The 143195-nt window shown below is 43.8% G+C and overlaps 5 protein-coding genes across 6 annotated transcripts in view; 4 read left to right on the top strand and 1 right to left on the bottom strand.

The window, feature by feature from the left end:
• LOC114031185 (zinc finger protein OZF-like) overlaps window positions 1-5831 on the top strand; it is a 6662-nt gene extending 831 nt beyond the window's left edge. Inside the window, 3 exon segments of the mRNA XM_027846200.1 lie at window positions 2397-2523; window positions 3055-3150; window positions 3873-5831. Of these exon segments, the coding sequence (XP_027702001.1) occupies window positions 2397-2523; window positions 3055-3150; window positions 3873-5245 (1596 nt within the window). The 3' untranslated portion in view covers window positions 5246-5831.
• An 11705-nt stretch (window positions 5832-17536) lies between these two features.
• On the top strand, window positions 17537-24568 carry LOC114031187 (zinc finger protein 501-like). Its single transcript, XM_027846204.1, has 4 exons — window positions 17537-17574; window positions 18209-18291; window positions 20083-20209; window positions 21687-24568. Exons 2-4 carry the CDS (start codon window positions 18256-18258, stop codon window positions 22892-22894), a joined length of 1371 nt encoding a protein of 456 aa, XP_027702005.1. The 5' UTR covers window positions 17537-17574; window positions 18209-18255; the 3' UTR covers window positions 22895-24568.
• Window positions 24569-30056: 5488 nt separating this feature from the next.
• Window positions 30057-94820, top strand: LOC114031180 (zinc finger protein 665-like). Its single transcript, XM_027846190.1, has 11 exons — window positions 30057-30086; window positions 30800-30882; window positions 32246-32372; window positions 33432-33532; window positions 37683-37809; window positions 38344-38439; window positions 39164-40279; window positions 69659-70180; window positions 70410-70525; window positions 92712-93234; window positions 93487-94820. Exons 2-11 carry the CDS (start codon window positions 30847-30849, stop codon window positions 93951-93953), a joined length of 3231 nt encoding a protein of 1076 aa, XP_027701991.1. The 5' UTR covers window positions 30057-30086; window positions 30800-30846; the 3' UTR covers window positions 93954-94820.
• Window positions 94821-102632: 7812 nt separating this feature from the next.
• LOC114031181 (zinc finger protein 420-like) lies at window positions 102633-110583 on the top strand. Its single transcript, XM_027846191.1, has 5 exons — window positions 102633-102692; window positions 103364-103422; window positions 104741-104867; window positions 105414-105509; window positions 108004-110583. The coding sequence occupies exons 2-5, from the start codon at window positions 103411-103413 to the stop codon at window positions 110490-110492; spliced, it is 2724 nt and encodes a 907-aa protein (XP_027701992.1). The 5' UTR covers window positions 102633-102692; window positions 103364-103410; the 3' UTR covers window positions 110493-110583.
• Window positions 110584-129869: 19286 nt separating this feature from the next.
• The window catches only part of LOC114031182 (zinc finger protein 883-like), a 13570-nt gene continuing 244 nt past the window's right edge, over window positions 129870-143195 (bottom strand). The window contains exons 1-6 of one of the 2 annotated variants that reach the window (XM_027846192.1): window positions 141033-143195; window positions 140360-140418; window positions 139716-139842; window positions 139393-139530; window positions 139083-139178; window positions 129870-133611 (exon numbers count right to left, since the gene is read on the bottom strand). The exon at window positions 141033-143195 is cut by the window's right edge and continues 244 nt beyond it. In XM_027846192.1, coding sequence (XP_027701993.1) covers window positions 131792-133611; window positions 139083-139178; window positions 139393-139530; window positions 139716-139842; window positions 140360-140371 — 2193 coding nt within the window. In that variant the 5' untranslated portion in view covers window positions 140372-140418; window positions 141033-143195 and the 3' untranslated portion in view covers window positions 129870-131791. The remainder of the gene's footprint in view (window positions 133612-139082; window positions 139179-139392; window positions 139531-139715; window positions 139843-140359; window positions 140419-141032) is intronic. The other variant, XM_027846193.1, reaches the window with a different exon arrangement.

The following is a 143195-nucleotide window of genomic DNA, read 5'->3' as shown; positions in this document are numbered from 1 at the left end:
GTATCTAGGGGGACCCTGAAAGGTGGATCTCCTGGGAGACTTTCTCTGATCTTCTCAGTGGCTATTGCTAACTCCCTCCCCAAATGTCCCAATCCAGTGGCCTCTTCTCAGGCCTCAGCCTCTCTTCCCTGACACTTTCATGGTCCTGCTCCCTCTGGGTCCCCTCCTCCTTCCTGTCTGACCACTCCTCCCTTCTCTGCCTCCTTTGCTGGGTCAGCATCCACGTCATGCCCTCTGTCTGGGGGGCTTGTCCAAGCTCTGGCCTGGCCCTCCTTCTCTGTCTAAGCTTTCTCACTTGGGGGGGTCTCATCTGTGCCATGGATTCTACTCCTGAATCTACAACAAATAAATAGGACTTTTTAAGCAGGATGTCCCATAGGCATCTCCATCTCACTGTCTCCCAGGATAACACAGTATCTCCCCCCAAAACTTCCCTTTTTCTGAACCTGGCTATTCCTGTGGAGAATACCATGGTCCTCCAGGTCACCCAGGCTGACAGCGTTATTGTTCCCTCCCTCTCTCAAACCACATATGAGGTCAGCTGCCAAGTTGAGTGATTTCTCTTTTTACACAGTCTCTTGCCTACACACGTTCCCTCTGCCCAGTGCCCCAGCCTTCCCCCTAGTGCAGGCCCTGGTCACCTCTCTCTGGACTCTTACCAGAGCCTGCTCTTTGGTCTCCCAGACTCCAGCCTCTCCCCACACCAGTTCATCCTCCATTCACCTGCCAAAGTCATTTGACTTTTTCTTTTGTAAATTCAAACTACCTCATTTAAGCCCTTGTGTCCTGGATCTCCAGATGGGACTTTCTTACTTTCCATCTTGTGACATCTTCAGTATAACCAGTGTTCAGTATAACCGGTGTTTACCATTATGTGTCCCAGTTTCTCCATTTGAAGTTCATATTAAATTTTATGCCATGCACTTACCCCTTACCTCCTGTGCTGAAAAGTTGTGTGTGGGCCATTGAAATCTGATCCGAGCACGAGCACGTTTATAGAGGCTCATTTGAAAATGCTGATTAAGCAAAGAATTTTGACCATAGAGACATGACGTTCAGGAAGTATGAACAGTTAATGGAGCCTCATTCTGAGGGACAGTTGTCCTAAAGATTATGTAAGGGCCAACGTTCTTGACTCCATTCAGGGACCGACTTGGAATTTCAGTGAGTGAGAAGGTGATGTATGATTTAAAAAAGAACCACCCTTAAGTGTAGAAGATGGCCCTTCCACCACCGGTGCAGACCCTCCTGCTCTCTCACCTGAACTTTATAAACAGCCTCCTCCTATCTGGGTCTCCTGCCTCAAGTCTCTCCCCACTCCAGCCCTTCCTGCGCAAGTCACTAAAGTGATTTTCCTATGGCACAGGTCTGACTGCGCCCCCCACTGCCCCTCAATATACTCTGGTGGCTCCCTGGTCCTTCCAGGATCAAGTATAAAATCCTCCATTTGGCATTTAATGTTCTGCACAAACTGAGCCCTTCCTACCTTCCCACGTCTTACCCTGTTAAAGTCCTCCCTGCTTGCTGTGGCCCGGCCAGCCTGGCCCATTTTCTGTTCCTCACACGTGAGCCCCCCATCTCTTCTCTCTGCCTTTGCTTCCCCTCCCTGCCTGGAATGCTTCTCTCCCCTCATGTTGCCCCTCTTGGAGGCACTGACTTATTGTTTCAAGGATCAGCTTGAGCCCTGACTTTTACAGGAGCCCGTTCCTGCCCCCTCAGCTGGTAGTGACTTTGCATCCCCATCATGTAACCCAGTGCCTGGCACATAGTTTGCCCATAACAGAGGCCTGTTGATTCGTTCTGCTGCCTTGGGAGAAGACTCCCAAAGGGGAACCTGAGCTGCTGAGAAGGAGGCGTCATGGTCTGGTGGAGAGAGCTTTGGGTGAGCTCTGGAGACAGGGATGGGAGCCATAGCTCTGATCCTGTCTGTGAACATGAGCAATCCACAAAGCCTTTCTCAGCCTCAGTTTGCTCATCTGTAAAGTACATATGAGGAATGCTGGCCTTCCCAAGGTGGTTGGGAAGAAAGTGTTGTCTAGACCTTGTTTGTCAGTAGTCAGGTGCTTGCTGTCTCTCCCATTAGACTGTGAGCTCCTTGAGGGCAGGGACTGCTTTTGCCCTAATTTGCATCCTTAGGGCTCAGCGCAGAGCCTGACACAGGGTAGACCTTCCATAAATCTTCATTGACTTGACAATGACTATTCATTTGTTACATGATTCAGAATCTGGTACAGCCTGAGACATGTAGTGAATACTCCTCAAGATCTGGCTTTGAACGCTCTGAAAACTGGATATATTAAGAGTCGGTGCTTCTAATTCCTGCCAACTTGACTTCCCTTCCCAGGTCCATCTGACATATGGTCCCTGGCTAAGCACAAAGTTATTTGTTGTTTCAGAATTCAGCGACCTTTAAGGATGTGGCCGTGGACTTCACCTGGGAGGAGTGGGGCTACCTGGACACCTCCCAGAAGGAGCTTTACTGGGAGGTGATGCTGGAGAACTACAGGAACCTGGTCAGCCTGAGTAAGGATGGCTCCTCTGGGGACTCAGGATCTGCCCCTGAAAGGTTATTTGCTTCCTTCTGCTGGGGGCTGGTTTAGTGTTCAGCACTGATGCTTTGGCTTGTTAAAAAAAAAAAAAAAAGACAAGCATGTGTTAATCACAATGGGGCAAAAAGATGGGGTGATTGTGCTCCCTGGTCCCAGCTGAAGGGCCCTTGCTTTTCCAAAATGTGATCTCACTCCAGCTCTCTTCCCTTGTGCCAAAGACCCTTTCTAAAGTCCCAGGGCAATGTTTGAAGTCATGAATGTCCCGGATACTTTAGTACTGAATGTTTCAAATGAACTCATTGTCTTTCTGAACCCAGCTCCATTCTTTGTCTCGTTCCCTTATCTTCCCAGGAATATAAGCCATGTAAGTCTTCATATGTTTTCTGTGTGGTCCTCTCCAGCCCCAAGACTGCCTGGGCCTTCCTTCCTTGCTCTGAGGGGGCTGTGAGGCTGAGACTCTGAGGTGACCATACCTCTCCATCTCTTTTCCATTTCCTATCACTAGGCCTTGCAGATTCCAACAAGGATGTGATTACTCAGCTGGAGTTAGGAGAAACACATGGGATTCCAACAGGTAGTGTCCTAAGAGTCATCTGGCCAGGTGAGTGAGTTCCAGGCTGTTGAGTACATGACACCCCACTGCTTAACTGGCTATTTATCTTTGAGCCCCCTGAAAATGGGGACATCTGTGATCCCCATGATGACATTTTTGGTCCTGAAGTCTTCTCCCAGCCATAGATCTTCCAAATAATTTCTCCCTTGCTCCTCTGGCTCGTTTGGATAATGTCGCCTTTTATATCAGAGTCAGTTGGTACGGCTAGATAGATGAGATGCTGTTGGTGCTTTCAGAATGCAGGAATACTGCTTCACTGTGGGTGGAACTTTGAATTGTTTTAGTCTTTTTGGAAAGCAAAGTGGAATTCTGCGGTGTAGGAGCTCCACAGGACTTCCCCTTCTTAGACCCAGTGATCACTCTCATGACTCTCCCAAGTGTGATATTCAGATGAAGAATTTTCCATGAAAGAGAAACAGCTGCACCGTTCTTACTGGTGTGAAGGAGCCAGCAGTCGTCAGCATTTCCATGGATTTTGCATTGTCTGCACCAGTTCTGGCATGTTCACCTGATAGAATATTATTAGACCATATGAAAGGATAAGCCTGGTGATTACAAAGAAATTTTATAAAATATGAGAATTGATTTCAATTCAAGTGAAAGCAATGCATATGTTGCTTATAATAACCAGAATACTGGGAAAAGTAAAGCATAAGCAAAAGCTCATTCTTCCAAATAAAAGGGGTATTTATACTTTTTCTTTCTTTCAGATTGGGATACCAGGCCTCAGACCAAGGAGTCATCTCCAGAGATGGGTATTCCTGTGGAAGACTTAGCCCAGCAAACACCCTCATGGGATGACCCATGCATCTCCAAGATGGGAAGAGCCTGGGAGTATTATGGCAGGTTAAAGAGAGAGCAGAGCAATGAGGAGTACTCTAGACAAGCAGACGTAACCCCAACAGAGTCTCCCAATGAAGGGAGAGGCTCTGAGCACAGTAAATATGGCCCAGTGCTTTCTCCACAGCAGGGAGCATCTGTAGTACTGAATCTCCATTCAGGTGATAATCAGAGGAGGAACTTAACCGTGGAGTCAGACCAAGGACAGTGTAACCAAGTGTATTCACAGAAGAAAGATGCTGAGGTTCACGAATGTCAGGAAACCTTCAGTTATGATTTTGATGACATTAAAAAATATGGGATTCATGCTGAAGAGAAATACCATGAAAGTGGGAATTCTTTCCTTCTGAATAATGAACTTAGTCTATACCAGAGAACTGATACAGAAAGAAAGTGTTCTGAGTTGACTAAATATGAGAAGACATCCTGTCAGAAGGCAGATCTGATTCACCACTCTAGTGTTCAGAGTCAAAACAAATATTATAAATGCAGTGAATGTGGAAAGGCCTTCCCGCAGAAGATAAAACTTGTACAACATTACAGAATTCATACTGGAGAGAAGCCTTTCAAATGTAGTGAATGTGGAAAGGCCTTCCGCCAAAAGGCACATCTCATACGACATTGTAGGATTCATACTGGAGAGAAACCTTTTAAATGCAGTGATTGTGGGAAAGCCTTTCCCTGGAGCACAGCACTGACTCTACATCAGAGAATTCACACTGGAGAGAAATCCTATGAATGCAAGGAATGTGGGAAGACATTTACATCACACAGTAACCTTTCTCTGCACAGGAGAATTCATAAAGGAATAAAACTTCATGAATGCGGTGTTTGTGGGAAGGCTTTCTCTCAGAAGTTCATTCTCACTCATCACAGTATTATTCATAGTGGAGAGAAACCCTATGAATGCAATGAATGTGGAAAGGCATTCCCAACAAACTCTAAACTTTCTGTGCACCAGAGAATTCATACAGGAATAAAGCCTTATGAATGCAGTGTTTGTGGGAAGGCATTCTCTCAGAAGTCTGATCTTACTCGTCATGTTAGCGTTCATACTAAAGAAAAATCGTATGAATGCAGTGAATGTGGAAAGGCCTTCACTAGGGGTGCAGGTTTTTCATCCCATAAGAGAATACATTCCAGACAGAAATCTTATGAATGTAGTTAATGTGGGAAAGCATTCGCCCAGATCACAGCACTTCCTCAACATTCTAGAATTCGTGATGGAGAGAAACCTTACTAATATAATCGTTGAAGCAATACGTTTCTCTGGAAGAGACTTTTTGATAAATGTACTTATTGGAAAAGATCCAAGAAATATAGTGCATGTGGAAAGCCCTTCCATTTGTGATGGTGAACTACTTTTCCTCAATGTAGGGAGTCACTGACTGTCCATAGAAATGAGGCATATACTTTCACAAGTTAACCAATGTGTTGCCTTCTTTTCCTTGACAAGGTTCAGTTGATACAGGAGAGCTCTTTATTAGGGAGGGGAGAGTCAGTGGTGAGTGGCAATAATGTGTCCAAAAAGTAAAGGGACCCTCAGTAGAACAAATACCGTAGGCTTTCAGCCAAAGCACACAGTTTCCTGAATATCTTGCTTCCAACATGAAAGATAGAAAGATGTAGGGGAGGCAATAGTATAGTTAGGTAGGGATGATTAGAACAGTTTACTGGCTGCTTGAGTGGTTATGCTCAATGCCTTTAGGGATTTTTGCTTAGACCTAGTCCATTGAATGTTTTTATCAGTCTTGAGATAATATATGTAAAACGCTCCGATTTTTTTTTTGTTTTACATAGTATTTTATTTTTTCCCAATTACATGTAAACACAATCTTAACATTCATTTTTAAAAACATTTTGACTTCCAGATTTTCTTCCTCCTTCACCGCCCTCTCCCTAGGATAGTAAGCAATTTCACATAGATCATATATGTGCAATCATGTAAGACATATTTCCATGTTAGTCATGTTGTGAAAGAAACAGACCAAAAGAAGAAAAAATAAAGCTAAAAACAGTATGTTTTGATCTGCATTCAGACTCCATCAGTTCTTTCTCTGGATGTGGATAGTATTTTTCATCATGAGTCCTTTGGAATTGTCTTATCTATTTGTGTTGCCGAGAAGAGCTAAGTCATTCACAGTAGATCATTGTGCGTTTTGCTGTTACTGTACAGTAGTCTTCTGTTTCTGCTCACTTCGCTTTGCATTAGTTCATGTAAGTCTTTCCAGGTTTTTCTGAAATTTGCCTGCTTCTCATTTCTTATGCTACAAATATTTTTGTACAAGTAGGTCCTTTTCCCTTTTTTTTTTTTTAAATCTCTTTGGGTTATAAACCTAGTAGTGGTACTGCAGGATTAAAGGGTATGCCCAGTTTGATTGCCCTTCGAGCATCGTTCCAAGTTGCTCTCCAAAACGATTGGATCAGTTCACAACTCCACCAACAGTGCTTTAGTGTCCCAGTTTTCCCACATACCCTCCAACATGTATCATTTTCCTTTTCTATTGTATTAGCCAATCTGATAGCTGTAAAGTGGTACCTCCACAGTGTAAATTTTAAAGCATCATACACACATAATCTCCGTATTAAAGACATAGATGGTATGCATATCAAATTTAGTGATGGCTTAGAAAAAGGTAGCTTCATTTTGTCCCTTCCCCTTAACCCTCTGAGGGAAGGGGAAAAGGTGTGAGTTTCAAGCATAGAGAGTAAGTAGGACATGGAAAGTCAGTTTGACTTAGGGGAGGTTCCAGCTCCTGATGGGGGTGGAGGGTGCAATGAGGTGGAGAACAGCAGCCAGAGGGCACGTCACACCATCTGAGCCCTATCCGAAGCAACGAACTGAAGAACCAGGGTGGGTTGAGGGGTGTGTGTGTGCGTGTGTGTGTGTGTGTGTGTGTGTGTGTGTGTGTGTGTGCGCGTGTGTGTATCAGGGGCCTGGCTCTCTGGGTATGCCAGGCGAGGCCAGAGTTTGCCACATCTCCATTTCCCCAAAACAGAAGTAAAGGCAGACGCTAAAGCTGCATCGGCCCCCGTGTCTTCCAAGCACTCATTTGTCTCCAGCTTCCTCACTTTGTCTTGCTGACTTCTTGCTCATTACACCCCCTTCCCGATCCATCACGAGCTCTTACCTCCCAGTCATAGCTTTAAAAAATGATTTTGAGTTCCAAGTTTTTTCCCTTCACCTTGAGAGGGCAAGGAATATGTTATCAATTATACATGCAAAATTTCCATGTTAAAAACGTTGCAAAAAATTAAGAAAATTTTTAGAAATGCTTCAGTCTGCACTCAGTTTATCAGTTCTCTCTGGAGGTGGTTTTCCTCATGAGTCCTTTGTCTTGATCGGAGGAGCTAAATCTTTCACAGTTGATCATCATTCCGATATTGCTATTACTATGCACAATGTTCTGGTTCTGCTTACTTCACTTTGCATCAGTTCGTGTAAGTCTGCCAAGATTTTTCTGAAACCATCCCCCCTCACCATTTCTCACAGCACCATAGTAGTCCATCCCAATCACATACCACAGCTTGTTCATCCATTACACAATTGATGGGCATCCCCTCAATTTCCAATTCTTTGCCACCACAAAAAGAGCTGCTAGAAATATTTTTGTACATATAGGTCCTTTTTTCTTTGATCTGTTTGGGATACAGACCCAGTAGTGGTATCACTGGGTCAAAGGGTATGAATGGTTTTATAACTCTTTAGACACACTTCCAAGTTGTTCTTTGGAGTAATCAGACCAGGTCAGAGCTCTTGAGCTGACTCGAAGGAAACAAAAGAGTGTAAGAGACAGAGGCTAGGAGAGAGGGCTTTCTGGGAATGAGCAACAGCTAGGAGAAAGGCGTAACATCGTAGATAGTGTAGTGCATGAGGAGCAGCAAATTAGCCAGTTGGCTGGGCCCGAGAACTTGCAGAGAGGACTGATGTGGAATAGGGATGGAAAGGGACGATGAGGCTGTCTAAGGGAGGATCTTGAAGGTACTTTTTTTCTTTTGGATTCCTGGAAATTTAGGAAAAGTTTGAAGTTGGTTATTATTGTGTGTGTGTGTGTGTGTGTGTGTGTGTGTGTGTGTGTTTCTTTTGAGAGCTCTGTTCCATTGCTTTGGCCATTTGTCTCTCAAGAAAAATGAATCTGTCATTTCTCCTATTTGGTGACCGGGCAAGAGCTTCCTTCCTTTCCTTCCTTTCCTTCCTTCCTTCCTTCCTTTCCTTCCTTCCTTCCTTCCTTCCTTCCTTTGACACCTTTTGTCCTAATTTTGCCTGATTTTTCCCAATACATTTTATTGAATGAAGACCACCTGATTTCAGTCAGTCAATAATCACCTTCTGTGGCTCAGGCATGGTGCTGTGGAGACAAAGATGACATAGTCCTTGACCTCGAGAATCTTCCACTGGGGGAGACAAAATAAGTGACTAAGCTTTTCTAAGCTCTTACGGTGGTAATCACTCAGCATGCAAACAGAAAAGTAAGACAGTCCCTGATAATAAGGCGCTCTTTCTTATGGGGGACACAACACAGAATAGTTCAAGTACAAGTCAGTTAGAAAGGCAGCTAGGGGTGCTACAGGGCACATAGGGCTGGGCCTGGAGTCATGAGGCCACAAGTTCAAATTCACCCTCAGATGCTTCCACTTAACCTCTTTGGGCTTCAATTTCCTCATCTGTAAAATGGAGAAAACGTCTTCCTCACAAGGTTGTTGCGAAGATCAATTGAAATATTTGTTTAGCCCTTAGAATAGTGTCCAGCATATAGTAGGCTCTATGAATGTGCTAGATAGAATAATAATGTTATTAAAAGGTCCCATGGTCCTTAGGGTGCTGCAATAAAGTAGATGGCAATGCCTCTTCTTTAATGTCATTTACACTGATGAAAACATGACTTTCTGAGGTTGAACCATCTGACCATGTCAAAGACTTTCATGTCAGTGACTTTCTCTTCTGGGTCTTCAGCAGTTGTGGCTTTAGCCCCTACAGGAGGGGTGGGCAGGCTGCATCTCCCCTGGGGCTTTTCCCCAAGTGATGGCTGAGGGCACTGGATTGGAAGCACTGCCGTTCCCAAGGCTCTTGGGTTCAGGGGCCTGGACCATCTCCCACCAGATGCTGAGGGGAGTTGGTGGTCAAGGTGGTGGTGCTTGTGGTCTGACTTGCTTGGTACATACTGCCTTCCATCTCTCCCTCAGGCTGCCTCCCTTAGGCTTGCCTGCCCAGTCTGTGGCACCTGGTTGGCCATTGATTGGAATGGGTGGGTCCCTCTGTGCCTGTCTGCTTGTTGGTGGCAGTTGACTGTTGGTGGTGATGATGAGGACAGTGGAGCCCCTCCCCTTGGTGATGACTAAGGGGCTGGGCTGGAAGCAGTTCTGGTGGTTTGGGGGCACAGTGCTATTCCCAAGGCTCAGGGCCTTTGGCCGCTCCATCAGAGTCTGTCGGATGGCCACAGGGGTGGGGGTGATATGATTTACCTAGCACATGCCTCCTCCTGTCTCTATTTTGAGGTACTGTGATGATTAAAAAGGTTTGTTAGACATAGTTTCTGGGTAATTTAATCATTCTATTAATAAGGCCAGCAGGTTATTAATAACAGGGTGGTCATTTGGCCATCTCTCTTAGACCGAAGACCCTGAACGGCAGTGGGGTCACAGTTTATATGCCCTTCGAAGAGTAGGCATTCCTGAGGGATGTCAGTCAACTGGATTGATTAACACAATGGGAGGTATGGGATATATTAAAATGAAGGTGTCAGGGTATGTGACTTAGGTCATTCAAATCTTGGTCAAACATATCCATTTCCACATCACCTGTCTTGATAATAGGGAGAATCAACCTTTCATAGGACCTGTGTGAGCAAACATTATGAGCAGGAATATACCCATTAGCCCAAACTTAGAATTTCTTTTACTGTCTGATGAGATCGTGGCCTGGGGAAATCTCTGAAAGAGAATTCTCACACTGGTTGGTTTTTGTGTTTCATGTAGAGGCAGTGTAGCAGGTGTCAAAAGAGCAGTGACCTTGGACACAATGAATAGTTTGGTGGGAGAGGCAAAATACTACCTTCTATTGGAGAAAAACTAGACAAGTTCATCAATGGAGCAGGAGAGAGAAAATGAAATTCAAATTACACCCATACAGCCAACTAGTCCCCACCTACCACACCTCTACCCCTTCTGATCCACTATTTCCTTTAAGACTTTTTGCCCCTTTCTGTCTAAATCCTGTACCCATTTTGACCTTATCTTGGTATATTGACTCCTGCATAAATTGGATTTAAGTGACGCAGAGCTATACAAAGTCGTAGGCCTCACTCTGTCTTCCAGAGTCATCACAGTCCAGTGGCAAGACAGAATCAAGATGACTGGTGATGGCTCCAGATGCAGTGGATGACCTTGGCATCTTCGATGTCTAACTAATCTCTAAGTGCTCCACGGCACTTGCTTCAGCTGCCTTCGTGGCCGTTGGAACAGATTGTTCTCATCTGCCCATTCTACCAGGGGACATCTTCACATGCTTGGGGTATACACCCCCCTAACTCATCAATGGGTTTGAGACCCCTTGGTTACCCTCAGCCTGGTGTAGCCCATCTGCCGAAATGGTTTACCAAGGTGTGGCTGCTGCGCATGCCACAGCTTCTTGGAGCCACAGGTGAGAGGTGGATACCAAGGAAAGCAGCCCTGGAAAGGGCTCAGCAGCCTTCACACCAGAGACGCTGATCTTTCATGAACACCCTACACCCCATCTTGGTATATGGTGCGAGATGTTAATCTGTGCTTAGTTTCTGCCAAACCACTTTCAGTTTTTGCAGCAGTGAGTTCTTGGCCAAAAGCTTGGATCTTTGCATTTCTCAAACACTGGGTTACTATGGTTATTACCCACTGTGTATTGTGTACCTACCCTATTCCACTGATCCACCACTCTATCTCTTAGCCAGTACCAGATTGTTTTAATGATTAACACTTGGTAATATGATTTTATATCTGGTATTGCTGGGCCACTTTCCTTCATAGTTTTTCTGTTGATTTCCTTAATATTCTTGAACTTTTCTTCTTTCAAATGAATTTTGTTATGTTTTTCTAGCTTTATAAACATTTTTGGTAGTTTGATTAGTATGGCACTGAGTAGGTAAATTAATTTAGGCAGAATTGTAATTTTTATTATATATTGGCTCAGTCTACCCATAAGCAACTAATATTTCTCAAAGTGTTTAGATCTAATATCATTCGTGTGAAAAGTATTTTGGAATTTTGTTCATATGGTTCCTGGGTTTCTCTTGGCACTTAGGCTCTGAAGTATTTTATATTGTTTATGATTATTTTAAATGAAATTTCTCTTTCTATCTCTTCCTGTTGGATTTTGTTGGTAATATATAGGAATGCTGATGATTTATGTGGGTTTATTTTATATCTTGAAACTTTGCTAAACTTGTTAATTAATTTCCACTAGTTTTTTAGTTGATTCTCCAAAGAGTGACAGTTTTATTTCCTCATTGCATACTCTAATATCTTCAATTTCTTTTCTTGTCTTATTGCTATAGCTAGAATTTCTAGAACATTGAATAATAGAGGTGATAATGGACATCCTTGCTTCACCCTTTATGTTATGGGGAAGGCTTCTAGCTTATCCCCATTACAGCTAATTCTTGCCGGTGCTTTTAGATATCATTGGTTTTAGATCACTGCTGATAGCTTTAGATATCACTTATTTTAAGGTAAGCTCAATTTGTTACTATGCTCTCTAGTGTTTTCAATAGGAATGATTGTTTTATTTTGTCAAAATCTTTTTCTGGATCTATTGAGATAGTCATAGGATTTTTGTTGTTTTTTGTTATTGATATGATCAATTATGCTGATAGTTTTCCTAATATTGAACCAGTCCTACATTCCTGGTATAAATCCCACCTGGTATATGATATATGGTGTATGATCTTTAAGATCTTTTGCTGTAATCTCCTTGTATTTTATTTAAAAATTTTGCATCAATGTTCATTAGGGAAATTGGTCTGCAGTTTTCTTTCTCTGTTTTTACTCCCTCTAGGTATCAGCACCATATTTAAGGAATTTAGTAAGACTCCTTCTTTGCCTATTTTCCCAAATAATTTATACATTATTGGAATTAATAATTCTTCAAATGTTTGATAGAATTCACCTGTGATTCCACTTGTGGGAATTTTTTTCTTAGGTAGCTCATAGGTTCTATTTCCTGTTCTGTTAAACTGGGCAATTTATATTTTCATAAATATTCACCCATTTTACTTAGCTCATTAGATTAATTGGCATGTAATTGGACAAAATAGCTCCTAATAATTGCTTTAATTTCATTTTCAATAGTAGTGAATTCACTCTACATTTTTGATACTAGTAATGTGGTTTTCAGGCAGCTAAATGGTGCAATGGGTAGAGTGCTGGGCCTGGTGTCAGGAAGACCTGAGTTCAAATCCAACTTCAAACACTTACTAGATGTGTGACCCTGGAAAAATCATTTAATCATCTTTGCCTCAGTTTCCTCATCTGTAGAATGAGCTACACAAGGAAATGGTAAACCACTCCAGTATCCTTGCCAAGAAAACCCCAAAAAGGATCATGAAGAATTGAATATGACTGAAAATGACTGAACAAGAAGAAAAATTTGCCTTTCTTCTTTCTTTTTCAAAATCCAATTAACCAATGTTTTTTCTATTTTTTTTTCATAAAATAAGCTCCTAGTTTTATTTACTAGTTCAATGTCTTTTTTTCTCCTTTCAATTTTATTAATCTCTTTTTTGATTTTCAGGATTTCTAATTTGGTGTTAAAATTTTCCAGTTTTATTTTAGTTGCATGCCCAATTCATTGATCGCTTTCTCTATTTTATTGATGTAAGCATTTAGAGATTTCAATTTTCTCCTTAGATGATAATATTTTAGATGATAAATTTTGACATGTTGTCTCGTTGTTGTCATTCTCTTTAATGAAATTGTTGATTTTTTCTATGATTTGTTCTTTGACCCATTCATTCTTTAGGATTCGATTATTTAGTTTCCAACTAATTTTATTCTATATATTCACAGCCCTTTATTGAATATAATTTTTATTGTGTTATGATCTAAAAAGGATGCACTTAATACTTTTACTTTTCTGCATTTGATTGGGAGGTTTTTATTTCCTAATACACAATCAATTTACTGCTAAGAAAAAGGTATATACCTTTCTGTTTTTGTTCAATTTTCTCCACAGGTCTCTCATATTGTTATCATATTAAATTTTTATCTATCTATCTAATATCTATCATTTTAAGTTTTCTAAAATTCTCTGTCTCCTTAACTTCTTGTTTATTTTATGGTTACATTTGTCTAGTTCTGAGAAGGGGAGGTTGAGGACCCTCACTAGGATAGTTTTGCTATTTCCTCCTGTAACTCATTTAACTTTTCTTTTAAGAATTGGGATGCTATACCATTTGGTGCATATATGTTTAGTATTGCTATTACTTCATTGTCTGATACCTTTTAGCAAAATGTAGTTTCCCTGCTTATCCCTTTTAATTAGATCTATTTTGCTTTTACTTTGTCTGAGGCCATGATTGCTAGCCTTGCTTTTTTCCCCCTTAGCTGAAGCATAATAGATTCTGTTCCAGCCTTTTACCTTTATTCTGTGTGTGTCTCTTTGCTTCAAGTATGTTTCTTGTAAACAACGTATTTTCAGATTCTGGTTTTTAATCTACTCTGCTACCTTCTTCTGTTTTATGAGTGAGTTCATCCCATTCACATTCACAGTTATGATTATTATGTTTTCCCTTCCATCCTATATCTCCCCTGCTTTGTTTATCCTTCTTTCTCTCTTCTTTCACCCCGTCCCTCCTCAAAAGTCTGTTTTGTTTCAGATCATCACCTCCCCCGATTTGTCCTCCCTTCTATGAGCCTCTCCTCCTTCTCTTATCCTATTTCCTTCCTACTTCCCTGGAGGACAAGATAGATTTCTATACCCAAAGGAATGTGTATGTTACTCCCTTTTTGAGCTAGTTCCAACGACAGTGAAGGCATTGACCCTAACATTCCTACCCCACCCCCACCACCTTTCCCCTCATTTTAAAAGTTCTTCCTTTCCTGCCTCTTTTATGTAAGATAATCTACCCATTCTATGTCTCCCTTCCTTTTTCTCACCCTGTTCATTGTATTTTTAAAAATCATCCCATCAAGTACTCAATTCACTTCCCTGTTCTCAGTCTATGTAGATTCCTTCTAACTGCCCTAATAATCATGAAATTCTTAGAAGTTACAAGTATCATCTTTCCATATAGGAATGCAAACAGTTTAACCTTATTGAAACCCTTATGATTTCTCTTTTTTCTTTACTTTTTTATGCTTCTCTTGAGACTTGTATTTGACAGTCAGATTTTCTATCCCACTGCTTGAAAGTCCTCTATTTAATTAAGTATTCATTTGTTTTCTCCCTGAAGGATTATACTCAGTTTTTCTAGGTAGGGGATGCTTGGTTGTAATCCTTTCTCCTTTGCGATCTAGAATATCACGTTCTGATCTTCTTATGAAGAAGCTGCTAAATGTTCTGTGATCCAGACTGTGGCTCCACACTATCTGAATTGTTTCTTTCTGGTTGCTTGCAGTATTTTCTCACTGATCTGGGAGCTCTGGAATTTCACTATAATATTCTTGTGAGGTTGCATTTTGGGGATCTCTTTCAGGAGGTGAGGACCACCAACCACTCTTACTGCAGCCAAAGATCCGAACTCTTGGGGCCACAATCCCATTCTTACTTTCTACTGCTGCTCCAGTCAAAAGACAGGAGTTTTCAGACAAGCTCCCAGCTGGCCAGGCCTCTGCCAAGATTAACCAGAAGGTGATTTTTTTTTCCCCACTTAATAATATTTTATTTTTTTCCAACTACATATGAAGATAGTTTTTAATATTCACTTTTATAAGATTTTGGGTTCCAAGTTCTTTTTCTCCCTCCCTCTCCTCTCCCCTCCCCAAGATGGCAAGCAATCTGATATATGTTATACATGTACAATAATGTTAAACATATTTCCTTTGTTCCTCATTCTTGAAGAGGACCATGACATCAGGGGCATGATACCGTGACATACAAGTGAATTGATTTAAATGAGGAAGGGCTGTGCAAAGTCAGCAGCCTCACTGTCTCCTCCAGAGCCATCTGGGTCCAGTGGCAAGAAATAAAGCAGGACAACTGGAGATGGCCTTGGACGCAATGGGAGACGTTGGCTTTTTTAAGCTAATTGTCTTTAACGGGTCTCAGTTTGACTCCTTGAGATAGTAGAAGCTGAGACCTCAGGAGGAGTCAGTTTTCCGATTCTTGCTACATCTCACTTGCTTCACACCACTTAAGCAAACAGAAAGCTTCACTACTCCCTGGCAAACAAGAACATCCCAAGATTTGGGAACTTAGGTGAAATTCCTTAGCTCAGTTGCCAAATCCAACAGTAATGGAAAGTTGTTCCCTAATACACCCTCCTAGAAGGAATCACTACAAGCATGTAGTTGATTCTCAATTATCAGAGAACAGATCAGCGGGGTGGGGCTGGGGGGGAAGCATCTTCCTCCCTTCTGCTACCCACACAGGTCTCACGGTTCTCACAGACCCTAAAACACCAGCTCCCAGCTATCAGTCTTGACAAGTGACTAGATCACAGGGCTACCTGACCTTACCCTAGCAGGTTTGGGGATTAGCTCTCCTTGCTGGTTCATGTTGAGAAAAGAATCAGAACAAAAAGGAAAAAACACTAGAAAGAAAAAACAAAAACAAAAAAGAAAGTAGTATGCCTTGATCTGCATTCAGACTCCATAGTTCTTTCTTGGGATGTGGACAGCATTTTCCATCATGAGGCCTTTGGAGAGGTCTTAGATCCTTGTACTGCTGAGAAGAGCTAAGTCTATCAAAGTTGGTCATCACACAACACAGCCATTACTGTGTACAATGTTCTTCTGGTTCTGCTCACTTCACTCAGCATCAGACCATACAAGTCTTTCCAGGTTTTTCTGAAGCCAGCCTGCTCATCATTTCTTATGGAACAAGAGTATTCCATTACATTCATATACCACAGCTTGTTCAGCCATTCCCCTATTGATGGGCATTCCCTCAATTTCCAATTCTTTGCTACCACAAAAAGAGCTGCTATAAACATTTTTGTACATGTGCGTCCTTTTCCTATTTGTATGATCTCTCTGGGATACAGCCCTAGAAGTGCTATTGCTGGGTCAAAGGGTATTTACAGTTTATAGTTCCAAATTGCTCTCCAGAATGGTTGGATCAGTTCACAACTCTGCCAACAATGCATTAGTGTTCCCATTTTGGGAAGCTGATCTCTGAACACACCAACAGGATGACTACCCAATCATTTCTATGATGCAGAGTCCAGTGTTCTCAGCTGGGAACATCTCAGCCATTTATCAAAACCTTTAAGCCCCCTCTGCAGTCCTGCCTGGGGACACTTATGGGGACAGAAACCAAGGAAAGCCCCTTTCCCTCCACGTACCCCAGGCTGGGTACATGGACGTCCTAGGGTTCGTTTTATTTGCAGGATGTAGAGAGACAAGTGCTTTAAATACTGGAAAGCTGAAAAAAGGACCCCAAGACTGGCCATGGGAACATATGATTGCCCCTGCAACCTGCCCAGCACCAAGTCTGACTTGAGCAGGCAGAAGCCCTGATTGTTGTGATCAGGCTGCGAGTGTTGGGGCAGAAGAGAGGGGCAGGGGGGAGGGGGGCACCCTTAGTATGGCATCAAGGTCAGGAGGCTGAGGATGGGCATAGGTGGCAGCAGGAGGGAGTGTGGGACCTGGATTCAGGTCTAGCCCCAGACACTGCAACAAGTGTGCCTCAGTTTCCCCTCTGTGCAATGGCTGTGGTGAAGGTCCAAGGACACAGGGCGTGTACAGAGCTTGGCAAACCAATGCCAATGACCAGCGACTCTTCTGGGAAGGAGGGACCATCGATGGGGGGGGGAGGGGCAGGTCTGGGGAGGACAGGGGTCATCCCTTCCTCTGCTGTCTCCCCCCGCCCCTTGGGGAACGCAGGGGCCTCTCCTCGGCAGGCAGAGCTGGGGGGAAGGGGGTGCTCCTGGAGGAAGCACCGCAAAGCCAAAGGCGCGGCGGGGAATCAGATCCAGGACCCCGGGCGATCTCGGAGAGACCCCGGCCCGAGGGGCCGCGCGGGGGCTGGGGCTGACCTGGGGCAGCCCTGGGCCCATTTCCTGGAGCCAGAGAATGAGGCTGCCGGGCCTCCCGCAGCGCCCTGGGGCTGCCCAACGTAACAGGGAGCACCCGGCTCAAGACAGCGCAGGGCGGGGGGAGGGGGGTGGGGGGGGTGGGAGAGAGTGAAATCTGACGTAGCGGCGGCGCCTCTGATTGGCTTAAAGTTCTAGGCTACGCCAGGAGGGAGGAGCCATCTCCAGCTCCATTGAAACTGGGGGGAGGGGGCGTGGCCTCGGAAATGAGAAGGCCACGCCCCCCTGGCGGGGGCCAATCGGCGCCGTCCTCGCCGAAGGAGAGACTGCGCAGGCGCGGAAGTTGCCTGTCCACTTGCGTGTGGAAGCCAGGCGAGGCTGAGGTCGTGCCTGGGTCCGGGGCGAGGTGAGGGGCGGGGACCGGATGGGAGGCCAGGGGCCCCGCCCCTCCCGACTCCTTGCCTCAGTTGGCTCGTCCCTGAAATGGGGTGAAGGCCCCTGGATCCTGGGGGGGGGTCAGTGAGGTGGGACCGCCCCGCCCCCTCCCCGTTCTTCTGTCTTTCCCTTCTCCCCCCTCGCTTCCTTCCCCTCCTTTATTTCCCCCTCTCCCCCCTTCTCTCCCTTTCTACCCCCCATGCCGGGCTCCCCTTCCCTCTCCTGCCCCCCAGAACCCCCACTCTGACATGAATGTCTTTGGCCTCCCCCACCCCCCTGCATTTCTAGGGTTCAGATCCCCTGGGAAAGGCGCCTCTAGCCCCAGGGCCCCCCTACTCCCAGATGTCACCGCCCCCTCCCTCATCACGTGACCTGGCCTTTCTGGGGGGAGGGGCACAGTCTGGGCTTTTCCCTCTCCTTGGCATCTCCAGCACCCAGAATGCAGTGAGGCATACAGTGGGCGCCTCATTGATGCACGTTGAGTTGAGTCCTGGACACAGACGGGCTGCCCCCGGTGTCACTGTGGGCATTTCCCAGGCAGAGGCAGGTCTGGGGGGGAGGGGGGAGGGCCCCCCCCCCCCCCATGGCTGCCTTTTCCTTTCCAGCAGGGGCCTGGGTGCGAGCCAGAGCGCGGAGCAGGAAGGCGCGCAGCATGGGCCCCGAGTTCCTCCCCAGCAGGCCCCCCCAGGTAAGCAGCGTTGCCCTCTCTGCCAGGTGTCTCAGGGCACAGTGTAGACGGGTCTTTTCTCCAATGCTCTCTGTCATCAGAGCACCTGGGGCTGATCAGCCATTCAGTCACCAAAAAACAGTGCCTGGCATCCAGTAGGCACTTAATAAAGGCTGGCTCGTCTGACTTGACTCAACATCTGGGGGGACCCTGAAAGGTGGATCTCCTGGGAGACTTTCCCTGATCCTCTCAGTGGTTACTCCCTCCCCAAATGTCCCAATCCAGTGGCCTCTTCTCAGGCCTCAGCCTCTCTTCCCTGACACTTTCATGGCCCTGCTCCCTCTGGGTCCCCTCCTCCTTCCTGTCTGACCACTCCTCCCTTCTCTGCCTCCTTTGCTGGGTCAGCATCCATGTTATGCCCTCTGTCTGGGGGGCTTGTCCAAGCTCTGACCTGGCCCTCCCTCTCTCTCTAAGCTTTCTCACTTGGGGGGTCTCATCTGTGCCATGGATTCTACTCCTGAATCTACAACAAATAAATAGGACTTTTTAAGCAGGATGTCCCATAGGCATCTCCCACTCACCATCTTCCAGGATAACAGTATCTCCCCCCAAAACCCTCGCTGTTTCTGAACCTGGCTATTCCCTTGGAGGATACCACTGTCCTCCAGGTCACCCAGGCGGGCAGCATCATTGTTCCCTCTCTCTCTCAGACCACATATGAGGTCAGCTGCCAACTTGAGTAATTTCTTTCTACATGATCTCTTGCCTGCAGATGTCCCCTCTGTCCAGTGCCCCAGCCCTCCCCCTAGTGCAGGCCCAGGCTACCTCACACACTGTGCTATTTGGTCTCTCCCTACTCCAGTTTCTCCTCCATTGAGCTGCCAAAGTCATTCTCATTCTCTTTTAAATTCAAACTACCTCATTTAAGCACACTAGTGTTTTCTTGCTCTCTGGATTGGATTTTTCTGAGTTCTCCTCTGGGAATCTTAAGTACATTTTCTATTATGTTTTCCAATTTTTCCATTTAAAATTCACATTAAATTTCAAGCCATGTACTTTTGCTTACCTTCTGTCATCAAAAGTTGTATCTCAGGCACTGAAATCTAATTGAAGAACAAGTCCATTTTGGGAGACTTCCGAGGGGGAATCTGAGCTGGTCTGGTGGACAGAGCGTTAGATGGGGTCTGGAGACAGGGATGGGAGCCATAGCTTTGAGCCTGTCTGTGAGTGTAAAGCAATCCATGAAGCCTTACTTAGCCTCTTCTTCTTCTTCTTTTTTTTTTTTTTGCCTCATTTTGCTTATCTGTGAAGTAGGGATAAGGAATACTTACCTTCCCGAGTTGATCGTGAGAAAAGTGTTGTCTGGACCAGGGCTCTTAAACTTTTTCCACTCGTGACCCTTTTAGCACTTCTTAAATTGTGGATCTTGACCCTATGGGGTCTTGACCAACAGTTTAAGAACCTCTGGTCTAGACCTTGTTTGTCAATAGGCACATGTTGTCCCCCAATTAGACTTAATTAGTTGAGGGCAGGGACTGTTTTTGCCCTTCTTTGTGTCTCCAGGGCTTAGCCTGACACAGGGTAGACCCTCTGTAAATGTTTGTTGACTTGACAATGACTATTTTTTGTTACTTGATTCAGAATCTGGTACAGCCTGAGGCTTGCAGTAAATACTCCTAAAGATTTGACTTTGAACAGTCTGAAAACTGAATATAGTAAGAATTAGTCCTAATTCCTGACCACTTGACTTCCCTTCTCACATCCATCTGGGGTATGGTCCCTGGCTAAGCACAAAGTTATTTGTTGTTTCAGGAATCAGTGACATTCAAGGATGTGGCCGTGGACTTCACCTGGGAGGAGTGGGGCTACCTGGACACCTCCCAGAAGGAGCTTTACTGGGAGGTGATGCTGGAGAACTACAGGAACCTGGTCAGCCTGGGTAAGGAGGCTCCTCTGGGGACTTGGGATCTGCCCCTGAAAGGTCGTTTGCTTCCTTCTGCTGGGGCTGGGCCTAGTGTTCAGCACTGATGCGTCGGCCTGTAAGAAAACCAAGCATTTGTTACTTACAATGAGGCCAAGAGACAGGGTTCTTGTGCTTGGCTGAAGGGCTCTTGTTTTTATATTGTGTGATCCCACTCTGGCTCTGTGTTCCTTCAGGCCAGTGAGGCTTTCTAAATTCCCCAGGAAAATACTTAAAGTCTAAGAAAGCTCCCAGATACCTCAATATTGAATGAACCAAGTGAACTCATTGTCTCTCTGAACCCAATTCCATTCTTTGTCTCGTTCCTGTATCTTCCCAGGAAAACAAACCAGATCATCCTTCAGATGTTTTCTCTATGCTCCTCCATGGCCCCCAGACTCCCTGGACCTTCCTAACTTGCTCCTAGGGGGCTGGGAGGCTTGGCTCCTCAAGTGACCCTCTTTCTGCATCCCTTTGCCATTTCCCACAACTAGGCCTTGCAGATGCCAACCTGGATGTGATCTCTCAGCTGTAGTCAGGGGAAGCGCATTGGATTCCAGTGGGCAATGTCCTAAGAACCTGCTGGCCAGGTGAGTGAGTGAGTGCCAGCTAGTTGAGTATATGACACTGCCATTAAACTGGTGATTCATCTGTGAACCCTCTAAAAATAAGCGCATTTGTGATTCTCTGGATGACTTATTTAGTCATGAGCTCTTCTCCCCACCATAGATCTGAGAGATAATTTCTCCCTACTCTTCCAGTTTGTTTGGAGGATGTCACCTTTCATACCAAAGTCAGTTAATGTGGATAAATAGAAATGGTCAGATTCTGGTTTTTTTTATTTTCCCAGAATGCAGCTGTGTTATTCCACAGAGGGTGGAAATTTGAATTGTTTTAATATTTTTTGGAAATTAAAGTGGAACTCTTTAGTCTAGGAGCTGTGTGTGTGTATATATATATATATATAAATATATATGTATATGTGTATATATATATATAAATATATATGTATATGTGTGTATATATATATATAAATATATATGTATATGTGTGTATATATATATTACTTTCTCTTCTTAGACCCTGTGGTCACGCTCCCATGACTCTTCTGAGTGTGACATTTAAATGAAAATTTTTTTTCTGGAAAGAAAACAAAAACAAAAACAAATCCCTCAAGCTGCAATGTTCCTATTGGTGTAGTGGGGCCAGCAGTCGTCCATATTTCCATCGATTGTGTGTTCTCTGTGTGGGTTTTGGCATATTAATCTAATATATATATATGAAAGGATAATCATGGTAAATGCAGGAAATTTGAGAAGCCATAAAAATTGACTTCAATTCAAGTGAGAACCATATGTAAATGGTTTGTAACAGCCAGAATGTTGGGGAAATGATATACAGACAAAAGTTTGTTCATCCAAGGAAAAGAGGTATTTCCACTTTTTCTTTCTTTCAGCTTGGGATACCAGGCCTCACACCAAGGAGTCATCTCCAGAGATGGGTATTTCTGTGGAAGACTTATCCCAACAAACACCCTCATGGGATGACCCACGCATCTCCAAGATGGGGACAGCCTGGGAGTCTTACAGCAGGTTAAAAAAAGAGCAGAGCCATGAGGAGGAACGTTCTAGACAAGGAAATGTAACCCAAACAGAACCTCCCAATGAAGTGAGAGGCTCTGAACACAGTAAATATGGCCCAGTCCTTTCTCTGCTACAGGAAGTATCTGTAGTAATGAATCTCCACAGAGGTGATAACCAGAGAAGGAGTTTCACCATTTGTTCAAACCAAAGACAGTGTAATCAAGTGTATTCACAGAAGAAATATTCTGAGGTTAACAAATGTCAGAAAGCCTTCAGTTATGATTTTGACCACATTAAAAAATATGGAATTAATGCTGAAGAGAAATTTCATGAAACTAGGAATTCTTTCCTCCCAAATAATGAACTTAGTCTATACCAGAGTACTGATACAGGAAAAAAGTGTTATGAATTGAGTAAATGTGGGAAGACATCCTGGCAGAAGGCAGATCTTACACAACACTCTAGTATTCAGAGTAAAAAGAAATCTTATAAATGCAGTGAATGTGGAAAGGCCTTCCAGCAGAAGATAAGTCTTACTCTACACTATAGGATCCATAGTGGAGAGAAACCTTTTGAATGCAGTGACTGTGGAAAGGCCTTCCATCAGAAGATCGATCTTATAAGACATTGTAGGATTCATACTGGAGAGAAACCTTTTAAATGCAGTGATTGTGGGAAAGCCTTTCCTCGGAGCACAACCCTAACTCTACATCAGAGAACTCATACTGGAGAGAAACCCTTTGAATGCAATGAATGTGGGAAGACATTCCGACAAAGCTCTAAACTTTCTCTGCACCAGAGAACTCATACAGGAATAAAACCTCACGAATGCAGTGTATGTGGGAAGGCATTCTCTCAAAAGTCTGATCTTACTCGTCATGGTAGTATTCATACGGGAGAGAAACTTTATGAATGTAATGAATGTGGAAAAGCCTTCACTCGGAATACAGGCCTTTCATTGCATAAGAGAACACATGTTCGAGAAAAATCTTTTGAATGTAATGATTGTGGGAAGGCATTCTACCGGATCACAGCACTTACTCAACATTATAGAATTCATGACGGAGAGAAATCTCATTAGTAAAATCATTGAAGCAAAACTTTTCTCTGGAAGAGACTCCTTGATAAATTTACTTAATGTTGGAAAGGAACCATGGAACTACGTGGTGCACGTGGAAAGCCTTTCAGTTAAATGCAGGAGATACAAAAACCAACAAAGACCACTCCCTACTCTGAGGGATCTTACAGTGTAATAGGAGAGGCAACCTGAAACAAGTTTGGTCCATAAAAGCTAGCTATAGAGCGAAGGGAAGGTCATCTTAGTCACCGGCTCCTGAAGTATCAGAAAAGTTCTGTGGAGGGTGGAATGTGACCTTAGGCTTCTAGGAGGGCAGGAAACAGGAAGCCGAGAGAGAGAGACAGACAGACAGACAGACAGACAGAGACAGACACAGACAGACAGTGACAGAGAGAGAATTGCAGGTATGGATGACATCCAGTGAACACTCTGAATGAATCATGAAATGGGTTCAAGGAATGGCAAACCACTCCAGTATCTTTGCCAGAAAAAAAACCAAAACCCAAAAGGGATCATGAGGAATTGGACAGGACTGAAGAACAAAGCATCCTTAATGTCCCTGGAATCGAGGCCCAAAGTGTGAGTGAGAATGTCCTTAGTTCCACACTAACCAGATCAAGAGAGATGTCCTTTGTGTTATTTCCTATATCCTGTATATAGCTTGCCTGTATATATTTGTCAATATGTCTTTCCCTTTAGACTGTAAGCTCACTGGGGCCAGGTACTGTCATTTGCCTCTTTGTATCCCCCAAACTGGAGGGCTGGGATATGATGACTGGCACGTAATAGGTACTTAATGAGTGTTTATTGCTATTGATCTCAAGAAGAGCCATCTTCCTCACAATGGCAGACACTGAAAATTCGGTGCTTTTGTTTTTAAATTGCTCTCGAAGTCCTTCATCTTTGGCTTTGTGATTATTATGACATGTAAGTTGAATACTTTCCAAGGCATAGGGCTCTCTGATCACAGAGGAAAGTCTGTCAGCCAGATCTTCTGTCTAAGCAAATTGCTTGTTCATTCCTGTGTCCTGTCAGATTTTAGCTAAAGATTTTATTCAAAATGGAGGCTCGACCTGTCCCTGAGGGGTTGACCCCACTCATAGTTTCCTAACCTAGCAAAATCCTGAATACCCTCTAAGGCCTGTCTAGGCCGCCCTATGTCCTGCCTCCCCTTATCCAGGAGTCTGTGTCTAAAGGCAGCTAGATAGCACAGTGGATAGTGTCGGGCCTGAAATCTGGGAGACTTGTTTTTGTGAGTTCAAATCTGGTCTCGTATTTACCAGCTGTGTGATTCTGGGCCTCTTGCCTCAGTTTCATCATCTGTAAAATGAGCTGGAGAAGGAAATGGCAAGCCATTCCCATATCTTTGCCAAGAAAGCTCCAGATGATGTCATGGAATTGGACCTAAGTGAAACAACTCAACATGTCTAAAGGCCTGGAGCTGTTCTGCTTTGAAACAAGCATACTGAAGCCCATGTGAGTTCAATCTCAGCCGAACAGTTTTGTTGCTTTCTGTTATTCAAGAAGGAGCCTCTGTGTCTGGGCTGGAAATTAGATCTTTCCCTTTCCTTCTGCCGAATCTGTAGCTCACAAGCCAACAGATTGTTATAAGAATACAAGTCATTTCCCAGTTGATAAATGGTCAAAGGATATGAACAGGCAGTTTTCAGATGAAAAAATTAAAGCTATCTGTTGGCATGTGAAAAAAAATGCTCGAAATCACTATTGATTAAAGAAATGCAAATAGAAGCAACTCGGAGTTACCACAGCACACCTATCAGATTGGCTAACCTGACAAAACAGGAAAATGATAAATGTTGGGGAAGGTGTGGGAAAGTTGGAACACTAATGCACTGTCAGTGGAGTTGTGAACTGATCCAACCATTCTGGAGAGCAATTTGGAACTATGTCCAAAGGGCTATAAAAACGTGCATACCCTTTGACCCAACAGTACCTCTTCTAGGTCTGTACTTCAAAGAGATCATAAAAATGGGAAACAGACCCACATGTACAAAAATATTTATAGCAGCTCTTTGTGGCAGCAAAGAATTGGAAATTGAGGGGATGCTCATCAGTTGGGGAATGGCTGAACAAGCTGTGGTATATGAGTGTAATGGAATACTAGTGTGCTATGAGAAATGACAAGCAGGCAGCCTTCAGAAAAACCTGGAAAGACTTGTATGGACTGATGCTGAGTGAAGTGAGCAGAACCAAGAGTACGTTGTGCACAGTACCGGCCACGCTGTGCAATGACTAACTTCCATAGAGTTGGCTTTTCTCAGCAATGTAAGGATCTAAGACAGCTCCAAAAGACTCATGATGGAAAATGCTATCCATAACCAGAGAAAGAACTATGGAGTCCGAATGCAGAGCGAAGCAGACTGTTTGATCTCTTTTTTCCTTTTGTTTTGCTGCTTCTTTCTCATGATTCATCCCATTGATTCTAATTCTTCTTTACAACATGACTAATGTGAAAATTACAAAAAACATACTTAAAAAGAAGCAGAAAAGGGTGGGGGGAAGGTAAGGGAGGAGGAAGTTACCCAATTTGATGAGGCAGCAGCAGCATCTTTCAGAATAATGAATTTCCCAAGAATATGAAGTCCAGTAAAGCAGTCAAGTGGTAAATGATGAATTAAATATTGAATTCTGTTTGGCTTTCAAAGCCTTTCACAGGCTGGCCCTTTCCTACCTTTTCAGTCATCCTACACCTTATTTCCTTCTGTGCACCCAAGAAGCCAGTGACACTGGCTTGACAAACTCCAGGCATTTTTTACTGGCTGTCTCCCATACCTGGAATTGTCATCTTCCTGCCTTCCTTCAAGATTCAGCTCAAAGCCCACCTTCTGCAAAAGACTTTTCCCGTTCTATTCTCCCATACATACGTACAGGCTTCCCTCTCACATCATCTCCCATCTGCATCATATATATAAATCAGAGGGAAGAACGTGAGCTCCTCAAGGGCAGGACACATGTTTTGTATCTCCAGCACTTAGCACAGTGACTAGCACGTGGTTAAGTACATAAAAAATTCCTTTTTTTTTTCTTGAGAAGCAGTTGGGATTGCATGACTTGCCTGGCGTCACACAGCTGGTAACTGTCTGGGGCTGACTCCAGGGCTGGTGCTCCATCCACCGAAGTGCTCCATAAATTCCTAATAACATACATGCTGCTGCTTCTGCTGATGTTCGTGAAAGTAGTCCCTTGAGGCATAAGAAGCGAAGAGTCCTCAGGCTTGATGAAATCCCCATTGCCTTATGAGTCAGTGTAGCTTTATGATTGCACTGGACCAGGAGTCAGGAAGACCTCAGTTCAAGTCTAGCCTGGGACACTTGCTGGTTGTGTGACTCTGGGCAAGTCGCTGAACCTCTCTCTGCTTCAGTTCGTCCACTGTAAAATGGGATAATAATAGCACTTGGGTGGTTGTGAAGATCAAATGAGATACTGTTTGTAAAGATAATATTTATAAAACTTTAACCCAGTGCCTGGTAATAAATGCTTGTTTCTTCAAAAAAGATGTTTTTTTTTGTTTGTTATTTTGCCATTCTGTTTCATTAGAAAACTTTGTTGATGTGGCATATTCCAAAGTATAGGGGATTGGAGAAACAGGGAGAGCTGGAGGTAACATGGAGAGAGAAGGGGCAAGGTCAGTGGGAGCTGGTGAATGATGAAAGCACAGAAGACTCCACTAGAGACAAGAATTAAAAAAGGGAAGGTTCAGAAGCAAGAGTGGTGGGAATGACTGATGGCGAGATCTAATGGTCATAGGTGAGAAGCAAGGGTCCTGCATCTTGTGGGAAGGAGAGAAGGAAGGAAGAAAGGAAGGGAGGGAGGAAGGAGGCAGGGAGGGAGGGAAAGAAAGCAGGCTTATGGAACTAAGGGACCTAAGAGGTACCCTCCTGGGTACTCGTGACTGTTCTTGGGGCTCGCACTGATCACTATGACTGTAAAAGCTGAGATCCCTGTAAGCCGCTCCAGACAGCCTAGGACCATGAGAGCTATGAAGGGTCTTTTCTTTCTCCACAATTCCAGGGTTCCAGTACCTGCCCCCGATTTTTGCATCTGGAATCCCTGAGCCCTGCTCCTCTGGCACATGGGCTGCTGGCAGCAGCGCTGCCCTCTCCCCTTTGGGTGGTGCTGAAGAAGCCTGATGAGATCCAGAGACCAAGCTTACAGATCACCTTCAGTTTAGAACCGGTTATGATTCTCCAAGGTTTATGCTAACTTCCCTTGAAAACTTCTAAAACTTCAGCTCTGCCTATCAGTGCCTGACTTAAAAGAACCGAAGGCAATAAATCTACTTTACCTCTGCCAAAAGAAGTCTTTCCAGCTAGCTGGCTAACCACCCAGGAACCAGCATTTCCCTACTGAATGTCCCTGGGCAGGGATCTTCACCAGGTTTGCTGACAGCTGACTGACAAATGGGCCCAAGAGCTGTTTTCTAGGAACAGGGTCTGGCTTGGGGGAACACCCCCCCCTCCCCCGTCTTGGCCTTCTCTCAGCAAGCCCCTCAAAGAGAGGACTGGTCTCCTGCTGGCCCCTTTGGCCCCTGGGCTGAGGAGAGGTCAAGCTTTTCTTTGAATGCTGAACACACTTTCTCACACCACTGGGAAGGAAGTAAACTGCCCTGTATGTTTTCTCTTGTCAAGGAGGGTCTGAGGCCTGAGAGTGAGGGTGGGGTTGGGTAGGGGTGGAGTGGAGCCTCCTACATGGGCCCCCTCCTCAACCTCATCCCAATGTCAGCCAGGCAGGGCTCAGGTCACTGGCACTGAGCTGCCTTTCCAAAAGGAAAATCAAAAGCTCATGAGGATCTGCTTTCCTTAGCCTGTTGGGAAGGATGGGAGCCCTGTGTGGCCTTCCCAAGAAAACAAAGCCTGGTCTAGAGAGTGGTCGGTAGGTCCCCAAGAGCCTCTGCTTGTCCACCACCTCCTCCAGTGACCTCGTGGGGCCCCTTCTCACACGGCAGGCCTTGACTTAAGCACCCTCACCTCCAGCATGTTAATGATCACTTAGTTATAATCGGATGGAGCTTTACCGAGCGACTTTCACCCACCAGTGATTTCCTTTGGTTCTTGTAACCGCTCCTGTGAAGAAGGCAGAGCAGGGACCATCTTAGACCAGTGGGGAAACTGAGGCCTGGAGAGCAAGGGACTTACCCAAGCTCATGCTGCTCACTGGTGGCAAAACTGGGAGCAGATGCCTGATCTCCTGACTCTGGGGTCAGGGCCCTTCTGTCTGGGATCTAGGGGCACTGTTAAAGGAAAGACTTCCCTGGGACGTGAAGGGGCCTTGGGAACACAGGCAGGCCTTGTCCAGGGGCATCCATCACGGTCCCTCTCCCTATGCCCGCCTGCCTTCCCCAGCCGACCGCAGGCCCTCATTAGCACCTGCCTGCAAGAGCATCTCTGTCTTCCTCTGTATCCCCAGAACTTAACCGCCCAGTGTCCGGCACTTAGTAGGCACTGAATTAATGCTTGTTGATTGGTCTTTGACGCCTTCTGGATTTTCCTCCCCAAATCCCTACACTTTCTACGTGCACGGTGCAAAGAAGCATTCGAGTCCAAGAGGGCAGGGATTAGTTCCCTCCTTGTCTTGTCTCCCCAGGGCCTGGCACGGTGCCTGGCACCAAGTGGGCAGGAACTAAGAATTAAAAGGGTTGTTGATTGACTAGCGGATCCATCTTGACACTTGCTACAAATGACACCAGCAGGAAGTTGCAGCGCCACATAGTGCAGCCCTGACGAGGGCAGCATGCACGGGATGGACCAGAATCTGTAGCCCTGGAGAGAACTGGGAAATCAGGGAGATCGCAGAGCCTTGGGACTCTCTCTTGTACCTACTTACAGAAGTAGCCCCAGAGCCTGCACACAGTTGGTGCTTAATAAATGCACAATGACTTGTACTACCCCAGGCCAACCCTGAACGGGCCCTGCTCGCTCCCTCCTCTGGGCCTCTGCAGGATGTCTTTGCTGCGGAATGTCTACCCTTCCTGTAAATTCTCATGCAGACGTCATCGCTTCCTTAACAACGACAGCTAACATTTATATAGCACCTACTGTGTGTCAGGCACTGTGCTAAAAGCATTCTTACAAATATTATCTCATTTGAGCCTCACGCCCCTGGGGAGGGGCAGGTGCTAGATTTCTTCCCATTTCACAGATGAGGAAACCGAGGCAGTCAGCGTTTAAACCTTAAAACTTGCCCGGCGTCACTCAGCTAGGAATTGGTGCTCAGGTCTTCCTCGTTCCAGCACCCAGAGGCCTCCAGAGGGCTGCCCAGGGCACCAAGTGTTTAAGGGAGTGGTCTAAATTGCCCACCCACTGTGTGTGAGAGGTGGGACTTGACCCTGGGTCTGCCCGTCTCCAGGCCAGCTCCTTGCCCTCTGTGCCCTATGCCTCATCCCTTTTCACGTGTCTGTCCCAGAGTGCCTGGGGGGCGTCTCCACCCCACTGGGCTGGCCAGCTGGGTATCCTGATCACGTGTTTCTTCCAGCCCCGGGCTGCGTGCTGCTCACAGATGGTGTTTAGTAATCGTGTGCTCCCTGATTTCACGAGCGGCACACAGTTGTTTCCCAGGACCACGCTGGATGCAAAGGCCCCTCCTCCCAGCTTCTCCTTGGGACTGGCCATGGTGGGTGGGACGGCGGGTCCGGGCCCGGGCCCGGGGTGGGGGATGACGCTGTGCTTGGCACTGGGCAAGGACTTCATAAATGCCTGTTGAATGTAGCCGTCGGTGGGTTACTGGGGACGGACCCTGAGAGGCAGCCTGATGGGAGGGAGGAAATGAACACTCATTAAGCGCCCACTACATACACCGCGGGCCCGGCCGGGGTCTCTCCGGGGTCGCCCGGGGACACAGGCAGAGGGACCGTCCGGCAGCGCAGAGTCCGGACGGGGCTGGGCTCCCACCCGGACCCGGCCCAGGAGAGTGGGGGGAGGGGGCGGGGCTTCGGCAGCGGCGGCGCCTCTGATTGGCTCAACGTTCCCGGCGCCTCTAGGGCGAGGGAGCGGATTTCCCCGCCCCCGAATCCCGGGAAACAGGGAAAGGGGGCGTGGCCCGGGAGAAAAAAGCAGAAAGGGCCCGCCCCTCCCCGAACTAGCCAATGGGCGCGTCCCCCGCGGAGGGAGCGTCTGCGCAGGCGCGGGAGTTTTGCTTTGGGGCTCCATCTCTGAGCGCTGCTTGTCCTGGGTCCGAGGTGAGGGGAGGGGGCGCGAGGTGGGGCAGAAGGGGGACGGGCGCCCGGAACCTCCGCCCCCTCCCCTCTCCTTGCCTCAGTTGGCTCGTCCCTGAAATGGGGCGAAGGCTCTTGGATCCTTGGGGGGGGTCTGTGAGGAGAGACCGCCCCGCCCCCTCCTCCCTCTCGGCCCCCCTCCTTTCCCTCCCCCTCATCTCCCCCTCCTTTTCTTCTCCCCTCTTTCTCTTCCCTTCACTTCTTTCCCCTCCTTTTCTGCCGTCCCTCCTTTATTTCCCCTCCCCCTCCTCACCTCCTCTTCCCCCTCTTCCCGACCCCCCCTTCTCCCTCTCCTGCTCCCCACCTGCCCCCCCAGGAAGACCCTAGGCTCCTCCCCACCCCCTCCCTGCATTTCCAGGGTTCGGACCCCCTGGGAAAAAGCCTCCAGCCCAGGGCCCCCCTCATGCCCCCTGGTGTCACTGCCCCCTCCCTCATCACGTGACCTGGCCTTTCTGGGGGGGGGGCAGAATCTGGGCTTTTCCGTCTCCTTGGCATCTCTAGCACCCAGAATGCAGTGAGGCATACAGTGGGCGCCTCATCAATGCGCGTTGAGTTGACCCGAGTCCTGGACACAGACAGGCTGCCCCCGGTGTCACTGTGGGCATTTCCCAGGCAGAGGCAGGTCTGGGGGGGAGGGGGAAGGGCCCACCCCCCCATGGCTGCCTTTTCCTTTCCAGCAGGGGCCTGGGTGCGAGCCAGAGCGGGGAGCAGGAAGGAGCGCAGCATGGGCCCCGAGTTCCTCCCCAGCAGGCCCCCCCAGGTAAGCAGCGTTGCCCTCCTCCCTGCCAGGTGTCTCAGGGCACAGTGTAGACGGGTCCTTCCTCAGTGCTCTCTGTCATCAGAGCCCCTGGGGCTGATCAGCCATTCAGTCACCAGCCCACTTAATAAAGGCTGGCTTATCTGACTTGACTCAACATCTGGGGGGCCCCTGAAAGATGGATCTCCTGGGACACTTTCTCTGATCCTCCCAGTGGTGACTGCCTCCCCAGATGTCCATTCTAACATGGGAGGTGCCACACACATACAAGAAAAAAGAACATTAGATGCAAGGCGGGAGGGGGGGTGGGGGACGCTGGCCTGTAGGAGGGGCTCTGCCCATGGATCTTCAGGGACAGCAGGCATTCTGGGATGTGCAGGGAGAGGGAGGTACTAAGCTCCTTCATAAAAGTGTGATTCTAGTCATCTGCTTTCCGTCCTGGAGTGGCGTCCTTGACTCCACACAGTCCCTGGCCAAACCTCCTCCTTTCTGTCCCTAGACGTCTTCCCACAGGTGCCCTTCCCTTCCACCACCTGCTGTCTCACCTGGACTTTATAAACAGCCTCCTCCTATCTGGGTCTCCTGCCTCAAGTCTCTCCCCACTCCAGCCCTTCCTGCGCAAGTCACTAAAGTGATTTTCCTATAGCACAGGTCTGACTGCGCCCCCCACTGCCCCTCAATATACTCTAATGGCTCCCTGGTCCTCCCAGGATCAAGTATAAAATGCCCCGTTTGCCACGTCAGGCTTTGCACAAACTGAGCCCTTCCTACCTTCCCACGTCTTACCCTGTTAAAGTCCTCCCTGCCTGCTGTGGCCCGGCCAGCCTGGCCTATTTCTGTTCCTCACACAGGACCCCCCCCATCTCTTCTCTCTGCCTCTGCTTCTCTCCCTGCCTGGAATGCTTCTCTCCCCTCACTTTGCCCCTCTTGGAGGCACTGACTTAATCTGCCAATGTTCAGCTCAAGCCCTCCCTTTCATAGGAACCCAGTCCTGGTCTCCTCAGCTGCTGGGGCCTTGCTGTCCCCTGTCAGGACTGTTTCTGTGCCTGTTGTCTCCCCCGTTAGACTGTGAGCTCCTTGAGGGCAGGGACTGCTTTTGCCCTAGTTTGTATCCCCAGGGCTGAGCACAGAGCCTGACACAGGGCAGACACTCCATGAATGCTTATGGTCTTGACAATGACTATTCTTTTATCACGTGATTCAGAATCTGAGGCATGTAGTAAATGCTCCTCAGGATTTTGCTTTGAACACTCTGAAACCTGAATACAGTAAGAATCAGCCCTTCTCATTCCTGCCCCCCTTCATCTCCCTTCCCCCATCCATCTGGGGCATGGTCCCTGGCCAAGCACAGATTTATTTGTTTCAGGAATCAGTGACCTTCGAGGATGTGGCCGTGGACTTCACCTGGGAGGAGTGGGGCTACCTGGACACCTCCCAGAAGGAGGTTTACTGGGAGGTGATGCTGGAGAACTACAGGAACCTGGTCAGCCTGGGTAAGGGGGCTCCTCTGGGGACTTGGGATCTGCCCCTGAAAGGTGGTTTGCTTCCTTCTGCTGGGGCTGGGTCTAGTGTTCAGCACTGGTGCTTTGGCCTCTAAGAAAACCAAGCATTTCTTATTTACAGTGAGGCCAGGAGACAGGGTTCTTGTGCTCTGCCTGGGCCCAGCTGAAGGGCTCTTGCTTTGTATGTCTGGAAGCCGGCTGCTTCGTTGTGGGAGCCCCCTCCAGCTGTCTGTTCAGGCCAGGGAGGCTTTCTCACGCCCCAGGGCAGATACTGAAGTCAAGAAGGCTCCCAGATACCTCAGTATTGAGTGGACCAAATGAACTCATTGGCTTTCTGAACCTGTCTGCGTTCTTGTCTCTTGAGACCGCTGCTGCCTCCTTCCTGAGCTTCTCTTCCCCTCTTCTTGCCTCCAGTGGTTAGTCTCTGGAAAGGGGCAAATGCTCCTTCCTCAGTCCCTGGGGGATCATCGAGGCAGGGCCACCTGGCTCACTCCTTCCTTTCTTCCCCCTTTCTCTCCTCCCCCTTCCTTTTCCCCTCACTTTCTCCTCCCCCCTCCCCCTCTTTCTCTCCTGGCCCATCTCTGGCTCCTCTTCCATTCTTACCCCTCCCCCTCTCCCACTCCCCAAATCCTCTCCTCTGACATGGACGACCTTGGGCTCCCGCACTCATCTATCTGGCTACAAGCCTCCCGTTTTATTTGGTCTCATGCTCTCTTCCTCCTGCATTTCTAGGGAAAGGAGCCTCCTGCCTCATCACCCCAGCCCAGGGCACCCCCTCCTCCTCCCCCACTTCCCCAAGTGTCCCTGTCCCCTCCCTCCTCATGTGACCTGGCATTTCTCGGGGGAGGGGCACAGTCTGGGCTTTTCCATCTCCTTGGCATCTCCAGCACCTAGAATGCAGTGAGGCATGCAGTGGGCGCTCCATCAATGCACGTTGAGCCTGGACACAGACAGGCTGCCCCCAGTGTCACTGTGGGCATTTCCCAGGCAGAGGCAGGTCTGGGGGGCAGGGGGAAGGGCCCCCCCCCATGGCTGCCTTTTCCTTTCTAGCTAGGCCTTGTGGGAGCCCAGGGGCCTGGGTGCGAGCCAGAGCGCGGAGCAGGAAGGAGCGCAGCATGGGCCCCAAGTTCCTTCCCAGCAGGCCCCCCCAGGTAAGTAGCATTGTCCTCTTTTTTTCCTTTCTTCCTTCCTTCTTTTTCTTGCAGTCTGACTATGGATTTTTTTTTTAATCTTATGTTTATTTTATTGATTTCTTTTGTTACTTTTTGTATGCCAAAATGTTCCCTTCCTCCCTCTCAACTCCGCATTAGAGAAAACCGACATTTCATATAGATATGTGTAGAATTATGCAACACATACTTCTGTATACTGGTTTTTTCTCGGTAGATGGAGAGCATTTTCCTTCATAAGTCCTTCGTAGTCGATTTGAATGTTCATATTTTTCAGAATAGCTTAGTCATTCACAGTTATTCTTTGAACAATATTCCTATTACTGTGTACAGTGTTTTCACTCTGCATTATTTCATGCAAGTCTTCCCATATTTGTCTAAAGTCAACCAGCTTGTCTTTTCTTACAACACAGTAGCATTCTGTCAACATTATATACCACGACCTATTCAGCCATTCCTTAATTGACGGGCTTCTTGTAATTTCCAATTCTTTGCCAACTACTATAAATATTTTAGAACATATAAGTTCTTTTCCTTTGTTTCTGCTTTCACCTTGAGAAACAGACCTAATAGTGGCATTACTGAGTTTGAGGGTACAGTTTTATGACTCTTTGGGCGTAATTCTAGCTTGCTCTCCAAAATGGTTAGATCAGTTCACAGTTCCACCACCAATGTATTAATGTCCCAGTTTTTCATGTCTCCTCCAACTTTCATCATTTTCCTCTTCAATCATGTTAACCTGATAACCAGATTTAAATCTGATTGGTATGAAGTAGTACCTCAAAGTTGTTTTAATTTGCATTTCTCTAATCAATGATTGTCAAAGAGTATTTTTTCATATGACTATATAGATTTTATTTCTTGTAAAAACTGCCTGTTCATATCTTTTGATTATTTATTAGTTGGGGAATGACTCATTCTTATAAATTTGACCCAGTTTTCTACATATTTGAGATATGAGGCCTTTAGCTGAGAAACTGTCAACAAAAATTTTCCCCCAACTTTCTTTTTAATTTTGGTTAAGTTGGATTTATTTGTACAAAACCTTTTTAGTGCAATGTAATCAAAATTATCCATTTTATATCCCACAATACTCTGTACCTCTTATTTATTCATAAATTCTTTTCCTATCCATAAATCTAATAGTTAATGTTTAATGCTTCTCTAATTTACTTATGATATCACCCTTTATGTTTAGGTCATGTATCCATTTTGACCTTATCTTGGTAAATAGTATAAGATAGTGCTCTATATCCAGTTTCTGCTAGTCTGCTTTCCAGTTTTCCCAGCAATTTTTACTGGTGAGTTCTTATCCCAAAATGTTACATCTTTACGTTTATCAAACATGAGTTTACTATAATCGTTTACTACTGTGTGTTTTATACCTACTCCAATCCACTGATTGACCATTCTCCTTTTTCTTAGCCAGTACTACCTTATAATACCATTTAAGATCTGGTACTGCTCGACCTCCTTCTTTTATTTTTTTTTCATTAATTCTTTTAATATTCTTGACCTTTTATTTTTCCAAATGAATTTTGTTGTTATTTTTTTCTAGCTCAATAAAATATATTTTTTTTTGTTTAGTTGGGATGGCACTGAATAAGATTACTTAGGTAGAATTGTCATTTTTATTATATTGGCTTGGCCCAACCATGGACAATTAATATTTCTCCAATTGTTTAAATGTGACTTTATTTGTATAAAAAGTGTTTTATAATTATGTTCATGTAGTTCCTGGATTTGTGTTTGCAATATACTCCCAGGTATTTTATATTGTCTATGATTATTTTAAATGCAGGGCTTTGTTGATGATATATAAAAATGTGGATGATTTATGTGGGTTTATTTTATATCCTACTATTTTACTAAAATTATTGTTTCATCTATTTTTTAGTTGAATCTTAAGGATTTTCCAAATATATCATGATAGCAGCAGCTAGGTGGCGCAGTGGATAGAGCGCCAGCTCTGGAGTCAGGAGGACCTGAGTTCAAACCTGGCCTCAGACACATGACACTCACTAGCTGTATGACCCTGGGCAAGTCACTTAACCCAATTGCCCTCACCAAAAAAAAAAAAAAAACACCAAAAATACCCCCAAAAACCCAACTATATCATATCATCTGCAAAAAGAGATAGTTTTATTTCCTCGTTGCCCATTCTAATCCTTCAATTTCTTTTTTTCCTCTTATTCCTATTGCTAGCATTTCTAGTATAATATTGATAATAATGAGCATCCTTGTTTCACTCCTGATTTTATGAGCTAAGCTTCTAGCTTATTCCCATTACAGTTAATGCTTGCTGATGGTTTTTAGTAGATGCTTCCTGTCATTTTAAGGGAAAATCCATTCATACCCATGCTTTCAAGTGTTTTAAGTAGGCATATGTGTTGTATTTTGTCAAAAGCTTTTTCTGCATCTATTGATATAATCATGTAATTTTTGTGGATTTTTTATTGATGTAATCAATTATGTTAATAGCTTTCCTTATATTGAACCAGCCCTGCATTCTTAGTATAAGTTCCACTTGGTTACAAGGTATAATTGTTGTGATATATTGCTATAATCTCCTAGCTAGTATTTTATTTAGGATTTTTATATCCGTATTCATTAGTGAAATTGGTCTATAATTTTCTTTGGTTTTGCTCTTCCTGGTTTAGGTGTCAGCATCCTATTTGTTTCATGGAAGGAGTTAGGTAGGACTCCTTCTTTGTCCATCATTCCAGATACTTTATTTAATATTGGAATTAATTGATCTTTAAATGTTTGGTAAAATTCACTTGTAAATCCATCTGCTCCTGATGCTTTTTTCTTAGGAAGCTCATTTATGGCTCCTTTGGTTTCTTTTTCTAAAACAGGTTTATGTAACTATCTTATTGTTTCCTCTTTTTGTCTGGGCAGTTTATATTTTTGTAAGCGTTCTTCCATTTTGCTTAGATTGTTACATTTATTAGCATATAATTGGGCAAAATAACTCCTAATAATTGCTTTAATTTCATCTTCATTGGTGATGTATTCACCCTTTTCATTTTTGATACTGTAATTTTGTTTGCTTCTCTTTTTGAAAATCATATGAACCAGTGGTTTTTCTATTTTGTTGTTATTGTTTTTCATAAAACCAGCTCCTTGTTTTATTTATTAATTTAATGGTTTTCTCATATCCAGTTTTATTGATCTCACCTTTAATTTTTAGGATTTCCAATTTGGTGTTTAATTGAGGATTTTTAATTTGCTCTTTTTCTGTGTTTTTAATTGCATACCCAATTCATTGACTTGCTCTCTGTTTTATTCCTATAAGCATTTATAGGTATAAATCTTCCTCTGCTAGTTTTGCCGCATCCCATAAGTTTGGGTATGATGTCTCGTTATTATCATTCTCTTTTAATGAAATTATTTATTGTTTCTGTGATTTGTTCTTTGACCCACTCATTCTTTAAGATTAGGTCATTTTGTTTCTGATTAATTGGTAATCTGTTTCCATGGTCTTTTATAAAATGTATTTTTTATTTCATTATGATTTGAAAAGGATACGTTTCATGTTTCTGCTTTTCTGCATTTGACGATAAGGTTTTTATGCTTTAATATATGGCCAGTTTTATAAAGGTGCCATGTACCACTTAAAAAAAGGTATGTTCCTTTCTATTCTATTCTATGGGAGCCATAACTCTGATCCTATCTGTGAACCTGAGCAATCCAAGCCTTTCTTAGCCTCAGTTTGCTCATCTATAAAGTGGGCGTGAGGAACGCTGGCCTTCCCGAGGTGGTTGTGATGGGTTCTAGACCTTGTTTGTCAGTAGTCAGGTGCCTGTTGTCTCCCCTATTAGACTGTGAGCTCCTTGAGGGCAGGGACTGCTTTTGCCCTAATCTGTATCCCCAGGGCTCAGCACAGAGCCTGACACAGGGCAGACACTCCATGAATGCTTATGGTCTTGGCAATGACTATTCTTTTATTAACATGATTCAGAATCTGGTGCAGCCTGAGTCGTGTCATAAATACCCCTGAATGTTTGACTTTGAACACTGTGAAACCTGAATATAAGAATCAGTCCTCCTGATTCCTGCCCCCTTTACCTCCCGTCCTAGGTCCATCTGGGGTCTGGTCCCTGGTTGAGCACAAAATTATTTGTTTCAGGAATCAGTGACGTTCAAGGACGTGGTGGTGGACTTCACTTGCAGGGAGTGGGGCTACCTGGACACTTCCCAGAAGGAGCTTTACTGGGAGGTGGTGTTGGAGAACTACAGGAATCTGGTGTGCCTGGGTAATGATGGCTCCTGTGGGGACTCAGGATCTGCCCATGAAAGGTTATTTGCTCCCTTCCCTTGGAGACTCTATCTAGTGTTCAGCACTGATGCTTTGACCTGCAAAACAAAAACAAGCATTTGGAAATAAGGCCAAGAGACAGGGTTTTTGTGCCCTCCCTGGTCCCAGCTGAAGGGCCGTTGCCTTGTGTGTCTGGAACCTAACTGTTTCATAGTGTGCTCTCACGCCAGCCCTGTTCCCTCATGCCAGAGATGCTTTCTAAAGTCCAAGGGCAGTGTTTGGAATCATGAAGGTTCCAGATACCTTAATATTGAATGTTTAAAAGAATGTCTTTGTGAACCCAACTCCATTCTTTGTGCCATTCCTGTATCTTCCCAGTAAAATAAACCAGATCACCTTTCCGATGTTTTCTCTGTGGTCCTCCACAGTCCCAAGACTCCCTGGTCCTTCCTTGCTTGCTCTTAGGGGGTTTTGTGGCTTGGGCTCTGAAGTGACCCTCCCTCTTCCTCACTTTGCCATTTCTTATGACTAGGCCTTGCGGTATCCAACTTGGACGTGTTCTCTCATCTGAAGTCAAGGGAAGCACGTGGGATTCCAACGGGTAGTGTCTTGAGAACCATCTGGCCAGGTGAGTGAGCGAGTGCTAAGAACAATGAGTACATGACACCCCAGTGCTCCACTGATCATTCGTCTGTGAGCCCCCTGAAAATGGGCAAATTTGTGATCCTCTGGATGAAATTTTTGGTCATCAACTCTTCTCCCGGCCATAGATCTTACAGATAGTTTCTTCCCGACTCCTCCAGTTTGTTTGGATGATGTCGCCTTTTATATCAGAGTCAGTTGGTATGGATAGATAGATGAGATTCCGTTGGTGCTTTCAGAATGCAGGAACGCTTCTTCACCATGGGTGTTACTCTGAATTGTTTTAATCTTTTTGGAAAGCAAAGTGGAATTTTTCAATGTAGGAGGTACACATAACTTCCTCTTCTTAGACCTGGTGTTCACACTCGCATCACTCTCTCCAGGTATGATGAAGACATTTACCGCCCCCTCCCAAAATACTTCCAACTACATTGTTCTTATTGCTGTAAGGGAACCAGGAAACTTCCGTATTTCCATTGATTGTGTATCATCTGCATCAATTTTGGCATTTTTACTTAATATAATTATTAGGCCATATGTAAGGATAAGCTTGGTGATTACAAACAAATTTTTGAAGACATATGAATTGATTTCAATTCAAGTGAAAACAATATGTACATTTCTTGTAACAGAATACTGGGGAAGGTGAAGCATAAACAAAAGCTTATTCATCCAAGGAAAAGGGTATTTACACTTATTCTTTCTTTTAGATTGGGACACCAGACCTCATTCCAAGGAATCATTGTCAAAGATGAGTATTTATATGGAAACCTTATCCCAGCAAACATTGTCACGGGATGATCCGTGCGCCTCCAAGATGAGGAAGGCCTGGGAGTGTTATGGCAGTTTAAAGAAAAAGCAGAGCACTGAGCAGCATCCTAGACTGGTAAAAGTAACGCAGACAGAATTTCCCAGTAAAGTGAGAGACTTTGAATACAGTAAATACAGGCAGACATCCAGCCCGGAGCCACTCCTTTGCCCACAACAGGGAGTATCTGTAGTAATGAATCTCTGTAAAGGTGATATCCAGAGAAAGAGTTTTACTGTGTATTCAGACCAAAGACAATGTAATCAAATCTGTTCAAAGGTTAAGCAATCTAAGGTTAACAGATGTCAGAAAACCTTTGATTGTGATTTGGACCTCATTAAAAAACATGAAATTCATGTTGAAGGGAAACTTCATGAAAGTGGGAATTCTTTCCTCCTGAGTAATGAACTTAGTCTACACCAGAGAAGTGATAAAGAAAAACAGTGTTATAAATCGACTCAGTGTGGGAAGACATCCTGTCAGAAGGCAGATCTTACTCAACTCTCTAGCATTCAGAGTAAAAACAAACCTTATAAATGTAGTGAATGTGGAAAGGCCTTCCAGCAGAAGATAAATCTCATACAGCATTTCAGAATTCATACTGGAGAGAGACCTTTCGAGTGCAGTGACTGTGGAAAGGCCTTCCGCCAAAAGACTGATCTCATACGACATTACAGGATTCATACTGGAGAAAAACCTTTTAAATGCAATGATTGTGGGAAAGCCTTTCCGAGAAGCACAACGCTGACTCGACATCAGAGAACTCACACTGGAGAGAAATCCTATGAGTGCAGTGAATGTGGGAAGACATTTGGATCAAGCTCCAATCTCTCTCTGCACCGGAGAACTCATAAAGGAATAAAACCTCACGAGTGCAGTGAATGTGGGAAGGCATTCCCTCAGAAGTCTGACCTTACTCGCCACATTAGTACCCATACTGGAGAGAAACCCTATGAATGCACGGAATGTGGAAAATCCTTCACCCGGAGCACTGGTCTTTCGTGCCATAAGAGAATACACGGCAGACAGAAAGCTTATGAATGTCACGAATGCGGGAAGGCATTCCGCCGGATCACAGCACTTACGACACATTCTAGAATTCACGATGGAGAGAAACTTCATTAATATAATCATTGAAGCAAAACTTCTCTGGAAGAGACTTTTTGACAAATTTAGTTAATATTGGAAAGGATCCAGGAAATACAATGCATGTGGAAAGCCCTTCAATGTATGCTGATGAACTCTTTTTCCTCGATACGGGGAGTCATTGACTAGAAATGCAAATGATGCATGTACTCTCATGAGTAACCAGCGTGTTGACTTACTTTCCTTGACAACATTTAATTGTTACAGGGGAGCTCTTTACTGGGGAGAAGAGAGTCCATGGCGAGTGACAGTGATGTGTCCAAGAGAGTCCATGGCGAGTGACAGTGATGTGTCCAAGAAACAAAAGGACCGTGAATGAAAGAAAACTCACAGCCCTGCAGCCAGAACGTAGAACTTCCTGAGTATCGTGCTTCCAGCATGGAAGATAGACACATATAGGAGGGACAATAATATCGGTAGATAGGTGCCATTGGAACAATTTAGTGGCTGTTTGAGTAGTTTTGGATGGTTAATAGTAGCTTGGAAAGTGGTCAGCGCTCAGGTGCCTTTAGGGATTTGTGCTCAGGCCTAGTCCGTGGAACGTTTTTATCCGTATCTTGAGATACTATGTGTAAAAGACTGAACCTTAAAGCATCATATACATGTAATCTCCTGTTATTTAAGGCATAAGTAGTATGCATATCAAACATTGATGACTCAGGAAAAGTTAGCTTAGTTTTGTCTCTTCCCCTTAATCCCCTTTGAGGGAAGCTTGGGATTCCCAGTGTGCATGGGACATAGAACACCCTCTAGGTCAGTTTGACCCAGGGAAGTTCCATGTCCTGATGGGGAGGGGATGGTGCAATGAAGTAGAAGATAGGAACAATAGGGCCCGTCACACCATCCTGGTCATTTGCAGAGCCTTGTGGAAAGTTAACTGTAGAACCAGGGAGGGTTGGGGGTGTGTGTGTGTGTGTGTGTGTGTGTGTGTGTGTGTGTGTGTGTCTGTGTCTGTGTGTGTGTGTGTGTGTGTGTGTGTGTGGAGCCTGGCTGCCTGGCTATGACAGATGAGGCTGGAGTTTGCCATGTCTCCGTTTCCCCAAGACAAGGAAGGAAAGGCAAGACCATAAAGCTATTCCAGCGCCTCCCCCATCAGAAACCGTGAGGAATGATTAATTGGGCCCCTATTTTATTCCAATCAGTATTAATCAGTTTAGTGTGATTCCATAGGGGTAGTGATTGTTAGTAATTATTAGTGATATACTCATCTAGTAATATACATTTAGTCAGTCTAGTTAACTAATATTAGTAATATGAATTACATGTGTTAATACATATTTTACATATATCTAAAGATAATTAAATAAGATATATTGTTATAATGGGCCCCAAACTTTAAACTACATTTAATAACCTGTTATAAAAGTACCAAGGTTCACTTGCCTAATTACAGGAATGCTCCCTAGAGGATGTCCACCGTTTCGGGTGATGAGAGCGTGACCAACCCTAGCATGGGTGGGATGTCTTCCTGTGCTGTGGAAAGTTGCTTAACTTATTTTTGTGCCTCTGACCCACCCTCTCTTGCCCAACAGGAGGAGGGGCCCATCTTATGTCAGCAGAGATGACCCCTGCCTTGACTGTATTTTACTTTGCCTCTTCTGAGTGTCTGGGTATCAAGCCCTATAAAAATAAGGTCCTGGGGAAAGGAGGCATCTCAGATTGTGAGGAAGTTCCAAGGTCCTATCCGTTGAAGAGTCCCTTTAATAAATGGTTATTATCTCAGAGGTCTCCCTCAGTGGTTTTTCTTGAAGATCAAACAATTTTGAATCTCACAGAGCTGTTAACCTCCCATTCAAATTTTAATTAAAAAAAGTATTGAGTTCTGAGTTTTCTCCTTTACTCCACTCCTGTGCCACTTATTGAGAAAGCGAGTAGTATGATTTTGGTTATACATGTGAAATCAAGCAAAGCATTACTATATTAGACATGTCGCAAAAAAAAAAAAAATAAGGAAGTTAAAAAATGCTTTAATCTGCACTCAGGGTCCATCATTTTTATGCTCATGCCTTTTTTAAAGCATATATCGTAGAGGTAGATAGTATTCTTCTTCATGAGTACTTTGAAATTGTCATGGATCATAGTCTTGATTAGAATAGACAAGTCTTTCACAGTTGATCATCTTTCCGATATTGCTATTACTATGCACAATGTTCTGGTTCTGCTCACTTCACTTTGCATCAGTTCATGTAAGTCTGCCAAGATTTTTCTGAAATCATCCCCCCTCACCATTTCTTACAGCACCATAGTATTCCATCCCAATCACATACCACAACTTATTCAGCCATTTCCCCAGTTGATGGGCATCCCCTCAATTTCCAATTCTTTGCCACCACAGGAAGAGCTGCTAGAAATATTTTTGTACATAAAGGTCCTTTTTCCTTTGATCTCTTTGGGATACAGACCCAGTAGTGGTACCGTTGGGTCAAAGGGTATGCACGGTTTTATATCTCTTTAGACACACTTCCAAGTTGTTCTTTGGAGTAATCAGACCAGGTCAGAGCTCTTGAGCTGACTCTTGAAGGAAAGAAGATTGCAGGAGACAAAAGGCAAGGAGAGAGGGCTTTCTGGACATGAGCAACAGCTAGGAGAAGGGCATACTGTTATAGATAGTGTAGTGCATGAGAAACAGCAAATTAGCCAGTTGGGTGGGCCCTAGAACATGCAGAGAGCACTGATGTGGAATAGGGTTGGAAAGGGAAGATGGGGCTGTCTAAGAGAGGATCTTGAAGGTACTTTTTTTTTTTATTCCTAGAGAACTGGGAGAAGTTTAAAGTTGGTTATTTGTATTTTTTTCCTTCTGAGAACTCTTCCATTGCTTTGGCTGTTTGTCTCAAGAAAATAAATCTGTGGAATCCCCTATTTGGGGAATTAGTCATTTCTCCTATTTGGTGACTTTATAAGAGCTTCCTTCCTCTCCAAATTTGACGTCCTTTGACATTTCACCTTTTTTTCTAATTTTGCCCTATTTTTCCCCAACACATTTTATTGGATGAGAACCCCCTGATTTCAGTCAATCAACAAACACCTTTAGTGGCTCAGGCATGGTGCTGTGGAGACAAAGATGACGTAGTCCTTGACCTCAAGAATCTTCCATTGGGGGAGACAAAATAAATGACTAAGCTTTTCTAAGCTCTTATATGTGGTAATCACTTAGCATGCAAACAGAAAAGTAAGACAGTCCCTGCTTATAGGGAGCTCATTCTTAGGGGGCACACAATATGGAGAGTAGTTCAGGTCTAAGTCAGAAAGGCAGCTAGGGGGCACTACAGTGCACATAGGGCTGGGCCTGGAGTCAGGAAGCCCTGAGTTCACGTTTGCCCTTCCACATTTCCTATCTGGGTGATCCTTGGCAAATCATTTAAACTCATCGGGCCTCAATTTTCTCATCTATAAAATGGGGATAACACCTATCTTGCAGGGTTGTTGTGAGGATCAAATGAGATATTTGTAAGGCCCTTAGCATAGTCCCTGGCACATAGTAGACACTATACACCTGCTAGGTATTACAATAATAATTATTAAAAGGTCCCATGGTCCTTAAGGTGCAGCAGTAAAGGAGATGGCAATTCCTCTTCTTTTTAAAAAAAATTAATGTTTTTTTCCCAATTACATTTAAAAACAATTTAAACATTTTTTTTCCAAATCTTGTGTTCCAAATTCTTTCCCTCCCTTCCCTCCCACCCCTCACAGAGAAGGCAAGCAATTTGACATAGGTTATGTGTGTGTAGTCATGCAAAACACATTTCCACGTAAGTCATGCTGTCAAGAAGCAGACAAAAAAACTTGAGAAAATAAAGTAAAAGACGAGTGTCTTCGATCTGCATTCGGACGCCATCGGTTCTTTCTCTGAAGATGGACGGCACCTTTCACCATAAGTCCTTCACGATCGTCTTGGGTCATTGTATAGCTGAGAGTAGCTAAGTTATTCACAGCAGATCATCATGCAATATTGCTGTTCCTGTATAAGATGTTCTCCTGGTTCTGCTCATTTCACTTGGCTTCAGTTCATGTAAGTTTTTTTTTTGAAAGCATCCCGCTCATCATTTCTTATAGCACAATAGTATTCCATCACAATTATACATAACAATTCTTTTTGTGACAGACACTTAGGGGGTGCCTGTCAGTTGGAGAAGAGCTGTCCAAGTTATGGTATATGAATGCAATGGAAGATGTGCTCTCTGTCAGTTGGAGAAGAGCTGTCCAAGTTATGGCATATGAATGCAATGGAAGATGTGCTCTCTGTCAGTTGGAGAAGAGCTGTCCAAGTTATGGCATATGAATGCAATGGAAGATGTGCTCTCAAAAGTAATTAAGAGGATGATCCAGAGAAACCTGGGAAGCCTTTTGTGATTTGCTGCAGAGTGAAGTGAACCGAAAGAGCAATGTTGTAAAGAAAAACAGTTTGAAAAGATTTAGATGCTCTTCATAATAACTGGTCAGATTTCCAGGGCACTCATGCTGAAACATGCTGCCCACCTCCAGATGCAGAGGTGATGGGCTGACAAGACCTGTGCTGGATTATACTCCACTCTTATTCTGTGCAACAGACTTTTCCTGCTGACCTTCTGGAAAATTGTTTCACTCCATCCTTTTGTGGGTTCTGCCACTCCAGAATTTGTTTGAGCCATTATTTAAAGGTATTTGGAGGGGTTTGGGGGAGAGCTCAGGTGAGTCCCTGCCTTTTCTTCGCCATCTTGGCTGTGCCCCAATGCCTCTTCTTTAATGTCGTTTACACTGATGAAAACATGACTTTCTGAGGTTGAACCATCTGACCATGTCAAAGACTTTCATGTCAGTGACTTTCTCTTCTGGGTCTTCAGCAGTTGTGGCTTTAGCCCCTAGAGGAGGGGTGTGCAGGCTGCATCTCCCCTGGGGCTTTTCCCCAGGCGATGGCTGAGGGCACTGGATTAGAAGCACTGCCGTTCCCAAGGCTCTTGGGCTCAGGGGCCTGGACCATCTCCCACCAGATGCTGAGGGGAGTTGGTGGTCAAGGTGGTGGTGCTTGTGGTCTGACTTGGTTGGCATGTACTGCGTTCCATCTCTCCCTCAGGGTGCCTCCCTTAGGCTTGCCTACCCAGTCTGTGGCACCTGGTTGGCAATTGATTGAAATGGGTGGGTCCCTCGGTGCCTGTCTGCTTGTTGGTGGCAGTTGACTGTTGGTGGTGATGATGAGGACAGTGGAGCCCCTCCCCTTGGTGATGACTAAGGGGCTGGGCTGGAAGCAGTTCTGGCAGTTTGGGGGCACAGTGCTATTCCCAAGGTTCAGGGCCTTTGGCTACTCCATCAGAGTCTGTCGGATGGCCACGGGGGTGGGGGTGATATGATTTACCTAGCACATGCCTCCTCCTGTCTCTTCCTCGAGGTGCCCAGCTATTTATACATGAACACCCATAAAGAAAACATACGCAAAATTAAGCACAAGGTAAGTTATTTGGGTTTAGAGTGATGGCCTCTGGGCTTGGAGATCAGGGAAAACTCTATGGGAAAGGTGTTTTTTTAGAAGTTTTAAAGGTTTTTTTTTTCTTTGTTTGTTTTACTTCTGGGAGCCAAGATGGTGAAGTAAGCAGGAAATCGCCCTAGCTCTCCCATATTCATCTCCAACCAACTATAACATAGCACCCCAAAACAAATCGTGGAACAGCAGAATCAGCAAAAAGATGGGGTGAAATACTCTTTTAGCCCAAGAAACTTGGAAGGTTGGCCAGAGGGATCTGTTTCACTTGGGTAAAAGGGGAATGCAGTCCAGGACAGGAAGCACCCCAGTAAGCCAGCAGCAAGTCCCACCTCCACAAACCAGCAGGAGATCCTGAACCCCAGTGGGTCCTGAGCTCCACCAGCCTGGTGGACCAGGCTCCCCACCCCACGTGGCTCAGCATAGCCAGGGGAATGGGCTCTGAGAGTGTAGCTCCAGGCAAACAGGTTGACACCAACTCTACAGGTGCCTAAGCCAATGGGCAGACACCAGCCCAGGGCCCTGCACATAACCCAGGATGGCCAGGCAAACAGGCAGCTGCCAGTGCAGGGACCACCATGTGCTTCAGTGTAGCCTTGGGGAAACAGGCAGACACCAATGCAGGAAGACCCCACCAACCTCAGCACATGCCAGACACCACCACTGGGACCCCATCTGGGCACCAGGCAAGCTTCTAGATCCCTAACGTCCTCCAGGAGTGCCAGCCACCTCCCACCCACTGCCACAGAACAGCACCAGACACGAGGGTCCTCCTTGGGCCCCAGGGTAACATCAGGGCAGTACCAGGTAAATAGCCAGGGCCTGCAGCCCCTGGCACAAGAAGCCTGAGACAGTGCCCCTTTCACCCCAGGAGCAGAGCTTAACTTTAAAAGAAAGGAAAAAGGCCAAAAGAGATCAGCAAAATACAACAACAAAAAGAATGTTACAATAGAAAGTTACTATGGTGACAGGGAGGATTAAGACACAAACTCAGAAGAGGACAACAATGTCAAAACACCTACTGGCAAAACCCCAAAGAAAAACGGGAAGTGGTCTCAAGCCCACAAAGAACTCATGGAAGAGCTCAAAAAGGAGCTGAAAAATCAGATAAGAGAGGTTGAAGGAAAATTGGGAAAAGAAATGAGAGTGATGTAAGAGAACTGTGAAAAAAGACTCAACGGCTTGGAAAAAGAAAACAACTGCTTAAAAAGTAGAATTGGCCAAATGGAAAAGGAGATACAAAAATCCATTGAAGAAAATAACTCCTTAAAAAGTACAATTAGCCAAATGGAAAAGGAGGTACAAAAAGCCAACTGAGGGAAACTACTCCTTAAAACTTACAATTGGGAGGGCAGCTAGGTGGCGCAATGGATACAGCACCGGCCCTGAAGTCAGGAAGACCTGAGTTCAAATCCGGCCTCAGACCAAACACTTGTCACTTACTAGCTGTGTGACCCTGGGCAAGTCACTTAACCCCGATTGCCTAAAAACAAAAACAACAACAACAACAAAAAAACCTTATAATTGGGCAAGTGGACATTAATGACTCTATGAGACATCAAGAATCAATCAAACAAAATCAAAAGGATGAAAAAAATAGAAGAAAATGTAAAACACCTCATTGGAAAAATTTACCTGGAAAATAGATCCAGGAGAGACAATGTCAGAATCATTGGACTACGTGAGAGCCATAATCAAAAGAAGGACCTGGACAGCGTCTTTCAAGAAATTATCAAGGAAAACTGCCCTGATATGCTGAAACCAGAGGGCAAAATTGGCATTGAAAGAATCCACCGATTACCTCAGAAAAGAGATCCCAAAATAAAACTCCAAAGAATATTATAGCCAAATTTCAGAACTATCAGGTCGAGGAAGAATTACTGCAAGTGGCCTGAAAGAAAGAATTCAAATATTGGGAAACCCCAATCAGGATTACACAGGACTTTGCAGCCACAACATTAAAGGATCAGAGGTCATGGGACATGATATTCTGGAAGACAGAGAAGCTAGGACTGCAACCAAGAATCACCTACCTGGCAAAATTAATCATAATACTTCAAGGGAAAAATGGTCATTCAATGAAACGGAAGGATTTCAAGCTTTCATAAGGATAAGAGCAGAATTGAACAAAAAATTTTGATCTCCGATATCAATACCCAAGAGAAACATAAACAGGTAAAAAGAGGAAAGAAAACATAAGGGATTCAATAGAGCTAAACTGTTTGCATCCCTACATGGAAAGATGATACTTGCAATTCTTAAAAATTGTACCACTGGGGGCAGCTAGATGGTGCTGTGGATAGAGCTCTGGCCTTGGAGTCAGGAGGACTGAGTTCAAATCTGACCTCAGACACTTGACACTTACTAGCTGTGTGACCCTGGACAAGTCACTTAACCCTGATTGCCTCACCAAAAAAAAAAAAAAATGTACCACTAATAGTACAGCTAAAAGGAATATACATATAGGGTATGGGTATAAGGTGAATTTGAGGAAATGACATAAAGATTAATTAAGGGATGAGAAAGAGGAGTACACTGGATGTGGAACGAAGGGAGAGGTAGAATGGGGTAAGTTATTTCACACAAAGAGGTTAGAAAGACCTATTACAGTGGAGGAGAAGATGGGAGAACAGGCAATAGACATCATTTGAACCTTACTCTTATCAGTATTGGCTCAAAGAGAAAATAAGATACACAATCAGTTGAATACAGAAATCTATCATATCTGATAAGGAAGTAGGAGAGGAGATTAACTAAAACTGGGATGGAGGGGACTGACAGAAAGGAGGGGACAAAAAGGAAGGCAGTAATGAGAAGCAAAACATTGATGAGGAGGGAAAGGGAGAAAGGAGAAAGAGGACTACAGGAAAAAAATAGGATAGAAGGAAACACACAGTTAGTAATCATATCTGAATGTGAATGGGATGAACTCTCCCATAAAATAAAAAAAGATAGCAGAGTAGATCAAAAGCCAGAATTCTACAATATGTTGTTTACAAGAAACATACTTGTAAATACAGAGACACACAGAGTAAAGGTAAGGAAGGGGCTGGAGGAGAATCTATTATGCTTCAGCTGAAGTAAAAAAAGCAAAGGTAGTAATCCTGATCTCAGACAGAACAAAAGCAAAAATAGACCTAGTTAAAAGAGATAAGGAAAGAAACTACATCTTGCTAAAAGGTACCATAGATAATGAAGTAATATCAATACTAAACATATATATCTATACATATATAGATATATATGCACTGAGTGGTATAGCATCCAAATTCTTAAAGGACAAATTGAGTTAAAGGAAGAAATAGACAGCAAAACTATACTCATGGGGGACCTCAACTGTCCCCTTTCAGAACTCAATAAATCCAACCAAAAATAAACAAGAAACTAAGGAGGTAAATAGAATATTAGAAAAGTTAGATATGACAGACCTTTGGAGAAAACTGAATGGGAACAGAAAGGAATATACCTTTTTTTTTTTTTCTCAGCAGCTCATGGCACCTACACAAAAAAAGTCAATGTATTGGGGCATTAGAAACCTCAAAATCAATGTAGAAAGGCAGAAGTATTAAGTGAATTCTTTTCAGAGCAGTGAAGTCACCAAGCATTTATTAAACCCTTGTTATGTGCAAAGCACAGTTCTAAGGGTTGGATATACAAATAAATGAAGGTAGACACAGTCCTTCCCTCAAGTAGGTCACAGCCTAATGGGGAAAGGACATGTAAATGACCAAGTACAAACAGGATTAAGACAGGACAAATTCGAGGCAATTTACCGAGGGAAGGCATTAATTTGAAGAACGGGGAGGGGGAGGGGATGTGTGTGTGGTGGAGGGCAGGAAAGAATTCTTCTTGGTTGTTTCCTGTATCTATTGAAGGATGAAATCGTCATTAAGGGAACTGAAAAAAATTAGTTGCTCTACTTTTGTCAAAGAATAATCACTGTTTGGGATCTGGTTAACTGAAATGTCTCCTCATTCCAATATCTTGTCTCTGTGCCAGGTTTGGGATGTTTCTGGTCTTTACCCACATGGCTTCCTCCAACCCTTCAGTTTGGGTGTGGTCAAACATGAGTATATGGCACTTCCCTCTACCCTTTAATTAGATTGCATCTAGACATTTAAGGAGATTTTGTGACCCCTTTGTTGTTTGCTGCTCAAATAATAGGCCTCCATAACATACACATAGAGATGCTCACCTAATAATGCTTGCTTGTTAGAGCACCAGGTGGCGCTGGACATGACTATCCTGCAGTCCCTCTTTGCTTACCTACACTCGACTCACGACAAGGTACCTGCACACCTGCTGCATGACGGTTCTGTCTGCCCACTATTCCTGCTGGGGTAGGGGGAAGGCTCACAGACCTAAGGGATGGAACAGGGGTCACTCCTTTTTAAAAGTGCACTTTATGACTCTTCTTGCTCTATGGCCAATAAAAGAATTGCTTTTCATCTCACTCTTAAAAAAAAAAAAAAGACTTTAATTTTATTAATTTTCCCCCCAGAAAACAAAACCAAGCCCTAGTTCTGTTTGGGAATTTGATTGTTGGTTTGTTTTTTGCTTTTCTCTTCAGTTTGGTTAATCTCTTGATTTTTAGGATTTCTAATTTGATGCCGCTTTTTTTTTTTTTTTTTTTAAATCCACTGCGTCTGGAGTTTCTTTGAGTCTTTCGCCTCCGGTCGGTTCTTTCGCTCTATTACTGAAGAAAGCACCTAGAGATACGACTGTTCCCATAGGAGGGCTTTAGCTGTATTCTCACCTAGAGATGTCAAACACATGACACTCCGCTGATCCAAATTAAAATGTGATTGGAAAATATTGAAATAAAGAAAGCCAATTAAAACGTAGACGATGTTAGTTTATAGTTGTCTAAGTCAACACTGTTTCCATTTCTCTTTGAAACCACTGTCCTAAAGGTTTTGAAATACTGTTTCATTTTCTTTGCTGAAATCATCTCGTTTTAGCTCATCTTCAAGCGCCCAGAAGGAAGGGGATCTCATTGGCTGGTCCCCCTGTTACTACAGGCATAGACTTAGATGTGTAAGGGAGGCCACTGAGTCCAGCCCCCTGATTTTGTAGATGAGTTGAGTGACTTGCCCAGGGTCACACACGGGTGGCCTTCAGCACGGTACCCTGGGAGGCACTTGTAAGTCATTGAACAGTTAACAAATGGAGACCTGCTTGGTCCTAATTCGCTTCCAGGACACAGTGGCATTTAGCTTGCCGGCTTGGCCCCCTCTTAGCTCCATCCGGAAGGGAGTGGTCAGCCGTCCGACTGGGGGTGGTCATCAGAAGTCCTCCAAGCAGGAGGGGCGGGGATTCGCCCTTAGGTGAAGCCCCATCCATGGTCCGGGAGGCCGGCCCGGTCAGGGAAATCTAATCTGTGGGAGTGGAGGGGATGGAGGATGGGGGGGGGGACCCTGGCATATGTGGCCCTGTCCCACTGCGCTGCCACGTGTCCGGACCGTCACTGGAGGGCAGGGCTCCAGACTGCACGTGCGGCCCCTCCCGCGGCCCCCCCCCCGCAGCTGCCCCACACCGGGCACGGCGCCCCGCCCCCCCAGGGCGCCCCCACCCACAGAAGCGGCTTCCCCAAGCCCCGGGCTCTACAGACTCCATTGGCTCCCCATGGCCCAGCCCCGCCGTCCCGAGGGACGTGGTCTTTGGCGGGGGGCCCGGCGAGCCGTCACCGGGCCGGCACACGGTGGGGCGCTTCACCCCAAAGCCTGGACAGCGTCCCACGGTGTCTGGAAGGGGAGGCGGACGCGAGCTCGCGACCACGTGGGCGGTCAAGGCTGTCATGATCCCCGTTTTACCAGGGGGAAACTGAGGCAGGCCGCGGCCAAGTCCAGGCCCTGGCTGGGGAGCGAGTGCCCGAGGCCAGGCTTGCCCCCGGCACCGGGTGAAGGCCCCCCGCGAAAAGCCTGCCTCCTCTCCCCTTTCCTCCCAGCGCCGGCCGCGCTCCGTGTCCGGCCGCGCCTTCTGGCCGGTGCCCCCTCCGCTCCGCTCCTGCCTCGGACCCGCGGGTCTGCTGGCTGCTGGCCACGATGCCCCCGGGCTCCCCCGGGCTCCCCCGGCTCCCTTCAGCGCACAAAGGCTTCCCTCCCCGTGGAGGGCCTCCCCTGGGTCCGTAACTGCCCCTTTTGTAGACTGTCTGTCTGTAGGGTCGCCGGTGGGCTCCTGGGCACCAACGACTGTTCTTTCGGTCCTTTTTGCTCTCTGCAGTTGGCACAGTCCCTGGCTCATAGTATGCACTGAACAGATGTTTGTTGACTGACTAATAAAAATAATGATATCCTCTATAGAGCACTTTGAAGTCTGTAAGGCATTTTACAAATAGGATCTCATTTGAGCTTCCCTGTAATCCCGGGAGGCAGGTGTTATTAATTATAATTCCAATTTTACAGATGGGGAAACTGAGGCAGACAAGTGAAATGACTTGCCCAAGGCCACACAGCTAGGGAGCATCCAGGGCAGGATTTGAACTCGTCTCCCTGACTTCAGGCTCACCCCTGTGAATCCCTGTATGTGTTGTATCCTCTCAGCTGGATGCAAGTCTGGGGGTGAGGGCTCTTTTCTGTCTTTGGATCCTCAGCAGTGCCATTCCCACGGGAGTGTCATGGACTGAGTCAAGGGCTGCCTGTATGGGCCCCCTCTGACCTCCCAGCTGGGTCTGGGAGCCCCAAGGCACAGCCAGTTCTCTTGATAGTTGGTGTTTCTTCCCCAGCTCTGCCTTCTGAGGAATCTGGCATTCTCCAGGAGGAGACTTTGTGGAGGCCGAGGAAACGGCACCTGTGTTCCTGACAGCCAAGGCCCAGCCGGTGAGTGGCGATTCGTTCTTTCCCATATCCTGTAACCCTCAGTGGAATGGTGATTTTGACCTGGAAGTGATCTTGGCAATGATCCAGACCAGAGGGGTCAAATAGGCCCAGGACACTCCCCAGTGTAGCTCAAACCAGATTAAAATGGTATTGGGAAGTATGTAGGTAAAGGTGATTAAAAGCAGAAGAAAACACAGACAATGCTAATTTGTGGTTAGCCTGCGGTCCCCACGCTTTTCACTGGGATCTCTAGGGACAGTTTAGTGGCCCTGTTTCTATTAAAATTTGATACCAGTGAACTAGTCCAAGCCCCTCGTTTCCCTGAGAAAAGCAGCGTCTCACCATCCATGTTGCCAGGAGGGAAAGGATGGGCAGAGGTGGGTTCGTCTACAGGCTTTCTGACCTTTCCGCCAGCGTAGGTGGACGCTGCCCATTAGTGTCTTTGTCTCCGCACACAAGTTTCCTCAGAGCCGTCAGTGCTTTCAAGCATTCTGGGAGCCCAGCTCTGAGCTGCTCTTGGGAAGGGTTCCGAATCAGCTCGGTGCTAGTGCCTGTTGGTGGAACCTTTGGCTGCCGTGATAAAGCAGTGAGGAGCGTGGGCACCATAAGAGCTTGTCTTCACACCAGGCTTTAAGGCTTACAAAGCTTTGCTTTCCTCCAGAAGCTTGCGTGAAGGGCAGAGGCATGCCCTCCTTTTGTAGAGAAGGAGTGTGAGGTTCCAGGGGGACGGGACCTGCCCGGCACCTACTTCGGCTCAGTGTTGGGCCCAAGCCACCCAACACTAGGACAATAGGCTTCTGACAGCTTCCGTCTTCTTCACTTCCAGGCCAAGACCAGAGGAAGGCATGACTCACTGTGGGACACGTCTTCATCTTGCCCTTGTGGCTTATGATAATAGCAAGGAGTTTAAGAAACAAACCAATAGTCTCTCCTAGTGGCATGACAGGAGCAGTGAAGGCCCTTAGCACTTAGCCCGGCACATAGTAGGTGATTCTTGACTTGACTTGGTTTAATTCGGCTTGTCTGGATGTCTGCGGCAGCCCTCATTGTCTTTCTCAGCTACGAGCAGAACAGCCAATCGCTTTCTACTTACCTCGATGATATTTTGATCCTTCAGAGTTGGAGGAACTGCCTCTGAGTCTGGTTTACCCCAACTCAGTTATAGTGAAGATGAGAAACTTGGGAGGGAGGGACTGCACCATCTCAGAAAGAGAGAGCAGCTGGGGATAATTTGGGGAAGCAATTTCAGAAGGCTTAGAGAAGGGAAGCAGCGGCCCATGCCCTAGTATTTGTGCAGGAAGTCCGAGCCCAGGAGGGACCCGAGGCTCCCAGGAACGAAGCTCTGACGATTCAGAAAGAAACCTCAGCAGCAGGGGTGGAGTTCTCACAAGGTTCTCGGGATCCACAGGGAACTCCTGAACGAAGATGGCTATCCAGCAGCCGTGGACAGAAGATGGACGTGCGGTCAGACGGCGGAGGGTGAATACCACACGAGCATGGCCCAGTGTGCCAAGACACAGGAAGAAGCCTAAGGAAGGACCACAGCAGCAGGGTTCTGTTCCGCTCTGGGGAAAAGCTTGACCCCTGGCTTGGCTCCCGTGATGACGGCAATAGACAGAAGACAGAGCTGCCAACGTCTTTGGCCTCCTCTCTCTTTCTCTCAGAGAATGATCCCTGACCCAGAATGGACAGATCCCCCACTCGGGGGCTAATCCTTTTATTAGGGGGATTTGTTCTGTGAAGTTTGGAGTCAGTGAAAGAGTCTCACTGAGGACCCTGCCCTGGATGAAGAAGCAAATGTATAACAGAATCAGCCCGAGTGCATTCCATGTTAGCATCCTGAAAGCGATTGCCGATCAGATTGCAGAGCCGTCGTCAGGGAGGCCCCCTATAAGACTGTGCCCATTGGGAGAGCTATGGATAAACTTCAGAGCAAGTGTCCCAGTTTTTTAAAAAGAGAAGAGAAGACCGTCTGCCCACCTCAACCAGTAAGCATGGTTTTACTTGTTGGAAGGATGTCTAAGACAGATTGTTAGAAAGACGGTTAGTACACGTCTAGAAAAGGAAGCAGTGATCCCCGAGAGCTGGCATACCTTCCGTCAAGAACAGTCATGGCAGGCTCACCTCATCCCTTTTTTTGCCAGGGTTACTGGGCTGCTCGATGTAAGGAAGGCTGTAGATGCAGTTGACCTGGATCTTGGGAAACATTTGACAAAATCTTTTCGTGGGGAAAAAGTGGGAAAATGTGGACTCCCTGAGAATGATAATAATAAAATATTATATTATTATTATATTATAATCTAATCTAACAATAAAAATAAAATAATAAAACCATGGGCTCCCTATAATACTGAAATGGATTCTGTATGACTTGGTCACACTTGAAAAGCAGCAGGTTTGACAGGATGTCAGCTCCTGGCACTACCCCAGGGACAGACACTCAGAGTTCATCATTTCTCTCTCTGGAGGTAGATAGTCCATGTCTTCCCATGTTTTTCTCGAAGCATCCTGTTCATCATTTCTTATAGCACAGTGGTATTCCATCACAATCATGTACCACAACTTGTTCAGCCATTCCTCAATTGATGGGCATCCCTGCAATGTCCAGTTCTTTACCACCACAAAAAGAGCTGTATCTATAAATATTTTTGTACATAGAGGTCTTTTCCTTTTTTTCTTTGATCTCTTTGGGATATGGACCTAGTAGCGGTATCGCTGGGTCAAAGGGTATGCACAGTTTTATAGCCCTTTGGGCATAGCTCCAAATGGCTTTCCAAAACGGTTGGACCAGTTCATAACTCCATCGGCAGTTCACTAGTGAACCATTTTTTCCACATCTCCTCTGCATTTATCATTTTCCATTTCTGTCATGTTAGGTCTGATAGGCGTGAGTTGGTACCTCAGAGTCGTTTTAACGTTCATGCCTGGACTATTATAACGGGCTCCTGGTTGGGCTCCCTGACTCAGGTGTCTCCCCACTCTACTCCACCCTTCACTTAGCTGGCAAATTGAGCTTCTTAAAGCACAGGTCTGACCATGCCACTCTACTATTCAATAAACTCCAGTGGTGCCCTATGACTTCCATGGCCAAATACGAAATCCCGTTTGGCTTTTAAAGAGCTTTGTAACAAAAGCTCCTTCCTACCTTTCCAGTCTTCCTGCCTCTTACTCCCCTCTGTGTACTCTGTGATCCAGTGATCCCGGCCTCACCCACAAAACTCCATCTGCCAACTCCGAGCATTTGCTCTGGCTGTACCCCATGCTTGGAGTGCTCTCTCTCCTCATCTCCACCCAATCTCATCTGCTACAAGAAGCCTTTCCCAACCTCTTTAATTTTATTGCCTTATCTGTGATTTATTCTGTCTGTACATTGTGTATATGTAAGTGTTTGTATGGTGTTTCCCTCATTAAATGTGAATTCCAGAAGAGCAAGGACTACACTTTATTCATTCATTCGTTGTTTCATTCATTCATTCATTCGTTTGTTTATTTATTTATTTATTATTTTCATCTCAAATCCTCTTCCTCTCATCTTCCTCTCCCCTATTGAGAAAGCAAGGAAAGCACAGGCCGTTACAAACGTGGATGGTCAAGCAAAGTGAATTCCTGTATTGTTGTTATTCGGTCATTTCAGTAGTGTCTGACTCTTCGTGACCCCATTTGGGGTTTTCCTGGCAGAGATACTGGAGGGGTTTGCCATTTCCTTCTCCAGCCCATTTTACAGATGAGGAAACTGAGACAAACAAGGTGAAGTGACTAGCCCAGAGTCACACAGCTAGTAAGGGTCTGAGGCTGGATTTGAACTCATGGAGTCTTCCTGACTTCAGGCCCGGTATTTAATCCACTGCACCACCTAGCTGCCCAGTTCCTGCAGTAGCCTCGTTTTTAAAGAATGCCTCAGTGCGCGCTCCGTGCCCGTCCGTTCTCTATCTGGAGGTGGGCGGCACGAGGCCCTCGGAATCGTGTGGCCTCGCTGCGTTGATCAGAGTTCCTAAGTCTTTTAAGTTGCTTGTCTTTGCTGTTGTCGTTTTTGTTGCTGTTATCGTGTAAATTGTTGCCTTGCTGCTCACTCCCCTTTGCATCAGCTCATGCAAGTCTTCCCTGGCTTCTCTAGGACTGTCTCCTTCATTAATTCCTATAGCACGATAGTATCGAGTAACATTCATACTCCATGATTTGTCCAGCCTTTCTCTCATTTATAGGCACCCCCTCGGTTTCTAGAGTTCTTTGCCCCCATGAAAAGTGCTGCTATCAGTATTTTCGTATATATAGATCCTTTTCCTCTTTCTTTACTCTCTTTGGGGGTATTGACCTCGTAGTGGTATCACTGGGCTAAAGTTTAATAGATTTGGGGGCATGATTCCAAATTGCACAGCTCCCACCAATAGTACATTAATGTACCCATTTCCCCACACCCTTCCAGCATTGGTCATTGACCTTTTCTGTCAACTCTGCCAATCAGATGGATGTGAAGTGGTACCTTGGGGTTATTTTAATTTGTATTTCTCTAATTATTAACAATTCAGAGCATTTTTTTCTATGGCTTTTGAGAGCTTAGATTTCTTCCTCCAAAAACTGCCTATTCATATCTTTTGGGGAAATGGCTTTTATTTTTATAAATTTGAAATCAGTTCCCTCTGTGCCTTAGAAATGAGACTTACTATAAATATTTTCCCAATTTCCTGTTTCTCTGCTAATTTTAACTACATTGTTTTCGTTTGTTCAAAATTTAATTTTATGTAATTAAAAATTGTCCATCTTTCCTCCCGTGAACTTCTCTGTCTCTTGCGTTAGTCCCGGACTGTCCCTCTTACTCATAGATCTGGCAGGCTTCCATGTTCCTCTAATTTATTTATGATGCCAGCCTTTCTGTCTCAATCATGTACCCATTTGGACCTTGTCTTGCTATATGGTGAGATGTTTAAAAGGCTGAGCTGCGCGACGGGTAATGGTGAGGCCAGGTTAAAACCTAGATGGAAACCCTGCCCAGGGTTAAGACAGAAGGGGAAGGCGGTTGGAGCTGGAAAGAGTCCATCTTGGCAGGTGTGATAAGACATTGCAGTGTAGTTAAGGGAATGCTGGACTTGGCATAAGGGCAAACCTGGCTTCTGGTCCTGCTCCTGCCCCTACCCAGCCTGACAGCTGACCATGATCCTAAGTCACTAGCCTCTCAGCCTCAGTTTCCTCTTTTGTGAAACACGAATGGTATCAGCCGTAGCACCTAGCTGTTGTGAGGATCCAGTGGGATGAAGGGCCTGCATTCTTATGTCAGTAGAAGTGGCTGACTAACCTGTCTGGATAAAGGATCGTGTTCTGAGAAGAACCATCTTGTCTGGGGTGGGGGTGGGGTCTGGGCACAGTGTGCCACAGAGGAGCCGCTGGACTAGGCCTGTTTCAGGCAATGAGATTAAATGAGCGCCTAGAAAGCGCTTTGGCAGTGTTCCCTCACACACTGTGGCAGTGGCTGCTTTTACTGAAGCCAATGGCCACACTTAGCGAGTCTGAGATGGAGCGGAGGAAGAGATGGAAAGGGGATGTTGGTCCTCCAGCAGAAACGATGCAGACGGTGGATGGAAGGTGCTGCCTGTACCTGTAAATTCCTCTGGACGAGTGTGGCCTATTTAATTACAAGAGACTTCTCATTTCAAACCTGCTCCGAGGGTTAGTGTGTGGAAGCACCTGCCTCTGTGTGCTGGTGAGGTTAAAGGCTGAACTTGGAAGACGGAGCAAGAGGTAGCCCCCATGGTGGTTTTCTGGAGGGGAGGCAAGGGCGGAGGCCTCAGCCCTGGTACTGTGTCTGTGTCATTGTTGATGTGCCTCTGGCCTTCTTATCTGTAAAATGGGCACAATTGATGCCTGCACTGCCCGCTTCTCAGGTTGTGAGGAAAGTCCAGGGGAAAGCAGCTATCCTGATTCTGGTTTTCTCCCATGAGCCAGGATCTGGTCCAAACTGAGGCGTGAGCTTAGTACTAGATCCTCAGCTCCTTAACCAAGAGTATGGCAAAGGACCGCTTGCACTAGGGTCAACGCACATGTATTTGGCATTTCAGGGTTCCATGACATTCCAGGATGTGGCTGTGGACTTCACCCCTGAGGAGTGGGGACACCTGGGCCCTTCACAGAAAGAGCTGTGCCGGGATGTGATGCTGGAGAATTATAGAAGTCTGGTCTGCCTGGGTAAGGATAGCTCCCCCGGGGATCCAGGCTCTGCCTACTGGTTGGCCTTGAGTCCCCGTTAGTAAGTGATATGAGGTGTATTACATGTTGAAGAGTAATTGTATGGCATGGAAAGGCCAGAGATTCCTTGCCCTTTTGTGACTGGTTCACAGGGGAAAGGTATTTCCTTGGTGAAGCAAGAGGCTTTCCACTTGATGGTGCTGACCTTGGGGTCCTATCTCCAAGCCTCCCTTCTCTCAGCACAGAGATTCTCACCTTAACCCCCCCTTGTAGATACCCGGAGTCAGGGAATTCCCCATCTTCTGAGCCCAGCCCTGCTCTGTAACCCATTCCCCCACACTTCCCAGGGACACAGTGGCCTACATGGTCCCAACACCCTCCTTCCCTTCCAAGCAATCCCACTTTTCCCCAGAAGAACGAAGGGTCAGGATCAAATTCCAGGGTGGATCTCTGTCCTTGGCACTTTCTCGTCTCCAATGAACAGGCCTCGCAGATACTAAACCCAATGTGATCAATCAGCTGGAGCAAAGGGGAAGGCCGTGGATGCTGAGGGGAGATGTCCCAGACAGCTTGTGTCCAGGTGAGTGCAGGTGACTCCTAAGCCTCAGGCCACCTGGCCAGTGAGGGAAGAACTTTTTCAATGGTGGACAAGGAGCCCCCCCAAATTGCCTTATTCCTATAACAGAGGAGCTGGGGGTCTCTGACAGGAACTCCTTCAGAGAGACTTAGCTTCACCTCAAAAGTCATTTTCCTTGCCTTTATCTGCTCCCCTTTTCTTCAAGTCTCAGGTGGCCTCCAATAGAGCTGTCTTTCCCTTCTCCTTTCTCCTCCACTTCTGCCTCAGCTCCCCACACCATATATCCTTTCTCTCTTTTGTTTAATAGATTGAGTCACTGTTTTCAGTCAACAATCAGGAGGCAGAAATTATCTCAAGGGGCAGCTAGATGTTGCAGTGGATAGAGCACCGACCCTGGAGTCAGGAGGACCTGAGTTCAAATCTGGCCTCAAACACATAACACTTACTAGCTGTGTGACCGTGGGCAAGTCACTTAACCCCATTGCCTAGCCAAAAAAAAAAAAAAAACAAAGAAAGAAATTATCTCAAGTCAATTATAAGTTTGTTGATTGTCACACGCAGCAGCCAGAATGCATACATGTAGGCTAAATACCCACATGCAGGTAGCCCATGCAAGACACTACAAAATTCCCCCTAAATAAACCCAGATTTTATACCCTTGATCACACGACTCTGGCTTCTTCTCTTTACCAAACATTGTTCCACAGTTGACATAATATTGACACGAGTTCCTTTTCTTTTCCTGAAGACATTCTGTTTTGGACACCATCCAGAGGTCTCCTAGACAAACAATCCTGTAGCTTATCGGCAACTCTACCTCGTCCTTTTTCTGTTTGGCAACCTTATGGCTTGGCCTGAATTAGTTCCCCTAATTACAGCATTCTTTTATAGTCATACATAAAAACTAACCCTTCAGCTGTACCAAAATGCTGTCCGGCTGGCCTTGCTTGCTTCTCTGTCCCCCTTGGGTATATTTTCTATTACATATTTTTAAAAAGCTTTTATGGATGTCTTTTTTTCCTTAGTATCTCAGTTCCCTTCTCAGAGAACCATCCCATGTAACAAATAGTATTTTTTGAGATAAAAGAGAATAGAAAAGGGAAAGGGAGAAAGTCGGCATAGTGGATCAAGAATCGAGGAAGTCCAAACCACGTGCCACCTGTGACCCCCATGGCCCTCCTGCCTCCATGCTTGATTCTTGGAATTTTGTTCCCTTCACTTTTGATCTGGTGGGAGTGGCTGTTCTTTCCATTTACATTGTTATCATTATTGTGTACATGGTTTTCCTGGCTCTGCTGACTTCCCTCCGCGTCAGTTCACACAGATCTTTTCGTGCTTCTCGGTATTCATCACACACATCATTTCCTCACAGAGCAGCAGTATTCCATCTCATTCATATGTACCATAATTTGCTTAGCCCTTCACCAGTCAAGGGGTTTCTATCTTATTTCCTATCCTTTGCTATCACAAAACGTCTTACCATAAATATTCTGACTTATATTGGTGCCTTCTTCGTATCATTGGCTTCCTTAGGGTATAAGCCCAGCAATGGAGTCTCTAATTCAAAGGTATGGACGTCTTAGTCCTTTGTGGGGGCAGCTGGGTGGCACAGTAGATAGAGCACCAGCCCTGGGGTCAGGAGGATCTGAGTTTGGATCCAGCCTCACACACTTACTAGCTGTATGACCCCGGGCAAGGCACTTTACCTTGTTTGCTTCACTTTTTTTCATCTGTAAAATGAGCTGGGGAGGGCAATGGCAAACCACTCCAGTGTTTTCGCCAAGAAAGCCCCAAATGGTCACAAAGAGTTAGACACAACTCAAATGACTGAACAAAAATTGCTTTCTAAATGGTTTTACCATTTTACAGCTCCGTCAGCAGTACATTAGTGTGCTTATCATCCCACGTCCCCTCCAGTGTTGACTATCACAACTTTTGGCATCTTTGCCAAATTGCAAGGTATGAGGTGAAACCTCAGGGTAGCTTTGATTTTCATTTTTCTTTACATTTTGTGATTTGGAGCAATGCTGTACGTGTCTGTGAATACATTGCTGTTCTTTTGAGAACTGTTTCTTTATATCCTTTGGCTGATTATCCACTGGGGAATGGCTGTTAGTCTTACATGTTTGTTAATTGTTTATATTTCTTGGTTACCGAAGCCTTATCAGAGAGATTTGATTCAAAGATTTTTCCATTCAGCTGCCTTCTCTTCTTATCCTAGGTATACTAAGTTTGCCTGTGCAAAAGCCTTTCAATTTGAGGTGATCAAACTTATCTATTTTCTCTTTCGTAATTGCCTCTGTCTCTTGTTTGGTTAAGATTATTAATCTCTTATCCATAGCTATGAAAAGTATATGATCTGTTTCTTTTCTAATTTGTTATGGTATGAGCTTTAATATGAAGATCATGTATCCATTGAGATTGTATTGTGGAATGTGGTATAAGGTGTAGCTCTAAGTCTAACTTTTTTTTTTTTTTTGGCTAGGCAATCAGGGTTAAATGACTTGCCGAGGGTCACACAGCTAGCAAGTGTCAAGTATCTGAGGTCAGATTTAAACTCAGGTCCTCCTGACTTCAAGGCTGGAGCTCTATCCACTGTACCACCTAGCTGCCCCTAAGCCTAACTTCTGCAGGCTGTTTTCCAGGTTTCCCAGCAACTTATTTATTTATTTATTTATTATCAGATAAGGAGCTTTTTCATAGGTAATTTATATTTGCTGTTTTATCTGACATTGTGTTGCTGAGTTCCATTGTTTCTGATTCTCTATTATCTAGTCTGTCCCATTGATCTTTTTCTCTGTGTTTGAAGAAAAAACAGATGGTTGTGATGACTGCTGTTTTGTAATATAGTTTGAGGTCTGGAACCGCTGTTTCCTCTTCAAATCTTCTTCTTTTCATCATTTCCCTTGATATTCTAGATCTTTTGTTTTTCCAAATGAGGTTGATTATTTGATTAAGTTCTATAATGAATCTCTGGCAATTTGATTAGTATAGCATTAAAAGTATAAATTTTGGTAGTATTTTTACTGTTATTATATTGGCAGAACCCAGTCATGGGCACTAATTATTCCTCCAGCTATTTAAGTTATTCTTTTTTTCTTTAAGGAATTGAATCTAGACAAGTCTTTTGTGTGCTTTGGTAGATGATCCCCAGACATTTGATGCATTTTGTAGTTATTCGGAATGGGATTTCCCTTTTTGTCATTGCTTCTTAGATTGTTATTATTATGTAGAAATGCTATTGTTTTGATTTGTTTTGGGTTTTTTTGGAGGCAGTCAGGGTTAAGTGACTTGCCCAGAGTCACTCAGCTAATAAGTGTGTGAGGAACTCAGGTCCTCCTGACTGCTCTAATGCCTGGTGCTCTAATGACTCTGCCACCTAGCTGCCCTGCCATTAAATTCTTTTTTTTTTTAGGCAATTGGGGTTAAGTAATTCACCCAGGGTCACACAGCTAGTAAGTGTCAAGTGTTTGGTCTGAGGCTGAATTTGAACTCAGGTCCTTCTGACTTCAGGGCTGGCACTCTATTCACTGTGCCACCTACCTGCCCCCCTGCCATTAATTTTTGAGGATTTATTTTGTAGCTTGAAACTTTGCTCAAACTATTAATTCTGTCAGCTGATTTCCCTACGATTTTCCAAGTAAACTATCATATCATCAGCAAATAGGGACAGTTTTATCTCTTCTTTACCTGTCTTTATGGTCTTAATTTCTCTCTCTTGTCTTATTGTTGTTAGCATTTCTGAAACTATGTCAAGTAACAGTGAGGAGAATGGGCATCCTTGCTTTACTTGTGTTTATTGGGAAAGGTTCCAGTGTATCTGCATTGCATATGTTTCTTGCTTTTGGTTTTAGATAGATGCTTTTTATTATATTAAAAAATCTAGGGGTGGTGAGGTGATGCAGTGGATAGAACACCGGCCCTGGAGTCCAAAGGACCTGAGTTCAAATCCAGCCTCAGACACTTGACACTTACTATGTGTGTGACCCCGGGCAAGTCACTTAACCCCATTGCCTAGCCTGAGGACCAGGAGTTTGTTTGTTTGGTTTTCCCTTTGGCAGTTCCTTTACAGCTAGATCTGTTTCCTTTTTTGAGATCAGGTTATTTAAGATTTCTATCTGGTCTTCTGATAGTTTGGGTATTTTGTATTTTTGAAGGTATTCTCTATTTCTTGTATATTCTCAGTTTTGTTGGCATAGAACCGTGCATAATATGTTCTAATTATTCTTTTTTATTTCTTCTGGGTTTTCACATTATCTGTTTGCTATTTTATTTTATTTTCTGCCCTCTTGGGAATCAGATTAGATAAAGGTTTATCAATTTTATTAGTCTTTTCAAAGAACCACCTTGTAGTTTTAATTTTATCATTTCTATGGTTTTTTCTATTTTATCAGTTTCTGTTCTAATTTTTAATTTCTCTTTTGTGCTTGTTTTAGGTTTATTTTTTGCCTTTCTAATTTTTAAAATGCATCTTTAATTCATTAATCCCCCCCTTTTTTTCTATTTTGTTAATATATGTTTGTAGGGATTTGATTTTTCCCCCTGAGGATTACTTTAGCTGCATCCCAGAAATTTTGGTATGTTGTTTCATTTTCTTCACATAATTATTAATTGTTTCTATGATTTGCTCTTTCACCCACTCATTATTTAGATTTTCATTGTTAAGTCTCAGTTTGAATCTGTGTCTTTTGTTTGCAGTTCCTGACTTAATGATTGTCTTTATTGTATTATGGACTATAAAGGACGCATTTACTATGTTTGTCTTTTTCCATTTGTTTGCAATATCTCTATGCCTTAAAACACAGTCAATTTTTGTGGAAGTTCCATGTGGTGCTGGGAAGTATGTATATTTTTTTGGAGTCCCATTTAGAAGATGCCAGAAATCTTTTAGCTATACAGATATTTCTTGCTTTATATAAATTTGCTTTATGTAAATTCAACTTGACAGAAAGAATTCTGAAAGAAATCTGCATGTCCATACTTGTCAGAGGAAATCTTTAATGTAGGTGAAACTGGCCTATTTTATCAAAGAAAGCCATCTTCAACCTACATCTCAGGGGAAGAAAAAAACTTGCCCTCCCCAATTTCATACTTTCAATTAAGGTTTTTTTCTGTGAAATCCTCCATGCACCCTGGGTGCCCTTACTATCCTCCCCCACCCCATGCAGAGTCTGGGGACCCAGAATGCACACCCTGCGTTTCCCAACTTTAGGCACCAGGGGAATCCTGGAGTGTGCTCTATGGGATCCTAGTCCCCACCCTGGGGGGGCTCAGAGTGTGTGCTCTGGGCCCCCATCCACTGTGCTGAGGAGCCTGCTGTTCCCACTTTGGGTCTCCAGCTACAAGCCGGGGGAACCCAGGGTGTGCTCTGTGCCCCCCAGCATCCTCCAAGCTGAGGAACCAGAGTTGGGGATGTGGTTCAGGTTGTGCACTGGACCCCCAGCCCCGACCCTGGAGGAGCTCAGGATATGTGCTTTGGGCCAGCAACCCCTGTGTGTGCACTCTGAGACTAGGGACCCTGGGATGTGCTCTTTAGGCCCCCTGCCCTCATGGCTTTGTTATAGAGGCTAAGTGAAGTGGGTGGGTAGGGCAGTTCACATTAAGTAAAAATTGCTTTACGTAGAGGTCTGCAAAACGTTCCACTTAGTTAAGCAACAACTGTCTGTAGTTTCTCTAGCAATTAGTTCAGTTCTATATTTTCTATTTTAATCCTTTAGATTTATCTGAAACAAAGAGAAGCATTGCAGTCTTCTGTCACTTATATTACTGTCTATATATTCATGGAGCTCAGTTAATGTTTCCTTTATGAATTGGGATGATAACATATTTAGAGCACATAAGTTTAATACTGATACTGGTTTCTTGCTTATGATTCCTTTCAGCACAATGTGGCTTCCTTGTTTATCCCTTTTCGTTTTTGAATATTTGTTTTTGTTTTGTCAGATAGGGTGATTGAAACTCCCGGGTTTTTTTTTCTCCCATCCCCTCAGTTTTATTCTGTCTGTCTTTGTTTTTCAAATGTGTTTTGGGTCAGGAACAGATTGTGAAGTTTTGTTTTCTCACCTAGTCTGTTCCTCTTTTTCATTTTATTGGATTGTTTAATCCATTTATATTTATATAAATTATATTAGCTTAGTCTTTTTAAAGATGGCCCTATTTCTGCTAACTCTCTTCCCTTCACCCTCAGTTTCACTCTCCAGTTTGTTATCCCTTTCCCTTTGAGGTTTTGCTGTTACTTCCTTTTCTTTCCTGCTTTAATCTAGTGATTTAATTCTTCCCATCTTTAGATGGGAAGTAGAAAGGGGAAAAAAACAAACTTCTTTCTCCTGCTTTCAGCTCGTCCTATTCATTTTTCAAATTTCACTTTTTACACCCCTTTCCAAAGAGGATTTCTCTCCTCCACTGTCTTTGCTATGTATCCTACAGTTCTATCTACTGCAAGCCCTCATTCTTTGGTTCATGGCCCCAGTACTTATCTAGCCCCTCTCTCTTCCCGGTATATTCCTCATTGAATCAAATCTTGTGGGATATTCATCCTGAACTCTCCCCTTTAAGTACTTTCTGCTTCTTTGCAGTTTGCCTCCTTTTTGTGCCTCACTCCCAGAAAAATGCCAATTCCTGCAGGTGATAGAGGACACTGCCCCAGGTCGGGGCCCCCCTTTCCTTCCATGTGCTTCCACTGTCCCAGCCACTAGTTATCTCCAGGATAACTCTCCACTTCTGAAGTCAAGACATTAGACTTTTCAAGCCCCAAATGCTTGCAGATGATACCAAGCACAAAGTCCTCACCTCCCTTCACCAGCTGTCTCGGTTCACCCACAGAAGCCTTCATCAGTGGCATCCCATCCCCCCAAACAAGGCTTTCTTCGCTTTCATGCTCTTCCCTCCTCTGCAGGCTCTCTTCTTACTTTGTAGGAGTCATTTTCCCTCATCGCCAACTGAGGCTTGGCTGGGGCACATTACACATTCCTCTCTGTCCTACTCCTCCCCTCCCCTTCCACACACCCTCCTGTTTTGTGAGTTAGTCCCACGGAACACATCGATTCACTGTAGGCAGGGTGCCCCAGGCTCATCTCTGCACCATTGCTTTCTCTGGAGGGTGGGGACCTTTATTTTTCTATGTGTGTTCCCAGCACCTAGCACATAGAGGGTGCTAAATAATTACTCACTGATTGATTGGCAAGGTCCCTTCCAGATATAAACTATGACCCAGGTGGATCTAATGCACACCCAATTCTCAATGAGAGGGAGGAACTGGTTGCTCTGGAGGAAATGATGGGAACCTTGGGAGAAGAGACTACTTCCTCTTAAATTTATGATAAGGAAGAAAGGAAAATTAAGTATAGTTAGTTAACACTCTTTTGTCTACTCTGTGCCAGGTACTTTGCTTAAGCACTGGGGATACACAAAAGGTAAAAACATGGTTCCTGCCCTTTCATGGTCCCTGCTCACATTCACAAGGAAGACGCATACAAATAACTGTGTGTGTAGCAGATGTATCATATTTTCTCGGGTCATCTCAGAGGGGAGGCGCTAGCATAGGAAATGGTGAAAGGAAGGGTTGGGGGTGGTAACTGGGGACCAGGAAAGGCTTTATGGAAGGTAGAATTGGAACTGAGTCTTGAAGGAAGCCAGGAATACCACGAGGGGACTGTGAGGAGAGAGAGCATCAGAGGCTTGGGCCAATGCAAAGGTACTGAGCCTGGAGCTGAAGGAACCTGTGTGTGGAGCAGCGAGGAGGCCAGCGTACAGTTAATCTCGTTAGAGTATGTGGGGGGGAAGTAAGCTATGAGAAGACTAGAAAAGTAGGAAGGGCCAGAACATTTTATATTGGATCCTGGCAGTAATGGGGAATCACTAAATTTTGTTGATTGGGGAGTGTGGGGGGGTAGGACACGATATGGTCACTTAGACTTTAGGAAAATCACTTTGGCAGCTGATTGGAAGGTGGACTGAAGTAGGGAGAGACTTGGGGCAGTTTGATGTACACCCTATATTTGGGAGAGCAGACTCCAGTGTTCAAAGAAAGAATCACAAGACTCCCATAGACTAAAATTCCATAAGGGAAATCAGTCCAGGACGGGTGGGAAGCACTAAAGACAAGGAGAAAAAGGAGATGTTGTCCAAAGAGACCAGCTGTGGATGCCCAGGGAAGTAAGTGTCAACCCACTTAAAGATTTAAAAAGGCATGTGCAGATGGTATGAGATGAATATAGAAGCAGGACAAAGCCCTGGAAGAAGAGTTAGGAGTTCCAGAGAATGAGAGAGAGCGGAAAGAATAGATTTGGAATTAAAGGACCTAGGTTCAAATCCCAGCTCTGCTCCTACTGTGTGTGTCCTTGGGGAAGCCACTTAATTTCTCTGGGCCTCAGCTCTTAATTGATAAAAATGACGGAGGCAGACTAGACAAGATGGCCTTGAAGGTTCCTTCCAGCTCAAAACCTAGGAAACTATGAATTACTAGAGTGTGGTGAAGAAAGCTGTGTTGTTATTTTCACTATAGTGGGGACAGTGGAGGAGCTTTTGTGAAATTGCCTGAGGAATTTTTAATTTCTTCTAGATTCAATAAAAAGGAGGGTGAAAAGAGATTTATGATGTGATTACTTTGATATTTAGCAAATTTTATCCGTCATTGATTTGTTGGATGGATTTTCAGGGAGGCACTGGGGGAAGAAGAAGGAAGATTAATTAGGATTCTTTGATAATATCTCATGGATGAGATGTTAAAGAACTGGGCTCCATTGCAAACTGATTTTACCAATGCAATGGGCAGCCAAATGGCGCAGTAGGTAGAGAGCTGGACTTGGAAATCAGAAAGACCTGAGTTCAAGTTCTGCCTCATATACTAGCTGTGTGACCTCACCCTCTGCCTCAGTTTCCGCATCTGTGAAATGGGAATAATAATAGCACCTACCTTATAGAGTTGTGAGGATCAACATGAAATATTTGTAAAGCGCTTAGCACAGTGCCTGGCAAATAGGAGGCGCTTAATAAATGCTTACTCCATTCTCTTCTTTTGTTGGCTACACTTTCCTTTTCTCCTTGGGCAAGTTATTTAAATTCTTTTGTACTCAGTTTCCTTTTCTGTAAAGTGAGGCTTTAGAAAAGATGATCTCGAAGGTTTCTTTCACTTCTTTAGTCCATGATGCCACAAAGCAACCTATCTGATCTTGGAGAGCTCTGAGCGCCATATATTAGGTTGTTGATTTTTCTGTGAAATTCAAAATGGCCTCCATGGGGCTTCTACCCGCTGGTTGTAGGTCTGCTTTTCAAAATTACATGGAATTAAATGTACTCCCACCTGTATAGTCAAAGTGATGTAGTAATGAAAGGATGGGAGTTGAAGTCAAAAGATCTTAGTTGATATTTTAGCTTTGACACGTTATTAGCCGTTTAATCTTGGACATGTCATTAATTGCAGCAAACCTTGCTTTCTTTACTTGGAAAAGGTAATTATTGGCTTTCTTATCTCATGAGGTGGTAATGAGGATCAATGGGAAAAATTTTTTATAAAATCAAAAATTATTACATGAATATACAATGGTAATATTAATGGCTGTGCCCTTTTCAGTTGTACAGTTTTTAGGGGGAGTTGTGTTTTATTTTTGCAGTGGAGGTTATGGAAGACAGAACTATGTGTATAATAGAGTAAACAAAAAATATTGACGCTTGTTTATTTCTTACAGATTGGGAGATTGCACCTGAAACCAAGCAGCCAATTCAAAAGCCAGTCACTTCTAAGGAAGGATCTTCCCGGGAAAGACTGACAAGGGATGGTCCCTATGTCTCCAAATTGGGAGCAACCCAGGAATATGATTCCATCTTAGAGAGGCAAGAGAGCCATGGGGTTAAATATCTTAGGCAAGAGAAAGTCCTGCAAATGAAAACTGCTAACAAAGTGAGAGGCTTTGAATGCAACAAGTATGGCAGAAGCTTTAGTCTAGGACCAATCCTTTTTCCTCAACAAGAGAGTATCTATAGGAAAGAGTCTCCTTAAACCTGCTACATGGAGAAAGAGCTTATGGCTAGATTCAGAGCTATATAAAAGTAATAGCATTTGCTCAAAGAAGATCTTCGCTAAGTATGACGAATGTGGGAAATCCTTCAGGAATAAGTCAGCTCTTAGTGAACATCAGAGAAAGCATACTGTGGGGAAGTTTTTTGAATGTAATGAATGTGGGAAGGCCTTCACTACCAGCTCCTCCCTTACCTATCACAACACAATTTATACTGGAGAGAAACCTTATCAATGTAATGAATGTGGGAAGGCCTTTACTACCAGTTCATCCCTTACTTACCATCACACAGTTCATACTGGGAAGAGACCATATGAATGCAGTGAATGTGGGAAGGCCTTCCGCTTAAGCACACATCTTACTGAACATCAGAGAATTCATACTGGAGAGAAACCTTACAAATGTAATGAATGTAATAAAACGTTCACCTATAGCTCATCCCTTACTTCTCATCAAAGAATTCATACAGGAGAGAAACCATATGAATGCAGTGAATGTGGGAAAACTTTCACCTATAGCTTATCCCTTACTTATCATCTCAGAATTCATACTGGAGAGAAACCATTTGAATGTAATGAATGTGGAAAGGCCTTCCACTTAAGTTCACATCTTACTGAACACCAGAGGCTTCATACTGGAGAGAAACCTTACAAATGTAATGAATGTAGGAAGGCTTTCCGCTTGAATATTCAATTTACTCTACATCAGAGAATCCATACTGGAGAGAAACCTTGTGGATGTCCTGACTGTGGGAAGACTTTCCGTCAGAACAGACAACTCATTCAACATCACATAATTCACACAGGAAATAAACCAAATGAACATGGACAGGCCTTCCACAGAAGAACAGATCTGGTTGATCATCAAAAAATACATACGGAAGAGAAACCTTTTGAATGTAATTAATGTGGAAAAGCTTTCCACTGGAGATCAGGACTTATTGAACATCAGAGATACGAGAGTGAAGCCTTATGAATGTAATGAATGTGGGAAGGCCTTCAATCGCAACTCATCCCTTACTTACCATCAGAGAATTCATACTGGAGAGAAACCATATGAATGTAATAAATGTGGGAAGGCCTTCTGAAGGTGCTCACAACTTACACAACATCAGATAATTCATACTGAAAAGAAACCTTATGAATGTAATGTGAGAAGGCCTTTTGTTTGAGGTCACAACTCTCTAGACATCAGAGATTTCATATTTTACAGAAATATAATGAATGGGGGAAAACGTTCCATCAAAGCCCATAATTTATTGATAAATATACAAGATATGAAACCAAGGAAATTTCACCACCAGACAATTTATACCGGAGAAGAGAAATTCCACAAATGAAATCAATATAGAAAAATTTTAAATTACAAGTCATCTCTTATTTCTTCCTGGTTTCATAACGTGTCGTAATCAATTGAGTTTCTGCTCTTTGGGATTCTCCCTCCTGTGGTGATCAAATAATGGACCTTTGGTTCAGTCCTTGCCGTTCAAAGCAAAAACTTGCTTCTGAAAAATCCTTTTCTGTTAGTTTCCCCCATTCTTTTATCCTCATATTTTCCGGTCCTTCCTTTCCTTACTGTCAATACAGTCCCAGGGCCAACTTAGTGTGGTGGTCTCAAATACCTCTGTTTGAGGCAGTGGTTAGAACATGACTCTCAGTGTTCTAGTCTGTCATGATCTTTTTGGACCATGCCTTCATTAACCAGTGTGTTAGATAGTCCTTCTAGCTTTGTGTCATCTGAAAATTTGATAAAGATGAAACTTGTGGATTTATCTAAGTCACTGATGTTGTTAAATTCCTTAAGTTAATTAATTTTTTCCACTCCATAAGGATCATGCATAGGAAGCTGCCTCTGTTCTAGATGCCTGGCATCACTCCCCGCCCCTCAGTCTCAAATCCTCCATATCTAGAGTTTTCCATGCTAGAAACTTCTAAGTTCTGGTATTGATAGGAGGGGTGTGCCTCCCCTGGCCACTCCACAGCATCTCCCTGCCTAGGATTAAGATGAGAAACCATTTTGAAACACGTGAATAATATACCACACCTTATATTACTCCTGGTCTGCAGCAATCCTGTGGAGGATGGAACTCAGGAATTCTCATGCCTAATGAGGAGTGATGAAAGCTTGGTATAACTGGAGTGTGCCAGGGGCAGTCTTGTAAAATTATTGACCTTTTTTGCTGTGGCCTTAAGATAATTCTACCCAAAGTCAAGCAGCAGCCCTCTGGTTGCGTCCTTGTCCTGGCGACTGTGACACTGATGTCTTCTTTGCCCTGAAACCTTCTTCTCTTCCCCACCATTCTCTTGGGTATCACACCTTGGGATTTGTCCCTTCCCTTCTATGATGCAGGCTAAGATGAAGTTCAGTCAAAGCAGTTGACTCAGGTTTATTGGGACACAATCCAGGCCTATAGCAGGGTATCGGCAGGTTCCTTTGGCGTCAAAGACATCTTGCCACTGAGGACATAAGTAGTGTTTGATAACTGGCCTCCAGCTACATCAAAATCTTCCACTTGATAATATTAAAGTGAAAAAAAAAAAGGCTACAGGACTAGGTTGTTTTGGGTTTGAAGAGAGAGACCAGTCTTGGCTTCTAGGAGCTGCTGACCTGCATCAGCACTTTGTCAGAGAATTATGTAGCAAGCTGAAAGAAACCAAACCAAACCAATATGCAAGTATGAAAATAGAACAACTCTTATTCTTGGCCGGAAAATTACCATCTACATGAAGCCAGAGATGCTTAAAGGCACTTTAAAGTGTTCGGTTCTCTCTTACAAGTAAAATTACTGCCCCAATATGACTCCTGTCATTGCTAGTGACTTTTATGGGCTAGTAAGCAGAGGCTCCTCATTTTCTCTCCCAAAGTGAGGTAAGCCTGTTAAATACACTTTTTCCCCCAGCATTCAATTAGTGGTTTTTTTTTTTCTACCAGTCCATTTTTCATTTGATATCAGATTTTAGGGCATATACTAACACATGCCTACACACTCCTTCCAAACAAAGAAGTCAATAGTCATCTCATTTAAAACATCATCTAGTGATTCAGAATAGCATGTCTTCATTTCCTTGAAGTGGAGAGAATGACCTGGAGGTCCCAAATACCATTATTGATGATTGTTGTGGATTCCCTCCCCATCACAAGGCTAACAAGGCATATCTTTACTTCAAATCATCCTAAGGGCAATCTTTGACAGGGAGTAAGTAGAAAAGATTAGGAAAAATGAAGTGAATGTGTAAGTGAATGTGTTGTTACTGCATTACCAAATAAATTCTGGCGCCAAATGATGTGTTGGAGGAGGAAATGTAATTTACTTGCCTGTCATGGTTGGGTAGAGGATGAGACGTTCTACATTAGTTACTTTTCCAGCTAACTGAAGTTACTCATTCACGTGTTAAAAATTATTTTTATTTACACCATCCTTAAAATAAGAACCATTTGGAAAAGAAAATGGGATTTGGAGACAGATGACCCAGATTCCAATCCTGGCTTTGCCAACATTTCTTGTTGTGGTTCTGGAAAATCATTTAAATCCTTTAGGCCTCAGTTTCCTCATAGGGGGCGGGGTGTGTCGAACTTCCTGGTCCCTTCCAGCTCTAAATCTATTGTCCTATGATTGTTAGATTCTTAAAAGAGGAATGTAATTTAACCTTGTCTCGGTGATTCAGAATGGTCATGATGAATGTACTTTGTGTAAGAAGCTTTGACCTGCATATACCCAGATCACCTAACATGGATGTCCCCTGCTGCCCTGAGTTCCCTCACCAAGTAGGTATGGGAAGCCTCCTTTGACTGACTGCTCTGCCTTAACCAGCTACATCTTTAGAACTGGCCAGACAAGGCAGTTACTTTCTTTCTTGCTCCTTCTTTCCTGTTGCATCAGAGAGTGAAGGTCACACAGTACATGGGGCACCATGAACTGAACACCCTCTCTTGTTTTAACCTTTGGCTCTGAGAAATAGTGGTTTTGAGCCATGGCAACCCTAGAGTCAAGATTCGGGGCAGAATGGGGCAGCCAGCCAGCCCAGCAGGGAATCCTGGAGAAGCCGGGGGTCTGGGACTCGAGCCTGAGGCAGGAGCTGGTTTGGACTTGGAACTGGGGCTATTTGTTCTATAGGAATTGAGCTAAGCTGTGAGCCCTTCTCTCTTCTCCCCTACATGCCTCATTCTCAGCCTTCCCTTTTTCTTTTGGGATTAATAGACTCACTCATACCCATGACCTCTGTTTAAGTAAACACCTCACAACCCTAATGATGTATCCTCTTCCTATTTGGGACTATAAGCGGTTTAATCTTATTAAGTTCCTCATGATTTCTCATTCATATTTACCTTTATGTGCCTCTCTTGAGTCTACATTTTCTGTTTAGCTCTGGTCTTTTCATCAGGAATGTCTGCAAGTTTTCTATTTTATTAAATATCCATTCTACCTCACCCCCAATAGGATTGTACTCAGCAGCTAGTTTGGTAAAGTGGATCAAGCTCTGGGCCTGGAGTCAGGAAGATAAGTCTTCCTGAATTCAAATCTGGCCCCAGGCATTTACTAGCTGTGTGACCCTGGGCAAGTCACTTAACCCTGTTTGCTTCAGTTTCGTCATCTGTAAAATGAACCGGAGAAGGAAATGGTGAACCAATCTTTGCCAAGAAAACCTCAAATGGAGTCACAAAGAGTCAGATACAACTGAAAAATGACTGAAAACAAAAAGGTTTGTACTCAGTTGTGCTGGGTTGTAATCCTAACTCCTTTGCCTTCTGAGACACAGGCATACCTTGTTTTATGTGCTTCATTTCGTTGCACTTTGCAGGTATTGCATTTTGTTTTTAAAGAAAGTGAAGGTGTGTGGCATTGCAGTGTTGAGCAAGCCTGTCAGCGCAATTTTTCCAACAGTATGTGCTCACATGGTGTCTCTGTGTCACATTTTGATAATTCTCACAATATCTCAATTTTTTCATTATCAGTATATCTGTTATGGTGATCTGTGATCCGCGATCTTTGACGTTACAATTGTAATTGTTTAGGCTGTGTAGATTCTGAAGTGGGCAATACTGCCCTCTGGGGGGCGCTGGACTGATCCAGGGGGGAGGTAGTAGTCCTGGGTGCAATTGGAGGGCATTGAATAAAAATAAAGGGACGGTGGAAGCATAAGGAAAGAAGAGAAGCAAATTTTGGAAAATCATTTGTACATGTTTCATCTGTTGTGTAACTAAGTTAAAGTTGAAGGGATTACATTACTTTCCAAATAAACACACAAAATGCAGGTTACAACTGATCAGTGGTCAAGTCTGCCTACAGATCTCAAGTGTTGACAGGTGAGCGAGTAGTGCCTTGTTGGGAAGTCCAGCATGTGTTGGCAGGAATATGTGTAATGTGTAATGACTTGTTGACGATACAATGGTTACATGACACAATATGGCCTCATTGAAATTTCAATGCAGGAAAACCTCCACAAATTTACAATAAACTATTAAAGATGCATAATTTTTTTTTTCTTTTGGTGAGGCAATTGGGGTTAGGTGACTTGTCCAGAGTCACACAGCTAATGAATGTTATGTGTCTGGGGCCACATTTGAACTCAGGTCCTCCTGAATCCAGGGCCAGTGCTCTATCCACTGCGCCACCTAGCTGCCCCAAGATGCATCATTTCTTTAAAAAAAAAAATCATTTTTTTTGAAATGATGCAAAATTTTTAAAAAGCCATTAAAGAGTTAAAGAAAGATTTCTGGGGGGGGGGGACATAATTAAAAGGCCAAATAAGTTTGGGAACCTCTGGTTTAGGGGTACCAGGAACTGTACCCATATAAAATGAGAAACTTAATGTTGTGTGTTCTGACTGCTCCACACACTGGCCTTTCCCCCACCTCTCTCCCCATCCTCAAGGTTTCCTATTCCTCCAAACAAAATCATATTGAAATCAGGCCAATTAGTAGCCCTACAGTGGCCTGTAAGCATTCAAGTAAAAGGAAGAGTCAATCAATGTGGCAGACTGCATTGCTGTCTTATTTTAAGAAATTGTCCCAGCCACCCCAGCCCTCAGCAATCACCCCCCCCATCAGTCAGCAGCCATCAACATAGAGGCAAGACCCTCCACCAGCAAACAAATTACAACTGGCTGAAGGTTCAGACGACGGTTAGCATTTTTTGACAAGATATCTTTAATTAAAATATGTACGCTTTTTTTAGACAATACTGTCGCACACGTAATAGACTACGTTATAATACAAACACAACTTTCATATGCACGGGAAACCAGAAGCTCTTTGACTGGCTTCATTGTGCTACCCCCCAGGTACGCCTGTATGGTGTTCCAAGCTCTGCGTTTCTGCACAGTGGTAGCTGCTTAATCTTGCACGCCGCGGCCGGCTCCAGGGTGGGTGAATGAGCTTCTGCCTGCTTTCAGTATCTTCTCCTGAACCCGGGAGCTCTGGAATTCGGCTCGAAAGTTCCTGGCTGTTTTTATGCGGCCATCTCTCTTTGGGGGGGGGGTCTCCATTTCCGGTTTGTCCTCTGGTTCTGGGGTGTCTCGCCCGCACCCCTTTAGGATGTCGGGAGGTCCGACAAGGCTGGCGTTCTCTCTCCTCCGTCTAACTTGCGCTTTCCAATGAGCCGGTTCCCATTTCCTATCACGTTTTCATTCCTTCCACTTGAGCTCCCACTCGCCCAACTCGGATTTAAGGGGTCGTTTTCGTCGCTGAGCTTTGGCGCCTCTTTGTACCATGAGTTGCCATGTCCTCCTCCAGCGGGCCCATTTCACAGATGGGGAACTGGGCTCCAGCGCCGTCTACCGCGCCCCCCAGCGGTCCCGGGCCGTCCTCGCCTCCAGCCTCTCTCCACTCTGCCTCCAAAAGGCTCTCCCTAAGGCGCGGGCGGGAGGACGTTGCGCTCCCTCCCCCTCCCGGCGTGCGCCCCCTCCCCTGGGCCACGTCACGTCCAGGCCCCGCCCCCCCCCACGACGTTTAAACGTCTGGCCTTGTGCCCGCGCCGGACTCTGCGCACTCCGGACTCCATTTCCCAGGAGCCATTGGGAAGGCAGCGAGGCTGTCCCGTACGTCACTTCCGCTTCTTTTCTCCCTAGTTTTCCGGAAGCCCGCTCTTTCTGGAGGCGGGATCCAGCCTCCAGAGGTGAGGCGACGCCCGGCGGCGGCGGCCTGGGGCTGGTGAGAGCCGAGGCCCGGGGCGCTGCGGGGCTTCCCCGGGGGCAGGGGCCGCGCTGGGGGCAGGGGAAGAGGCGGCTCTGGGCGCCCCGAGCCCCGCCCCTGGGGAGTTGGGGAGGGGGAAGAGAACCCGCCACGCCTGCGCACTAGGGCCTCCGTCATCTGCCCCTGCGGGGAGGAGGGACCAATCAGAGGCGCCGCCCCGCCCTCGGCCCCCGCCCCCGTGTGTCTCGGTCCCCCGTTGCAGCCTCCTCTGTGTGGGCGCGCTGCCTCAGTTTACCCCACTGGGAAACAGCGCCTTTGGCTCTGCGGTCCGTCCCCTCCCCAGGAGAGGAGCCCGGCCGGCCCGAGGGGAGGGGCAGAGGAGCGCGGAGGAAGTGAGTGGGACCCTCCCCAGAGCACGCTGGCCAGCCGTGTGACCCTGGGCGAGTCGCTCGCCGTCCTCATCTGTGTGGTAGGCATAGCCCGGGAGGCGGGGCTCCTCCCGTCCTCCGTGCCATCCGCGGCTTCGGCTCCTCGCCTGATCGCGGCGTTCAAGGCTCTCGGGCCCCCGTCCTTGGGCTGTGTGCCCTCCCCCGCCGTAGGGCAGCCCCCGTAGGGCATGCGGCTGGCACGGCAGGATCCGCACCCAGGCGGGCTGCCTCTGACGTGCCCCGCGCCGATCCGGCGGGGGGGTGGCCGGTGGGGGTGCGGGTGCGGGGCTTGGGCCTGAGCACCCCCGCGGGGATGCCTTCGGGGGGCCGCTGCCCATCCTCCTGCCCGCCCCGAGGCGCTGTGGACGGGGACCTGCCCGGGGTCCCCCAGCCGACTCCCGGCCCCAGGCTCTGGCCCCGGGGCGCGGGCGCTGTCCCTGGGCCTCGGGCTGCGATGACCCAGCGGGACGTGGAGGAAGGGTCGGGCGCCCCCCCCCCCACCGCAGCCGCGGCTGGCCCCGGGTGTCGTGGGCTGGGGGGCCGAGGCGCGCCTGGAGAACGAGCGCTGCGGTGACGGAGCGCAAGGGAGGCTCCCCGACAGTGAGAGCAGGAGCTCGCTGGCCGTGGCCCCAGGTGGGGTCTAATTGGCAGAGGTGCTGGAGTGGTTTGGCATTGCCTTCTCCGTCGCATTTTACGGATGAGGAAACTGAGGCAGACAGGGTGAAGTGACTCGCCCAGGGTCACACAGCTAAGCAGAATTTGAACTCACGTCCTCCTGCCCCAGGGCCGGTGCTCCATCCCCTGCACCACCTAGCTGTCCTCTAGTCAGAAAATCGAGGAAGGTGGACTTCTAAGTCGCCACATCAGTGAGCTCTGGGAGAGTTTCAGCCGCCCCCGCCCTAGCTGGCTCTGGGTGTGCTGACCACTGGTGTAACCACAGTTCTCAGAGGGTGGGGCTCGGAGGGGGCCAGGGAGCCGGGCAGGAGTCACAGCGCTGGGCCTGCCTGTCCCTGTGATTGAGACGGTGCCCAGGCCCTCAGCCTTGACGGCACCCCTCTGCTCACTTCTGGAAAGGGGAGGATTCGAATATTTGTGACACCTCCTGCACGAGGAGGTTGTGAGGAAAGCGCTGTTTGCATGTGCGGACGTAAATCAGAGGCTGGTACAAACAGGCATACAGTAGGTACTCAGAAATTATGTGACTCTGAAACCTGACTATAGTAAAAATCAGCCCTTCTCATTCCTGCCCCCCTTCGCCTCCCTTCCCCCGTCCATCTGGGGCATGGTCCCTGGCCAAGCACAGATTTATTTGTTTCAGGAATCAGTGACCTTCGAGGATGTCGCTGTGGACTTCACCCGGGAGGAGTGGGGGCACCTGGGCCCTGCTCAGAAGGAGCTTTACTGGGAGGTGATGCTGGAGACCTGCAGGAACCTGGTCAGCCTGGGTAAGGGGGCTCCTCTGGGGACTTGGGATGTGCCCCTGAGAGGGTCCTGCAGGGGCTGGGGCTGGTGTTCAGCGCTGGTGCTTTGGTCTGTAGAAGATGAGCATCTGTTCATCAGAGTGAGGCCAAAAGACAGGGTGCTTGTGCTCTCTGGTCCCAGCGGAAGGGCTCCTGCTTTTTATATTGTGTGAGCCCGTCCAGCTCTCTGTTCCAAGTCCCAGAGCACTGTCTGAAGTTATAAAGCTCCCAAATGCCTCAGTATTGACTAAATGGACTCACTGTCTGTCTGCACCCGACTCCATTCTTTGTCCCCTTCCTGTGTCTTCCAGGAAAATAGGCCAGATCGCCCCTCTGCTATCCTTCGTACCGTCCTCTGCACCGGCCCAGCATGCCCACTGCTTCTGGAAGAGAGAGAGGCAAAGCTTGCCTTCCACAGTCACTCTGTCCCCATTGCTTTGCCATTTCTCATCACCAGGCCTTGCAGTTTCCAAACTGGACGCGATCTCTCAGCTGATGCAGGAGGAGCCACCATGGATGCCAGCACACAGCGTCCCAAGAACCAGCTGTCCAGGTGAGTGAGTGAGTGAGTGCCAGGCAGGCGAGCCATTGTACAAGCAGGGCCTTCAGCTGGAGGCCCATTTAAAACGTGCCCAGCGAACTCTCTTCTCATTCCCCGGGCCGGTGGAGGAAAGCCGAGGTCTTCTAACACAGGCTGCTTTCTGGCCCCTCCTCTTTATCTCAAGAATCGGCTTACTGCTCTCTCCCACTCATGTTCATATGTCTCACAGAAGGAGGGAGGGACGTGTGCTCGATGGGGGTAGGTTTTGATCTTCAGCCGTGGCTTACAGCTCGCCTTATCACAGAGTCCTCGAAGCTTAGAATAGAAAGGAGTCTGATAGATCATTCAGTCTACTGCGCCCCCTTCGTGGACTCCCCGGGCAGAGACAATCCAGCCTGTCCACTCGAGAGTCTCCTGTGTTGAGGAGCGTAGCACCTATGGCAGGAGCCTGTGATGTAGGACCAAGCCACAGGGGAACGGGAGCCTCAAGCCGAGGATCTGCTACCGAGCTTGACATTTCTGTGGAATCATCACGACAAGTGACTCCAGGTTGGGGAAGGCCTGGGTCCTGCCAGGCTGGAGACGGAGGAAGGAGCCAAGAGGGAGAAACGTTCTAGACAGAAAGTCACCCAGGAAACGTCTCGAGGACCTGAGGGGCCAGGGATGTCTGAAACATGGCAGGAGGGCCATCCAGGGGCCACAAAAGTGTTTGGCTCTCAGTACAAAAGAGTCTTTGTAAATTTGACACAAAGAGATGAGAAGCTTCCAAACCTCTTATATCAAGGACATATAATAGCAAGTAATAAAGTGGAGAAAGCCTTCAGTTCTGAAATGATCAGAAGGTTAAATAGTCTAGGTTAGGGTCAGCAAGCTGTAGCCCACAGGCTGGAATCTGGCCTGCTGCGGCCTGCTTTAACATGCTCCTTTGTTTAAAAAACGTGAAAACCATCCTTAGCTGAGGGCTGCGGTTGGCTGTGGACAGCCTGGAGGGAAGAAGAAACATGAGGAATTTGGGATTCAGAGCTCAAGTGGGCCCAGGCCTGATACGCAGTCATGCTGGAGGACTGCAGGGCCCAGACGTTCATCTGCTGCAGTGCACGCTCACTCTCTCCCTCTGTCTGTCTCTAACGCTCTCACTCTGTCATTCTCTATCTCTGTCTCTCTCTGTCTCTTTGCCAAAAACAGAGCCCCTTAACAGCACCCAACTTGCTTCAGTGATAATTTCATTCTTCAGAAGGTGCAGGAGCAAAACAAGGGATTTCTGTTCTGAATCATATTCTCACTAACAGAGAGGGTAGGAGTAATGCGAATCTGGGGGGAAGTGACCATACCACCCTAAAGTCTGGGATATAGAAGTAGAGGAAATCCAGACATGTGCATCTCAGATTTGGGGAAAGCAGATTTCAAAGGGTTCAGAGGAAAGCCAGGTGAGAGTCCATGGCTTAGAATGCGTTAAGGGAAGTTAGCCCAGGAAGGATGGGAAGTGCCCAAGAACGAAATTCTGAAGACCCAAAGTGAAGCCACTCGAGGAGGAGGCAGAGAGGGTTCTGTCTGAAGAAGCCAATGGGGATGCATAAAAGACTCATCAGCAGCTTAAATTTCAAAGGAAACATACACAAAATGGAAGCCAGTCTAGTTTACAGAGGATGAGTATAAGAATGTGGCCGTTGTTGTTCAGGGCAGCTAAGTGTTATAGTGCACGGAGCGCGGGCCTGGAGGCAGGAAGACTCATCTTCCTGGGTCAAACCCAGCCTCAGACACTTATAGTTGTGTGACCCTGGACAAGTCACTTCACCCTGTTTGCTTCTTTTTCCTCATCTCTAAAATGAGCTGGGGAAGGAAATGGCCAACCACTCCAGTGTCTGCACCAAGAAAACCGCAAATGGGGTCAGGAAGAGTTGGACACAGCTGAAACACCTGAAACTTCCTAGAGTCACGGTGCTAGTAAGTGGCTAAGACCAGATTCAAACTCAGGAAGATGAGTTTTCCTGACTCCAGGCCTGGCGCTCTTATCCACTGCATTACCTAGCTGCCCTGAGATATTATCCTACAAAAATATCCGGGATTGAAGCTCAGAACGAGCTGAGGCTCATGAAGAAATCATTGGATAAAATGCTTGTTGACTGACTGAGTTCTAGTCATTGCCAGTGATGTCTGAAGGATCATGGAAAATGGGAGAGGCGGTGCCAGATGGAGAAGAGTAAATGTCCTGATTAAAAAAAAAAAAAGCAAGAAAACAGCCTCCAAATTATAGGCCAGGGAGCTTGGCTTGCAGTCTAGTGAAAATTCCGGGATAGATTATTAGAGCTGGTGTTGAAGTGGCGATTATGAAGAGCCAGCGTGGCTCCCTTGTGAACAGCTTATGTTATGCCACACTAGCCTCATTTCCTTTGTTGGACAGGATTATCAAAGTAACGGGTGAGGTGAGCTCTGTGTATACAGTCAGGTAGATTTGCGCTGAGATTTTGATCAACTGTGCTTGTGGGGAAGATGGAGAGGTTGGGCGCAGGTAATACTTGTAGTTAGATGGATTGAGGACTGGCCTAATTAGTTGTTGATGGGTCAATGTCATTATGACAGGAGGTCTCTAGTGCAGTGCCCCAAGGGTGTGTGGCTGGCCCTTGACCCTTCATGTTTCTCTCAGTGCCTTGGATGAAGACATACATTAGGGGTTCTTAGCTTGGGATCTGTGAACTAGTTTTAAAAAATATTTTGGTGACCATTTCAGTGTGATTGGTTTCTTTTATAATCTTGTGTGTTTTATGCATTTAAAAGCCTTATTTTGAGAAGGAGTCCCTGGGCCTCACCAGACTGCCAAAGGGCTCCTTGGCATCTCTCATAGACGGTTTTCTCCTCAGCTTAGCAAATGATATAAACACGAAGGTGAGCTAACACGGTAATGACAGAGGCAGAATTCACAATGACCTGACTGGCCACAGCCGTGCTGTTAAACAGAAATGGGGCCACCAGGCCACATGCGGGGATCCACGAGGGCCAGCGTCGTGTCGTGCTTTATTATACTTTTGTGTGTTTTGTTAAATATTTCCCACTTACATTTTCATCTGATTCGCCCCTTAGACCTTGTGTTTGATACCCCTGGGGCAGAGCATTGGGCCAAATCTGGCAAGATGAGACCCTGTAGGGATCACTGCAATGCCTCACACTTGGGCACCACCAATCCACTTCAAAAGTCTAAGGTGGGAGAGGTTTGGATACAGTCAGTCAGTCAATCAGTAAACATTTTTTAAGTGTCTACTCTGTGCCAGGCACTGTGCTAAACTCTGGGGATACAAAAAGAGTCAAAAAGCAGTCCCTGCCCTCAAGGAGCTCACAGTCTAATGGATCGTAATAATAACAATCTGATACACAGCAGCTGTTCTGAAAGGGATCCAGGGATCTTAGTGGTCTGCAAGCCCGTGATGAGCGGCTGCCCAGTGAGTTACTACAGCCTTGGATGGCTACGACAGGCGGAAACCTGTAGTTGGCCCTCGTGACGCCATGTGTGGAGGTTGTGTTCAGTTCTGAGCACCAAGGTTTGAGGGGGCCTTGATCAGCTGGCATCTGTCCAGGAGGTGACATCCGGGTGGGGAAGGGTCGCCAGTCCCTCTCATATGAGGATTGATTGAAGGAACTAGGAATTGGGCATGGTTAGCCTGGAGAAAACTCAGCGTGGGGAAGGGAAGACGCCGTGGCTGTGTTGAAGGATTGAAACAGCTGTCGTGTGCAGGGGGGATTCCCTTCACTCTGATGGGCCTCATAGGGCAGGACAAAGGGCCACGGGGTTGGGGGGGGAATTACAAAGAGCCAAATAGAGGTTTCATCTCAGGAAAAATGGCTTCTCAATGAGAGCTGTCCCAAAGTGAAAGCTCTGCCCTAAGGGGTGGCAGGTTCCCACTCCTTAGAGCTTGATAGGCCGAGGCCCAATGACCTGGTGAGGGATGTTTGTGGGGGCTCTGGAGCCTTTGGCTGCAGTGTTCTGATGGTCTTCGATGCCCCTTCTAACCCTCCATGTCTGTGAAATATTCAGTGGGAAATGGAGGCATGCGATTCACCTGGGAAGGCCGCCTGGGAATGGCCATTCTTTGATGGCAGAGACTTTGTGTTGGTTGATGAGAAAGTTTATGCGTGCCACTATTCAGGAAGATTTTCCTCTTGAACAAATATCTTAATGCCAATTAACAGTGGATAACGAAGCTTTAGGAATGTGGTGGCTGTGAAGAACCTTTTGGCCAGAACACAGATTTGCTGACTAGGGGAGCTGGGCTTACCAGCCTCGCCTCCCTTGAGTTGGTGAATTTGCTTTCTCTCTTTTCAGCGTATTATTAACTTAAAGTAATAGAAATCGGCAGCATTTTCTTCTCTATCTCCTTTTGATCTCATTTCCCTCTGTGTATTCCCGGGGTTACATTTTTGTTGAAAATATTTTTATGTCCTTGCAGTCAGGATGTAAATGCTGTGCAATCCTCACAGCTCAGTCCTTAATGTCACTGAGACGATGTCTACAGTAAGTATAAAGAATGTACAAAAGCCTTCAGTCATTTCGTCTGAACCCTTTTTCCTCTCTTTGCATTATTCTCACGTAAGTCTTCTCATATTTCACTGAATTCGTGGGAAAAGACAATTACAAAGGGAGGGTAATGCATTCACATCTTAGGCGTCGTTCAGCTAGAACCCAGTCATCGATCCGTTGATTTGCTTTTAACTTTCTATATGAAAAATAAGGCTGCTGTGAATATGTTTGTAGAATGAGGCTTTCATTTCTCAGCAATATTCTTAGGGTTAGGATATCTTAGCCCTAATAGTGTCATCACTTGGGACAGCTAGGTGGTACAGTGGATAGAGCACTGGCCCTGAAGTCAGGAGGACCTGAGTTCAAATCCAGCCTCAGACCAAACACTTGACACTTACTAGCTGCGTGACCCTGGGCAAGTCACTTAACCCCAATTGCCTAACTGAAAAAAAAAAAAGAATATCATTTAGGATATCTTAGCCCTAATAGTGTCATCACTGAGGCTGTCATCCCAGCTTCTTTTTCTGTATTTTGACATACTACTTTTTTCACAAAGATAGCACCAATGCACAATTCCCCAACGGTATAATTAGGTTTCTTCCCGCACCTAGATTGTAGGAGGCTCAGAGGGATGGGAGAAGGAAAGGGTCTCCTGTTGGATTTCCCATTGCCTTTTCTTTTCATGGCTTCAGCAAGCACATCCAGAAAAGATTTACAGAAGCTCTTTTTTTGTGGTGGCAAAGGGGAAACTAAAGGGGCGCCTATCATTTGGGAAGGGCTGAGTCTATGGTGGTACAGGAATGTAATGGAATGTTCATAGTTATTGTGTTCTGAAAAACCCCGTGCCTTCCGACAGGCCCCAGGCTCCTGCTTTAGCTTTGTCGGAGATGTGATAAAGAATGAATCTTGTTTCCAGGGTCTGAGGCTGAGGGGAGAGCTTGGGGGCCTAATATCTGGTAAGTAATTAGGGGACTTGAGCATTCAGTGCTCAAGCATTCATCAATTTCCTAACCCTTCAATTTCTCAGTCTCTTTAAATCCATGACCTCCTTACTTCACCTAAGCCATAGGTAGAGTTGGCCACCTACTGGATCCCACCATTATCCCCAATTTTTACCAATTAAATGAAATTTTCCAATTAACAATCATTTATTTTCTTTCCATATCCCCTCTTTCACCCACTGGGAGGAAAAAAAAATAATGAAACCATGACCCTTTCAAGAAGTATGCATAGTTAAGCAAAACACATCTCCTCATTGGCCGTGTCCAAAAACTTAAGTCTCATTCCATGATCTGTATCAGCGCTCCATCGGGAGATGGGGAGCATGCTGCATCACCAGGCCTCTGGAGTCATGGTTGGTTAACACACTGATCAGTTATTGAAAGTATTTCAAAGTTTACAATGTCATTGTTGTTGTAGAAATTGCTGTCCTGGTTCTGTTCCCTTCACTGTGCCTCAGTTCATCCAAATCTTCCCAAGCTTCTCTGAAGTGTCCCTTTCATCGTTCCTTGTGGCATAGCAGTGTTCCAGTATGTTCACGCGCTGTCATTTGGTCACCCATTCCCCAGGTGATGAGCACACCCTTAGCAGTTCTTTGCCACTGCTAAAAGAGCTGCTATAAATATTTTGAAGAGACCTTCTCCTCTTTGATCTGTCTGGCACCACCCAAATTGGTCTACTTCCCTTTTACTTAAAAATCTAACATTCCTCTATCGGACAATGACCTATCATTCCATCTCTCCCTATACCTCGCCCGTCCTAAGACTTTTTCATCCTCACGTTTCCCTTCAGTCCACCCCTGCCTGGTGCTTTCTGAGGGTATTGCTTCTGCCCTGACCTCACTTTCCTCCCTCTCTAATCCCTGCCCTCTAGGTAGCTTTGCACTGTCCTCCGCTCTTGAACCCCGCTCCTGCTCCTGTTGCTGGTCAGACTTCAGCCCGGGGCTACTCTCACCATCCCCCTCCTCTGTTCCTACTCACAAGCTGCTGACCAGGGCTGGAAGAAGTCATAGAACCACACTTAGGATCCATAAGTCTCATCTGGGTCTTACTGCAGCGAGGCTTTCCTATTTCTGCCTAATTTTTCTCTATCACTCTGTACAGGAACCAGTCCAAACCTTTTCTGTTTTCTAATGCCCCTTCTCAGCTGAGCATCTCACCCACTTTACTGAGAAGTTTGGGTCACTTCAACGCAAACTCCCTCTTTTCCCTCTTCATCTCAAAGCCCCTTCATGACCAACGCTTCTCCTTCCCTCAGTCTTTGATAGAGAAGTGACCTTACTCCTTAAAAGGAGCTCAGTCCTGTCCTTTCCCATGTTCTTTCACAGATTGCTTCCTCAGTCATTCCTTCTATTGAACCTTTGCTATTTGCCTTTGAACTGGTTCCATCACTACTGTCTTCCAACATGGCCATGTTTCCTTTCATCCTTTTAAAACACTTTCATCATTGCTTTTATTACCTTGAAATGACCACTGGGTGGGGGCTTGGGGAGAAGGGAAGGAGGATGTGTAGGATTATCTTCCCACTGCATAGACTGGACCAGGCTGGTCCTGGCATGCTTCTGGCCACGGCCTTTCCCCTAGCTAGATTGCCTTCCTGATCACTCCCTCCAGTCCTGGGAAGCATAACTTCCGTTCACCAGTCCCTGTCTGTATACTTGTGTTTGCAGAATGGAAGATGCTAATGGGTGCTTCAGATGGATATGGGATTCACTAAGCCTGCTACTCCCTCTCATGCCCCTGTTGCTTTTTGATTTAGCAGCATGGTTCCTTCCTGTGCCCTTTCTGAAGGCACCCATCACTTACCCAAGAGGGTCATAGTATGGGGAAATGGGAACCTTTTCCAAACTAAATTTAGCATTAGGTAGGTTGACCATCTAAAACTCTTTGGTGACAATTTACATATCAGGCCCATCAAGAAGATCAAATCAGGACATGAGACCGTGCTTGTGGGCCCCAAGTAGTTGGATAGAATCCGTACAAATAGGGCTGCTACTCTGCTGAGACTCACTTGTGAGTACTGTACTTGTTGGTTTTGGTGAGAGCCAGAAGCAGCAGATTAGCAGAGAGTTCGTTAACCCCTTTGTCTTAAAAGCTAATGGGATTTGTTACAGAAGAAAGACAACATACCATTTACTCACTCCCACAGCAAGTCTTCACATTGACTTAGCTATGTGAAATTGGGTATATAAAACTTGACAGTACCCATAGCACCCAGGTCAAGAAGGTAATCCAGACAGAGGAAAGGCAGTGGGTAGAAACATGCCATGACCAGCTTGGTGCGGCCCACGTGGTGGGACTATAGTCTGACAGCCTCCTTCCCTTCCCCCTACCGCCATACAACTCAGGGATTCTGGTTTAGTGTTCAAAGGCATATTCCACCCCCCCTACCCCCCCAGCTTGGAAAAGAAAGAATTCTCGGAAGGCATAGATGACTGCCCATTCTGGTCATGGGTGTTTATTCATGGGAATTTATCTAGATTTACATTATTTAGGGACAAAGTCCTCCTCATTGTTGTACCATAACTTGGGGGTTTTAAGAAGAAGTGGGTTTACAGGAGGAGCCCAGAACAAGGATTAAAGAGATCTAGTTCTACTCTCAAAACAAAGTAAGCTCCCTGAGGGCAGGAACTGTTTTCTACTTGTATTCTTCGTGGCGTGGAACAGTGCCTGGCACACGGTAAGGAAGCACATAATAAGTGCTTTAAGTAAACCACTACTCCCACCCTAAAACTCTGTGAAGGATCACAACGCCACAGTGGTGGCATTAGGCCTTTTTACTTCTACTTTCCATATGGTTGGGAGTCTTCAAGCAGTGACTTCTTGATTTCCTGACTACTTTGGAACCAAAATTGTTCTCAGGAATTAGGGATGTTTTCTCCCACTTAGTAAGTGCTGTAATAAGTAAACCCTTAGTAAGTAGTCACTTAATAAATGTATGTTGACTGCCAACTGACTTGATTGGAAGAACTTGTCCTGAGTCATTTTGTAGAAAGCAGTCTAATTCAGACTACAATTGCCATGGGAATTCTTTGGTACTGACCAGAGACACGATCACAAAGAGGCTCAGCATCTCTGGGCTGAGGGCTTGCTGAGCCCGTTTCAAGGCTGTTTATCCACATTTGGTGTTTGTCTGGCACTCGTGTCTCACCTGTGGGTCCAAGAAGCTGTAGCATGCACAGCGGCCACACCCCTGGAAAACCATCTTGTCAGATGGACTAAAACCAGGTTGAAGGTAACCACCAGTCCTCAAACCCATCGGTGAGTTCAGTGGGTGGATGAGAATGGTTTGTTACAACGATCACGAGGACAACTAATGCAGGAGTGCTTCGAGCTTGGTCAGACATGGAAGATCATAAGGTCATCCACTACATCCTGGGCCATCACCAGTCATCTTGACTTTTATCCTGCCACTGGACTTCAATAACTCTGGAAGAGAGAGTGAGGCTAATGACTTTGTGCAACTCTGCCTCACTTAAATCCAGTTCACAAATGAGTCAGGATATCACCCTGTAATGTCACTGGTCTCTTCGAAAATGAAGGACAAACAACACATGGTGTGGAATAAGATGTAAGAAGACTGGGAAGGTAGGAGGGAGCCAGATTATGAAGGGCTTTGAATTCCAAAGTGAGCATCTTGTATTTGCTCTTGAGAGCTACTGGAGTTTATCCAGTAGAGAAGTGACATGATTAGATTTGTGTTTTAGGAAAATCACTTTAGTGGCCAAATGGAGGATGAACTGGAGTGAACAGAGACTTGAGACAGGTAGATCTACCAGCAGCTATTGCAGTAGTCAAAGTGTGAGGTGATGAGGGTCTGCACCAGGGTGGGGACAGCATCCAAGGAGAGAAGGGGGCATATTTGGAAGTTGCTGCAGAGGTGAAATTGACAGGTGTTGGCACCATATTGGATATGAGGCAGGGGTGGGGGTGAGGCAGAGACAGGAATTCAGGATGACTCCTAGGATGTGAGCTTGAAAGAGTGGAAGGATGGTGTTACCTTCAGTGGTAATAGGGAAGGTAAAAGGTGGGGAAGATTTATGGGGAACAATAATGAGTTCTGTTTTGGTCGTATTGAGTTTAAGATTGTACTGAACATCCAGTTTGAGGTATCTGAAAGGCAGTTGGAGCTGTGATTGTAGGTCAGCAGAGAGGTTGGGACAGGAAAGGCAGATTTGAGAATCATCAGCATAAAGATGGCAATTAAATCCAAGGGTAGAAGGGGAAGAGGGGACCCGGACAGAGCCCTGAGGGACACTTGTAGTTAGAAGGTGTGATCTAGAGGACGATCCAGCAAAGGAGACCAAGAAGCAGTGGTCAGGTAGGAGGAAAACCAGGCAAGAGGGGGGGTCTCAAAAACTTAGAGAGAAGAGACTCTGGGAAGAGATGTGTCACAGGCTGTGGAAGTCAAGGAGATTGAGGATTGAGAGAAGGCCATTGGATTTGGCATCTAAGAGATCATCAGTAGCTTTGGAGGGAGCAGGTTTAGGAGAATAAGGTCAGAAGCCAGAGTGTAGGGCTTAAGAAGAAAATGAGAGGAGGAAAAGTGGAAGCACCAATTACAGACAGTCTGCTTTTTTTGTTTGCTTGTTTTTGAAGAGTTTAGCTACTAAGAATAGAAGAGACATAGGATGATAGTTGGCAGGGATGAAAGGCTCAAGTGAGAGTTTTTTCAGGGTAGGGGAAACATGGACATGTTTGTAGGCAGTACAAAATGATCAATAGGAAGAGAGGTTGGAAATAAGTGAGAGAGTGGGGGTGGCAGAGAAGGAGCAATCTGTTGAAGGAGATGGGATGGAATTGGGGTCACTTGAACAGGTTTTAGCCTTGGTAAGGAGTAAGGCCACTTCCTGTGAGTGAAGGAGAAGGAGAAGGTGGCAGGTGTCTGAGTGATGGGAGATGAGGAGGTGGGGAGAAGAAAGAGTTCATGGCAAATGGCTTAATTTGTTCTGTAAAATGTGAGGCATGGTTCTCAGCTGAGAGAGGGGAGGGGAGGGGAGGGGGAGTGCTTTCTTAGCTCACACAACCAGTCAGTTGTCAAAATCTCGCCATTTCTATCTCTGCGTCATCTCGTCTCTGAGCCCTTCTTTCTACTCTCACGGCCACCAGCTTATTTCAGGTCCTGCTACTTCTCACCTGGACTACTGAAATGGCTCCTTAATTGGCCTCCCTTTTGCAAGTCTCTCCTTACTCTAGTCTCTCCTCCGCAGATAAGGTATCAGGTATAAGTGCAGATCTGACCATGGCACTGCCTTACTCAGTAATGGCTCCAATGTTTCCAATCGCTCCCTGCTTCCTTTTGGACAGGGGTTCTTAGCCTGGTGTCCATGTCTTTGTTTATTTTACATGTTTTAAATAAATGCATTTCAATATAATTGGTTTTCTCTGTATTATATTTTATTTATCATATATATTTTTATTTTATGCCTTTAAAAACATTCTAAAGAGTCCATAAACTTCACTAGAGTGCCAAAGGGGCCCATATCACCAAAAAAAAAAAAAAAAAAGATAAAAGAAAAAAGAAAAAAAGAAAGAAAAGGAACTCTTGCTCTAGGTTAAAATGTAAACTCCATTTAGCTTTCACAATTCCTCACCGTCTTGCCTCCAACTATCTTTCCAGTCTTACTATGCCTTCGTGTCTTTACCAAACTCTGCCACCTGGCCGGAGTGACTTTCTGTTCCTCATGCAGGACATGCCATTTTGCAAGTCTTTGTTTTTGTGCTGGCCATCCCCATCCCTGGAATGCACTCCCTTCTCCCCTGCACCTCATAGAATCCCTTTCTTCTTTCAGCGCAGCTCCAAGACTGCTGTCTACATAAAGCCTTTCCTAGTCCCCTGAACTGCTAGAATCCTCACTCCCAAACTACATTGTATATGACTACTTTGTATTTAATTGTATTTCTTCTCATATTTTTTTCTGTATATATTTACATATGGACTAGACTCCCTCACTGGAATGTAATCTTGCAAATAAGAATTTTTTTCATTCATTGTATTTGTATTCTCAGGGCATTGCAGATGCTTAACAAATACTTATTAACTGATTTACTTGTAAAATCTATAAGAAAATCTATATGTATATATAATTCTTTGTTATTCAGAACTTAACACCGACATTTCCATATCCATAGAAGAAAAGAAAAATAGGATTTTATGTGAAATCTGTTGCCTAAGAATTGGTTTTTTGAAATTATGTAGATAATAAATTCAACTTGCTAGTTTTAGGGCTCGCTCTCTCCCTTGTATTTGTCTCCCCCTGAATTACCTTTGGTCTTTTTCTGGGCATTTAAAAAAATGCTCCAGTGACTTTCTTTTTTTTTTTTGTATCAGTATTAACCTCGACTCCCTCCATTAAACAACAACAACAACCCTCTCTTTCAACAAATAGAATCAAATGAAACAAAGCCACACGTTTGCCATGTCTGAAAATGTCTCATTCTGCGTCTGACCCCATGGAGAACCTTTCATCTGGGAGCTATGTAGCATGTTTCATAACCTGTCCTCTGGAGCAATGTTTGGTCTTTGCCTTGATCCATGTGTAAGTTTTTCTTTACAATGTTGTATTCATTATACTCTTTACTTTTCAAAGTAAAGTAATAATGCTCTTCTCAATAGAATACTGAATAAAAAAGAATAATAAAGCCCTTCTGAATAAATTTCCAAGACTCCCTGTATATAATCTATGAGGAATTGACACAAATTTATTAAAATAAGCTCTATTTACCAACAGATAAGTGGTTAAAATATATAAGCAGGCAGTCCTTGAAAGAAATAGAAAAATAAAAGTTAAAAACAACCATGAAAAATTGTTCAAATTCTTTAATAATTGCGGAAATGCAAATTAAAACAACGCAGAGCTATTATGTGCTTATTAATTTGGTATAGATACTTAAAGTAGCCATAATTCAATGCTGTTGGCAAGTAAGAATGCCATTGCATTGTTGGTAGAGCTAATAATTGGTTCAATCTTTTGGAAAAGCTGTGTGGAATTATACAGTATAGGAGCTTTACAACTCTCACATCATTTCATTCAATAGTCACACTATAGGAATGTACCCCAAGTATGATACTCACCTGAATATCCTGCACAAAAAATTCCTAGCAGAATGGGGAAACAGTATGACATAGTGGATAGGATACTGGACTTGGAGTCATGAAGACTTGGCTTCAGATCTCACATCCGATGCTAAATGACTAACCTGGGCAAGTTGTTCACCTTCTCTTTGCCTCAGTATCCTCACTTTCAGAATCAGAGTGTTGGATTTGATGGCCTCCAAAGTCCCTTCCAGCTCTAAATCTGTGGTCCTATGAATTACTCTTATGAGGGGAGCACAGACAGTCCGCGTATCCATCAAGTGAGCCTTTTTGGAACAACGTCTGGGAGATAAATGGAATATAACATTTTGCCATATGAGATGATAAATATGAAGAATACGAGAAACATGGAAAAACAAATAAGAACTGACGTAGAGTAGATTAGAGTGAAAACAGTGTGCATGTTGTGGCTCCACATGAGCTAGCAACAGCAAGAATGCTGAGAAACTTTGTCACATGAAAGACAGGAGGTTCATCCAGGGTTGTGGAATAATTTACATCTTTTGTTTCTTTCAGCTTGCGACACTAGGATTAAATCTCAAGAGTCAGCTCCACAACCATGTATTTCCATGGAGGAACCATCTCAGAAAAGACTCTCAGAGGGTGCTTCTTGGATCTGGAAGATAGGAGGAGCCTCTGAATGTTATATCAGGTCAAAGGAGGAGCGAAGTGATGAGGAACGATACGTTAGACAAATAAAAATCACCAAAGGGAAACCACCCAGTGAAGTAAGAGGCCACCAACATAATAAATATAGCCAAAGATCTAATCTAGAGCCTGTTGCTTTTCCAAAAAAAAGATTATTTGTAGGAAAGAGTCTTCTTCATAAATGTGATACACAGAGAAAGAGCTTCAAAATGTATTCAGACATAAAACAATATAATAAGATCTGTTTAAAGAAGGAATTTTCTAATGATGATAAATGTCAGAAATCCTTTGGCTATAATTTTGGTCATATGGACAAACATAGATTACATACTGGAAAGAAACTTTATGAATGTAATGAATGTGGGAATTCTTTCCTCCAGAATACTGAACTTACTCTACATCAGAGAATTCACAGAGGAGAACAGCTTTATGAATGCACTGAATGTGGAAAGACCTTTCAACAAAATTCATATCTTAGGAAACATCAGAAAATTCATACTGGAAGAAAACCTTACGAATGCGATGAATGTGGGAAGGCTTTCCACTGGAGAACACAGCTTACTGAACATAAGAGAGTTCATACTGGAGAGAAACCTTATGTATGTAATGAATGTGGGAAGTCCTTTCTCTGGAGTAGTAACTTTACTAGGCACCAGAGAACTCATACTGGAATAAAACCTTATAAATGCAGTGAATGTGGGAAGGCCTTTTGCCAGAACTCCTATCTTAGGAAACATCAGAAAATTCATACTGGAGAGAAACCTTATGAATGTAATGAATGTGGGAAAACCTTCCAATGTAGAACACGGCTAGCTAAACATCAGAGAATTCATACTGGAGAGAAACCTTTTGTATGCATCAAATGTGGGAAGGCTTTCCTCTGGAGTACTGACCTTATTAGGCACCACAGAACTCATACTGGAGAGAAATGTTATGAATGCAACGAATGTGGGGAGGCCTTTTGTGATAAGACAGGTCTTACTCAACATCACAGAATTCATATTGGAGAAAAACCTTATAAATGCAGTGACTGTGAGAAGGTCTTTCTCCAGAGCACAACACTTACTCGACATCAGAAAATTCATACTGGAGAGAAACCTTATAAATGTAATGAACGTGGAAAGGCCTTCTATCAGAGGGCAGAACTTATTCGACATCATAAAATTCATACTGGAGAGAAACCTTATGAATGCTTTGAATGTGGGAAGGCCTTCTGTCAGAGAGCAGCTCTTACCCAACATCATAAAATTCATACTGGAGAGAGACCCTATAAATGCAATGAATGTGGGAAGGCTTTTCACCATAACTCACATCTTATTCAGCATCATAAAGTTCATACTGGAGAGAAACCTTATGAATGTAATGAATGCGGGAAGGCCTTTGCCTGGAAGACAGCACTTACTAAACACCAAAGGATCCATACTGGAGAGAAACCCTATGAATGTTATGAATGTGGGAAAGCTTTTACCTGGAGCACAGCACTTACTCAACATCAGAAAATTCATACTGGAGAGAAACCTTATAAATGCAGTGAATGCAAGAAGGCTTTCTGTGTAAGGGCAGAACTTAATCAACATTATAGAGTTCATAGTGGAGAAAAACCCTATAAATGTAATGAATGTGGGAAGGCATACTCTCGGAGCACAACGCTCATTCGACATTATAGCATTCATACTGGAGAGAAACCTTATTAGTGTAATAAATGTAGAAACTCCTTCTGGAGCACGGAGTACACTCCAACTGGAGGGAAGAAAGCTTGTGAGTGCAATGAATGTGGAAAGCCTTTCTGTCAGAGAATAAAACTTACTGAACATCAGACAATTCTACCGGAGAAAAGTAAGACTTTTCTCCAGGAGAAATACATAGCCAAATATATTGAATACTAGAGGGAAATCATATGAATATAGCTAGCTCTTCAGTGAATGATGGTAAAGCATGCCACTTGACCCTTCAGCCAAAATGTAGTGTGGAGGTACAGAAAAAGGTGTACACTTTCAGACATGGCCAGTGTGTGTGGATTTGTTTTGTTTGTCCAAGTTTATTTGTTATAACGGCAGAGGGAAGTCAGTGGAAAATGACAGTGATGTTAAAGGAAGGAAAGAACATCAGTAAAAGAAAAAGTCCTTTGATCACAGCATGTGACTTAATGAATGTCCTACTTTTGTGGAAAAGATATGAAGGCTAGCCTATAGAATAGCTAGGTGAGATTAGAACTGTTTGAATGGCTGCACCCAAAGAGTAGTCATTATTGGTTCAACAGCAGCTTGGAAGATGCTATCTCCTCAAGTTAACAGTGTTATTAATGCCTTGTATAAAACCATAGGTGACATGCTTATAAGATTTGTAGACACAAAGCTGGGGGGCATGGTGGGCGAAAGATGAAATGAATGAGGAAACAAAGATTCAAGCTTCTGAGCGTATCGATTTATTAAGCAATGCATGCCAATTGTCCAACAAATTGGGACCAATAGACTTCCTGAGAAAGGGGGAGACAAATATTTATGCATTTAAAATGATCAAATAAGACCAATTAAAAGAATAACCAGGATACAAAATTGGGTAATCTGATTTTTAATTGGAGGAAAGATTAAGACCTTTCCAGGTTGGGAGGGGGAGAGTGAACAGGTGCAATTCCATGAAATTAGAAAAAAAGTGTCCTATTCACCCATGTTATCTATGAAAAAATCAAAGGAATTTGGAAACAGTAACTGATCAGCATGGGGCTAGTTTTCATATAAGACATCTGGGTTGCTTGAGATGTATAACTGCGAGAAAACTCCTTGCATTAATCTTAGCATCTGACTGGTTTTCTGGTCCTTAGTTAAAGGGCTTTAAGAAGCAGGTAGAGGTGGTTCGGCTTTCTGGTCTTACAAGGCTAGGTTCAAATAGTACAGTAAAGCTTTCCCTCACAATTCATAATTAAATAAAGTTTTCTCACAAGACAGAAATTGGACTAGACCCATAATTGAATAGAAAGGGATGGGGCAGCTAGGTGGCCCTGTGGATAGAACACTGGCCCTGGAGTCAGGAGGACCTGAGTTCAAATTCAGTCTCAGATACTTACTAGCCATGTGACCCTGGGCAAGTCACTTAACCCCAATTGTCTCCACACAAAAAAAGGGGGAACTGGGCTAGATACAGAATTGAGTCACGAGATGGAGTCAATGTGGTTCGCTCAATTCCCACTACCACTTGCTATAATAATCCCCTCCATTCCCTCAGTGGCATGGTTAAAGCACTGGTTGACAGTATCTAAAAAGTTCTTGACAAGTTAGATCACGCTAAATGTAAGATTAAACAACTAGATTGAATTAGTAGATGGATTCTAAGACTCAGCTTCACAAGTACTAGTTGGAGGAGATAATTTTTCTATCTAACTAACTTCCTGAAAAAGATCTGGCGATTCAAATACCAAAGATGATTTTTTTAAACGATGGTAAGTGTTAGAAGGTCTGTAGGAAGACATACAAATGCACTATTGGTGGCCCTTGTCCAGCTGTTTTGGACCAAAAAGTCACTAAACTGTTTACACTTCAAACCCAGAGATTGCACCTCTAGTAAAGTAAAGTCATGTCAGGAGGTGAAACACATAAAAGTCCCATGCATACCAAAACATTCACAGCAATTCTTTTTTTTTTTTAGAATGGGGTAGTGAAATGTTCAGACTCCTTAAGAGTCTGCCCAATATGACGGATGTTCTAATAAACCCTGTCTTTGGCTGAAAAAAAAAATGGGGTAGTGATATTGGCAAACAGAGGTGACCAATTGAGAATGAACAGATGCTGGTGTATAAATGCAATGAAATAATGTGCTACAAGGAGCAATGGACATGGGAAATTCTGAGAAACATAGGAAGATGTATGAATGTATGTAAATGAAGTCGGCAGACCCATAACAATATACATAATTTCAATAGTATAAATGAAAACAACATTAAAAAGCAACCAGATTCTAAGCAATTGGAATCAATCAACAAATGAGTTTTTATGAAGGGCCTGTATTCCAAATCCATTAGTCATGTCTGACTTCATGACCCTATTTGGGGTTTTCTTGGCAGAGATACTGGAGAATTTGCCATTTCCTTCTCCAGTTGCAGGCAGGGGTTAAATGACTTGCCCGGGATCACACAGCTAGTAAGTGTCTGAGGTCAAATTTGAACTCTGATCTTTCCAGGCCCAGGGCCCTGTCCACTGGGCCACCTAGCTGTTTTTGCCAAGACAACCCCAGGGACAGTTGGTCCACAGGGTCACAAAGGCAGCCATGACTGAACAGTAACCAAAGGTCTCAAAAAAGAGGCATAAGGAGACACATTGCTCTTTGCTTTGCTTGGGTAAAATAACAGGTGTGTGGTGCTGTAATATTCAGACTTTCTGATGGTGATAATAATAGTGAACACATGTAGCACTCTAAGCTTTGCAAAGCACTTTACAAATATCCCAGTTTATGCTCACAACAATCCTGGGTGGTGGGTACTATCATTATCCCCATTTTAGAGATGAAGAAAATGAGTCGGAGACCAAGTTATTCGTCCAAGGTCACACAGTAAGTGTTAGAGGCCAGATTTGAACTTGGGTCTTTGTGACTCCAGGTCCAACAATTTATCTGCTGTGCCCCCCGGCGACCTCTAACCTGTTGGTTAGGCTTGCTGGACTGGTTTTTTTTCCCCCACTTTTGAATTTTTGTAATAAGTGGTGACTCTGTGGGACAGTCAGGAAGGAGTATGTTTTGTATTGCCAGAGGATATTAGGGGCATCTACGTATTGGCAGATTGGAAGGGGCGCTGGCCCCACCCACACACGTGAGAGGCAGTCTTGTCTTTGTGTTGCTGAATAGGGGATTTCTCTGTTAATCTTCAACCTCCTTGGAGTATACCCTAGCCATGGGATCTCTCGGTCAAAAAGTAGAGGGCTGTTCTAGGCTGTTCTAGATTGCTTTCGGAAATTTGCCCATTCCCTTTTATTCTCCTTTGTTGAGTGGTCATCTCCTGTGTAGTCCCTAGGGTCTGTTCCAAAGGTGTGGATGGAGCACTCTAAATTTTCTGAGTACTAGGTGTGGTATGGTGTGGCATCCATTGCTCTGGGTGCTAGGCTATTACCTATGCTTATGATTCCCAAATCTGTGTATCCTTTTCTAATGTCTCTCTCTCTCTCCCTTTTTTTTTAATTTTTTGGCAATTGGGGTTAAGTGACTTGCCCAGGGTCACACAGCTAGTAAGGCCAGATTTGAACTCAGGTCTTCCTGACTCTAGGGCCAGTGCTCTCTCCATTGCACCACCTAGCTGTCCCCAAAAAATGAGTTCTTAAAAGACCCATGTTCTTGTTTCCCCTAATGAGCCGCACAGTCAGAAACCCTTACTGAAGTGTTTGTCATATCAGTTAGTGATTCATTGAGAAGCCTGTGTCTCTCAGTAGAATCAAATGGGGGAATGAGAAAAACGATTATAAATAACCAATGATTTGGGGAGATCCAGGGTTTCCTCTTTTTCTGTAGTCCTCATTTCAAAGTTCCGTCTCTTGAAGGCCATTACTGATAATAAGATTGAATTAACTCTCGTCAAACTAGGTCAGAACCCAGCCAGCCTTACAAGGAATTTAATCTCATTGTTTTCTACTCAGTTTTGGGGGGGGGGGTAAATTCTTTGATTAGATTGTCCTAGGCTGGGGGTAATTTAAAAGTAAATGACATAATCAAAGGCCATTAGAATAGTTCAGCCCCTCATTGTAATATTCATTCTCTCTTATTACTTGTTAACCAATCAGAATGGATTGCTGCCTTCTGAAACACTCATTTTCCAAGTCCGTATAAGCCTTGAGTCCACTGCCATGAGGATCTTTGGAATTTGAGAGTGCCACTGAACTCTTTTATTAAAATGCTAGTATTATTAATAAAGTGACTAATTACCCAGAAATTATGTGTCTCAAACTTTTTAAATGTCACAACAGTAAGCTTTTTGCATTAGACAATTTTTAGCCACATAAAGCTTGATTCAAACAACATTAATAAATGATAAATAAGAATTTAGAAAAAGATGTTTCCCAAAGCATGAGGATCTAAGTAACTGGTATTCAAAAGGCCATCGAAATGCAAGGACATTAGTGCATCGTTAGTAGAGCTGTGAACTGGTTCAACCGTCTAGGAAAATACTGTGGAATTATGCAAAAACAAAGTCAATGACTTGTTCATGTGTCTGACCTAGCAGTCCCAATAATGTTCAAGCAGCACAGAATATGAAAGATAGAAAGAAATGTCCCACGTGTATGTCAGAATATTCCTAACAGAAGATTTTTGGGAACAAATAATTATTAACTGTCAACCTAAAAGTTTAGTTAGATTGGCAACAAGCTAGGTGATGAGTAAATCCATATTGTTTATTCCCTTAAGTTAGCGACATGTACATGGAGCCAGAGCTTTACCTCTGACTGAATCAAGCAATTTTAGGAGGACATTTAAACCTTGACTCAGGATGTCTGTGTTACTCAGATTTATGGTCTCCATATGTGTTTAACCATAGCATGAGAAAGGATTTTTTTTTTTTTTAGGCAACTGGAGTTAAGTGACTTGCCCGGGGTCACACAGCTAGTAAGTGTCAAGTGTTTGATCTGAGGCCGGATTTGAACTCTTGTACTGCTGACTTCAGGGCCTGTGCTGTATCCACTGTGCCACCTAGCTGCCCCGAGGAATTTTCTTAATTGAATAGGTTGTAAATATAATAAGATAGGAAAAGTGTTAAAGTGTCAATTGGAATTATAGATCCAGGATGTCTGCTTCTTTTACCATTAACATGACATAGTATAGTTTATGTCCATAAAATACTAAGATAAGAAAAGTCCCATTATTCAATATAATGTCTGGGTTAAGGGGCCTTATCCTTAGTGTCCATAAACAGAAGAATTCCCGGTCAGCCTCATCTGGCCTTGTGGTTACACAGGAAGGGGCATTCTGGATTTACTCAGAGAGCAAAGCAAAGCAAGTCCATTCTGCCAGAGCATTATGGTAGATTAAGACCAGACTGGGCAGAATGTCTCTCCTGATTGGCCAATCCAGGTTTTAGGCCTTTTTCAGGTCTTGGGGGTTCAAAATGGTTTGAAGAGGAGTCTACAAGACCTACCAGGTTTTAAGCACAATTTGGAGAATTCAAAGACAAAAATCAAATAGCCAGGGTCCTCCAGAAACTTTCGATGTAGCAGACAACACATGCATATGTAAGTAGAAACAAAATATTGTGGCTTCTCTAATTTATGATATGACTTTCAATTTCCCACTTGCTATGTGTGTTCTCTGTCTCTCTGTCTCTGTCTCTGTCTCTCTTTATATATATATACACACACAACACACACATATATAGTTAACCAAAAACAATATCACAAGTTTACACATACACCCATAGCATATAAAATAATTTCAAGAGACGAGAATTGGGGTAAATTATAATCAGTTTTATCAATCGTGGCCAGCAAAAAAAGGGGTCCTTATCCCCTCAGTGGTCAAGAGGAGGCATGGCCACTTCCTGAGGTTTCTATGTCCTTGGATGAGAGGTGTTGCAGAGGGCAGCAATCAGTTCTGATTGGTTAACAATTAATGGGAGGTTGACTTTACAGAGAGAAGTGAGCTCGCTCCAATGAGGGGCTGAGACAAACTTCACCTCACTCTTGGCCAGAGAGACTATCCCTATACACAGACCACCCCGGGCCTTGGGCAATCTAGACAGAGAATCTATATCCCCCACCCGAGCCTAAGCTGGTTGGGTGGAGGAGCAGTGCCCAGGAGGAGAATGTTAATCCTACCTTCCATCAGCCCTGTCCTTGAGAGATTGGACAAGGAAATAAGACAGGGAAAAAAAGCTGGAGTCTCCCCACTTTAAATAATTGGCTATTAATATGAGAGAAATAATCATTTCACATATATGTACGTACATACGTACACGCATATATACGTACTTGTCTCCAGTGACAGAAAGGATATTGACATTGAGGATAGAAGGTGTTTTTTTTTTTTCCTTTGCATCTCAAGCACTTAGAACAGCACCTGGGATATAGTAGGTGCTTAATAAATGCTTGTTGATGGATTTGCTGATGGTAAAATTCTTCCACTGCTCCAATTTGTGCTGTATCAATTGTATCAGGTTTTAGAACACAATGAAAGTCATGGTCTTTGACCATGTAGTGGGTTCATTAACATATGAACAGCTGTGTGGATTAAAGTGTCATTTCAACTCAATTCAACAAATGTTTCTTAAGGTCTCCGGTGTTCCCAGAGCTATGTTAGGTAATAAATCCATCAGTTCCTACCCTCAAGAAGCTTCTATTCTCCTTGTGGGGGGGGACACACAATATGCATACAGGTAAGTAAATACAAAATAATAAATTAATTACAAGGGAGAAAGGGTGCTGAAATTTGGGAAGCTCAGGAAATTTCCCATAGAGGAAGTGGTGTCCGAGTTGTAAAGAAAGGAAAGGATTGAATGAAAGGTTGAAGAAAGGAAAGGACTCTGTGAAATGGAATTGAGGAAGGATAAGATACTAGGCCTTAGGGGACCACCTATGGAAATATAAGAAGTCTGGCCTTCTTGGGCTTGAGGATCTATTACTTTTTACTTTTGGGGTAGAGGGCAGATGAGAAGGAAATAAATCAGGCTGTCGGTGACAGTTTCAAGTCACCCAGGCAACAAGCTTCTCTGGAGAGTGGGATGTTATGTGGATGCATGGCTGAAACAAGAGTTTTTTTTGCTTGGAGGTGGGTAGGATGTGACAGGAGTTTGGCCAACAGCACTAGAAGGGTGCAGTTCCCTGGGCCTTTGGATGAAGCTCTTTGCCTCTGCCCGTCCTACACCCAGTGCGCACCACTCAAGTGCAGCCATCCATTTGATTGGACAATGACAGACCTCAGAAAGGAAAGAACAGTTTACACTCACAGAATAGCTAGCATTTACTTAGTGCCCGACAAGCCTTATAAATATTTTTTGCAGTGTGTCTTCATAACAGGCCTGAGGGGGAGGTGCTATTATTACCCCATGTTACACATGAGGAAACAGCTGTTGAAAGTGAATTTCTGGGAGAACAGAAGTGACTCCATCTTGTTCTGTGTGGTCCATTATGCAACATTATGACACTTGCATTGGCTTTGAGAACAGGTGCAGCAGCTGATTGCTGCCAGGATCTTCTTTTCTTCCTCTAATTGGTACAAAAGCCTCTATTGCTTAAAAAAAAAATTAAAAAGAGGGTTTTAAAGTCTAGGGAATGGCTCCTTCTGCTACCTGCCTGGACAGGAAGTTAGTTATCTCTCCTCTTTCTTTAATAAGAATTTTTTTTTTCATATTTGTAGCAGCTCTTTTTGTGGTGGCAAAGAATTGGAATTGAGGGAACACTTGAACAAGCTGTGGTGTATGAATGTAATGGGATACTATTGTGCTATGAGAAATGATGAGCAGGCAGACTTCGGAAAAACCTGGAAAGACTTGTATGGACTGATGCTGAGTGAGGTGAGCAGAACCAGGAGAACGTGGTACACAGTAACAGCCACCTTGTGCAATGACCGGCTTTGATAGACTTTGCTCTTATCAGCAATACAGTGATCCCAGATAATTATAAAGGACTCATGGTGGAAAACGCTATTCACATCCAGAGAAAGAACTGATGGGCTCTGAAGGCTGATGTGTGTGTGTTTCACTTTGTGTGTGTGTATTTCCCTTCTGGTCTGTTTCTTCTTTCACAACTATAACTAATATGGAAATATGGTTCACGTGATTGCATTGTTATCAAATTGCTTATCATTTTAGGAAGAGGGGAGGGGAAGGAGGAAAATTTGGAACTCCAACTTTTGTAAAAATGAACGTAAAAACTGCCTTTACGAATAATGGGAAAACAATAAAATGCCATTTTTGAAAAGAGAACACTAGTTTTTCTTGGCATGGCCAGCTGCCTTGTGGTAAGTTGCCCCCTTGTTTTTCTTTGCTTCATGTGGTGTAGACATGTAGCTGAATCGTGAATCGCTGCCGGTGGGATAAGCCACAGCGGGTGCAGTAAAGCCTCTCTGCCCTACTGGCATCGGCTAATCGAATTGATGGGAAAATCCCTGCTGCCCAGATAAGGAGGTGCCAGGGCTGAATTTGAACTCAGAACCTCCTGAGCCCAGGCCCAGGCCTCCAACCATTGGCCAGCTGGATGCTAGGAGGAGGGCCCAATGAGGCAGGAAAGACCGGTGGGAACCGCCGGCCCAGCCTCTAGGCGACCCCGGGCCTCCCTTCTCTCCCCTGCTGCCCAGGCAGCCCAGGCTCAGGACGCATGCGCATCACCTCCCGCTGGTCTCCGAACTACATTTCCCAGGAAGCGCAGTTACGAAGAGGCCTGCCCGTGACGTCACCTCCGCTCCCCTAAGTTACTTCCTGCTTCGGCAGGCTCTCGCTGCTGCCGGCGGTAGGATCCTGCGCCCCGGAGGTGAGACAGCGCCAGGTGGCCCAGGGGTCCGGAGGAGAGTGGCCTGCCGGACCGTCCAGCCCTTCGGGGCCCGGGCTGCGGCCCCCCGGGGTCCTGGAGCTCCCGTCTGTGCCTCGGTTTCAGACCTTGGTGGGGAGGAGGGATGTTGTACCCTCGCGCCTGCGCAGTTTCTCCCCTCATCCCGCCCCCTCCGCAAGGGGGCGCAGCCGTCAGCCAGCCCGGGGGTGGGGGGTGGGGGTGGGGAACCTTAGGCTACCGGGGACTTCCAGGCTCCTTCAGCCAATCAGAGGGGGCACCGCTGCCTGTCCCCCTCGACTCCTCCCTTGTCCTGCCGTCCCCCAGGCCAGGCTGGCATCCTCAGTGTCCTCACCCGTGAAATGGGCTCCTCCTGCCAGGGATTCCCCTGGAATGGGCACCGTGGGGCCCTGGAGGGGGCGCTGCCTCAGTTTACCCCCCTGGGAGACGGGGCCAGGGCTCCCTGGGGCTCAGCATCAGCCACAGAGGCACCCTCAGCATCTCTGCCCCCGTCCCAGATCCTGGCGTGTCCATCTGGCCCTGCCCTCGTTCCCCGAAGCCACGCCTTTGCTTCTGCCGGCCCATCCTCCAGGAGCATGGCCCTCCCTTCCCCCCCCCCGCCCCCGCACCTCTCACGGCTCCCTTCTCCTCCCCAGGAGAGGACCCTGCCTGGCCGGAGGGGGAGAAGAGCGGAGAGAAAGCCATGGCCCCCCAGGTGAGTGGGACCCCCCCAGGGGCTTTGCCATGCACAGAAGGTGACACATTCGTGGACCCTGCCCGTCACCTGTAATACCTGGGCTCCGGGGCCTGCAGGTGTGGACCTGGCCTCAGAATGACTGGAATTCAAATCCTGCCCCAGAAACTGACTAGCAGTGTAACCCTGCAAGGCACTCTGTCTTCCTCACTTTCCCCACTTGTAAAACCTGCTTCCCAGATCTGTTGTGAGAATCCAAATGCAAAAATACTTGTAGAGCTCTTTGGAAACTTTCCAGCATTTTTGAAACGCAGGCTGCTACTACTACCACTACTACTACTACTGCCTGAAGGAGAGAAGGGACCTCCTCGAGGTGACATCTGTCAGACTCCAGATCCCTTCCCCTCCCCGCACACCCCAGGGCCTCCTTACTTCAGTGTCAGCCCCACTCTTCGGCCCAGGGTCCCCCTCAGGTTCTTCTGACCTTCCTTGGGTCCCTGGAACATGACGTTCTAGGCTCCTGCGATCTCTTCATCAAGCTCTGTGCAGGGTGGGCTGTTATGAAAGTGATTTCTGTCTCCAGGAACCAGGCTGCATGTCACGTTCTCAGTGTTAGAAAGCTCGCTCTTCACAAAATCTTGCAGGGAAGAGGATGGCATTACATCGCTTTTCCAGGTGGTAGAGGAAAAGGAAAATTCCTGGGATCCTAGCAGCATTGAGTGATAGAGACAGGACTTGCGAGGGTGCTTGAATGTCTTGGCAGATGAATATTCCCAGGGACAGGATGATGGAGGCGTGGTCGGTGAGAATTTGTCTGAGTAGGGGTGTGTCTGACAGGGTTCAAGGTGGAGTCTGGGAGTCTTAGGGCGGAGGTCTGTTATAATGTCATCTGAAGGTCTGGGTCGGCCTAGCAGGCTACGAAGGTTCTTCTGACTCCAGTGGTGTGATGTTGTGAGGCCTGGGTATGAGTCACAGCTTCGACACTTAATGTCTGTGTGACTGTGAATGTGCCACTGAGTCTTTACTAAACTTAGTGGGCTTATCTGCAGAGTGGGGTAAGGAATACCTGCCTCACCTGCCTTACAGGTGTTTGTGAGGAAAGTGTTTGGCAGACCAAAAAATGCTGTTTACTGTTTACGTAGGGGATGTTACGGTGATTTTTTGGCCTGTCTCTTAGGAGGGATGAAATGAGCGTTTGGCTTTGAGCCCTCAGAGAGCGGAGCAGTGAGACTCAGTACTTGATGATTCCTGCACATTTCACCCCTCTCCTAAGGTCCACCTGAGGGATGGTCGCCGGGAAAGCTCTTATGTTTATTGAATGAATGGTTGACTGTTTCAGGAATCAGTGACCTTCGAGGATGTGGCCGTGGACTTCACCTGGGAGGAGTGGGGCTACCTGGACACCTCCCAGAAGGAGCTTTACTGGGACGTGATGCTGGAGAACTACAGGAACCTGGTCAGCCTGGGTAAGGATGGCTCCTCTGGGACTCAGAGTCGTTGCATGAAAGGGTAATTGTTTCCTCTCTCAGTGTATGCTGGGAGATGTGTCTACTCTTTAGCCGTGATTCCTTGGCTTTAGGAAACAGAGATGGCTGAAGAATGCTTGTGGCCCGGAGGAAGGATGCTCACTGTGTCTTTGTCCGCAGTATGTTTCTGGCTTTGTAAAACTGGGAACTGACCATTTCAGTGTGTTGTACTTCTCCAGCTCTCTGTACTCTCAGTCAGGAAGTTTTCCCCTCGATTCCCAGTGCAGGTCTTTGAAGACAGGAAAGTTCCAAATCATCTTAGCAAGAAGTGGGTCAAATGAACCAGTTTTCTTGCTGAGCCCAAATCTACACTGTGCCCCATTCCCCCATATGTTTTAGGAACACCATCCAGAACATCCTTGTTGTCTCTTGTACTGCCCTCTAGACTGCCCTAGCATTCCCACTGTTCTTGGAAGGGGTGGGGGGCTAGGATTGAATTCTGGGGTGTCTCTTGGTCCCTACCACTTTGGATTTTCCATTGACCAGGCTTTGTGGTTGCCAAGCCAGATGTGATCTCTCAGTCGGAGCAAGAGGAGGCACCTTGGATACTTGAAGTTCTATTTCCAAGAAGCAGCTGTTCAGGTAAGTGAAGAGAACCTAACTTGTTGAGTTACTGTAATTCATAGCTCTGAGAAACATTCATCAGGAGTGTGGATGGAGAATTATTTATGTCAGGGAAATGCAAATTAAAGCAACTCTGAGATGTACCACTTTACAGAGATTAAATTCATATGTATAGTCAGTTAAGGTTAGTTGATATCAGTGGTGGAAAGCAAGAATACTTTTATACTCTTGGAGAGCTGTTAAGCGATTGAAAAATTTTTGAAATTTTTTTAATCAGTACAAATCTGCTCTTTTCTCCTCACAACCCCCAATTCTGAAAGATTAAAACAACAAAACTCCTGGTTATTGTCAAGCAAACCCAATTTTCTCTTCGACCATAACCAAGCACATTTGTGTCTCCTCGCCTCTCTAACAAGAGGACAGTAGCATGTTTTTCCATGAACTTCCTGGTGCTGTGGTCGTTCATTACATTAATCAGAGTTCCTAAATCTTTTAGAGTTGTCTTCACGGTACTGTTGTCTTGTTTCCCTGTTGAGTGACATGTATGTCTGTTCCCAACTCTGTATGTGTATGTATGTTTATTCTTCTCTTTTTTGACTGGTTCAGTTAAGAGGGGGCTCTGGTTTTACTCACTCTTTCCTCTTAGTTTTTATAGTGTTCTACGTTTGCACCCGCATTATGTGAGACAGTTTTCCCTTTCCTTCTTCTCCCTTTTGCCCTGTGGTATATTTACTTCCCTTCTCTTTTTGTTCTCCTTTTCCCTATTATATCTAAGACCCTCTGTCTCGTTGTGCTCCCTTCATACTCCTAATGGGAGCAGGCAGGCATTTTAGTGGCTAGAGCACAGGGCTTGGAGTCAGGAAGACTCATCTTCCTGAGTTCACACGTGGCCTCAGACACTAGCTGGGTGATCCTGGCTGAGTCACTTAGCCCTGTTTGCTTCAGATCTTCATCTGGAAAACGAGCTGGAGAAGGAAATGGTGAACCATTTCGGTAACATTGCCAAGAAAACCCCAAATGAGCTCACAGAGTCAGACACAACCGAGATAAATGAACAGCACAATTGACTCCTGATGATGGGAGGGGACAGAGGGGAAGGCATGTACCCCCCGTGTTAGACTGTGGATAGTTTATCCTGGCGTGGGACCTTATGGCTGTTCACTGTCATTTACTTTTTATGTTTCTCTCGATTCCTGTTTTTCTGCTTCAGAGGTTTGTTGGTTTTTTTTTTTAATCTGTTCTGTTCTTTTCATCATTTTTTCTGGGTCATTTATTTCTGTTTGTAACCTCTATTTTTTGCCTTTTGAAATATTGTATTCCAGATTCTCTGCTCCTTCTAGAGCAGGAAGGGATAAAGGTGCTGTCCATTTCCTCTTTTGTCTTTAGAGCTCAGAAGACAAATCTGACTCCTGGAGTCCTTAGGCTACTTCTGTTCCGTTTGAGAATTATGCCTCTGTTTGCAGTCTTGAGTTTGAAGTAGTGTTTCTACTACTGTCAGAAACCTTCTTTCTGACATTTATCATCATTGGAAAACATCTTTAAACAGATTCTTTTATAATGTTTCATGTCTGAATGCTTTCTGTGGTCCTTTCTCCATCTATCATATTTATGAAGAAGACTCTTTATTACCAATAATCTCTTTTGTGGAGAAAAAGATGGCTCTAGATTAGATCTTCTGCCATTTTTATTATATTCAGGGCCACTGAATGGGCTACTGTCAGACCCTTCTTTCTATGACATCTAGCTGGATCTTTACTTTTCAATATAAAGCCCATTTGAATAGACTTCCAAAACTCTAGACTAATAGTCTATAAGTGGACACATATTTATAAGACTACAGTCCACTCACCAATAGATAAGTGGTTTAAATACATGAACAATCAGTTCTTGAGAGAAAGAATATAATAGAAAACACATTGATACCAGAATGGAGAAAATATTAATTGTTTCATAATCAGGGAAATGCAAATTAAAACAACTCTTAAGATATGCTACCTTATATCCATTACAATGGCATATATAGTTAATTATAAATGATCAGTTTAAATGTTTTAAACCAAGAATGTTTTACACTCTTGGTATAGCTGTCTTTTGATTCAGTGTTTTTGGAAAAAAAGCTTTACAATCCTTTGGTTTTTTTTGTTTTTTTTGACCCCGTTGTCACTTTATTAGAACCTTGCCGTAAGTATGACATTCACAAGACTTCCTTTCATGCCTGGCTATATTGTTCTTCTAGGCAAGTTACAGTGGGAGTTTTCTGAACAAACTGCAGTGTTTGAATGTAATTGAATATTATCTTGTTACATGATATGACAGGTATGAAGGATACAAAGTAATATATAAAACCTTATAAGAAATTGATCCAGAGTAAGTTAAACACAGTGAAAAAAATAGCTATTGACTATAACTTTGTTAATAACAACATCAAGAAAATTAGGGAAACTAAGCGGAAAGAAAAAGGAACAGGTTCATATAGGCAAAGGGGATTATTTACCATTTTCATTTCTTTCAGATTTGGACACTAAGCCTAAGATCAAGGAAACAACTCTAGAGCTGGACATTTCTATGGAAGAATCATCCAAAAAAGTACTCTCCAGAGATTCTTCTTGGATTTTGACATTGGGAGGTGTCTGGGAATGTTATGCCAAGTTAAAGGACGAGCAGAGCAATGAGAATCAACATTTTAGACAACTAAAAATCACCAAGGGGAAATCCCAAAGTGAAGTGAGTGGCCCTGAATATAATAAAAATGGCAGAAGATCTAATCTAGAGCCATCTTTTTCTCCACAAAAGAGATTATTGGTAATAAAGAGTCTTCTTCATAAATATGATAGATGGAGAAAGGACCACAGAAAGCATTCAGACATGAAACATTATAAAAGAATCTGTTTAAAGATGTTTTCCAATGATGATAAATGTCAGAAATCCTTTAGTAATAATTTTGACCTTATTGAAAAACATAGAATTCATAATGGAAATGAACATGAATGTAATGAATGTGGGAAGTCTTTCCTCCAGAACACTGGACTTACTCTGCTCCAGAGAATTCACAGAGGAGAAAAGATTTATGACTGCAATGAATATGTAATGTCCTTCCAGCAGAGTGCATATCTTAGGAAACATCAAAAAATTCATAATGGAGAGAAACCTTATAAATGCAGTGCACGTGGGGAGGCCTTCCTTCAGGCCACTGAATTCGTTCAACACCAGAGAGGACACACTGGAGAAAAACCATATAAATGTAATGAATGTGGGAAGGCCTTCCACCAGAATTCATACCTTAAAAAACATCAGATAATTCATACTGGAGAAGAACATTATCAGTGTCATAAATGTGAAAAAACCTTTCTCTGCCCCACTGAACTTACTCAACACCAGAGAACACATACTGGAGAAAAACTTTATGACTGCAATGAATGTGGGAAGACCTTCCGCTGTAAATCATATCTTACTGATCATCAGAGAAGCCATGCTAGAGAGAAACCTTATGTATGTAATGAATGTGGGAAAGCGTTCCATCAGAATTCATACCTTCGAAGACATCAAAGAATTCATACTGGAGAAAAACATGCATGTAATGAGTGTGGGAAGGCCTTCCTACGGACCACTGAACTTACCCAACACCAGAGAACACATACAGGAGAAAAACCTTATGAATGCAATGAATGTGGTAAGACCTTCTATCAGAATTCCTACCTTCGAAGGCATCAGAGAATTCATACTGGAGAGAAACCTTATGCATGTCATGAATGTGGGAAGGCCTTCCTCCGGTCCCCTGAACTTACCCAACACCAGAGAACACATACAGGAGAAAAACCTTATGAATGCAATGAATGTGGGAAGACCTTCCGATGTAAATCACACCTTACTGATCATCAGAGAATCCATACTAGAGAGAAACCTTACGTATGTAGTGAATGTGGGAAGGCCTTTCTCAGGAGTACTAATCTTAGTCAGCACCAGAGAACCCATACCGGAGAAAAACCATATGAATGTAGTGAATGTGGAAAGGCATTTGGCCAGAAGGCACATCTTACTCATCATCATAGAATTCATACTGGAGAGAAACCTTACGAATGCAATAAATGTGGGAAGGCCTTCCGCCAGAATTCATACCTTAGAAGACACTTGAGAATTCATACTGGAGAGAAACCGTATGTATGTAATGAGTGTGGGAAGGCCTTCCTCCGGGCCACTGAACTTAGTCAACACTATAGAACACATACCGGAGAAAAACCTTATGAATGCAGTGAATGTGGGAAGACTTTTGGTCAGAAGGCAAAACTTATTCAACATCAGAGAATTCATACTGGAGAGAAACCTTATGTATGTAGTGAATGTGGGAAAGCCTTCATCCGGAGCACTAATCTTAATCAGCACCAGAAAACTCATACTGGAGAAAAACCTTATCAGTGCAATGAATGTGGGAAGGCTTTCTGTCAGAGGGCAGATCTTACTCAACATAATAGAACTCATACTGGAGAGAAACCTTACGTATGTGGTGAATGTGGGAAGGCCTTTTGTCAGAAGGCAGCTCTTACTCAACATAATAGAATTCATACTGGAGAGAAACCTTATGTATGCAGCGACTGTGGAAAGGCCTTTCACTGGAGCACAGTGCTTGTGCAACATCGGAGAACCCATACTGGAGAGAAACCTTTTGAATGCAATGAATGTGGGAAGGCTTTCAGTCAGAGGGCAAAACTTATTAGACATCAGCGATTTCACACTGGAGAGAAGCCATATAAATGTTTAGAATGTGGAAAGGCCTTCTGTCAGAAAGCAGATCTTACTTTACATAATAGGATTCATACTGGTGAGAAACCTTACAAATGCAATGAGTGTGGGAAGACCTTTCGCTATAACTCACACCTTACTCAACATCAGAATATTCATACAGGAAAGAAACCTTATGAATGCAATGAATGTGGAAAGGCCTTCTTCTGGAGAACAGCCCTTAATCAGCATCGACAAATTCATGCAGGGGAGAAAACTGGTTAATGTAATGAATGTTGATGAATTCGTTTTCCAGGAGCACACAGCATATTTGACATTAGAGAATTCGCATAGGCCAGAATATGAAAAGCCTCAGCAAGAGACTCAGAATTACTGAACGTCAGAAAGTTCATAGTAGAGAGAACCTATTTGAATATAATAATTGAGTTAAGGCTTTTTTCCAGAAATAAGTCTTGCTAAATATCATATTTAATGCCAGAGAGAAACTATATGAATGTATAGCCATTGGGAATCCCATCTGTGAATAGTGGTGAAGCACAAGGAGGTACCTCAGGAGAATGCTGGTGTGGAACAGACACGCCCTTTCTGTTATGACCAAAGCATTTCTTTGGCTTGACTATGCTTATTTGTTACATAGGAGAGCTCTGTAGGGAAGAGGTGGACCAATGGGAAGTGACAGCAATATTTTTTAAAGCTTCAACATAATGTAGAAGGCAAATCCTTCATCCAGATCACACAGCTTAATAAATGTCATGCCTACATTCTGGCAAAGATAAAGAGAGGTAGGCTAGCATCCAGCGTAATTAGGTTTAAAACCAGTTGAATGGCTGTGCTCAAAGAACGTGTGGTACTGGTTTAGTGGCAGTTCGATAGGTGGCCTCTGCATAAGTGCCTTAGAGATCAGTTCTTGGACCTCTGATGTTTTACCATTTTTATAAATGACTCATATAAAGGCATGGATAATATGCTTGTCAGATTTGTAGGTGGCACAGGGCTGCTAAATATAATTAACATACTGGCTGATATTTAAGATATGAAAGAACCTTGGTGGACTAGAACATCGAACTAAACATAAAATTAAAAGGATGATAGTGATGCTGTTATATTTGGGTTCTACTAGTTAAGTCCCAAGTACAACATGGGGAAGAATAGGTAGAAAATGATTTCTAAAAAACCTGGTTTCAAGATGGCAAACATAATAGCAGATCTAGTGTTGGAGGAACTGTAGAATTCGGGTATTGTTGGGAGAACTGTGAATTGGTCCAACCATTTGGGGAAATAATGTGAAATTTGCAAAACAAAACAAAACAACGTCACTGACCTGTTTATATGTCTGACCTGTTGCAATCCCACTCCTGTTCACAAAGACATTAGGAAAGGTCCCTAATCTAAACCAAAATGCTCATTTTTGTGATAGCTAATATGTCAAGCACAGCAGGTGCGCATTACCTGGGGAATGGTTGAACAAATTTGGGGCTATTCATGTGATTATAGGTTATTGTACCCCAAGAAATGACACATATGGGGAATTTAGAAAAGCCAAGAAAGATGTATATTAAATGACATAAATTGAAGAAAGCAGATCTAGGAGAACAGTCTGCACATCGACTAAAATAATGTGAATGAAAGCAATGCTAAAAAGCAGGCAATGATACTAGTTGCAATCAACAATTAAGCAGTTATTCAGTTACCATATTCCAGGCATTGTGCTAAGGTTTTTTGGTTTCTCTGATGTCTTTATGACGTGACATTTTATACCTTGGTCCTGCATCCATTTGGAGCTTAGTTTGGCATAAAGGGTCAGTTGTTGGTCTAAAGCTAACTTCTTCCAGCCAGTTGTCCAGGGTAGTGAGTCCTTATCCCAATAGTTGGAATCTTTGTGTATATCAACTACTAGGCTACTAGATCTGTTTTCCTTAGTGTGTTGCCAGATTTGTTCCCCTGATTGATTTATCTTTGGCCAGTACAAAACTATTTTGAGAATTTCTGTTCTATAGTTTAGTTTTAGATCTGGCAGTGCTGTGCCCTCTATATTTCTACTTCTTTTCATTATTTCCCATGAGATCCTTGGCATTTTTTTTTGCCTCCACATGAATTTTATTATTATTATTTTTAAAGAACCTTTGGTATTTTGATTGTAGTGACATTAAATAAGTAAACTGATTTAGGTAATGTCATTTTTACTATATTGACATTTTACTCATGAGCAATTAATGTTTTTCTAATTATTTAGGTCTGTCTTTATTTCTGTAAACAGTTATTCATAGTTATGTTTCCATATTTGTGGTGTGTGTCTTTGGAGATAGACTCCCAAATATATTTTACATCCTGTTGTTAATTGAAATGGAATTTCTGTCCTGCTGAGTTTTACTGGTATTACATAGAAATGCTGATGAGTTGTGTGGATTTGTCTTACATCCTGAAAATTTGCTGAAGTTCTTGTGTAACTTAATTTTTATTTGATTCTTTAGGGTTCTTTCAGTATACTGTCATATTACCTACAGTGTGATAATGTCCTTTTTTACCTATACTTGTCTTACTGCATTTCTATTACTATGTCAGATAGAAGTGGAGACGATGGAAATTCTTGTTTTACTCCAGATTTTGTTGGAAAGAATTCTAGTTTACATTCTTTACCTGTAGTAGTAGTTCTTGGATTTAGATCTATACTGTTTACCATTTTATGAAAAGATACTTTTATTCCTCAATTCTGTTATATTTCTAAGAGATGGTTATTTGTATTTTGTCAAAAGCTTTTTCTTCATCTGTTGATACAATACTATACTTTTTAGTTTTGTTATTAATATGATTAATTAATTTTATAGCTTTTTTTCTAAAATTAAACTATAGAATATTATAATATTAAGGTAAGGAAAGATGGGGAAAATTACCTATCAAATACGTGGATAGAAGACAGGTTCTTGACTAAACAAGGGATAGAGAGGATCACAGAAGCTACTAAAATGTATAATTTTGATTATGTAACATTAAAAAAAACTTTTGCACTAACAGTTCTAATAAAGCTAAGGTTAGAAAGGAAACAATGAAGGAAAAATCATTACAGCAAGTTTCTCTGATAAAGGTCTCATTTCCAAGATAGATAAAGAACAGATTCAAGTTTATAAGAAGAGGAGCCATTCCCTAATTGATAGATGGTCTGAGGATATGAGCAGGCAGTTCTCAAGAAAAAAATCTAGGCTACCTATAGCCGTATAATAATAATTTCATAGCTATCTCTTACATAGCACCTTAAGCTTCATAAAGCACCTTACGTATGTTAACATTGATCCTCACAACCCTATACAGTAGATATGATTATTATCCCCTTTCACAGCCAGGGAAACTGATGCAGACAGGTTAAGTGACTTGACCAGGGGACCATAGCTAGGAAGTATCTCAGGCAGAATTTGAGCTCTGGTTTTCTCAACTCGAAGTCCCACATTCTGATATGTCACCTAGCTAGCTAAAACAATCTTCCAAATCACTACTAATTAGAGAAATGCATATTAAAGCAATTCTGAGATTCTACCTCACACATCAGATGACAAAAAAGGAAAATGATAAATGTCAAAAGGGCTGTAGCAAAAGAGGCATGTTGGTGTATTGCTGACGGACTGTGAATAAGTACAACCATTCTAGAAAACAATTTGAATTGATACTAAAAAAGTGACTAAAGGCTATGTGCCCTTTGATCCAGCTATCCCACTGCTAGGCATATATCCAAAAGAAATCAAAGGAAGAGGAAAAGGTCCTATATGTACAACATTTATAGCAGCTCTTTTTGCAGTAGCAAAAACCCTGAAAATGAAAGGCTTACTCCTCCACTGAGGAGTGGCTGAAGGCATGGTATATGAATGTGATGGAGTACTACCATGCTGTAAGAAACAGAAGAAGGGATGATTTCAAGCAGACAAGAAAAAGCTTATCTAAGCAGAACAAGAAGAAAAATGTTTACTCATGTCAGTGTTATAAAAGCAATTTTGAAGACTAAAAGTGCTAAAGAAGAACAGTACTGAGAGACCAGTTTATATAATAACAACATTGTAAAGTCAAACAACTTTGAAAGCTGTAAGAATTGTGATCAGTAAAGGGGCCATCCGTGATTTCAGAGGATCGATGGTGTAACATGCTATCTGCTTTCTGACAAAGGTAATAGAGTTAGAGTGTAGAGTGAGGCATGGTTTTTATGTAGCCAGGAAAGGAATGTATTTTGCTTGGCTATGCATATTTGTAACAGAATATATTTTTTAATGTGGTGGAGGAGAGGAAGGAGATAATATATATATGTATCTATATATATTTTAAATTTAAAATATAAAGTTTTGGGTGTTGCTACGGATGTGGAATGTTGCATGTATTTTCAGTTGAAGTTACTGTTGTTTATACTTAAATGTTTAGCTTTGTATAAGAAAATTTTTACAGAATGGAGGTAACCTGTAAACGTAATGTAAAAAATCACCTCAATAAAATTCTTTTAATAATAACAATAATATGTAAAATCAATGCAAGGTAATTTTAGCCATGATCAATCAATCATCTTCTGAACAATAGATAATGAATAAAGGGGGTTCTGGACCTGTTATATATATGCCATCATTTGTGTTTCTGTTGGTTTTGCTTAAATGCTTTCTGTTAGAGAAAGTCCTATCAGAGAGTTTAAGAAAAATAACTTAAAATTAAATTGCATCAGTAAAACTTATTAAAGAAACTCAAGTCTTAGTGAATTGTAAAGTCAATATAAGTCTGTGATACAGCAGCCAAAAAAAAAAAAATGAAGTCTTAGGCCATGTTAAATGAGTTATGTTTTCTGGAACTGAGGATGTGATAGTCTCACCCTCCACTGCCCTAGTTAGAACACCTCGAGGGCACTGTATGCACAGCTGAGCACTATATTATTTAAAGAACTTTGAAAAATATGAGTGTGCCCAGATTAGGGCCATCAGAGGGGTGAAGGGTCTCAATTTTATTCCATATGATGGATCAATTGCTGCAACTATGAATGTTTAACATGGATAAGAGATTTAGGGTAGGCCATGGTAACATCATCTCAAGTGTTTGGAGATCCATCACTTGGAAGAAGGTTTAAAGTTCTGCTTGGTAGGGGCAGGGGGGAAAAACAAGTATTAATAAACTCCTATAGGGCTTAAGCCCAGTCATTCTTTAGGACTGTTAGATTCCAATTTTTTCTTTTTTTGGAATTTATTTAGTATTTTATTTTTCCACAATTACATGTAAACACCATTTTTAACATTTGTTTTTAAAACTTTGAGTTCCAAATTTTCTACCTTCCTCCCTCCCCCCCCACCTCATTGAGAAAGCAAGCAATTGGATATAGCTTATACATGTGTAGTCATGCAAAACATATTTCCATATTAGCCATACTGTGAAAGAAAACAGACCAAAAAAACCCCAAGAGAATACAGTTAAAAAATGTTTCAATCTGTATTCAGACACCATCAGTTCTTTCTCTGGATGTGGATAGCACTTTTCATCCTAAGTCCTTCAGAACTATCTTGGATCATTGTATTGCTGAGAATAGCTAAGTCATTCATAGATGATCATCTTACAATATTGCTATTACTTTAGACAGTACATTTTACTTGGCATCAGCTCATGTAAGACTTTCCAGATTTTTCTGAAAGCATATTGCTCATCATTTCTTATAGCACAATAGTATTCCATCACAATCACGTAGTACAATTTGTTCAGCCATTCTCCAATTGATGAGCATCTTCCCAATTTCCAACTCGCTGCTACCAGAAAAGAGCGGCTATAAATATTTTTGTATATATAGGTCATTTTCCCTTTTGTTTTTTATCTCTTTTTTGAATACAGACCTAGTAGTGGCACTGCTAGGTCAAAGGGAATGCATAGTTTTATAGTTCTTTCGGATAGTTCCAAATTGCTCTAAAGAAGGGTTGAATCAGTTCACAATTCCACCAACAGTGCTTTAATGTCTTATTTTTTCCCACATTCCGTCCAACTCCTTTTCTGTCCTATTAGTCAATCTAATAGGTATGAGGTAGTACCTCAGAATTGTTTCAATTTGCATTCCTCCAATCACTAGTGATTTAGAGCACCTTCTCATATGGCTATAGATAGCTTTGATTACTTCTTCTGAAAAGTGCTGGTTCATATCCTTTGACCATTTATCAATTGAGGAATGGCTCTTATTTTCATATTGATTGAGTGCTCTGTATATTTGAGAAATGAGGCCTTTATCAGAGAAACTTGCTTCAAAAAAAATTTTTTTTCACATTTGTGATTGCTAAATATATCAACCTTCATCCTATTCCCCACCACCACTCCCACCCCGGTTATTCTATTCTCTCTCTCCTTTGACCTTGTGCCTCTGTCTATATATACTCCTAACTGCCCTAATAATGTGAAAGTTCTTATGAGTTACACATATATTCCCATGTAGGAATGTAAACAGTTTAACACTGTTAAGTCCATTATGATTTCCCTTTCCTGTTTACCTTTTTATGCTTCTCTTGAGTCATATATTTGAAAATCAGATTTTCTGTACAGCTCTGGTCTTTTCATCAGGAACGCTTGAAAGTCTTCTATTTCACTAAATATCTATTTTTTATCCCTCAAGGATTATATTCAGTTTTGCTGGGTAGGTGATTCTTGGTTATAATCCTAACTCCTTTGCCCTCCAGAATATTATATTCCAAGCCCTTGGATCCTTTAATATAGAAGCTGCTAAATCTTGTGTTATGGCTCCACAACACTTGAATTATTTCTTTCTAGGGGCTTGCAATATTCTCTCCTATACCTGGGAGCGTGGGAATTTGGCTATAATATTCCTGGGAGTTTTTATTGTGGGTTCTCTTTCAGGAGGTAATTGGTGTATTCTTTCAATTTCTATTTTATTGTCTGGTTCTAGAATATGAGGACAGTTTTCCTTGATAATTTCATTTCTTTTTTTTTTTTAGCTTTGGAATTTTTTTTTATAATTTTCTTTTTTTCTAATTTATTTTTAATTTTCAACATTCACTTCCACAAGATTTTGAGTTCCAAATTTTCTCCCCATCTCATCCCTCCCCCCACCCCAAGATGGCATGCATTCTGAATACCCCTTCTCCTAATCTGCCTTCCCTTCTGTCTGTCCCCCGCTTCTCTTATCCCCTTCCTCCTCTATTTTCCTATAGGGCAGGATAGATTTCTATACTCCATTTCCTGTATTTCTTATTTCCCAGTTGCATGTGAAAACATTTTTTTAACATGTGTTTTTAAAACTTTGGGATCCAAATTTTCTCTCTTCCTCCCTCACCACCCACCCTCATTAATGTTTTGATCTTCTTTGTTACCAAAAAAAGGTTCTATGGTCTAACACTTCTTGCAAGGTTTGCTCACGATCCCAACCAATTACTTGAGTTATAAACTCTTTGTTAAGGTAAGGGTCTGTTTCCAATGTGGAGAATGTACTGTCCCAAACTTCAGGGGTTTTGTGCAGCTGTTTTCAGAGATACTTCTGTAAATTTTCAGTTCTTCCAAGGTGCTATGATAAAAGGCGAGGTGTTCACTCCTTTCCTGGTCTGTGCTCTGGTCTATGAGTGATCACAAGCACTCTTTTCTGTCTTGGAACTGTGAGGAAGATTTCCTCTCCACCACCACTACAAGCTCCACCACACCAGCGCTCCTCCTCGCCCCAGGACCACCCCTCAGAACTGTGACCCAGATGCAAGCACAGGCAAAGCAAGAGATTCCTGCCTCAATACTGGCAAAGAGATCCCTGCAATCCCCCTCTGATCAGCCACTCGATTCCCACTCAGTCTGTGGGCCAGAAGCTCAGGAGGCAGCTGCCGCCCCAGGGCCATGTTCGGGAACTGAGGCTGAGACCTAGCTTCTCTCTCACAGAAGAAACAGACTTTTCCCACTGACCTTCTAAGTTGTCTTTGGCGTTCGTGGGTTCAGAAGTCTGGAAACTGCCTCAGCTGCCTGCGATTCAGTCCTCTGAGGCCTGCTCCAGGGTCGCTGTGGCCTGCGCAGCCACGCCAAACTCTGCTCCTTGCCCTAGCTGGCATGATGTACCTTTCAGATCAATCATCCAGGCTGTCTTTGGCTGGAAATTTGTTTCACTCTGTCTTTTTGTGGGTTCTGCTGCTTTAGAATTTGTTCAGAGCCATTTTTATAGGTATTTGGAGGGGTTTGGGGGACAGCTCAAGCAAGTCATTGCTTTCACTCTGCCATCTTGGCTCCGCCACCACCCCCCCCATTGAAAAGACAAGCAACTTGGTACATGTTATAGATGTGTAGTCATGCAAAACACTTCCACAGTAGTCCTGCTGTGAAAAACTAAGTATATTTCCCTTCATCCTATCCTGCCCGCCCATTTATTCTATTCTCTCTTTTGACTCTGTCCCTCCTCAGAAGTGTTTGTTTCTGATTACCCCCTCACCCAATCTGCCCTCCCCTCTATCATCCCCCTGCTTTCTTGTCCTCTTCCCTCCTTATTTTCCTGTAGGGTAAGATAGATTTCCATACCCCATTGTGTATGTTATTCCCTCCTTAAGCCAAATCCTATGAGAATAAGATTCACTCATTCCCTCTCTCCTTGCCCCGTTTCCCCTCCACTGTAAAAGCCTTTTCTTGTCTGTTTTATGTGAGATAATTTAGCCCATTCTACCTCTCCCTTTCTCCTTCTCCCAATATAATCCTCTCTCATCCCTTAATTTTATTCTCCAGATATGACTCCTTCATCTTCAACTCACCCTGTGCCCTCTATCTATCTATGTATATACATACATATAATTTTTTCCCTCCAACTACCCTAGTACTGAAAAAGGTTTCACGAGTTACAAATATCATCTTTCCATCTAGGAATGTAAACAGTTCAACCTTAAGAAGTCTGTTATGATTTCTCTTTCCTGTTTACCTCTTCATGTTTCACTTGAGTCTTATATTTGAAAGTCAAATTTTCTATTCAGCTCTGGTCTTTTCATCAAGAATGCTTGAAAGTTCCCTATTTCACCTAATGTCAATTTTTTCCCCTGAAGGATTATACTCAGTTTTGCTGGGTAGGTGATTCTTGGTTGTAATCCTATCTCCTTTGCCCTATGGAATATTATATTCTATGCCCTGCGGTCCCTTAATGTAGAAGCTGCTAAATCTTGTGTTATCCTGATTGTGTTTCCACAATACTTGAATTGTTTCTTTCTGGCTGCTTGCAATATTTTCTCCTTCACCTGAGAAATCTGGAATTTGGCTACAATATTCCTAGGAGTTTTCCTTTGGGGATCTCTTTCAGGAGGTGATTGGTGGATTCTTTCCGTTTCTATTTTGCCCTCTGGTTCTAAAATATCAGGACAGTTTTCCTTGATATCCCACCACCCTCCCCAAGATGGTGCATAATCTGATATAGGCTAACATTTACATTCATATTAAACATATTTTCACATCAGTGATGTTGCAAGTAGAAATTAAAACCAATAGGAGGAACCATCAGAAAGAGGAAACAAAACTCAACAGAAGAGAAAAAAATAACAATTTGGCTTCCATCATTCTTTCTTTGCATGTGGATAGCATTTTCCATTGCAAGGCCTCTGGAGATGTCTTAGATCCTTGTATTGCCAGGAAGGGTTAAGTTTATTAATATTAGTCATCACACGACATGGCTGTTATTGTGTACAACATTCTCTTGGTTCTGCTCCCTTCACTCAGCATCAGACCATACAAGTCTTTCCAGGTTTTTCTGAAGTCAGCCTGTTCATCATTTCTTATAGCACAATAGTATTCCATCACATTCATATACTACAACTTGCTCAGCCATTCCCCAGTTGATGGGCATTCTCTCAATTTCTAATTCTTTGCCACCACAAAAAGAGCTGCTATGAATATTTTTGTACATGTAGGTCCTTTTCTCATTTGTGTGATCTCTCTGGGATATAGCCCTAGAAGTGCTATTGCTGGGTCAAAGGGTATGCACATTTTGATAGCCCTCTGGGCATAGTTCCAAATTGCTCTCCAAAATGGTCACAACTCCACCAACAATGCCTTAGTGTTCCAATTTTTCTACATCTTCTCCAACATTTAACATTTTCCTGTTTTGTCATGTTGGCCATTCTGATAGGTGTGATGTGGTACCTCACAGTCGTTTTGATTTGCATTTCTCTAAACAATAGTGATTTAGAGCATTTTTTTCATATGAGTATAGATGGCTTTAATTTCTTCATCTGAGAACTGTCTGTTCATATCCTTTGACCACTTATCAATTGGGGAATGGCTTGCATTCTTATAAATTTGACTTAATTCTCTATATATTTTAGAATGAGGCCCTTATCAGAGAGACTGGTTGTAAAAATTCTTTCCCAATTTTCTGCCTTCCTTCTAATCTTAGTTGCATTGGCTTTGTTTGTGCAAAAACTTTTCAATTTAATGTAATCGAAATTATCTATTTTGCTTTTCGTAATGTTCTCTATCTCCTGTTTGATCATGAATTCTTCTGTTCTCCACAGATCTGATAGGTAAACTATTCCTTGCTCTTCCAGTTTGCTTATAGTATCAGCCTTTATACCTAAATCATGTACCCATTTTAACTTTATTTTGGTATATGGTGTGAGATTTTGGTCTATGCCTAGTTTCTGCCATACTCTTTTCCACTTTTCCCAGCAGATTTTTTTCAAAGAGTGGGTTCTTATCCCAGAAGCTGGGGTCTTTGAGTTTATCAAATAATAGATTACTATAGTCATTGACTACTGTGTCTTGCATGCTTAACCTATTCCACTGATCCACCGCTCTATTTCTTAGCCAGTACCAAGCACTTTTGATGACTGCTGCTTTATAATACAATTTAAGATCTGGAATGGCTAGGCCACCTTCCCCTGCATTTCTTTTCATTAGTTCTCTTGATATTCTGGACCTTTTGTTCTTCCAAATGAATCTTGTTATTATTTTTTCTAACTCTATAAAATAATTTTTGGGTAGTTTGATTAGTATGGCACTGAATAAGTAAATTAGCTTAGGTAGAATTGTCATTTTTATTATATTAGCTTGGCCTATCCATGAGCAACTGATGTTTTTCCAATTATTTAGATCTGATTTTATTTGCGTGAAAAGTGTTTTGTAATTGTGTTCATAGAGTTCCTGGGTTTGTTACAGGAGGTAGACTCCTAAATATTTTATAATGTTTGCAGTAAGTTTAAATGGAATTTCTCTTTCTATCTCTTTTTGTTGGGCTTTGTTGGTAATATATAGAAATGCCAATGATTTATGTGGGTTTATTTTATAGCCTGCAACTTTGCTAAAGTTGTTTATTATTTCAAGTAGTTTTTTACTTGATTCTCTGGGATTCTCTAAGTATAACATCATGTCATCTGCAAAGAGTAATACTTTTGTTTCTTCTTTGCCTATTCTAATGCCTTCAATGTCTTTTTCTTCTCTTATTGCTAAAGCTAACTTTTCCAGTATGATGTTGAATAACACTGGTGATAATGGACATCCTTGTTTCAAATTCTAGCTTGTCCCCATTACATATTATGCTTGCTGAAGGTTTTAGATAGATGCTATTTATTATTTTAAGGAAGACTCCATTTATACCTATGCTTTCTAGTGTTTTTAATAGGAATGGGTGTTGTATTTTGTCAAAAGCTTTTTCTGCATCTATTGAGATGATCATGTGGTTTCTGTTAGTTTTGGTGTTGATATGATGGATTATGCTGATAGTTTTCCTTATATTGAACCAGCCCTGCATTCCTGGTATAAATCCTACCTGGTCATAGTGTATTATTCATGTGATAAGTTGCTGTAATCTATTTGCTAATATTTTGTTTAAAATTTTTGCATCTATATTCATTAGAGAAATTGGTCTATAATTTTCTTTCTCTGTTTTGACTCTTCCTGGCTTAGGTATCAGCACCATATTTGTATCATAAAAAGAATTTGGTAAGATTCCTTCTTTATCTATTTTACCAAATAGTCTATATAGTATTGGAATTAATTGTTCTTTAAATGTTTGATAGAATTCGCATGTAAATCCATCTGGCCCTGGAGATTTTTTCCTAGGGAATTCATTAATGACTTGTTCAATTTCTCTTTCTGAGATGGGGTTATTTAAGTATTTTACTTCCTCTTCTGTTAATCTGGGCAATTTATATTTTTGTAAATATATATCCATTTCACTAAGATTGTCAAATTTGTTGGCATATAGTTGGGCAAAATAATTCCTAATTGTTGTTTTAATTTCCTCTTCCTTGGTGGTAGTTTCACCCTTTTCATTCTTGATACTAGTAATTTGGTTTTCTTCTTTCTTTTTTTAAATTAGATTAACCAAAGGTTTATCTGTTTTATTGGTTTTTTCATAAAACCAGCTCTTAGTTTTATTTATTGGTTCAATAGTTTTCTTAATTTCAATTTTCTTAATTTTTCCTTTGGTTTTCAATATTTCTAATTTGGTGTTTAATTGAGGATTCTTAATTTGTTCTTTTTCTAGTTTTTTTTTAGTTGTATGCCCAATTCATTGATCTCCTCTTTTTCTATTTTATTTATGTAAGCATTTAGAGATATAAAACTTCCCCTAAGAACTGCTTTTGCTGCATCCCGTAAGTTTTGGTATGTTGTCTCATTATTGTCACTCTCTTGAATGAAATTATTGATTGTTTCTATGATTTGTTGTTTGACAATCATTTTTTAGGATTAGATTATTTAGTTTCCAATTATTTTTTAGTCTCTTTCCATGGCCCTTTATTACATATAATTTTTATTGCATCATGATCTGAAAAGGATGCATTTAATATTTCTGCCCTTCTGCATTGGATTGTGAGGTTTTATGCCCTAGCACATGGTCAATTTTTGTGTATGTGCCATGTACTGCCGAGAAAAAAGTATATTCCTTTCTATCCCCATTCAGTTTTCTCCACAGGTCTATCATACCTAACTTTTCTAATGTTCTATTCACCTCCTTAACTTCTTTCTTCTTTATTTTGTGGTTAGATTTATCTAGTTCAGAGAGGGGGAGATTGAGGTCCCCTGCTAGTATAGTTTTGCTGTCTATTTCTTCCTGTAACTCCCTGAACTTCTCCTCTAAGAATTTGGATGCCATACCATTTGGTGCATATATGTTCAGTAATGATATTACTTCATTGTCTGTGGTGCCTTTTGGCAGGATGTACTTTCCTTCCTTATCTCTTTTGATAAGATCTATTTTTGCTTTTGCTTTGTCTGAGATCAGGATTGCTACCCCTGCTTTTTTTACTTCAGCTGAAGCATGATATATTCTGCTCCAGCCTTTTGCCTTTACCCTGTGTGTGTCACTCTTTTTCAAATGTGTTTCCTGTAAACAACATATTGTAGGAGTATGGTTTTTAATCCAATCTGCTATATGTTTCCGTTTTATGGGAGCGTTCATCCCATTCACATTTATAGTTATGATTACTATCTGTGTCTTTTTCTCCATCCTTTTTCCCCCTTGCTTGTGCTTTTCTTTCTCCTTTCTCGTTTGCCCCCCTCACTAGCATTTTGCTTTTGACCAGCACCTCCTTCAGTCCCACCTCCCTTCTATTATCCCTTTCCCTTTTCTTCCCCTTTACCCTTACTGCTTCTTTCCTCCCTTCTATCCTCCCTCCCTTTTCTTTCCCCTCTCCCCTCTACTGCCTATAGTGCAAGTTAGATTTCTATACCTAACTGATCATGTTATTCCCTTCTTGAGCCAAATCTGATGAGAGTAAGGTTCAAACAATGCTCATCCCCCTCCCTTCTTTACCTCTGTTCTAATAGGTTTTTGTGTCTTTTCCTGTAATGTAATTTACCCTTGTCTGCCTCCTCCTTTCTCAGTACATTTTCTTAGCTCAGACTAATCCACCTACTTAGATCCATTTAACCCACTTGATTAAATTTTTTTTTAATCATTACATCAAAGTCAACTTATATCCACCCCGTTTATGTATACTCCTTTAACATGGCATAATAACAATACAGTTCTCAAGAGTTGCAAGTGTCATCTTCCCTTGTAGGGATGTAAACATTTTGCCCTTATTAACAACATATCGTATCTTTCTGTCCCATTTACCTTTTAATGTCTCTCTTGAATCTTGTACTTCAAGATCAAATTTTTTGTTGAGCTCTGGTCTTTTTTATCAGGAACGTTTGGAAGTCCCCTATTTCGTTGAATATCCATCTCCTTCCCTGAAAAATCACACTCATTTTTGCTGGGTACTTAATCCTTGGCTGCATTCCAAGCTTCTTTGCCTTACGGAATATCATGTTCCATACCCTACGGTCTTTTAATGTAGAGGCTGCAAGGTCCTGTGTAATCCTGACTGTGATTCCATGATATTTAAATTGTTTCTTTCTGGCTGCTTGCAGTAATTTCTCTTTAATCTGGTAATTTTGGAATTTAGCTATTATATTCCTTGGCGCTTTCAATTTGGGATCTCTTTCAGGAGGGGAGCGGTGGATTCTTTCTATAGTTATTTTACCTTCAGGTTCTAGGACTTTAAGGCAGTTTTCCTTTATGATTTCCTGAAGGATATTGTCCAGGCTCTTTTTTTCATCATGACTTTCAGGTAGGCCTATGATTTTTAAATTGTCTCTCCTGGATCGATTTTCCAGGTCAGCTGTTTTACTCATGAGGTATTTTACGTTTTCATCTATTTTTTCATTTTTTTGTTTCTGTTTGACTGATTCTTGCTCTCTCATAGAGTCATTAATTTCCATTTGTTCAATTCTAATTTTTAACATATTGTTTTTTTCTGTTAGATTTTGTACTTTCTTCTCCAATTGGTCAATTGTATTTTTAAGGGATTTGCTTTCTTCAGTGTAGTTTTTTTCCAGTTGGCCAATTGTATGTTTAAGGGACTTGTTTTCTTCAGTGTACTTTTTTTCCAATTGGCCAATTGTACTTTTTAAGGACTCTTCTACCTCTCTCATTTGACTTTTAAAATCCTTCTTGAGCTCTTCTAAGAAGGCTTTTTGGGCTTCAGACCAGTTCATATTCCCTTTTGATATTGCAGATGTGGGTTTGATGACAGTGTTGTCCTCTTCAGAATTTCTGTCTTGATCTTCACTCTTCTCATAATATGAATCTATCATATGTTTCTTTTTACTCATGATGTTTCTTTATTCCCTGGCCTTTAAAGAGATTAAGTTCTCCTGCTGGGAAGCAGAGGGCAGTGACCCAAGCTTCTTGTGTTGGGAGCCTAGGTCTTGGTCACTGGCTTTGTGTGCTGGGGCCTCTTATGTTGGCAATTGGAGGCTGTAGGGTTCTGTCAGCTTATCTGGTGTTGGGCTGGAATCAGCAAGGCTGGGACTTTCAGGTCAATCTAGGTTGCCTGCTTTTCCTTTCCTTTATCTTTGTTTAGCTCCTTTTAGCTAAGTGCTGCCAGGTGTTTATCTGCCTGGGGCTCCTTGCAGTGCTGCCTCCTTTATTTCTGTTGAGGCACTGGGAGACTTCTTTGCTGTAGAATGCCGAGGCACCTGGTGGTTTTCTGAGCTGGTTTCCACCAGTTACCCCACCCTCACTGAGGCACTCGGAGGTACAGATGTTGGTGTTTGCCTGCTTGAACACCTGGGCTTCGGGATCTCCTCCTGGTTGGCAGTTGGAGGCTATAGGGTTCTGACAGCTTACCTGGTGTTGGGCTGGAATCAACAAGGCTGGAACTTTTTGGCACCTCTAGGTTGCTTTCTTCAGCTCCTTTTAGATGAATGCTGCCAGGTGTTATCCTCCTGGGGCCCCTTGTAGTGCTGCTTCCCTTATTTTTGCTGAGGCACTAGGAGACCCGTTTGCTGTAGAATGCTAAGGCACCAGAATCTCCTCCTGGTGTGCTAAAGTGGGTCTTTCCACTAGCTGGCTGGGCGACTCCTGTTTAGTACTGCTCCCCTTCCCCCAGGGTAAGAGGGGCCTTTCCCTCTAGCTACCTGGGCTACTGCACTGCTGTACCCCATCTTTCTTCTGGTTCAGCTGTTCCAGGGTTTTTTCTGGGGTGATATTTTCTGGGTTTTCAGAGGTTGATAGGGGAGGGTGAGAGCGACTCCCTTTTTACTCCGCCATCTTGGCTCCCGGAAGCAGAAGTCCTCCGTTCTAATTTTTAAGGAATTATTTTCTTCAGTGAGCTTTTGGACCTCCTTTTCCATTTGGCCAATTCTGCTTTTTAAGGCATTCTTCTCCTCACTGGCTTTTTGGACCTCTTTTGCCATTTGAGTTAGGCTATTGTTTAAGGTGTCATTTTCTTCAGTATTTTTTTGGGTCTCCTTTAGCAAGCTGTTAACTTATTTTTCATGATCTTGCATCGCTATCATTTCTCTTCCCAGTTTTTCCTCTACTTCTCTTACTTGTTTTTCAAACTCCTTTTTGAGCTCTTCCATGGCCTGGAACTGATTCTTATTTTTCTTGGAGGCTTTGGATGTAGGAGCTTTGACTTTGTTGTCTTCTTCTGGTTGTATGTTTTGATCTTCTTTGTTACCAAAGAAAGATTCTAGGGTCTGACTTTTTTTGTGCCTTTGTTTGTTCATGATCCCAGCCAATTACTTGAGTTTTAAACGCTTTGTTAAGGTAGGGGTCTGCTTCCAATGTGGAGAATGTATTGTCCCAAGTTTCAGGGGTTTTGTGCAACTGTTTTCAGAGATACTTCTGGGGACCTGTAAATTTTCAGTTTTTCCAAGGTGCTATGATCAAGAGCAAGGTGTTTATTCCTTTCCTGGCCTGTGCTCTGGTCTATGAGTGACTACAAGCACTCTTTTCTGCCTTGGAACTGTGAGGAGGATTTCCTCTCCACCACCACTACAAGCTCCACCACGCCAGCACTCCTCACCCAAGGACTGCCCCTCAGAACTGTGACCCAGATCCAAGCACGGGCAAAGCAAGAGAATCCTGCACCATCAAAGAGATCCCTGCAATCCCCCTCTGATTAGCCACTGAATTCCCCTTCAGTCTATGTGCTGGAAGCTCAGGAAGCAGGTGCCGCCAAGCTCAGGGACTAGGGCTGGGAGTGTACTTCTTTCTCACCACAGACACAGACTTTCCCCACTGACCTTGTAAGTTGTCTTTGTCGTTCGTGGGTTGAGAAGTCTGGAAACCACAACAGCTGCCTGTGATTCAGTCCTCTGAGGCCTGCTCCAGGCTCGCTGCAGCCTGCGCACCCACGCCGAACTGTGCTCCTCTCCCCACCCGGCATGATATGCCTTTCCAATCAACCATCCAGGCTGTCTTGGGCTGTAAATTTGTTTCATTCTTTTTGTGGGTTCTGCTGCTTTAGAATTTGTTTACAGCCATTTTTTTTACAGGTATTTGGAGGGGTTTGGGGGAGAACTCAAGCAAGTTACTGCTTTTACTCTGCCATCTTGGCTCTGCCCCCCAATAATTGCTTGAAAGATGATGTCCAGGCTCTTTTTTTGATCATGGCTTTCAGTTAGTCCAATAATTTTTAAATTATCTCTCCTGGATCTATTTTCCAGGTCAGTTCTTTTTCCAATGGGATATTTCATATTGTTTTCTATTTTTTCATCCTTTTGTTCTTGTTTAATTGTTTCTTGATTTCTCATAAAGTCATTAGCTTCCATTTGCTCAATTCTAATTTTTAGGGAATTATTTTCCTTAGTGAGGTTTGGTACCTTCTTTTCCATTTGGCCAATTCTGCTTTTTAAGGCATTCTCCTCATTGACTTTTTGTACCTCTTTCACCATTTGGTCTAGTCTGTTTTTTAAGGTGTTATTTTCATAAGTATTTTGTGTGTGTGTGTGTGTGTGTGTGTGTGTGTGTGTGTCTCCTTTACCAACCTGTTGACTCTTTTTTATGATGTTTTTGCATCATTCTCATTTGTCTTTCCAATGTTTCTTCTACCTCTCTTACTTGCTTTTCAAAATCCTTTTGGAGCTCTTCCATGATCTAAGACTAATTCTTATTTTTCTTGGAGGCTTTGGATGTTGAAGCTTTGACTTTGCTGTCTTCTTCTGAGTGTGTTTTGATCTTTCTTGTCACCTAGTAACTTTCTGTGGTCAGAATTTTTTTTTTCTATTTGCTCATTTTTCCAGTCTATTTCTTGACTTTTAACTCTTTGCTAAAGTGGGGCTCTGCTTCCAGGGTGGAGGGTGCACTGTCCCAAGCTTCAGGGGCTTTGTGCAGCTGTTTTCAGAGATACTTCTAGGGACCTGTAAGTTTTCAGTTCTTCCAACGTGGTATGATCTAAGGGGAGGAGTGTTTACTACTCTTCTGACCTGTGCTCTGGTCTGTGAGTGACCACAGATACTCTTTTCTGCCCTGGAAGTGTGAGGAGGGTCCCTCCTCCACTGTGGTAGTAAGATCTGCTATGCTAGTGCTCCTTCTTGCCATGGGACTGCCACCCAGATCTGAGTATGGGCAAAGCAACAGAGTCTTGTCCTCAGTGCCAGCAAAAACACCCCTGTAATCTCCTTCTGACCAGTTGCTTGAACCCCTTTCTGTCTGTGGGTTGAGAGCCCCAGAAGCAGCCACTGCTACTGCTGATTCAGTGACTCCCAAGGCATACTCCTGGTTTGCTTGGGCCTGATCTGTGCTGGCAGGGCCTAGGCTAGACTGTGTTCCACTGTCACCCCAGTGTGACAGATCATTTCTGCCAATTTTTTGAGTTGTCTTTTGCTGGCAAATTATTTCACCCCATCTTTTTGTGAGTTTTGCCACTTCAGGAATTGTTTTATGTCATTATTTAAAGGGAGTGATTTTGGGAGGGATATTTTGGCATTGGGAGGGATATATTTGGAGGGATTTTGGAGAGAGCTCAGGTGAATCCCTGCCTTTTCTCTGACAGCTTGGCTTTGCCTCTGCAATTAATTTTTAATTTTTTCTTCAAAGGTCCTTTATTAAGTACAATTTTTTTTTATTGAATCATGTAAGGATTGCATCATGCAATTACATATTATGGGATGTAATTGGTATTTCTAAGTTTTGGGTTTTTGTTGCATTTTTGAGTATTTTATGCCCTAACATATGGTCAATTTTTGTGGTGGTATATCCTTTTCTATTCCCATTCAATATTCTCCATTGTCCTATTATATCTAATTTCTTAAAAATTCTATTCAGGTCTTTCATTTCTTTTTTTGTTTGTTTGTTTTTGGTAAAATTTATCTATGTCTGACTAATTCATTTAATTTGTCCTTTAAGAACTAAGATGATATCCGTTGGGTGCATATATGTAGTACTGCTATTAATTCACTGTCTATGTTACCTCAGAGCAAGTTGTAGTTTCCGTTTATCTTTTAATTAGATCTATTTTTTGTTTTTTTGCTCTTAGATCATAAATGCCACCTGACTTTTTTACTTTGGATATAGCAGAATAGATTTTGCTCTATCCCCTTACTTTAATTCTGTGTATCTATTTCAATTGAGTTTCTTATAGACATGTTATTGGATTCTGGTTTCTAACACTGTCCTTTTCTTTTTTATGGGAGTTCATTCCCTTCGTGTTCTCAGCCATGATTACTATGTATTTCTCTCCATACTATTTTCTTATACTTTCTGTCTTTTTTTTTCCTGTCTCTTCTTTAAGTGGTTATTTTGGTTATGACTAATTCTGCCCTTATTTTGCCCACTTCCCTTTCTTCTGTTTTCTTATTGGGTGAAATGTATTTCTGTACAAAACTATGTTTGTGTGTATGTATTCTTCCCTCCTTTGAGGTCAGATGAATGAGGTTCAAATGTCACCTGTTCCCCTCCAATCCCTCCATTTTGTTGTATAGATGTCTACTTTCACACCTCATTTATGTGAAATAAATTTCCCCATTCTTTCTCTTCCTTCCTCTAGTCAGTAAACATTTATTAAGTGCTATGTGCCAGGCACTGTGCTAGGTGCTGAAATGCAAGTACAAAATAATCCAATCCACCTTGCCCTGAAGGAGCTTACAATCTAATGGGGAAAGAAAAAAACAAAAAGCTAAAAAGGAGGGGGGATAGGGGAAAAGGTACTCAGCTTGGTGCCATGGTGATATCCCAAAGTGGTGCAAATGGGTAAGAAATGAGATGTCTGAGGTGAGCTCCCTCCTTAGATGGAGATTTTGAAGTTCACGGGCCCACTCTCCAAACAGAAGGGCAGAGGGAAATGATGAGGTGGAGTACCAAGGCTGATGGAATTTTGCAGGATGATTTCCCAGTAAGGAGCTTCCTGGACCATGGTGAAGTCAGAGAAGTCTGAGTAGTGCATTCTTCCTCTTCCTTTCCCCTCTCCCACTGTGTTCCTCTTGCATACCCTTTCCATTCTAAGATCATCAAAACCTAACAGAAGCACTCATAGACCCTCAGTCAAATTAGACTCCCTCTTTGGGGTTACACGTATCATCTTTCCATAGAAGAATGTAAATAGTCTAACTTTAGTCCATTATGATTACACAGTCCATGTCTGTTTTGTTTTTTTTTTAATGCTTATCTTGACTTCTGCATTTGCAGGTCAGGTTTTCTACTCAGATACAGGATAAGTAGTTCTTGGGTGTAAGCCTAGATTGTTTGCTTTCTGGAATATCATATTCCATATTCCATATTTCATGATCTTCTTGGTGGCTAGTAAAGTATGATCCTGTGTTTCCATGGTACTTGAGTCATTTCTTTGTGGATGCTCGCAATTTTTTTTTTTAACCTAGGAGCTCTGGATTTTGGCTACGATATTCCTAGCAGTTTTCATTTTGGATCTTCTTTTAGTAGGGGACCAATGGATTTTATTTCCATTTTGCCCTCTGAATGTAAGAGCTCTGTGTAGTTTTAGGATTTCCTGAAATATGATATCTAGGCTTTTTTAGTCATTGTATGTAGGTAGCCCAATAATTGTGGGTGATTTCCAGGCCATTTATTTTTGCTATAAGATACCTCACATTTTTTCCCTATTTTTCCAGTCTTTTCATATTTTACTATTTCCTGATGTTTCATGGAGACCTTAGCTTTAATTTGGCCAATACTGTTTCCCTAAGCCTCCCTGAGCTGGAAAAAATGACTCATTAATAACTGTTTCTTGCATTTTTATAAAATGAGAATATGGTCCAGTGCATTTTTTTAGGTCATTGTGGAAGCTGAGTGGATGCGCTAATCTGTACTTCTTCCTGTTACTCCAACAACTTGGCTCCACCTTCTGAATCTTCTACTGTTGAAAAAGCTCTGTCCTCCTGGAAAATACTTTTTAACATCCTTTCATTAACCACTTTTCTCCCCTGCATGAATTTGCTGGTCCCAATTGACAGGTTTTCTCAAGAAAACAATCTTTCCACATTCATTGCATTTATACAGTTTTCTGTCCTGTATGAATATTTTGATGTTGAATAAGATGAGTTATAGCAAAAGGCCTTCCCACATTCATTGCATTTATAAGGTTTTTCTGCAGTATGAACCTTATGATGTACATAGTTAGATCTGTTTTCTGACCGAAGGCATTCCTACATTAACAGTACTCACAAGGTCTCTCTTGTATGAATTCCATAGTAATTTGTAAAAGCTGCCCTCTGACAGAAGGCTTTCAACATATGTTTTTCTCAAGTATGAATTCTCTGGTGCTAAGATTAATGCTCTGGACAAAGCTCTTCCCATATTCATTACATACATAAAGTTCCTATCAAGTATGAATTCTATGATATGTAATAAGCACTGTCTTTTAAATGAAGGTCTTCCTATCTTAACTGTATTCATAAAGTTTCTCTCCAGCATGTATTCTCTGGTGTTGAATAAGTTCAGGAGACCAGAGAAAAGTCTTTCCACATTCATTACATTCATAAAGTTTCTCTCCAGTATGAATTCTCTGATGTCTTCTAAGGTATGAGTTCTGGCTGAAGGTCTTTCCACATTCATTGCATTCATAAGGTTTCTCTCCAGTGTGTGTTCTCTGGTGCTGAGTAAGATCTGCTCTCTTACAGAAGGCCTTCCCACATTCATTACATTCATATGGTTTCTCTCCAGTATGAATTCTCTGGTGATGGCTAAGATTAGAACTGCAGACAAAAGCCCTGCCACATTCATTGCACACATAAGGTTTCTCTCTAGTATGGATTCTCTGATGGTCAATAAGGTGTGATTTACAGCGGAAGGCCTTACCACATTCATTGCACTTATAAGGTTTTTCTCCAGTATGTGTTCTCTGGTGCTGACTAAGATTAGTGCTCCGGACAAAGGCCTTCCCACATTCAGTACATTCATAAGGTTTCTCTCCAGTGTGAATTCTTTGATGAACTATAAGGTATGAATTTTGGCGGAAGGCTTTACCACATTCATTGCATTCATAAGGTTTTCCTCCAGTATGTGTTCTCTGGTGTCGAGTAAGTCCAGTGGACCGGAGGAAGGCCTTCCCACATTCACTACATTCATAAGGTTTCTCTCCTGTGTGAATTCTCTGATGTCTTCGAAGGTATGAATTTTGCTGGAAAGCCTTTCCACAATCATTGCATTCATAAGGTTTTCTTCCCACATGTTTTCTCTGGTGTCGAGTAAGTTCGGTGGCCCGGAGGAAAGCTTTCCCACATTCACTGCATATATGAGCTTTCTCTCTAGAATGAGTTCTCTGATGCTCAGAAAGGTGTGAATTACAGTGGAAGGCCTTCCCACATTCATTGCATTTATATACTTTCTCTCCAGTGTGAAGTCTCTGATGTTTTTGAAAACAGGAAGTCCTGCGAAAGACCTTCCCACATTCATGGCATTCATGAGATTTCTCTCCAATATGTATTCTCTGGTGTCGAATAATTTCATAGCCCCTTAGGAAGGCCTTCCCACATTCATTACATACAAAAGGTTTCTCACCAGTATGAATTCTTTGATGTTCAGTAAGCTGTGACCTCCAGTGAAAGGCCTTCCCACATTCATTGCATTTATAAGGTTTCTCTCCACTATGAATTTTCTGATGTTTCCTAAGGTATGAATTCTTCTGGAAGGCCTTTCTGCATTCAGTGCATTCATAAATCTTTTCTCCTCTGTGAATTCTCTGGTGCAGAGTAAGTTCAGTGTCCTGGAGGAAAGTCTTCCCACATTCATTACAATTAGAAAATTTCTCTCCAGGATGTACTTTATGTTTTTCAGTACAGTCAAAATTACAGCTAAAGGATTTCCGGCATTTATCGTCATCAGAAAATATTTTCTTTAAACAACTTCTATATTGTTTTACATTTGAATATTTTTTGAAGCTTTTTCTTTGTCTATTATATTTATGAAGAAGATTCTTTCCTACAAAAAATCGCTTCTGTGGCTGTAGAATAGAGCTTTTGTCATTTTTATATTCATGGACACTCACTTCATTGCGGGACTTCCTTTTAGTGATTTTTATTTGTCTTAAATGTTGATCCTCCTTGCTCTCCTCCTCCTCCTTTAACCTTGGATAACAATCCCAGCCTCCCCCCAACATCAAGATCCAAGGAGTGTCCCTTAAGAGTCTTTTTCTGGATGATTCTTCCACAGTAAGGCCAGACTCTGGAGGTGACTGTTTGATTTGAGGTCTAGTGTCTGAATCTGAAAGAAATAAAAACAGTAAATAACCTCTTTTCCCTAGATGAATCTGCTTTTTAAAATTTCTTCCTGCTTCCCTAATTTTCTTGATATTATTATTAACAAAGCTGTAGTCAATGTTTACATTTATTCAGTCTAATTTACTCAGTATCAAGTCTCAGAAGTTATTTCTATGTATGATTCCTTATGGCAAGATAATATTTTATTACATTGCTATGCCACAATTTATCCAGATAATCCCTACTGTAACCAGCACAGGAGAACAAAGTAGCCAGGAAAATTTTTGCAACGAAGTCTTAAGACTTTCATGCTTAGGGTAGAGTCCTAATAATGTAATTACAGAGTAAAAGAAAATGAAGGGTTTTAAAGCTCTTTTATTTTGCTTTCAAAAAACACTGCATCAAGTGACAGCTCTACCAAAAGTGTAAACACATCCTGGGTTTCCAACAACATTTCAAATGATTATATTAAAAAAATCTATATATGCTAATTTGGGGGATACAAAGAAGTATTTCTCAGAGTTGTTTTAATTTGTAGTTCTCTGGTAAATTAACACTTCTTCATTAGATTACTGATGGGTTCTGGTGTCTTCTTTTTGTCAAGAAATGCCTGTTCAGGCAGAGCCAATGTGGTAGAAAAAAATCAGGGACGTGCCTGCGCTCTCCCCATAACCCCTCCAAAGACCTTTAAATAAGGCCCTAAAACAAATACAGGAGCATCAGAACCTATGAAAGGATAAGGCAAAACAATTTTCCAGCTCAAAACAACTTAGAAGGTTGGCTGGAAAGGTCTGTCACACTGCGGTGACAGTGGAGCACAGTCCAGCCCAGGCCTTGCCAGTACAGACCAGGCCCAAGTAAACCAGGAGTATGCCTTGGGAGCCACTGAATCAGCAGTGGCAGTGGCTGCTTCTGGAGCTCTCAGCCCACAGACAGAAACGGGGTCAAGCAACTGGTCAGAAGGAGACTACAGGGGTCCCTTTGCTGGCACTGGGGACAGGACTCTGTTGCTTTGCCCATACTCAGATCTGGGTCTCAGTCCTGGGGGCAGTCTCATAGCAAGGAGGAGCACCAGCACAGCACAGCTTGCTATCCAGTGGAGGAGGGTCCCTCCTCACACTTCCAGGGCTCACAGACCAGAGCACAGGTCAGAAGAGCAGTAAACACTCCTCTCCTTAGATCACACCACCTTGGAAGAACTGAAAACTTACAGGTCCCTAGAAGTATCTCTGAAAGCAGCTGCACAAAGCCCCTGAAGCTTGGGACAGTACAGCCTCCACCCTGGAAGCAGAGCCCCACTTTAGCAAAGAGTTAAAAGTCAAGAAATGGACTGGAAAAATGAGCAAACAGAAAAAAATTCTGACCACAGAAAGTTACTAGGTGACAAGAAAGATCAAAACACACACTCAGAAGACAGCAAAGTCAAAACTCCAACATCCAAAGCCTCAAAGAAGAATATGCAGTGGGCTCAGGCCATAGAAGAGGTCAGAAAGAATTTAAAAAATCAAGTAATGGAGGTAGAAAAACATTTGGAAGAGAAACGGGAGTGATGCAAGAAAATCATGAAAAAAGAGTCAACAGGTTAGTAAAGAAGACACAAAAAATACTGAAGAAAATAACACCTTAAAAAGCAGACTTGGCCAAATGGTAAAAGAGGTATAAAAAATTCTCCTCAATGAGGAGAAGAATGCCTTGAAAAGCAGAATTAGCTAAATGGAAAAAGATATAATTCCTAAAAATCAGAATTGAGCAAGTGGAAGCTAATAACTCTATGAGACACCTAGAAACAATTAAACAAGACCAAAAGAATGAAAAAATAGCAGACAAAATGAAATATCTCATTGGAAAAAGAACTGACCTGGAAAACAGATCCAGGAGAGATAATTTAAAAATTATCGGACTATCTGAAAGTCATGATCAAAAAAAGAGCCTAGACATCATCTTTCAAGAAGTTTTCCAGGAAAACTGCCCTCCTATTCTAGAATCAGACAGTAAAATAGAAATTGAAAAACTCCACCAATCATCTCCTGAAAGAGATCCCAAAATGAAAACTTCCAGGAATACTATAGCCAAATTCTAGAGCTTCCAGGTGAAGAAGAAAATATTAGAAGCAGTCAGAAATAAACAGTTCAAGTATAATGGGGCCACAGTCAGGATAACCCAAGATTTAGCAGCTTCTACATTAAAGGACTGGAGGGCTTAGAATATGATATTGTGGAGGACAAAGGAGTTAAGATTACAACCAAGAATCACCTACCCAGCAAATGTGAATATAATCCTTCAGGGGAAAAAAATTAACATTCAATGAAATAGAGGACTTTCAAGCATTCCTGATGAAAAGACCAGAGCTATATAGAAAATCTGACTTTCAAATACAAGACTCAAGAGAAGCATAAAAAGGTAAACAGGAAAGGGAAATCATAAGGGACTTTTTAAGGTTAAGCTGTTTATATCCCTACATGGGAAGATAATACTTCTAACTCATAAGAACATTCTCATTATTAGGAGAGTTAGAAGGAGTATATATTGACAGAGGGCACAAGTTTGAGCTGAATATGATTGGGATGATATATAAAAAAAAAGGGTGAGTAAGAGGAATGATCTAGGAGAAAGGGAAAGGGAGAGGTAGAATGGGGTAAATTATCTGACATAAAAGAGGCAAGAAAGAGCTTTTATAGTGGAGGGGAAGGGAGAAGTTGTGGAGGGGGGTGAATGAACCTTACTCTCATTAGAATTGGCTCAGAGGACATAACATACACACTCAATTGGGTACAGAAATCTATCTTAACCTACAGGAAAGTAGGAGAGGAAGTGGATAAAAGAAGGAGGGAGGGTGAGAGAAGGGAGGGCAGACTGGGGGAGGTGGTAGTCAGAAGCAAAACACTCTTGAGGTACAACAGGGTGAGAGGAGAGAGAGAATAGAATAAATGGAGGGGGAAGTGGGAAATAGGATGGAAGGAAATATAGTTAGCAATCATAACTGTTTCTCTGATAAAGCCTTCATCTCTACAATACATAGAGAAATAAGTCAAATTTACAAAAATAAGAGTCATTCCCCAACTGTCAAATGATCAAAAAATATGGTCAGTTTTCAGATGAAATAATCAATGCTATCTATATCCATATGAAAAAATGCTCTAAGTCACTACTGATTGGAGAAATGCACATTAGAGCAATTCTGAGGTAAAACCTCATACCTTATATTGGCTAATAGGACAGAAAAGAAAAATGACAAATGTTGGAGGGGATATGGGAAAAGTGAGACACTAAGGCTCTGTTGGTGGATTTGTGAACTGCTTCAACCATTATGTAGAGCAATTTGGAACTATGACCAAATTGTAGCTCTTTTCTCATGGCAAAGAATTGGAAATTGAGGGGATACTCATCAACTGGGGAATGGCTGACCAATTTCTGATATACGATCGTGATGGAATATTACTATGCTATAAGAAATGATGAGCCAGATGCTCTCAGAAAAACCTGGAAAGACTTACATGAACTGATGCAAAGTGAAGTGAACAGAACCAGGAGGACACTGTAGACAGTAACGGCAATACTGTAAGATGATCAACTATGAATGGACCATAAGTGGGTACAAGAGACATCTGAAAGATGGTCTGGTTTGAGCTCCTAAGGAGTATGGGCAAAGGGTGGCCAAGCAGATAATGGGTTTAAGAAATTGGTTCATGTGACCTGCAAATCTCCAGACTTGGAACTCAAGCCCATTACACTTCTGAGGTGCTGTGAGTTGGATGTCAACTTTTTGGGAGTATAATGTGCGAACACATAGTAGTAAGTACAAAAGAGTTCATAAAGCCTTTGACCTAGTGATGTTACTATTAGGGGTGCACTCTGAGGAGAGCATTGAAATGGAGACCACTTTATACGAATATGGTCAACTTCAAAACTATTATTTGTAATACCAGAAAGTTGAAAATAAGCTTGTGGTCCAACGTTTGGGTTACATGTAGCTGGACAAAATCTGTCATATGACAATATTGTCCAACCTTCATAATTGTGTTTTCCTACTAAATTCAATGGAATAAGAGAAGAAGTATAGGGAGAAGGATGACATCATAAGAAATACAAGATCTGAAACCATACAGTGACTACACATGGAAAAAAATAAGCAACAGAATACTAAAACTAGGGAACAGAGATAGATATCACAAGGGGATGCAAAGGAAAACAGGACACATTTCTTATCATTTCCTTCAAGTTAACATTTAGAAGAGTGAAAGAACTGATCTCAGGAGAAGCAAGATAGGCAGCGTTGAATACATTCTGAGTTTTAGGTGAAGAGTTTTCAACAATCATAACATACTTAAGGTTTCTCTAACACAAACTGATATTGAGTCCAGTGATTTCTCAGGACAAAAAACTAGATTCAACTACTTTATTCCCATAGGCTTTCTCTCCAAAGTCTTGATATCAAATGTCAAATAACATCCTTTTTTAAGGAAGAAATTCCCAGATTAATTATGTTTTCTGAAGTTTTTGGCCAGCATCTCTGACTTCACATCAGCAGAAAACAAAGGCATTTCCCACCTCCACTTGCCTTCCAAACTGCTCGGTTATTGTTTTCTTGCACAGGACCAGAGCTGAAAGCTCTTTTTCTGGGGATCCCATTTATGGAGACTTTCTTCTACAGATAACTCCAGGACGGGACGTTCAGAATTGGACAGGACTTGGAGGCCAGGAAACGCAATGCCATGACGGCACTCAAGTCCAGAATCACAGGCCTAAGGCATGTGACGTGCAGTTAGAATACACCTGTGTATACACTGCTCTGTGGAGCCGCAATCTCTTGTGGCAATTCTCCAAAGCCTCTGCTCCCTGCAGCGTATGCCCGAGCACTCACTTTGGTGGGAGGGGTCCTGTTGGTGATTCTGACTTTTCTCCAACATATCTCCACCTTGCTCTCTAACCTGGCATCAACTTTGGTTTCCTCAAACTCACAGATAAAAGGACTAATCTCTCATGAATCTTCATTGGGATGGCTCAGATATTAAAATGTCCAGCTAGGTCGTTTGGGCCTAGGCTCTCACTCAAGAGAAAAACAGAAAATGCCCTAGTCACCCTGCTGTACGTCTTAGGCTTGGCTGGTAGAGACTGTGTTTGCCCTTATGGGAGATGTTTGGATAGAGAGCCTGGGATCGTGTTCCCACTCAGGTATGGGTTGGACCAGGTGGGGGTCCTCTCCTGCTCTGAGATTTGAGGATACTATGATAAAGCAATGACTGAAGAATGGAAGAAAGCAAAGAACTATCCCCTAGTGAGCTTTCTCTGGGACCAGAGGGACAAGAAAAGTCAGCTACCTGATGGACTGCAGGGAAGATGTGGTGCTATACAGCAGCTCATGACAGACAACCTCAGCTGTTCTTTGCAGGTGGAGAGAACTGGACAATAGGTCCCCATCTACACACATACACCAGGAATGACTCTCTGGGGTACTGCATAATACAACTCGCTCACCTGGATGCCCGCTTCTTGGAAATCGGCCCTCAGGTATCCAAGGTGCCTCCCCTTGCTCCAACTGAGAGATCACATCTGGCTCGGCAACCACAAAGCCTGGTAAATGGAAATAGCAGAGGGTAGGGAGAGACACTTCAGAATTCCATCCCAGCCCCCCACCCCTTCCAAGAACAGTGGGAATGCCAGGATAGTCCAGAGGGCAGTACAAGACACATCTGAAGGATGTTCTGGTTGGTGTTCCTAGGAAACATGGGGAAATGGGGCACAGGTAGGTTTGGGCTTAGAAAGAAAATTGGTTCATATAACACACCTCTTGCTAAGATGATCTGGAACTTTCCTGTCTTCAAAGACCTGCACTGGGAATTTAGGGAGGAACTCTGGTCTGAGAGTACAGAGATGAGGTCCAAGATCACAAAACGGTCAGTTTCCAGTTTTACAAACACAGAACCTTATGGGGGACAACAGGCATGTTGAGAATCCCATCCCTCGGCCATAAAAACATTCTTCGGCCTTTTCGGTTTTCTGAAGCCAAAGAATCACAGCTAAACAGTAGAGCGCCCCCCAGCATATACAAAGAGGGACCCAATCACCCTTTAATGGGCAGATCCCGAGTCCCAGGGGGAGCCCCCTTACCCAGGCTGACCAGGTTCCTGTAGTTCTCCAGCATCACCTCCCGGTACAGCTCCTTCTGGGAGGTGTCCAGGTAGCCCCACTCCTCCCGGGTGAAGTCCACGGCCACATCCTTGAAGGTCACTGATTCCTGAAATAGTCATTCATTCATTCATTCAATAAACATGAGGGCTTCCCCAGGCACCATCCATCTGATGAACCTTGGGGGAGGGATGAAATGTGCAGGAATCATCAAAGATGAGTCTCCCTGTTCAGCCCTCAAAGGGCTCAAAGTCAAACATTCATTGCATCCCTCCTAAGTTACTGAGCTTATAGTACTTTCTGAAAACAGGTAAAAAAAAAATATTGTAACGTGCCAAGAGCCTCGAATATCATGATAAATGAAGGCCCCAAGGAAGGTCAGAAGAACCCGACCGGCCAGAGTGGCCGTGGGGTGTGGGAGGAAGGGAAGGGATCTGGACTCTGACTTCGGGGGGCAGTCCCTTTCCTTCTCAGGGCCTCGTCTGATCACGGCCCCATGGTTTAGAGCTGGCTGGGGCCCATCACAGAAGGGCATCGCCTGGCACACTGTAGGTGCCTAAGCAATGTGCATGGAGGTATGGGTTGGAGTCAATGATTGCACTTGGGGGGAGGAGGGTCCCACTCACCTGGGGGGCCATGGCTTCCTCTCCACTCTTCTCCCCCTCCGGCCAGGCAGGGTCCTCTCCTGGGGACCAGAAGGGAGCCGTGAGAGGTGCGGGGAGAAAGGAGGGCCGTGCTCCTGGAGGACTGACCAGCAGAGGCAAAGGCGTGGCTTCGGGAAACGAGGGCAGGGCCAGATGGACAAGCTTGGATCTGGGACAGGGGCAGAGATGTTGAGGGTGCCTCTGTGGCTGGCCCCGTCTCCCAGGGGGGTAAACTGAGGCAACACCCCGTCCAGGAAGCACAGACCCCCAGTGGATACTGAGGCAGAGACAGGGCCAGGAGGGGCTAGGGGAGTGACAGGAGAAAGACAGGGGAGGAGGGGCAATGGGGGGAGGGCAGCAGGGTCACCTCCCATTGGCTCAAATCGTGGGAAGGGGTGTGGCCAGAGGATGCCCGCGGAGCCTCCCCGCTGGCCAATAGGCGCCTCTTCTCACGGAGGGGGCGGGAAAAGGGAGGTAGAGGAGGACAGTGCGCAAGCGCGTTGAGCGCTCCTTCTGCCCTCTCAGCAGACCGTGGAACAGATGGACAGAGGCTGAGCGCGCCCCGGGGGCCGCAGCTCGGGCGGGCACCCAGGGGCCGGACGGTCGGTCAGGCTGCTCCCCCTTCTCACCCCTGGGCTAAGTGGCCGTGCCTCACCTCCAGCGCGCAGATCCCCGCTCAGGGACCCCCTGCTGGACTGAAATGACTGTCGGGACAGAAAGTGGCTGGAAAGCGGAAGTTACGTCGTGCCAAGGCTGCGCCTTACCCGCCGCGCCTTCTGGGAAACGTAGTTCGGAGGGCGGGAGAAGTTGATGCGCATGCGTGCTGTGTCCAGGCTTCTCCGCATCCTGAAGAGCGAGCCGCGCCGCCCCCAGACTGGAGCAAAGCTGAATCCTGCAGCTCCCGAGAGTCCTGCACGTCGCAGTTTCTTCTCACTCCATGCATGGCCCGAGCCTTTCCCGCCTTACGGACCTTACTCCCGGCAGCCAGCGCGCCCATTTATTCGAGGTCCTAGTTTAGAGGCAGCAGGTCCTGAGTTCGAATGCAGCACTTCCTTAGCCTGGTGCCTGCCTCAGTTTCCTCATCTGTCACATGGGGTCTATGTAATTACAGCACCTGCCCCCCAGACTTGTTCTGGACGTATTAGTATCAGTAAAGTTCTGACTGTGCGGTGGGAGCTGACCAGCCCTCCCCCCTCGGACCCTGTGACCCCTGCCCCTTAGTCCTCAGCTAACTAGCCTTTATTAAGCGCCGTTTGGAGGCTGGTATTGTAGCGTGGAGGACGTCTCCCCAGGAAGGGTAACGGGGCAGTGAAGGACAGCTCGGGGCCGTGCGGACGGACTCAGCCTGCCTTCGATGCAGCAGATTCCACCTTGGAGACCCCCCCAGATGTTCCGGGAGATTAACTGCGGAGAAAACGTCCTTCCCACGACAAATCTGGTCATTGCAACTCCTGAGACCCCCGGGGCCAAGACGTTCTCCCCGAAACCTCCTGGCAGCCTGTCCTTCAGCCTTCACCTCCCACTGCTTATTATTTCCCGTTCGTTTGTCCGTCTCCCCCATTAGATCGTGAGCTCCAGAAGACAGGGAATGTCTCTTGCCTCTCCTTGGAGCTGTTTGATAAATGCTTCTTGGTGATTGAGCAGCTTCACCCGACAGCCTCCTTTGCTAGTAAATGTTAACGTTGCCCCAGAGTTGTGGAAAACTCCAGATGTGGGTGTGTCTCCCTTGGTTCCTCGGGGCTGCTAGCCACCTGCCACCTGCCCATCAGCCGATGCTGTTTGCATTTATTGACTCCCGGTCAAACTGACCAAGGTGGGAAGAATTATTCTGCAGGAACGTCTTGGGGTGTCTAGGTCATTGCTTTTGAAACTGTGGGTCATGACCCCGGATGGGGTCGAGAAAAATTTGGCAACAGTAAAAGGTTTCTGAACACTGAATGACCAAAAATTAATTAAAAATCAAACAGTGATGAATCTGAGGTGTTTCTGGCCGTGATTACTTTCTTGCTTTGGGCAACTTCACTGCAGCCTTGGTTCCGGACACCAAGCAAGAGCACTTTGCGCCGGGCATGCGCTCAATCCACACGGTGCCAACAAGCTGCCAGAACTCAGAAAGGGTCCCGAGTAGAAGAAGTTTAAGAAGCCCTGCTCTAGACTGAGGAATTGCTCCCAAAGTGCCAAGCTCTCGGAATACAAAGAAAGACAAAAGAGAAATCCCTGGCCTCAGGGAGCTAATGGAGGGGGAAGAGGGCCTAGGGCAGAGCACTAGGCCTATCCCCCAATTAGCAGGTGTTACCAGGCACAGCACCCAGTAGTCCAGAATGAGGAGGTGAGGGTTTCCACTAGGCTGTTGGCAGGATCAGAGGAGGAAAGGGGGCCAAAGTGAAAGATGTTAGAGAGGTACAATCAACATGCCTTAGCAATAGTGTGTATGGGGGAGAGAGAAGCAAGTGGTAGTGAGGAATCTAGGTTGTGAGCCTAGGAAGGATTGCTGTGACCCCAACAGTAATAGCCAAGTTTGGAAGGAGAGAAGATGTGGGAGGAAAGATAATGAATTCACCTTGGGACAGATGGAGTTTAAGATGTCTACAGAACACCCAGGTCAAAATGTCCACAGTTGGAGGTGTGAGACTGGAGGTCAGCAGACAGGTTAGGGGTGGATAAGTAGATGTGAAAATTCTTAACACAGAAGTGACAACTGAGTTCATCAGAACTGATGCGATCGACAAGTGAAATAATATAGAGAGATAAAGGAAGGGAAGAGAGAAGAGGGAGCGTAACAGAGCCCTGTTGGATACTCATAATTACCAGGCATGAC

This window comes from Vombatus ursinus, unplaced genomic scaffold (assembly GCF_900497805.2).
Source record: "Vombatus ursinus unplaced genomic scaffold, bare-nosed wombat genome assembly UNPS02015098.1, whole genome shotgun sequence".
NCBI classification, from domain to species: domain Eukaryota; kingdom Metazoa; phylum Chordata; class Mammalia; order Diprotodontia; family Vombatidae; genus Vombatus; species Vombatus ursinus.
This window is presented reverse-complemented; position numbering and strand designations above follow the sequence as displayed.

Bases quoted from the DNA above. Each gene is read 5' to 3' on its own strand.
- LOC114031187 (XM_027846204.1), top strand. From the start codon at position 18,256: ATGGGCCCCGAGTTCCTCCCCAGCAGGCCCCCCCAG. The intron at 18,292-20,082 runs GTAAGCAGCGTT...TTGTTGTTTCAG, and splicing joins TCCCCAGCAGGCCCCCCCAG to GAATCAGTGACATTCAAGGA. The intron at 20,210-21,686 runs GTAAGGAGGCTC...TCTTTCTTTCAG, and splicing joins CAGGAACCTGGTCAGCCTGG to CTTGGGATACCAGGCCTCAC.
- LOC114031180 (XM_027846190.1), top strand. From the start codon at position 30,847: ATGGGCCCCGAGTTCCTCCCCAGCAGGCCCCCCCAG. The intron at 30,883-32,245 runs GTAAGCAGCGTT...TATTTGTTTCAG, and splicing joins TCCCCAGCAGGCCCCCCCAG to GAATCAGTGACCTTCGAGGA. The intron at 70,181-70,409 runs GTGGATGTCCTG...GAGATACGAGAG, and splicing joins CCATACTGGAGAGAAACCTT to TGAAGCCTTATGAATGTAAT.
- LOC114031181 (XM_027846191.1), top strand. The intron at 104,868-105,413 runs GTAAGGATGGCT...TCCATTGACCAG, and splicing joins CAGGAACCTGGTCAGCCTGG to GCTTTGTGGTTGCCAAGCCA. The intron at 105,510-108,003 runs GTAAGTGAAGAG...CATTTCTTTCAG, and splicing joins TCCAAGAAGCAGCTGTTCAG to ATTTGGACACTAAGCCTAAG.